The following is a 139,624-nucleotide window of genomic DNA, read 5'->3' as shown; positions in this document are numbered from 1 at the left end:
ATTTTTTCCCCTCATCTTGGAGTGACTGAACTGGCAGAACTCATTCTATGACTTCTCTCTTTCAGAAGACTTTTTTGCGGGTTGGTTGGTTTCCCTTTTGTTAATAGCCAGGAAGACACTCCAGCCTCTTAGATCGTCACCACTGGGGCCACCCCGACTCTGGCTGTAGGGGCTGGGCGGTCGGCTCACCCACTGGCCTTTCCAGGAATTTGGAGCCTCTGGGCCCCGAGCTGGAGAGTGAGGGGGAAGAAGCACTGTTATGCCCTTTCCAAAAAGCCCTTCATGACTCCTCTCTCCGCAGACACTGGTCCAGCACCCCACCCCCTATTGTCTTGAGTGGGCCAGGAATCAGCAGAACCGGAACTGGGAACCACCTTTTTGTTTCCTGCTTGTCAGACATTCAAAAGACACTTGTCAAGTGCTCCCCACTCAGTTTGTGGCATAAATGACTGTTGTCTTTTCTAAAGAGGCAATGTGCGTAGTGGTTAAGGATCCCAATGCTAAATTCAGACTGCCTGAGCCAGGCACTGCTAGCACGTGACTCACACGTCACTTTACCTGCAGCAAGCCTCTTCACCTCCAGGAGCCTCAGTTTTCCTCCTCTGTAAAATGGGGACAACGTGCTACCTCATAGGCTCCTTGAAACTACTGAATGGGATAGATACTTCATGGAAAGAGCTGGCCCATGCTAAATGCTCAACAAATGTTCGTTGTTATTGTTATTATTAACCACAGGTCCTGCCCTCCCAGAGTCTGCAGCTGGCCAAGAAAACCACAAATTTAAGAAGAAGTATCAGCAAAGCCTGATAACTGCTGGATTAGGGGAAGTACACATAATTTCCAGGTGCTATGAAAGCACAGAGTGGGGGCATCTATCTTAGTCTGGGGTGGAAGACAGTCAACAAAGTTTTTTCAAGAGGGAATAGTGTTTAACACAGACATAAACTGAGCATCTGCTCTGCGCCAGACACTGTGCTAGGTCCTGTGAACACCGCAAAATAGAACACAAAATAGAGTCTCTGATCTCACAGAACTGTCATTCTAGGGGGAAGGCAGGCTCCTCACAAACAGATGAATAAACACGTAATATGTCAGGAGGTGATGTGCTATGATAAAAAAATGAAACAGTTTAAGGGGACAGAATGTTTGCCCATCTATGAAATGGGAATACTACAAGTACCTAACTTAAACCCCTGTGACAATGATCAAATGAAATATTGCATAGAAGGCACTTAGTAGCCCAGTGTCTGATAAGGAGTATTAGGTACTGTACATGATTTGCAAGTGCTCAGGAAATATTTATTAATCTGAATGGATTATTTCATTTATTTAACAAGAATTTTTCAAGAATGTTTTAATATGTACCAGACCCTGAGTGAACATTAGGACATGACCCAGCCACAGTCGTGAAGCTCATAATAGCCTAGTGGGGGTGACAGATAAACAAACCATTCCAAACATCGTGTGATAAGAACTAAGAGTTATTCAGAGTTTACTACGTACCAGGCACTATTTTGAACACTTTATCTGCATTAAGTCGTATAATCTTTACAACAACTCTAAGTGCTATTTTACAAATGAGGAAACTGAGGCCCAGAGAGGTTAGGTCATTAGCCCTGAGTTACACAGTCAGTGTAAAAGTGGCACAGCTAGAATTCTGCACTAGGGAATCCCAGTGTGGAAGAGGGCCCGCCCCTGACAGGATGGATCAAGGAGGGCTTCCTGGAGGAGGTCCCATCTAAGATGAGGTTTGCAAGATCGGTCGCTATTAGCTGTGCAGATGGGGGAGAGGGACTGTTCAGGTGGAGGGAACAGCCTGTGCATGGGCCTGAAGTGAGAGAAGGTGCCCTTTTGGCACCAGCCATCAGTCTGAGATCAGAGAGTGGAGAGGATGAAGCTGAACAGAGGGTAGGGTCAATCAGGGAGGGCCTTGTACTGCCCTAAGAAATGTGCCCTTTCTCCATGGTGTGGAGGTTTCAGTGAGGAGCTCCAGGTTTGAGAGGGGGAAGAAACCTCATGAATTCAAACACTTTGCGGGGGAAGGAGTGCAAAGTGGGGCAGGCAGGGGGGTGGGGCATCTTTGCAGTTCTGCTCCCCGAGCTGTCTGGCACCCACTTCAGAGGAATCAGCGACTTGGCTGGGAGACAAGGCAAGTCAGCCTTCCAGTCTGACCCAGGGTCTCTCCCAAAGGGATGTCTCTTAAAGAACCAGAACACAGAAGTGGAGGGGGACCCCAGAGATGGATCCCAAGTATGGCAACCATGGGGCCCAGTGGGAATTTGGGGCTTGGGTCTGGTTCTTCTTCTTGACTGAAAAAAAAGATCACAAAACTTTTTTGAGAGGTTATGCAAGCATATGGTAAGATAAATAAATAATAACTCAAGCAGCCCAGGGAGCCTACAGCCCAAGGGCAGCCCCTCCCCCCCAGTCTCTCATTTCCCCTTTCTCAGGCTGCACACAATCATTTTCCTGGGTTTCCTTCCAAAGATATTCTATGCACATGTGCATAGGTTTATGTAGATGCAGCCAATAGAGGAATTTTTAAAATGAATTTTAATGTTCTTCTTTGTTGGGAGGGAATCCATTAAAAAGTAAAATATATTCATTGTAGGGAAGGTTGGAAAAAAACAAAACTAAACTAAAAGAAAAGAAAAGCAGAACAAAGAACTAAGCTGCAAAGGCAATCACTGCTAAAATTGCCAACCCAGGATCTCTGCTTTAATAAGAAAAACAAATAACCTTTGAATGGCATGGTAAAAAGCAGCTTTGTATTCTTTACCAAGTTCCACCTGCCTCCTCCTAATGGCATGATATTTGAAATAATGAGAAGTATTATTATTTCAAAAGAGAGAACGGAGACCTGAAGAACTCAAGTCCTAGGAAGGAAGGTCTCCTGGCTCTAGAGCCGCTTTCACATCAGTTCCCCCACCTTCTCCCTGTCTCCCAGGCCTCAGGAGGGGGGCCAGCTCCCTGCCCACTGGAGACAAAACCTTCTTGAACCTTTGTCTGCCAGATGCAGGTCCCCCTGCTGCAGCCACCACCAGCTGCAGTGACTCACAGAATGACGCATTGGCCTGCTGGAACTTCTCTCTCTCCACTGCTGCTCTCCTCCTGCTGGGATGGTGACCAGCGAGGAAGGTACAGGGCATGTTGAAAGCACAGGGTTTGGGGTCAGACTGCTTAGATTTGAAGCCCAGGTCTGCCATGGCCAGCTGTGTGATCTTAGGCAAATTACTTATCACTCTGTGTCTCATTTTCCCCATCTGTAAAATGGGATAGTAGTAGTACTTCCTCCTAGAGCTGTCATGAGGATTAAATGCCCAGAAAATACACACACACAGCAAGTGCTCAGTAATGTTACTGTTATTCTGGTCCTCTCAGCCTATAGGTGAGGTGGGGAAGAGTGAGTTCTGTGCCCTGAGGGCCCCGTCTCACATTCCACCTCCCTGCCCCAGGCTACTCTGCCTACAAGCCCCAGCTTCCCCAAGCCCACAGATCTTTGCTCATGCTGTACCCTCTGACCCTCTTCCCAGGCTTTCCAGGCCGAGGAAATCTTTCTCATATTTCAGGATTCAGAGGCGAAGCCTCCAGGGATCCTCCCAGAAACACACCCTCCACCCTCAGTCCAAATAAACCTCTTCCTCCTCTGGATCCGGCACCACCGGACACTGGGTGAGCACACTGTATTGAAATTATTTGTGTAACCCAGGGGTCCCCCAGGTCCTCAGCTAACTAGGGTCACTAGTTCTTTAAAGTTGCATCCACATCCCCCTTATACCTTCCCAACAGAGTCCTCTTCCTGCCACCCTCCGTATTCTGGGAAAGCTTGCCCCAATTTCAGCTCCAGGGGTGGAGACAGAGGAGGCTAATCCAATCAGCTCCTGGCATTGTTTTGGTGCTGTTATTGGTCCAGGGATGACCACATGACACAGCTTGCCCAATCAGACTGAAGGGAAGGCCTTAACTGTCTGGTTTAGGGACACAGCCTCTTTCTCTTGCTCGGGAAGAGTGAGGATGCAGGATGCTCCAGGTGTTGCTGGCAGCCACCTTGCCATCAAGAGGGTAGCTTGGATTGAAGCCAATGTGCAGAGCAGGAGACAGAAAGCTTCTAGGTCCTTATGCCATCATTGAACCACTGAGGTTCAACTCCTGAGGCCAGGAATGCCCAGGGACTTCCTGTTGGTGAAATAACAAATTCCCTTAATGTTTACGCCAACTGAGTCAGGTGTTCACATCTTCACTGATCCCAGTGCAAGAGCTCACATCTAATTTATTGAGCACTTACTATGTGCCAGGCACTGTTCCAAGAGATTTACATGCATAAATCCATTAAACACAGCTACCTTAATAGGTAGATGTGATCTGTGTCATAGTTAATAGTACATTTTCTGGAGTGAGACCTCCTGGGTTTTCACATCTCTGCTACTTATTATATAAACTTAACCTTCCTATGCCTCACTTTCCTCATCCGAAAACAGAACCTATTTCATAGGGTTGCAGTAAGAATTAAAATAGGGTAATCCACATAAGGTATACTAATATCAGTGCCTAGCACATAGTAGGTGCTGAAAAATATTAGTCTTTGTGTTATTATTCCCATTTTACAGATGAAACCAAGGCTCAGGGAGTGTATGACAGGACCTAAGTTTACACATGTAGTAAGTGTATCAAACTTGCATAACTTAGCTTTAAAGTTTGCAGTCTTAACCGCATGGCTCAAACCCCCAGGGCCTGCCTGGTAAGAAGCCCAGGAGATGTGCAGGTTATAGGCAGCGCATCTCACCAGCCTCCCAGGGCTGCATTTACTGAGTTCTCAGTCTCCAGATGACTCTAGTGTCCCGTGTGTGCTGTGCACACCCCCAGTCCCACTCCTGGAACGCGGCTCCATCCTTCCCACCCTCACAATTTACCCCACGAGGCTGGGGTATGGCAGATGATCTGGAAGGTTGGTGGTGACCGTGGGGAGAGCCACCACTAAAAGATAAAATTTGAATATTAAATATCCATCTTCTTAAAAGTCCAGCAAACATTTCCATCCTAGGAACTTTCAGACTCTAGACAGGTTACTTCTTTCTTCCAGCTGCATTTCTCTGCTCTCATCCCCTCCTCCTGCTTTCAGGCCTCAGGTCTCCCCTTATTTTCTTGCCCAAGGCCTCCCTCCACCCTCCAGGCCTCCAGGCTGTGGTCAGTGAGAGGGCAGTGCCCAAGGTGGCCATTACTGTATTTGGCCATGCAGAGACCCTCATCTTCCTGGAGGGGTGCCGTGCCCAGGTTTTAATCGAACACGTATTTCCTCCCCCCGTGGTCTGGGAGCATCTTGCAGCTCTGGGTTGGGGGGATTCGGGCCTCTGGCTCCAGGGCACAGCCTTATTCCGGTGAGTATCCGAGAAAGGAAGGATGAATTTAATGCACTCCTCGCCCTTTCCTACTGGCTGCTTGCCCCACCTCCTGGTGAGTCAGCACCGAAGCCAGGCCTCTCAACCTTTCCTGTTCTCTCCTCGGGCTCCGGAAGAACAGCAGGATATGAGCTACTCCCAGGCTGCTTTTTGACTTGACAGAGTGGCAGGTGTTGGCAGGCTGTCCCCCAGAGGCTGGATCCATTGCTCAGTTCTCCACATCTCACGGCCAATCCCCGCCTCTCACCCCAAGGATGGGAGAATCTGTGCACTTCAGCTCCTGAACCAAGGGGACAGGATCAGAGAAGGTCGGAAACTGAATCTGGAGCCAGAGGGTGTGAATCCTGAGTACACTAACTCCCTGCCTCAGTTGCCTCATTTGTGAAAAAATGGGATAATAAGAGTCCTTCCCTCCAAGACTGCAAAGAGTGAATGCATTTATATCTGTAAAGACCTCAAAAGAGTGCCTGGAACATAAAAAGCACTAAGTCAGTGTTTGTTTCATAGAAAAACATAAATTCAGTAAACATTTAGTGAGGGTCCACCATGTGCCAGGTCCAGGCCAGGCTCTGGGGACACAGCGGTGAGCAAAGCAAGAACAAGAAGGACACAGCAGCTCCCTTGAAGAAAGGACATCTGGCCTCTCTCCCAGAGTGAGTGATTCAGTAGGGTGGGCTGGAACCCGTTATCTCTTAGGAAATGGCCCTGATAGCCAAGTCTAAGGCTTGTGGAGGGGCAGGTTGTTGCCCAAAGTCTTATAGCTGGAGAATAATAAAAACAAGCACATCCTTAATGTGCCAGACATATAGTTGCTTTATTATTGTCTTGTCATTGTCCCCGATTCACAAGAGAGGAACTGAGCACAGAGAGGTTGAGTCACTTGCTCAAGGTCACACTGCTAGGAAATGGTAGAGCCAGGACTGAGCCCCAAACAGCCTGGCTGAGGAAACAGCAAAATGAGACTAATAATCAACTGTCTTTCGCTGAGTACCCACAACACATACTGCAAAACACATCATCTTCTTTTACCCTCACACCACCAGATCAAGTAGGTACCATTACTGTCCCCATTTCACAGATGAAGAAACTGAGGCCCAAGGTTATTATGTGATCAAGTTCTCACATCCAGGCAGTGGCAGAGCTGAGGTTTCTAGAAACTAGACCAACTGGCCACCCCAGACCTATTAATTCCCAGCAGCTTTTCCTAGCCTGGCTGGAGCCCGTGTTGTCCCCCTCTATCCTTTCTGGGCCCAAGGGAGTGCGTGCAGAGAATACAGAAGCCGTTGAACCACAATCTGGACAAATGAGCATTATGAGTCGAGTCCTTCTGCCAAGCACAGAAAGCCCTAAAATGTAGCCAGAGCCAAGTGGACGATGTCCTGGGCCAGCCACAGCCCCACTCCCTCCAGCCTGACCCTGAGGTCCAGGGTTCTCTGGGAAGACTGGACTCTATCAGGCTCAGAACACACTAGTGGGAACAGCAGTGCTCAGCTCTGCTGGATCCTCCACACACATTATATGAAGGTTGAACTTCACAACCTTATGAAGAAGGTTCTAGTTTTGTCCCCATTTTGCAAGGGGCAGGACAGTTCTGGAGACAGGCTGTGAGAGTTCCAACTTCAGCTCTGCCACCTCCTAGTCACGGCCTCAGGCAACACTTAACCTCTCTGGGCCTCAGTTGCCTCATTTATTATGAGGATAATACTAGTGCCTACACTCAGAGGGTGGACAAAAAATTAGAGGTGCCAGGACATGTGAAGCACTTAGAACAATGCCCAGCACGTAATAAGCACTATGCGTTTGCCATTTTAAGGAAACTGAGGCTCAAAGAAGTTCTATGACTTGCCCCGTATTACACGAGTGCCACGTGGAAGAGCCAGGACTTGGACTCAAGTCTGTTCAATTTCAAAGCAGCCCTCACATCACACATTAAGGGCATCGAGCTCCTTGATAGATGAGCAGGATTTTAGATTGAAGGGAGACAGACATTTTAAGTTGAGGAAAGAGCATTCGCACAGAGGTGGGAATGGGCCATAGAGCTGCCTAGTAGTAGTGCCAGAGTCAGGGCCCCATCCCCACCGTACCAACACCCAGCCGGGGCCTGCCCAGTCTGATGGCAATTCAGATCATTTCACAAGTATTTCCTGAGCCCCTGCTATGTGCCAGGCAGCGGCAGAAGGCATGGAGACAAGGGGGAGATGCAAAAGATGCCTGGCTGGGATGCCCCAGCTGTTACTGGAAGGGCTGTTTCAAGGACCAAGACCACGTCACCCTTTTGCTATGGGCCTGCAGATGCCAGCGAGAGCGTGGGCTGAGGGCCCAGCCTCCCTTCCCCCCCAGAACCCCATGACTAACTCTTTCCCTCCATCTGCTCCCACACTTACTCGTCCCCCCACCCCCAGGCCCCAGGGAATCCCATCTCTGTGGGCCTGGTTGTGGGGCGGTCACCTTAGCATCAGGCGGTAGTGGTGGCAGGGGCTGAGCACCTTCCCTTCTCCCAGCCTTAGCCACCCCTTCCTGAGTTTCTGACCTCCTCCTCCATGCCCCTGGGGCCTGGGACATCACCCCTCGGGCTCCAGAGGGGCCATCGCCTCCCTCTGGTGAAAGGAGCCATTGTGAGACCAGCCTGGGAGCTGGCAGGCGCTGGGCTGGCACACGTGGCTCTCCCAGAGGCCCTGGGTCCAGCCGTTCCTGCCTCTGGCTGCTTGGGCCTGCCCGGAGGGGAGGGAGGAGGCGTGAGGAGGCTTGGGCTGCTGTAGGGGCTACTGGGCCTCCTGCAGGTGCGCCCCGAAGATATGCTGCGTTCTGATTTCCACCTGCCTCAGGGCTGAAGGAGGAGGCTGGAGGGCAGAGCACTCTGCTGGAACCTTTAGAACCTTGGAGCAGGAAGCACTTGCCATCTGGCCCTGGCATATTTGGGGCCTTCACCAAACTGAAAGCCATGGTGTGCTAGACAAGGCCAGAGCCTTGTTCCCCAGCAAGCCCAGCCAAGCCTGCTGAGCCCTGGAGGGAGAGGCAGGGCACCGAGGCCATCTAGGAAGGGTTATGAGGTTTGGGGGTGGACGGTGAGGAAGGGAGGAACCTAGGACTTGCAGTTTCACCACAGACTGCCAGAGACCTTCCAGACAGAGCCTGTGATGATGATGTCATAATATTTAGCTACTATTTATTGAGCGCTTACTAAGTGTTGGGCACGGTGCCAAAGACTTTATCTCATTTAGTCCTTAGAACAACCATATAAGGGGGGGGGGTGTTATCTATCTGTAGGGCTGTTGTGTCCAGTTGTGCAGGTTGTTCACTGCACAAGGGGACCCAGCCAAGGCAGGTGTGCGAAGACTCTAATCCACCCAGTGCTCTAATCACTAATGCTATTCCCGGAGGTTTGTGTCTTTAAAATGTTCTTTTCTCTTTATGTTACAGCTGAGGGAAGGTAGGTTATGAGGAGATTAAATGACTTGTTCAAGGCTTCGTAACTAGTAAGTGACAGATCTGGGATTTAAACTCAGAACTGCCTTCCCTGGTGGTCCAGTGTGTAAGACTCTGCGTTCCCAATGCAGGGGGCCCAGGTTCTATCCCTGGTCGGGGAACTAGATCCCGCATGCCGCCACTAAGACCCTTCGCAGCCTAAATAAATAAATATCAAAAAAACAGAAAAAGAACTATCTGACTCCTAAACCTCTCTAGTAACCACGGTGCTGTGTTCAGGCCTGTTCACTTGCACTCCTCTCTACCATCTTCTTTCCTCTGGCCGCGGCTGCGCAGAGCCGGCATTGTGGTGGGGAGGAAAAGCCTGTGCAGGGAGGCAGGACAACTCACCTGGGCTGCAGTCCCCGCTCTACTGCTTATTATTCACATTTCCTCTCCACACCTCATTCTTCTCATCTGTAATGTGGGTATGTCACTTAGAGTTCTTGAGAAGCCAGCAACAGAAAGCAGCTTTGGCTTTTACTTAAATGACAACGAACAAAAGGAATGCCTTGGAAGGATCTGGGGCTGCCCAGAGAATGGGAGGAGGAGCTGAACTAGGGCCACTGCAGGCATCCAGCAGCAGGGACCAATGAACAGCACCTTTAGGCTAGTTCCCTAAATAATAAACCAGGTCCTGTTATCGGAAGAAGAGGGCATGGTTGTGGCAGCCCAAAGCAACTTGTGTGCACATCTGGGAGGAAGATGGCCTGCTCGTAGGGATGGCCTGAATCAGGCGAGCTCTGCTGGGGAAGCTCTTTGCAGGCTGTAAATGAGCAGGAGACACACAGAAGCATCACGTGTCCCGCCTGTGGGCCGAGGAGACAGTGTCGGCGTCTGGTCCTGGCTTGGCCACTGACTGGTTATGTGCCCTTGGGCAGCTCACTTTTCCTTCTGGACCAGAGTTTCTTCATCTGTAGGAGGAAGGTGATCATCTTCAAGGCCAGCTTTTAGCTCACTAAGGTGTTAGTAACCCATTCCAGAGGGATTTTGGTTATTACAAGATGTTCCTGGGAGCCATTGCTCAACTTGAAAGAATGAATCATGAATGGTAGAATTTCAGGCATCCATGAAGATGATATTGGGTGGGGCTTAGTGTGGTCCCACCAAGTGGATAAACACCCAGTTTGCCTAGGAGACCAAGCAAGGAGAGGGGCAACATGAGCACAGGGCCCTGACCTCATGCCTCAAGAGGGCTGCGGAGATCCCTGCTTGGGGGCAACAGGTTAGTCATGGTTGAGATTTCGTTTGCTGGAGGGCTTCTGGGCAGAGGAAGCAGAGCTAGCTAACAGGAGACAGGGGGCAGCTCAAGTCAGAGTGCCTTTGTTAAAGGGACACATCGATTTGTGCCAGCAGACTGAGGCGCCGTGCAAAGAGGACATCAATGCTCCTCTCTGGGCCTCAGTTTCTACCTCTGTCAAATGGGGAGAAGGTCACTGTCATGCCAACTTCAGGGGGCCTTTCTGAGGATCAAATGGTATAGTACACATGAAAGAAAGCCTGAGGAAGCATAGGGCCCAGGTGTTGGATAAGGACAAGAAGGTAAGCCTCATGGGGCAGGGCCTGTTCACTGCTGGGGTCCAGCACAAAAATTACTTGTTGGGGCTTCCCTGGTGGTCCGCCTGACAGTGCAGGGGACACGGGTTCGAGCCCTGGTCCGGGAAGATCCCACATGCCGCAGAGCAACTAAGCCCGTGCGCCACAACTACTGAGTCCGAGTGCCACAACTACCGAAGCCCACGCACCTAGAGCCCGTGCTCTGCAACAAGAGAAGCCACCCAATGAGAGGTCCACGCACCGCAACGAAGAGTAGCCCCCGCTCGCCGCAACTACAGAAAAGTCCACACGTGGCAACAAAAGACCCAACGCAGACAAAAATAAATAAATAAATAAAAATTTTAAAAATTACTTGTTGAATATTAATAGCTAACATGTAACATGTACTTATGTTCCAAGCACAGTTCTAAAGTTTTCCAAGTATGTACTCTTTTAATCTTTATAATAATACAAGCACTGTTATTATCATTCCCGTTTAGAGATAAGGAAGCTGAGGTACGGAGAGATTATGTCACCTGCCCAAGGCCATGCAGGTAGTAAGATGTAGAGCTGGGCTTTGAACCCAGGCAGTCTGGCTCTAGGGCCTGGGCTCTTAAGCATGCCTGTCTGACTGAGTTACTAAATGAGTGAATGAATGAATGAGTGAATGAATGAATGAATTAGCATGGGCATTTACGAATGAGGTTTGGTGTTCAGGGTCCTCAAATCTTTGCTTTGGGAACATGAGCTGAAGCTTCCAGCGAGAATTCCTCTTTTTTCTCAGCCTATCAGCAAGTTCTGGTGTTTACAGAAGACACTTTGCAAATGCAAGATTGTGTCCAAAACAGGTCTCATCATCTTCCTCCAAACCTGCTCGTCCTCTTCCTCTCCTCTTTCCCAATCTCAGCTCCTGCTACCACTGAGGACAGTTGCTGAAGATAGAAACTTCCAAGTCATTGTTGACACTTTTCTCTCTCTCACCTGGCGAGTCTCTGGCCAGCTCCTCAAGGTCACAGCAGAAACTTTATCTCACAGCAAGTTCCTCCAGGTGTCACCCCTCTCATCCTCCAAGTATAACAGCTTGCTAGGGGTCCCCTGTGCTTTAAGATTTCATGAAAAATGGGCTTTTATATCTTATCTCACTGTGATGGGACTCATGGCTGGTCTCCTGTTCCAGTTAAACTATTGCTGGAAAACGAATTAACCAAAAAACTTAGTGGCTTAAAGCAATATCATTTTGTGACTGTGTCTCACGGATCTGTGCGTTGACGGCACTCAGCTAGGCTGGGTTCTTTCTCAGGGTTCCTCGCGTGGCTGTGATCAGATGGTGGACGGAGTTGGAGTGATGTAGAGGCTTCCTCCACTCACACGTCTGGCAGTTGACCCTGGTTGTCAGCTGGGATGTCACCTGGGGCTGTTGGCCAGAACACTTACACGTGGCCTCTTAATGTACCCTGGGCACAGCATGGCAGCTGGATTCCAAGAATAAGTGTTCCTAGAAATAGGAAGTAAACCTTCCAGTCTCTTAAGATTTGGGTCACTTCCCGTATTCTATTGGTCAAGCAGTCACAAAATCCATATTCAAGGGGAGGACATACACAACCCCACATTTTGATGGGAGGAGTATAAAGCATTCGGGGACCACGTTTTAAAACCACCACACCTCCTAACCTCTCTGAGGACTCTTAGGAAGGGGTCCATTTCTCCTAGTCAATCTCTTCACTTCCTCCTTCCATATAACCTGCTTCTGCTGAATTCTTTATCTCCTTTAGTTCTCAACTCCCTTGAAGGCCCTTTCCACACCACTGGCAGCCCAAAGGTTGAACACAGCCTTCCCTTTGTAAAAACTTTCCCCAAGTTCATGTGTCAAGATGTGGTAGACATTCACTGATTCATGGGTGGTGGGCGAGGGGGGTTGCCTGGCAAGGCAGCTGTGTACAGATTATTATTATTTCCCTGAACAATTAGGTTCTCTGCCCCCTCTCCTTCCCAGGGCATCCCAGCTGCATACAGGGGGCTCTCTTCCCACAATTACAATGTCTTTTTAGCCAAGAGAACTGCTGGAAACAGGCAGTTCCCTCCCCTAAGAGGAAATCAAGGGCCAGAACATTTCCCCTTCTCCACTCTTGGAGTTGGAGGGGCCCTGAGACATCCTCTAGCTCAACATCTTCCAGACCGTGTTCCTGGGAGCAGTTTTTTTTCTTACGCTGCTCACAGATGTTCTGTAGAGGTAGTGTGATCAAATGTGTGTGGTAAATGCTGGGTTAACATGAAGCAGGCCTCCTCTGACTTCAGTACCATCAGACACCATCCTGCTATCAAGGGAAGCCTCTGATCACTTCTGTGCAATATGGTGCCACTGGCCACATGTGTCTATTGAGCGCTGGAAATGTGGCTGGTGAGGAACTGAGTTTTAAATTCTAGTTCATTTAGGGCTTCCCTGATGGTGCAGTGGTTAAGAATCCGCCTGCGAATGCAGGGGACACGGGTTCGAGCCCTGGTCCAGGAAGATCCCACATGCCACAGAGCAACTAAGCCCGTGCGCCACAACTACTGAGCCTGCACTCTAGAGCCCGCGAGCCACAACTACTGAGCCTGTGTGCCACAACTACTGAAGCCCGCACGCCTAGAGCCTGTGCTCCGCAACAAGAGAAGCCACCACAGTGAGAAGCCTGAGCACCGCAACAAAGAGTAGCTCCCGCTCACTGCAACCAGAGAAAAGCCCACGCGCAGCAACGAAGACCCAACGCAGCCAAAAATAAAAAAAAATTAAAAAATAAAAATTCTAGTTCATTTAAATTAACTTAATTTAAAGAATCACATTTGGCTAGTGGGCACTATATTGGAGAACACAGCCCCAGAGCCTTTTATATTCTAATAGGTGTTAAATGGCTTTTCCCAACATGTTTGATCAAAGATTCAATCTCTTTCTCTTTTTGTGTATGGTGTGCTATTAACCCCTGTCTTGTAGTTTGAGACCTTCTCTGGTCCAATCCTCATTTGACAGATGAAAAAACTGATCCCAGAGAGGGGAAGGGACTTTCCCAAGGTCACACAGCAAGTTAGATGCCCAGCTGAGGCTTGAATGCAAACCTCTTCTCTCTCCTGGTCCAGCTCTACCTCTCATGTCTTTTGACTGCTTTAACTAAGGGTTGACACCAAAAGGAAGAACCGACACTGAGTTTGTTTAGGGTCCAGTTCTGTGGCAGGAGCTCGCCCATACATGGACTCCTTTCATCCTCTCAATAACCCTGTGAGGTGGGAATTAGTAGCCCCAATATATACATAGGAAAACTGAGGCTCAAAGAGGGGAAGAGACTTGCCCAAAGCGATACATGTGGCCATTGCTTGAAATGATCAGAGCTGTGTCCAAAACGGGCAATCGGCAGGGAAAAGGTGGGGAAACACCAGGAAGGAGAAGAATAAGCCTCCGTAACCAATGAACAAAGAATTGGGGTGGGGGTAGGAGCACAGGAAACTGGCCCAGGCCCACAGGAAAATCAGGATAAGAGGAGAAAACACTTGAAAAAGACAAAGCTAAAAAATGACCCCAAATGTCAGTGTCCAGGGATGAGTGGGCCTCTGGTCCTTGGACAGCCATTCTATAGGTTGAATGGCAACCAATGAGGGAGTTGGTGTGAATGCACTGGCCAACAGGGGAAGTCATGACAAGCTGGCTAGTGAGAGAACCAATCAGATCCTGTCTTATATGAGGTTTGGCTCTAGAAGGTGTAAATATGGTTTATAACAGCCAAAGAAGCAGAATGAGGGAACAGGTGGTTGCCTTGACTTAAAATTGTGTAAATGCTGCAGCCACAGATGTGAGCAAATGAGCAATGGCTGGTTCAGAAGAAGGGATGACTTAAGAGCCCTCAACCAATAATGAGTAATTAGGGACAATGGATGGCATTGTGCTGTGTGGGTAGTTAGAGCACCAACCATCACAGGAGATATTCAAGACTTCTTGTCTGCAGAATGGGGCCTGGGAAGGGATTAGCTGCTGGGAAGGCATCACTTCCTCCACCCTCCACATGTCTTTTAGAGAAGGCAACCATACCCCCATTCTCAGGGTCTGCTCCCACAACCCTGGCTCATGGGCAGTGGCCCCTCAGCTGGCCAATCAGGTTCACTCTCCTAGAATTTGAAATTGAAACCTAAACACCGGCCTCTGTCTGGTGTTTGAACTGAGAGGACCTGCAGAGCTGGGGCTGAGGCAGCCAGGAGTCCTGAGAAAGCTAGTGATCGGAGAAGGGGAGAAAAAAGTAGGCGTGCAGCCCAGATGGGCAGTGGTGGTGGCGGGTGATGTCATTTTCTTCTGGTTTTTTTTCTGGCCCCTTGGAGCTGGGGATGCTTTTCCAGCCCTTGCCCTTACACAAGGATCCTGCCAGTAACCCTCTCCACCTACCGCCCCCCCACTTATGCTTAAGTAGGCTGAGGGGGTTCTGTCCTTGTAACTAAAGTGAGGTGTGTGTGTGTGTGTGTGTGTGTGCATGTGTGTGTGTGTTTGTGTTTGGGTGTTGCGGGAAATGTATTCAATGTTGTGCCTGTGAGAGCCTGTGTGCCTTGTGAGGGTATATCCTTTTCTCTGACCTCAGGTGGTCTTCCCATGTGTGACGTCAGGGGTCGAAGAAGAGGCTCTGTTCTGACAGCCAGCTTTCTGTTGCAAAGCTAAGTGCCTCGGAAAAACCACATTCATTCAACAAGTCAATCATTCATTCTACAAATGTTTATTGAATGCCTACCATGTGCCAAGCACTGTTCTAGGCAAAAGGGATGAGGCAGTGAATAAAACAGATAAAAACAAACAAACTAAACCTTCATGCAAGATCGGCCTCAGTTTTTCCATCTGGAAAGCAGAGCAGGGGCCCCGGGGAATAGACCTGGAACCCAAGAGGCAGGCGAGGTGGGTGGGTGGTGACGCCTCCTGGGCTTGTGTTGCAGGCTGGGCTAGGCTGGGCCTGCCAGCGGGCCTGGCCCCAGACCCATTCCTGGCCACTGGGCTCCCCAAGCAGCTGGCCTTCACCTGTCACCGCTTAGCAATCCCTATTTGGCCTGGGGGCTTCCCCACCCGCCCTCTGACTCACCCCCTGGGCCTTCCCCAAGCCCCTCCTTTGACCTTTGTGTGTGGTGGGATCCTGGAATACCAGGCAGCGTTCAAATACCAGGACCACCACTTTCTGGCTATGTGACCTCAGGCAAGCTTCTTATTCTCTGTGCCTCCGTGTCTCCCTCTGTGAAGTGGGTATAATAATAGCATCTTACCTCATAGGTGGTGGGAGAATATACAGCTGGCACATGAAGTACTGATGGCGCAGTGCGGCCTAAGGAAGCTCCTCGTTGTTACAGCAGGAGCTTCAGTTTTCTCCTCTGACCCAGCTGGGCCACCTTGAGCAAGTCTCTTCTCCTCTGAGGCAGACCCCTTCTTCCTCAGAAACAAAACCGCCCTCTCAGCATCCAGCCTCCAGGGGGGGCCCGCCCCCCGGTTAGGGAACAGACCCAGTGATTGGTTACGGCAATTCTGGCCCATGACAAGTGAGGGGAAGTCTGCTGGGAGCTCCAAGGAGGGTCCCCCCTCTTAAAAGGGGTGACGAGGGAGGAGAGAGTTCCCTGTTTGCCTCCAGATGCCATTGTTGGCTTGCGGCCCCTGAAACTGTGGCAGCCTTTCTGGGGACTGTGAGGGAGGGAGGAGCCTAGATGCGGAGGCTGAAGCCCCGGTGAGGGAAAGAGCCGGGTCCTCAGGGCCTGTGGGGACCCTGGATAAAAAGCTGGCACTTGCCGGACTTAGAACTTTGGGGGGGTTGTCAATTAAATGTATTGATGGTTTAAGCCACTTTCAGTTGGCTTTTCTGTTACTTGAAGCTGACAGAATCCTGACTGATAGACTCTCCTGAGCCTCAGTTTTCTCATCTGTAAGATGGAGGTGATCGTTCCTACCTCACAGAACTGTGCACATTATAGGGGAGAACATGTGTGGGAAGTCCAGCGGCCTCTACGTAACAAGGGGCTCCCTCCTCTCTTCCTCTGCCCGGCCCAGGACCCGGTGCTGCCTCACTTCCTGCCGCTGCGCTGGCCGCAGGTCCCCGACGTGCCTCCCAGGCTTGACGGGGTGTCCTCTGCGGGCCCAGCACGACGGGAACCAACGCAGACGTCAACCCCAGGCCCTCGGTGAGTCAACGAAAGAGGGAACCAGGCTGGTTCTCTTCCCAGGCGAGTGGCAGCTGGGAGAGGCAGCTAGACCTTGGGGCTGAGTCAGGCTCTGCCACAGCCTCGGCGTGGGTCGCCAGTCCGCCACAGCCGTGCCTCTAGGCCTCAGCTATTTTATCTGTAAACTGGGAATAACAGTGGCGCCTGCTTCCCAGACGTGCTCTGACGAATTGAGCAGGTGTGGTCAGGTGCTTGGCGGCCGCAGGAGCTCGAAAGTGGCAGCTCCCTTAGTCCTTGACTCCCCATGACAGCTTTCTGGTCCTTAAAAGCCTGCGACTCTGGAGATCATGATATCCAGCTTTTTTTTCTTTCTTTTTTTTTTTTTTTAATTTATTTTTGGCTGCACTGGGTCTTCGTTGCTGCGCATGGGCTTTCTCTAGTTGCAGCGAGCGGGGGCTACTCTTCGTTGCGGTGCGCGGGCTTCTCATTGCGGTGGCTTTTCTTGTTGTGGAGCATGGGCCAGCTTTTTTTTAAATAGTGCAACTTCTTCAGATAAAATCTTGTGCACAGGAACACTCATAGCAGGAACGTTCATTTGCGATAGCTAAAACTAGAAACAACCCAAATGCCCATCGACAGGTCACTGGGTAAACAATGGTGGTGCATCCATCCGTACGACAGAACACCAGGCAGCATTAAAAAGGGATGGACTATTGACACAGGTACCAACATAGATGAATCTCAAAGTAATTATGCTGAGTGAAAGAAGCCAGACCAAAAAAAGGAAATACTGTATGAGTCCATTTACATAAAAAAATCTAGAAAATGCCAAATGGCGTGTGGTGACAGAAAGCAGACGGGTGGTTCCTGGGCAACGGGGGAACTGAAAAGGGGCACAAGGAAACTTTTGAGGGTGGTGGATAAGTTTGCTCTCTTGATTGTAGATGGTTTCCCGAGTGTACATATATGGGAAAACTTATCAAAGTGTACACTTTAAGTACGCCAGTTTATTGTGCATCAGCTGTGCCTCAGTAAAGCCTTAAAAACAAAACAAAAGTCTCATGTGAAAGCCCAATGCATAAAAATTGAAAGTGAAGGACAGGGACTTCCCTGGTGGCACAGTGGTTAAGACTCCATGCTCCCAATGCAGGGGGCCTGGGTTCGATCCCCCGCCAGGGAGCTAGGTCCCACATGCATGCCGCAACTAAGAGTTCATACATGCCATATCTAAGGAGCCCACCTGCTGCAACTAAGGAGCCAGTGAGCTGCAACTAAGGATCCCATGAGGCACAACGAAAGGAGCCCGCCTGCCGCAACTAAGACCCGGTACAATCAAATAAATAAATAAATTTTTTTAAAAAAGTGAAGGACAGAGCAGCTCTGGGGGGGTGGAGTGAGGGTTGGAGTACCAGCTCATGCCCTTGGCCTCTCCCCACCACCCAGGAACACCTTCGGCTCGCTCCACCTGGAGCTGCAGGGTCCACTGTGTCTCCACTAAGCACGTTTCAAAGAAACACGGACACTGCTGGGAGAGGGGAAGGGCCCTGTGTAAAGTCACACAGTCTGAATGGAGTAGAACCAGGGGCAGAAGGCTGGATTCCCCCCCTGGGTGGCCAAACTCTTTCCAACAGGCACTGGGAGTGGACTGAGTGTCCATCCCTGGCCCCCAGGATGGTCCAGCAGCACAATCAGTAAACGGGTCCGAGATTCACCCTGTGTTCAACCGTATACTAGGCTCCGAGGGGAGCCCAGAAGTAAGCAGGCCCCAGCTTCTCATCCTTAAGGACCCCTCAGCCTAATTGGGAGCAAGAAAGACCTAGGATTCGGGGAGAATCAGAGACACGAAATTATAAAGACAGCTTGAGTGTGGAATCCCTGGGCTGAAGGACGGCGACCACCAACCAAGAGGGCAGCACGTGCGTGTTCCTCTGGCGGCCCGGGGAAGAAGGATGAGCGGCGCTTTGTGACAGGCACAGCACGTGGCTCTTGCTCCGCCCCAGGGTGAGACTGCAGTGATGCCGGTGCCCTTCGCCGATGTTCCTATTTCACAGGGGAGACACTGAGGCCCAGAGAGGGGATAGAACTAAACCAGAACCAGATCCTGGGCGTCCCGACTCCAAATCCCAGTCTCCTTCCAAAGCTGCCCCTCGATAGGGCTGGGCGGTTGGCCATCACTGCTGGGGTCTGGAGTCCGCTGTTCCTCCTGGCAGGGTGAGCACTGGGGGCTGGGCCTTGGATAGGACAGTGAGAGCAGGGCAGGGTGAGGAGAGGATTACAGCCAGCCCATCGCAGCCTATCCCTGGCTGCTGCTGCTGGGTCAGGCGATGACAGCCTTCCTCCCCACTGAGCCCTCTGGAATGCTTGGAACTCAGTGGTGACGGTCCAGAGTTTCTCTTGCCCTGGAGGGCCCTGGAGTGGAGGGAAGTTCCATATAAGAACCCAGAGCTTTGGCCTTTCCTCCTGCCCTGCCTCTTCCTTTCCAGGGGACTTTGTGTACACCAAGCATGGAAACAGCCACTCTGGGACACTTGGCCTACCCTGGTCAGCCTGCCTACTTCCTTCCCCAGCTCCTGATCCAGGATTAAGAAAAACAACGATCTGTAACATTTAGACAGCTCTGCAGTACAAAAGGCATGCTCTCATACACGCCTTCACTACAAATGTTTTTCCACCCCTCCCGAGTTCTTATAATTCAGGTGAGAATCATTATCCCCATTTTAAGAGTAAGGAAACGGAAGCTCAGAGCACTGGGAGATCTGCCCTGGCCACAGAACTAGTGAGTGTTCAGAGTTTATTCGAGATGCCAAGTCTCTGGATTCCTAGTTTTGCCCCACCCTTGTGCTCCTGTTAATACCAAGAGGGAGTGTTGTGTGATGGAAAACACAGCAGCCTCTGAGACATTCAAGTTTGAATCCCAGCTCCACTGCTTCCTTTTGCTTGCGTTTCCTTGGACAGTTACTTCACCCCTCTGGTTTTCATGGTCCTTTATCTGTAAAAGGGGGTAATAATAGTAACCACCCAGCAGGGTTGACGTGTGAATGAAACGAAACGCTCACACATGAAGTACTTGGCACACGGTGAGCAGAAAGTACTCAATAAATGACAGCGGCTATTTTATCCCAGGCCCTGGAGGCGAGACCATGTTGTCCTGAAGGTCTACCTGGCCCTGTCTCCTCGCTGGCTTCTGGGAGGATCGAATGAGATGGCAGATGGCAAAGGGCATAAAGTGTATGCCTTTATCTCTGCTAAGATACGAATGACCACACAAGACCCAGATTGTCTGAGTGAGGCTACTTCTCAGATTTCATGTCTCCTCTGGACAGAAGGGAACTAAGAAAATCCTAAAGCATGTTCGGGCAAGTTAGTGTAAACTTCTTTCATAAAAGAGGGCACTGAGGCCCCGAGAGGAGGAGGGACCTGCTCACAGTCACACAGCAAGGCAGGGTGGAGGTGGACTTACAACCCTTCCCACTTGACCATGGGATTGATTCCTCTGTCCTGCTCCTCCCAAAGGGGCCTGACCCGGAGAGACTTGGAGATTGTTGCCCAATGTTTAAGGGCAGGTCCAGGGTGGAAAAGCCATGTCTTAGCAGGAGCCACCAGTGGAAAAATGAATATGATGGGTCATGAATCAACAGAGCAGTGAGGTTTTCCCACATCTATCTTCACTGGTAGTCATGGAACCCTGGCATGTACCTTGTTTTAGGAAAAGGACTTCTCCTCAAGCCTGGGCCCAGCTCTCACCACTGTACTTAAGAGGGTCACCGTCAGACAAGGCAGGTCTGGAGAATGAGATGAGGCAGATGAAGGCACTTCCCATGAGGCACTGGAGGTACTAACCCGGACTCTTTGATTTGCATGAACCAGAAAACCCAGCTCAAACTGGCTTCAGCAATAAGGGGAATAGGACATCCCTGGTGGTGCAGTGGTTAAGAATCCACCTGCCAATGTAGGGGACACGGGTTTGAGCCCTGGGCCGGGAAGATCCCACATGCCGCGGAGCAACTAAGCCCGTGCACCACAACTACTGAGCCTGCGCTCTAGAGCCCGTGAGCCACAACTACTGAAGCCCACGCACCCAGAGCATGTACTCTGCAGCAAGAGAAACCACCACAGTGAGAAGCCCGTGCACCACAACAAAGAGTATCCCCCGCTCGCCGCAACTAGAGAAAGCCCGCACACAGCAACGAGGACCCAATGCAGCCAAAAATAAATTAATTAATTAATAATAATAATAAAAAATCAATAAGGGGAATGAACTAACTCATGCATCTAAACTTTCAGAGATGGATCCTCAGGTGTGAGCTTGGTCCAGCAGCTCAAGTGATTTCACTATAGTGGTGGGTTAAAACCAGTCCATAACAAAAGGGAACCTTCCTACGCTGTTGGTGGAATGTAAATTGGTGCAGCCACTAGGGAAAACAGTATTAAGTTTCCTTACAGAACTAAAAATAGAGTTGCCATATGATCCAGCAATCCCACTCCTGGGCGTATATCCAGAGAAAACTCTAATTTGAAAAGATACATGCACCCCAATGTTCATAGCAGCCCTATTTACAATAGCCAAGATATGGAAGCAAGTTAAATGTCCATCAACAGAGGAATGGATAAAGAAGATATGGTACATATATACAGTGGAGTACTACTCAGCCATAAAAAAAGAATGAAATAAAGCCATTGGCAGCAACATGGATGGACCTAGAGATGATCATACTAAGTGAAGTAAGTCAGACAAAGACAAATATCATATGATATCACTTATATGTGGAATCTAAAATATGGCATATATGAACTTATTTATGAAACAGAAATAGACCCACAGACATACAAAACAAACTTAGGGTTACCAAAGGGGAAAGGGGGTGGAGGAGGGATAAAGTAGGAGTTTGGGATTAGCAGATACAAACTACTGTATATAAAACAGGTAAACAAGGTCATACTGTATAGCACAGAAAACTAGATTCAATGTCCTGTAATAAACCACAATGGAAAAGAATATGGAAAAGAATATGAAAAAGAATATGTATATATAAGTATAAATGAGTCACTTTACTGTACACCAGAAACAAATACAGCATTGTAAATCAACTATACTTCAATTTTTTAAAAAAGTATCCATAAAAAAAAATAAAAAACAATCCACAAATACTTCAACACTCCCTTCAAAGGAAGCCTAATTATTCTCCCTTTGAGTGTGGGCTGGACTCAGTGACTTGCTTCTGGAGGATAGAAAAAAGTGGAAATGAGAGCATGCAACTTCAGAGACTAGGTTCTAGAAGGCACTGTTTTTCCCGCCCCCAGCTCTCCAGCAGAAGCCATCTGCCATGGAGAGGTCCACTTGGTGAGGAACCGAGGCCTCCTCCCAACAATTATGTACATGAGTCATCTTGGAAGTGGGTCTTCCAGCCCCAGTCAAGCCTTCGGATGAATGCAGCCCCAGCCAACATCTTCCTATAAACTCATGAGACCCTGAGCCAGAACCACCTATCTAGGCTCTCCGGATTCCCAACCACAAAGCATGTGGAATAAATGTTTGCTGTTTTTTTTTTTTTTTTAATATATTTATTTATTTATTTTTGGCTGCATTGGGTCTTCGTTGCTGCTCACAGGCTTTCTCTAGTTGTGGCGAGCAGGGGCTACTCTTCATTGCAGTGCATGGCCGTCTCATTGTGGTGGCTTCTTTTTGTTGCCGAGCACAGGCTCTAGGGGCGTGGGCTATAGTAGTTGCAGCACATGGGCTCAGTAGTTGTGGCTTGAGGGCTCTAGAGCACAGGCTCAGTAGTTGTGGCACACAGGCTTAGTTGCTCTGCGGCATGTGGGATCTTCCCAGACCAGGGATTGAACCCGTGTCCCCTGCATTGGCAGGCAGATTCTAAACTGCTGTGCCACCAGGGAAGTCTCATGTTTGCTGTTTTAAGCTTTTAAGTTTAGGGTGCTCTGTACACAACAACAGTAACATAAAAACACAGACCAGGTTCTATTTCTCCATGAAGTCTCTTGGTCCTGCCTTCTGCCATCCTCCATATATTGGCTTCATCCTCAAAAGGGATCCTCTTTTGGCAGAAGAGCTGCTGCACCTCCAGCTCTCACATTCCCACAACAGACTCTCCAGGGAACAGTATCCCTCCCAGTAGTTCTGCAGAAGCAAAAAGCAGCTCCGCCCCTCTAAAAGCCATGCCGACTTCTGACAAATCACTGGCTCTGGCTGAGGTAGTGTCCGTCTTTGTGACCGAGGATATGGGGATGATGCGTTGCTTGGTCTAAGCCATCAGAGCCCACTCTGGAGCTGGAGGTGCCACCCCAACCCCCAGCCAATCACATGGGATTCCAATAGAGCCAAATATGGCTCTGATGGTGGGAGAGATGGGGAACAGATGCTGGGAAGCCACATAATAGCCATGACGTCATGGTAGTGGTGGTGGAATACTCAGGAACAGGAAATTTCCCACGGGCCTGAGCATCCTCCAGAGTGAAGTGGTAACAGGGCTTAGAGGTTAAGGTGAGGACTCTGCAATCGGGCAGCATCCAAATCCTGGATCTATACTCACCAGCTTATGTGACCTATCTGGGCCTTGGCTCCTTCATCTATAAAATGGGGTTAGAATGCCCAGGAATGCAGGTGGAAGAATGAAATGAGGTGCAGTAAAGGCTCAATAAATAAGTCCTACTGTTCATTCAAATTCTTCACTGAGCACACACTGTTGCTTGACTGTCTCTTTCCCTGGCTAGACAAAGAGGCACCCAAAGGAAGAGACCGTGGTCATGTCTTTGTCTTGGTAACCCCAGTGCTTGGCGCACAGTAGGCATACACATCTGCAGGTCTGAATCATTTGGAAAAGGGAGTAAATGTTCTTTTTGGCTCCAAGGGACAGGGCTAAGACCAAGGCCTCTGTGTGGAAGTCCTAGGGATCAGGATTCAATTTGCTCTAAAGGAGAACTTTCAGATCAAAGGAATAGAGATATCCATAGTTATAAAAGAAAATGAAAGGAATATTTATGGAAGAATTACTATGTGCCAGAAATGAGCCTAAGCCTGTTTCAGGTCCTGTTGTGTTAATCCTCACAAGTCTATGAGGTAAATACTATTATTAACCCATTTCACAGGTGAAGAAACTGATGCAGAAGACGATTGAGTTTGTTCATTTACTCACTCATTTACCAAATGAGTGCCTTTCCTGTGTCAGGCCCTGGGGATTCACCCATCAACAAAGCAGACAAGTGTTTGAATCACCCGCTGAGCAAAGAGCAAAGCTGAGACATTAAAACCCAGCTGGATTTGTCTTCAGAGCTCGAGTGCATGACTATTACATGGATTCCTTCCAGAACAGGATCCTCATATAGTAGTGAGTTTCCTGTCACTGAAGGTGTGCAAGTGAGAACCGGAGACAGCTCGGGGCCGGCTGTAAGGAATTCCAACTTGGGATGGACTGGGTGACCTGCAAGGGCCCCATGGCTTTTCTTCAAGCTCTGGAGCCGTCCAGAGAGCCTCTGAGCACTGAATCGGGAAGAAAGATAGGGATGGAGGGAAAAGGAAAGAGGAAGAAAAAGGGGAAGCGGGAGGGGCGGACTGACTTCTAGGGCATGAGCTCGCGCTGTGGGCACCCAGGGCCCGGGCGCCACCTAGTGGAAGAATGTGAGAAGCTGCTGGAACAGGAGAGAGACAAAATGAAGAAGCTGGCGGTAGGGACGTGGACAGAGAAATTGAGAGTGTGACAGATGAATGTGTTCCTGCTTCAGCGTTCCAGACCCTTCTGTGCATAACACTGTATATAATGTAAGATATATGTGCGTTATAAAATATAATGTAAGACTTCTTTCTCCACATTTTGACCTCTCTGGGATCTCCATGCGTCTTTACAATGAACGGCATGATATTTAATAGATGGTGGTGCATACTCCAATTGCCAGCATCCAAGCTTTGATAAAACTTGGCCATAACTCTCACTGATGAAGCCTTCATGATGCTCCAGGCATGAGCCAAGCCCTTGACATGCATTATCTTATTGAATCTATGCCCATTTTACACGAGAGGAAACTGAGGCTGGAGGTGAATCAAGATGGTAGAGTCAGAGGACGTGAAGCTCACCTCCCCACACACCACAGCAAACATACTGTACCTGTGGAACAATTCTCACAGCAAACCAACTGGAAACAGGCTGAGGGAGGCGAAGTCACTTGCTTAGCCTCACAGTGTGTCTGTGGCTGAGATGCTGCCGCAGAACATTGTTCCTGACCGTTGCGACGCTGCACTGCTCCCCTCTTTTATGTCCCTGAGCATGCGGTTTCATCACTATTTGATTGCCCCTCTGCTCCTACCCCCCCCATTCCCGGCCATGTGCCATGAACTCCACTGGATCAGGGACTGCATTCTATTCATCTCAATTTAATTCTCCTCAGAACCCTGTGAGGTGGGTGCCATTATTACCATTTTATCTGTAGAGGTAAGAGTTTAAATAAATAGAAGCATCTAACATTTTAAAAATTATTATTTATTTATTTATTTTTGGCTGAGTTGGGTCTTCATTGCTGCGCGCGGGCTTTCTCTAATTGCAGCGAGCAGGGGCTACTCTTCGTTGCGGTGCGCGGGCTTCTTGCGGTGGCTTCTCTTGTTGCGGAGCACGGGCTCTAGGCACACAGGCTTCAGTAGTTGTGGCATGCGGGCTCAGTAGTTGTGCCGCATGGGCTTAGTTGCTCCGCAGCATGTGGGATCTTCCCAGACCACGGCTTGAACCCGTGTCCCCTGCTTTGGCAGGCAGATTCTTATCCACTGCACCACCAGGAAAGCCCTAACATTAAAAAAAAAAAAAGACTAAATAAGAAATATACAAAAGGGAGAACTGTAGCAGTGTTTGGAGGTTGGCATGGGGTAATTTACTTTCTTTTATCTATTTTCCAAATTTCCTGGTTGTACGACATTTAAAATGTATTCTGCAATTTTAGTTCATGATCTGCCCAATGGAAAAAAGAATATTAAACATTATATATACATGGTTTGATCCTGATGTTTGTAGCTACATCAGTACTTCTAAATACATAGGGGGGAAAAAAGCCCCAGTTTGTTCCATATATTAGAGGAGGGGAGCTCAGGGAAGGTTGAGTGTAGTCAGGTAGAGTACTTGACTTGAGGTAGGTGTCCTTGGTTATATTTGGATGATGGGATTGCCAACAATTTTTTTCTCTCTCTCTTTTTTTTTTTTTGGCCACGCCACATGGCTTGCAGGATGTTAGTTCCCAGACCAGGGATTGAACCTAGGCCCCCGCAGTGAAAGCGCCGAGTTCTAACCACTGGACCACCAGGGAATTCCCAATTTTTTCTTTTTGTTTTCCAAATTCTCTAAAAGTGAATATGTATTTTTTTTTTTTTAGAGTTAAAAACCATCATCTTAAGTACATCTCTAAGTCCAAAAAGGATTAGGACATTAGGAGACCAGGAAGGATATCCCAGGCAGAGAACAGCAAGAGAAAAGCAAAGGAACAAACGTGGGAAATCACAGGGTTCCTGGCGGCTGCTCAGCACATCTTGGCCGTCTGGATGGGTCCCGATGGTCGGTGGCGTGAGCGTCTTCCTCCAGGCGGGGCCCAGACCAGTCAGGCTTACCACTCCCCTCTGCTCATGTTGGCTATGTTAAGCCAAAGCCTCCATGCTTAAATTGCTAGAAGGGTCCCTACCCGGTTATGCACTAGGGAAAGAACAGATGTGGGACTTTGGGGTTCACAAAGGCCACTTCTGCACATTGTTTCCTATTTTGGGTTTTTTCCTTCCACATCTCCAATATTCCCTGAGAGCTACTTCTACCCCTGCTTCAGAGGCACCTGGTTACTCTCAGTCTGTTTCCTTTCACTACAACGGAATTAAAGCTGGGTGCCCTCAATAGCCCCCGGGCTGAGGCAGTCTGCGGGGGTGGCAAGGCACCTGGGGGAGCTGTGGCTTTACCTTGGGGCAGTCGGTTCCCGTGACAAGGCCTAGGCTAGATGGGTGGTTTTCGCATGGTTTTTGGTTGCGGAACCTTTTATCAAAAAGAATCCAACAGGGAAGCTCAAAGTTTTAAAAAAAAAAAAAAAAAAAAAGCAGAGCAAAGCCCTTGCGAAGCTTACCTGTATCATCGCTCAATCCCTCAACAAAGAGCAGTACTACTAGTGGCCCCATCCGACAGAGAAAATCTGAATCATAATTCTCCCCACTTAGGGCTCTGCAGGGCAGTTTACAAACTGGTGGCCTAGGTGATCTGTAAGGTAGTGGCTTTCCATTTTGCTGACTGTATCAATCACATTAGAATACATTTTACACGGTAACCCAGTTCACAAGCATACATATGCACACAAGCACACAGGCACACACACACTTCATGAAATAATACTTAACCTACTATATGTGATTCACACTTAAATTAACTATTTCATTTTTTTATTTTAATGCTGGTTGCGACTCATTCAACTTTACAATTCACTGCCGAGTCTCAACCTGCAGTCTGCAAAACACTTCCTTGATGAAGTTTCCAATGAAGAGTTTGTGACTGGCCCATCTGGTGAGAGGTATCCATATAGCCGTCTGCACACATGGCACCACTCTTCAGAATCAGCACATCAGCTTCTCCTCCCATGATGCACCTGAAATAAAAGGCCATCTTGGCAAAAGCCTCTTACGATGTGAAAGCCTGCCAACTTAACTATATATTGACAAATGTAGAAGAGTTTTGCAAAGAGCTTTGGAAAAACATGGATTTCAGATCCTATCAATTCATCTTTCCTTTGAAAATGGATTTGCACGGAAGACCACTTAGGAGTACAGCAATAATTGAGTTCCTAAGAGCCAAAAGACAATGTTTGGTATGAGCTAAGATGGATCTTTCAAATGAAAAATACAGCAAATAAGCTTTCAAAAGGCAAAAAAGTCTTAGACTTTTGGAGCTGGTCTTTCAAAGGAAGGAGCAGAGTTGGGTCCTCAGGATATTAATGCCTTTCAAATTTCAACTTCCAAACTTTTTCAGAGTAATTTTTCAGAGTAATAAGCTCCATCCTTAATTCCAATGCCTTTCGAAGAACCACACATATTTGGGCAGATTTTCTACATTCGTCGTCTAATGTGATTCTGTTACAATACCAGACAGGTATATTGAGAAAAACAGCGCTCTTTATCAGATGGTAGGAGGGACAATATCAACTAGACCTGCATGTACCTTAAGTAAGTCACACTCTCCCTTAGTCTCCTGATCCTCTTTACAAAGTGGGAACAAATTTTTCCTTGGCCATAGTCCCCCGGCCCCAACCTCCACAATGGGTATGAAAGTTCTACAGAGCACTTTACAAATGCATTATCAGCTCTACTCTGCAGAAACTCTGAGAGCCCTACAGCCACAATTTCAGAAATATTCTCATACAGATACAAATCTGTTTAATAGGGCACTGAATACTATATATAAAATAGATAACTGATGGGGACCTACTGTGTAGTGCAGGGAACTCTACTCTAGTGCTCCGTGGTGGCCTATATGGGAAGGGAATCTGGAAAAGAGTGGAGATATGTATTTGTGTGGCAGATTCGCTTTGCTGTGCACCTGGAACTGGCACAACATTGTAAATCAATTATACCCAATTAAAAAAAAAATGGCAGCACATGAAAAGATGCTCAACATCATTAGCCATCAGGGAAATGCAAATCAAACCACAATGAGACACTAGTTCACACCCACTAGGATAGTTATTATCAAAATGACAGATAACATGTGTTGGCAAGGATGTGGAGAAATAATAACCCTCATACATTGCTAGTAAGAATGTTCGGATAGTGTAGCTGCTTTGGAAAATAGTCTAGCAGTTTCCTAAAAAGTTAAGTATGACCCAGCAATCCCACTCCTAGGTATATACACCCAAGAGAACATATGTCCACATAAAAACTTGTATGCCGAATGTTCATAGCAGCTTTATTCATAAGAGCTGGAAAGTGGAAACAGCTCAAATGTGCAACTGATGAATAGATAAACAAAATATGGCATATCCATATAAGGGAACACCACTCAGCAATTAAAAAAAAAAAAAAAAAAAGGGCTTCCTTGGTGGCGCAGTGGTTGAGAGTCTGCCTGCTAATGCAGGGGACACGGGTTCGCGCCCTGGCCTGGGAAGATCCCACATGCCACGGAGCAACTAGGCCCGTGAGCCACAACTACTGAGCCTGCGCGTCTGGAGCCTGTGCTCCGCAACAAGAGAGGCCACAACAGTGAGAGGCCCGCGCACCGCGATGAAGAGTAGCCCCCGCTTGCCACAACTACAGGAAGCCCTAGCACAGAAACGAAGACCCAACATAGTAATCAATCAATCAATAAATAAATCTTTAAAAAAAAAAAAAAAAATGAAGTACCATGGATGAACCTTAAACACATGATATTAAATGATAGAAGCCAGACACAAAAGGCCACATACTGTATGATTCCAGTGAAATGTCCAGAATAGACAGATCTATAGACAGAAAGTAGTTGCCAGGAGCTGGGGCAGATGCGACTGTCAGTAGAATGGAAAGTGACCGCTAATGGGCAGTTTCTTTTTAGGGTGATCAAAATATTCTGGAACAGGTAGTCGTGATGGTTGCATAACCTTGTGAATATACTAAATACCACTGCACTGCACACTTTAAAATGGTGTATTTTATTAAAAAGAAAAAAAAAGAAAAAATTACATTGAATAGGGCTATGATTAATTAAAATCCTTTTTAGACATCCAAACTAAAATTTACAGTAGTTACTAGAATGACCACATATCACGTTAGCTAAGAAAATGGGAACCTCTTTGTACTATCATTGCTTTATATGTATTAACTAACACACTTAACTCTTCAAAAACAACTCTGAAGTAGATTCCACCATTATTTAACTCGGAGAGAAGAAATGGCAGCACTTAGAGGTCAAGTAACTTGACCAAGGTCACACCATAGAAAGCTATGGTAGAAATCCTGGTCTACCAAACTCTATGTTCTTGTCCACTCCAACTTGTTTGCATGTCTTTACCCGCAGTGGGCAAATACTAGAGAGCAGCAATCACCATGTCTTCATTTTCTTTACCTCAAGCCCTAGTAGTGCCTTGCAAGTACAGAGGCAATGACGGTCAATTAAACTTATTTACTCATCTGTTCATCGAGCATTTGTGCTTCTACAATGTACCAGGCACTGGGGACACAGTCACATACAAGATCAAGTTCCTAAGGACCAAAAACATATCATCTCAGGTGGTAATAATTAGTATAGATGAAAACAGAGGAGAGGAAGTTAGGGAAGCCTGTCTGAAGAAAACAAAGTAAAGAGAACAGGTCAGATCCAGCAGTGAAGACAAAGGCCCCGAGAGAGGTTTAAAGGAAGAGCAAGGAGGTAGGTATGGCTTGAGCAGATTGAGGAGTAGAGATGAAGGTGCCAAAGTAGGTGCTACTGGGTCTTACAGTCCAGAGTAAGAAATCTGGATTTTACTCTGAAGCAGAAAAAAGCAGCTGAGGGTTTTGAGCGGTACTATCATCTGCAGGCTGCTGGGAACGGAACGGCCTTGTGTGCGTGAGGACTGGAGGGTGCACGATGCTGCCCCTGACAGTATCAGCTCAATTTTGAGTAAATGAGAGTGACAGGTACTGAATGAGACAGAGACAAGATCAGAGGACATGTTCAATGTTCATGTCAGAGGATATGTTCAATTCGGTATACCTTTTAGACATCCAAATGAAGTTATTAACTAGGTAGCTCGATAGAGGTCTAGGTCAGGGGGAAGTCTAGACGGGAAAGAAATTTGACACAAAAAAAGACATTTAAGGGACTAGGGATTCTTTGTCCTTGGTGGCTTTCCCTACAAACTCCACTTCACGTTTCAAAGGATCCACTAGAGATAAAAGAGCTACTGGGGTAGGAGGAAAACTAGTGCTGCATCTAGAAGGTAAACCAGTGTTGCCCCCTAGAACCCAAGAGAAGGAAGTGTTTCGACAAAGGAGTGAATGACTGAGTCAACTCCTGCCAAGAGGGCTAGTAAAGGATGGTGAATTGATCGCTCATTTTGGCAAAATGGAAGTTACTGCTAACCTTAACAAGCAGTTCAGTCAAGTGGAGGAATGAAAGCGTGAATAAATAGGACAAGTGAATAAATGGATTGAATGAGTGAATGGCTAGATAGATGCAAGTACCCCAGTGATGTTCATTGGTTTGTTCATATTGAAAGGGGTAAATCAGCTGCAATCATCTTAGAAACCGGATTATTCTGGGGACTTCCCTGGCGGTCCAGTGGTTAAGACTCCTCGTTTCCAATGCAGGGGTCACAGGTTCGATCCCTGGTTGGGGAACTAAGAACCCACATGCCCAGCGGCCAAAAAACAAACAAAAAACAAGCACAAACTGGATATTCTGTGCATTTCCTACATCACAGAATTATAAAGTCAAAAGGAAGTCATGTGGAAGATCCCTGAAAGCTCTAAGTTGCCGCATACACATGTAAGATTCTACCAATGGTGGAGAGTCACTCTAGATACCTTAGTTCAGTCGCTACAAAAGCAGCTTCATTAATCAGCTTTTGCCTTGTTACAAATCACTCTAAAAACCCACCTGTAAAAATAGCCCCTCTATGTCCATATCCTTTAGATCAAAAACTGCCCACTAAGTTTTCCTGAAATTAAGACATGTAGGCATTTTCCTTCTTTTTGCTTCAACTGCCAGAAATTATAATCAAATTAACTGCCTATGTGACAACTTGCTAAGCTTAGATTCACTTGCCAAAAATTCCCCTTCTTTCATATGAATGTTGTTGTTTTACCTTATACAATGTTATCAACTCCCAAGTTTCCTCAAATTATATTCCTCACACCACACCACACACACACACCCCCCCAGTAGAGGTAGGTTGCTCCAGTCATTTCTTAACCTTCGTTCGCTTCCTGGAATGTGCCAGGCTTCTTCTGTCTTGGGGTGTACAGATACTGTTTGCTCTGCCTGAAACTCTTCCCCTATGCCTGGCTAACTAGCCCATTATATATGTTCCAATCTCACTGTGTGCTTCCCCTTCATGGCACTTATCACATTAATTACTAAAATAAAGATGGTAAGACAATTTCATCACCTTGTATTTCCCTTGTCCAATCCTCACTCTGCCAAAGGTGCCAAGGGGGTAAAGGCACTGTAAGATTTCTAAGGTAGGTTTCCTGCAGTACTGAGGTGGTAAGTAAAAGTGAGTGGCCAACATTTTTAAATTTAGAAATTTATTGTTTAATCCACAAGCTTTATATAGCTTTAGTTTAAAAAAACAAAAAAAAAACCAACAAAAACAAAACAAAAACAGTGAAAACAAGACACTATTTCAAAGTCTGGGCCCTTCCAGCTTTCCAAATACAAGAGCTCTGAAAGCTGTATGTACCAATCGGAAGAACAAGACAATATTATGAATGGAGCCATGACATTTCATAAAACAAAATTTTATGTAACTGAAGGATCCTTCCTGGGACTAGTTAACTGCCTTTACAAAAAAAATAAAATAAAATAAACAGAACAGAGTGAAATTCCAGTGTTCCAAATCAACTTGTTACACATCAATATAAACCCACAGTGTCCTGGCAAACAACATGCTTTCATTTTCTGTCTCATCCTAGAGCTCGAATCCTAATTCATTTCAGCAGAGACTCCACAGGCAACAGGAAAGATTGTGGCATTAAAATATTCATTTATACTTTTGTGGTAGTTCAACAGTGGTCTTATTTCTGGGAAAGCTTGCAAAAACCATACAAGGTTGGAAGCATCATAACTTAAATGGGTGCTAAGACTCAAATGAGAAAAAGGAAAAAAGAAAGAAAAAGTAGAAAGAAAAACCTCTGGGAATAGACAGGGGCATTTAAAGGAACCATAAGAACGCCAACAATATTTAAACCCCCTTTTTTAAAAAGGGGATTCTTTTTTTTTTTGGCTTAAAATATTTCACTCTAAATGAATTTATGTCAGCTGTCAATGAAAGAATGTCACTAATACACTGTGGACACCTTTTGCAATGTAAATCCATGCCCTTTTTTTTTACATGGTGAACTTCAACCTAGCAATTATTACAACAAATGTTATAGTCTAAAGCTCAAACACATTTTTAGCAATTTTGAAACTGAATTGCGTACAAACCAAATAAAATTTACATCATAACAAACATTTCCACCTAGGACTGTGGGGACACTTGAGCCTTCCGCATTGATCTCAGGGCCTTTTCACGCAGGTGCTTTTCTAAGTCATCAAGGTTATCTTCAGCCTCACTTTCAGTCTCCTAAAAGAAAACCCAAAAAACCAAAACCCAAAAAGGTCATATCATTAAATCTTGAGACACCGGTGGGAGATGTTGAGTACAGAGAAAAATAAAATTCTTGTGATGTGTGCACAACTCTATGAATATACAAAAAAACCATAAAATCACTATACTTTAAATGGGTGAAGTATACGGCATATTTAATTATATTGAATTTCTTTTAAAAAATACACATTAAGCTTTTTGGATGCCATTCATATTCTTATCGTTAGCCTTAGCAAATCCCTGCTCTTGGTAGGTGGTCATAGAGAAACCGATCAGAAGAGAGTTAACAGCTGAGCATCCAATTATTAGAAAAACCTTACTTAGCTACTTCTCAATACCAAATGACGCAGCTATCTGTACAAACTGTAAGACTGTGCGTAAATACCTTCTTAGGCTCTGGCTCTGCCTCTGGTTCTTCCTGTGCTGACGCGGCTGTGGGAGCAGCGATGGCCGCAGGGGTTACAGGGGCTGCAGCAGCTGCAGCTACAGCCTTTTCCTTCTTGTGTTTTTTGTGCTTCTTGTGCTTCTTATCCTTTTTGTGTTTCTTGTCCTTCTTTTTCTTCTTCTTCTTTCCACCTCCTTCTGGGTCTGAATTCTAGAAATCCAGAAAACCAAAAGCAATAAAATCAACCTGTCCAACTAAACATTTTATTTCTTCAAGGGAATAACCAACTGGACTAATCTAGGATTTCATACGGCTTCGGGGGAAACAAGACCCAGGGCCAATCACCACCAAGAAAAGTACTCCTAAAAGATGGGAACCACCACTGAAAGCAAAGACTTCCAAGAGTTGAAACAGACCTTGAAGATAAATGATTTTTAAAAATTTCCCCAACTAACTTCACATTAAACCAGGCCTCCCAACCACAAGCTATGAATCATGTCTCCAAGACCGGCCTGAGTCAGGGTCTACCTCCAGATGTAAGGAAAAGCACCATGTGCAACAGGAAGAAAAGTCTCTGAACTCAACTAGACCTGAGTTGAATTCTGGTTCCTGAACCTATTAAACTAGTTGACCTCAAATTGCCTGACTTGTTCTGAGGCCTTTTTGTCAACCCAAAATGGGTATAACAATCCTTGATAAAGCTGTTACAAAAATTAAATGGGAATATCTGTAAATCACCCACAATACCAGCCTAACATGTAGGCTTTTAATAAATAGTTATCATCCTAAATACAAGCGTGTATGAATGCCACATCTCTAATCACTGTCTGATCTATCTCTAGAATGTGGGTGCATTGTTCTCCACTGCCTATATTCCAAATTTAAGCAAAGGGTAGGCTCTGCTATAACTGCATCTAGTCTGTAATTTTTAAATCTCACATTTCTAAGCAATTACTTAAAATTCCTCAATCCATTCAGTCAGTCTGCACAATAATTCAATCCTATTAAGATGGACATCCACCACTGATTTTATACAATACAGGAACCTGCCATGATTAGATTAATGAATCACAAAGAAAACAGTTTAAGCTCCAATATTTTAATATCCCAATGATATTTAAGCTTGACAATGTAAAAGCAAGAGTGTTCTTCTTATCTATGTAGCTTGCCAAAGATAAGGCTATATGGGACAACAAAGTACTTTCCACTCCATCTAACATTTCACAAGTTGTGAGGTTCATTTTTTATTATAGAAATAATGTATTTACACTGTAGGAAAAAATAAGACCATTAAGATGTAAAGATGAAAAATTAAGATCACTCATCATTCTCCTTCTAACACATAACCACCGTCGACATTTTGGTATCTTCTTGTGATAAAGTGTATTTTTTCTTTATAAAAATGTAATCAGACTAATAGACATGATCTAAGATTGAAACTTTTATTGACTGTGACCATAACTATCCCAAAACCTGTCAAACACCAGAGAAAACAGCAGAAACGCTAAACTATTAACTATTTTTCTCCTAGATAACAGAATCAAGGGTAATTTTTTTCTTTCTGTTTTTCTAAATTGTCTATATAATCCAATCTTCACCACCAAGATTAGAGAATTTAATAGTATTAGACGTATCACACATTAGTAGACGTCTAGAGTATAAGCATGGACTGTGACGCAAACACCACCACTTAATCTGTGCCTCCTTTTCAAGTCCATCTGAACCACAGAAAATAACGCTCCTCTGAACTACAAAAGACAAAAAATTCTCTCCTTCCAAGTGACCACGTATAATTATAAAAGATGTCCAAAACAGGGTAGACATACCCTTGCCGGTGATGGGCTTGGTGTTGGGCTTTTAGCCTTTTTAACTGGTACCGCTGGTGACCAGTTGGTAGAGGGTGACTGAGACTGGACAGGGGATGGAGGTGCTGGGGGTTTTTTAGCTGCTGGCTCAGGAGATCCCGAGACAGATCGGGAAGATGAGACCCTCCTTACCGACTGAGGGCTTGGTGAGGCAGCTCTAGAAACAGAGGGAAAAAATAAAACATTTAATATCCAAAAGCAGAGATCCTTCTTTCTTAAGAGAAAACAACCAACTACCATTATACAACCAGATCATGAACTTTAAATATTTCACAGCACTTAGTCTGCTGGTTGATCATACTAAAACTTATGAAATTTTTATCACCTAAGTCTCCTGGAGAGTAGTTCAAGCCCCACAATCCTCTATCCATTCTGTTAATGATTCTTCCTGTATGAAATTAGTAATGCCAGTTCCTATATTTAAGACTGCTTTTATCAGTCTTACATAGACATGCAAGAAATATCCTATGCATCACTTCAGAGCTAGGTTTGGAAACAGACTCAATAAGCCTGATACCCCTAAGAACCAAGTAAAACCCTATGGCATTTAGCTTATACCATGAGGAACTACCCTGAAAACAGAAAGGATCTATGAATAGGACCTAGAATTTGCCTTAAAGTTTGTATTCACAGCTATTCTCTTCTGTGATTTCTCAGTTGGGGGGTGGGGGGCTTCCAAACACAAAGAGCTATGCAAGTTAGTGTTCCTAACCAAAAAGGATAAAGTATTTTTACTTTTTTATCTTTCTGGGCTCCGGAGTCCTGGAGACTCTCCTAATGGGCCTAGAACCTGGAGATGGGGACTGCCTTCTTTGGGGTGATGGCGATGCTCCTCTTCGAACAGCTGGAGGACTTGAGGAGGTCTGAGGAGCTCGAGGCCGTGGTGAGGGCGAATGCCGTTTGTTTGGTTGTGGTGACCGGGCCTCCCGGGTAGATCGGCTCGGGGAAGACCCTTTCCTATGCTTTGATGACAACGAAGGCGAACGTCTCTTCGTGACTGGGGAGCTTCTTTGTTTGGGAGGTGGCGAATGGGAGACCCGACGCTTTGGTGGTGGTGATGGTGATACCCTTCGTTTAGGAGGGGGAGGGGGTGAAGCCGTTCTTCTCTTTGGAGGTGGAGAAGGAGAATATCTCCTCTGTATTGGAGGAGAGTATCTTCTTGGGGAAGGTGAGCGACGACGTGGGGGAGGAGAAGGAGTCCTAGGAAAAATAAAAGGTCCAACAGAGTAGAAACAGAATGCAAAGAAAACTATGCACTTATACAGCACCACACAAAGAGAGACTATTTCTAAGTGGAAATGTCATGCCTTTAAACTCATTTAAAGTAACAACAACAAAAAAATCACTTAGTAAATTCCTGTTTATCCTAGATGACTACAAATAGGTCATTGTGATTAATGGAGAAATTTAGTTTTCAGACTGAATTCAAATTTGTCAAAAGTCATTTAGCACAATCCATATAGAATCAACTTAATATTTTTTGAGAAGAGAATCTTGCATTGCTCTAAGGAAACTGAAAATCCATTATCACTATGTAGTAACTAGATAACTACATTAGCAAGACGCTACTGTGTTCAACTTGAACTCAGGAAGTCTGTGCTTTAAAGAGCTCTCCTGTGCGTGGGGTACCCTCTCTAAACTGGTGTTTGGACTCTGAATTAATAATTAGCGTTCACTTGCACAGCTTTAAAAGGTATCTCTACCCTGCCCCCACCAAGACAGACTTACATTTTTCGTGTGTCAAAAGAGTAGTATTCAATGGAAGTCTACTGCTAGGCAGAACGCATCCCTGTCAAAGTCTCAACTTGGCCTTCCTCTTAATGCTTAATCCCTACATAACCCTAATTTGCCTCTCAGGAATTAAACCTCAATATAACATTTAGTTCCAATGGCCTGATTTTCTCCTGAAACATTCAGACCTTGAGCTCAAAATATTTTCCTGCCTAAAAATCAGCTTTGGGATAGGCCATACATTGGGCAACACCGCAGAGTTTTCTATTTTGCCCTTATTATTTAATAACTCTGAACCCCCATTTCCTCACCTGAAAAATGGGAATACCACCTACCAAGCAAGATCATCTTGAGGAGACATGAAGTACATAAAACATCTAACACTTTACCTGCCACATAATGGCCATCCAGGAGTGGTAGTAGCAACTATACCGCTTGGTAATGTGTTTGAGCAATGCTCTTAAAAATTTTTTCCCCTAACTTTTATTTTGAAATCATTTTTGATTTACAGAAGAGCTGCAAAAATAGTGGAGACTTTCCACTTAACATCCCATATAACCACAGAAAAATTACCAAAACTATGAAATTAACCTTGGTATTAACTAAAATACTTATGTCACCCTAGTTTTTTTCTACTAATGTCCTTTTTCTGTTCCAGGTTCCAAAAATCAGGATCCTACACTGTGTTTAGTTGTCATGTGTCCTTAGTTTCTGCCAATTTGTAACTGCTCCTCAGTCTCTCTCCCTCTCATGACTGACATTTTTTTTGAAGAGTACTCGTCAGTTACTTTGTAAAATGGCTTTCAATTTGGGTTCGTCTGATAGGGTCAGCGCTCTGTGTCCAAAGATCCAGTATCCACAAATTCAACCAACCATGGATCGAAAATATTTGAAGAGAAAAAAAATTCAGAAAGTTCCAAAAAGCAAAACTTAACTCTCCACTGTAAAGTTAAATTTTTTCCCTCTGTAATCACTAGTGATCCTGCCTTTTAATTTAACATCTTTATTGATATGTGGTTCACAAATCATAAAATTTACCCATCTGAAGTGTACATTTCAATTGTTTTAGTATACAGTTGACCCTTGAACATGGGTTTGAACTGCATGGGTCCATTTATATGTGGATTTTTTTTTCATACATGTTGCAGTACTACACAATCTGCTGTTGGCTGAATCCACAGATATGAAGGGCCAACTGTAAAGTTATACTCAGATTTTCAACTGCGTGGAGGGTCGGTGCCCCTAAGTCCTCTCCTCGCTCAAGGGTCAACTATATTCACAGTGTTCAACCATCATGACTCCCCATTCCCATCCCACCCTAGGCACTACTTATCTAATAACTCTCTATCTCTACAAATTCGTGTGTTCTGGACTTTTCATGTAAATGGAATTGTATGTGGTATTTTGTAAACAGCTGTGCATGCCACTCGAATAAAATATTTCAATCACAAAGATTCAAAGTTGCTCCATTTAGCTCCCACTAGCCTATGTGATAAAGTACCTTCGTCGTGGTGGTGGTGTGGGAGACCTGCGTCGACGAGGCGGAGGCGCAGGAGAAGGAGAACGTCGCCTTCTGGTAGGCGGTGGGGAGGGACTTCTCCTCCGTCTACCACTAAACCAAAGAAGAATTATAGTTGATTCAGAGTCAGTAACACTTATAACTAAGTGATCAAGATCATTTAGTTTCAATCATTGTCAACCCAAAGTGCAGCAACTGTCACTCTATCCCTCAAAGCAGTGTTTTTCAAACTACAGTGTAGTTAGTCAAGACCCTGGGTGAGAACCAGGATTTAAAAAAAAAAAAGAAAGAAAGAAAGGAAGAAAAGAAAAGAAAAAGAAAATCAAAATCAAAGTGCTTTAACTTGTGGTAAGGGTAATTTTGTTTTGCAAAATTTTTGTTTCAGTATATAAATATGCAGTCTGAGTCATGACGTAAAACATTCTTAACATGACGCAAGGTGAAAAAAGTCTGAAAACACTGCCTTAGAGCATTGCTTTTTAACTAGAATGCACATCAGAAACAGCTTGGAAGCTTATCTAAAATTTGTGTTCACCAGGTTTGGGCTATGGTCCAGCCGGTATATGTTTAAAAAGGTTCTTCAAGTGATTTTTGATTCCTTGTTAGGAACAACTGTTCTAAAGTCTAGAAAAATACAATGTTCTAATACAGATATTTAAAATTTAAGGCCCAAAGTCTGGGTGCCACTGCTCCAAGTTCTTGATTTTTTAAAAAGTATGTTCCCACAGTTCAACAGTTGCAAACTATTAACTAAAAACCCTACTCCAAAGACAAAGGACCAAAGTTGTCTGAGCACTAAAGCCATTGGGAGCAATGTGGTTAAAATATAGATAAGAATCACAGACCTTAATTCTGAGCTGTTAGGCACTTAGCCAATTAACACAAAAAGCACACCTGAAAAATACAATTATAATCAACTGGACTAACTCATAGTAGTCTCCCAGCAGATATACTAAAATAAATACCAAGCCAGTTGGACACCTATTGGCTAAGTTTGTGTATACAAAGAAGTCAAATAATATTCAATTAACCCTTAAACAATGTGGGGCGCTTGGGCTTCTGCACTGGCAGATTCAATCAACTGAGGATGGTGCAGTACTATAATATGTATTTATTGTAAAAAAAAAAAAAAAAAAAAAAAAAAAAGCCACGTACGTATAAGTGGAGTTGCACAATTCAAACGCATGTTGTTCAAGGGTCAACTGTAACTAGTTCTTAATTTCTTGCCCAGTACAGGATTGATGCTTCCTGTGAATCTGGAAGTATTTTCTAAAGTTTACCAGTCTTGATTCCCCATTAAAACTAAGGAGAGTTCATTAACAGAACAATGAAAATTCTGACACTCATTAGTAAATTTAATTTTTAATTTAAATTTGCTTGGGGCTTCCCTGGTGGCGCAGTGGTTGAGAATCTGCCTGCTAATGCAGGGGACACGGGTTCGAGCCCTGGTCTGGGAAGATCCCACATGCCGCGGAGCAACTAGGCCCGTGAGCCACAACTACTGAGCCTGCGCATCTGGAGCCTGTGCTCCGCAACAAGAGAGGCCGCGATAGTGAGACGCCTGCGCACCGCGATGAAGAGTGGTCCCCACTTGCCGCAACTGGAGAAAGCCCTCGCACAGAAACGAAGACCCAACACAGCCATACATACATACATACATAAATAAATCCAAAGTTTAAGGAAAAAACAATTTGCTTATGCCTTGTGGGGACTAAGACCTCACTCTGAACAGATTTAAAATATAAACTACAAGACAGATAAGCTTCAGATGAAACGCAGACACCAAATTATTAATTACAAGAAAGAACAGTAAAGGAGAAGCCACTTTACTAGCAAGGCTAATCTGAGAATTACGGGACCTAGAGAAACAGGGTGGACTACAGTACTGTTTCAACAGGTAATGAAGATTTCAAATGGGAAAAGACATTTGGGTTTTGACTCAAAAAAGAAAAACAAAGGTTTACACTCACAAACTTTGAGGGTGAGATGATACAAAGCAGAACTCCCAATGTGTTATCAGTAGGTGTAATAGCAAAAGAGGCTATTACTGTTGATTATGTGTCTTCTCTTTTTAAATATTCTCATAAAAAAAATTTAACTCAGATTAGAATCTATTATAATACACTAATGACCTGAGATATTTATTCTGTGCCTCAGTTTCATTTGTAAAATGAAAGGCTTGGAGTAACTAAAAGGTCCCTTTCAGTGATGACCTTCAATGTCCTATGTTTCCATGTGAGAAAATAACCAAAAAGAGAATAAGAATAAAACCGTAACCTGATTAAAAAAAAAAAAAAAAACAAACCCATAACCAAACTAGCGTACTTAAAGGAACTACAAGAAAAATTTGATAATCACTTATAACTGGAATCTTGACACCCAATGGCTCTATGACCTAAAGGCTACAGTTTCTTACCTGAGCTGATATGGCGCACATATCAGGGGTTTAAAAGAAGAGGAAGAAGTAGAAGAAGGCTAAACATTTTCTAGTTACTCTGAATACTAGTGCCAACTCAGGCCTTCAACTGTGTGTAGAAATTGTTGAGTAGAGAGGTCTCCCCCCACCCAAATTGCGCGAGAACCAGTTTCAATAAGCCTCAAAACATGAAGTAGCCCTCAGCCCTCGAGTATGTAGGAATACACAAGTCTTATAAGGACAAAGACAGCTTGCGATCTCTGCAGTGACCTCTTCAGAATCACCTCACTTCACTGGTCAGGCTGGTAATGAAGACAAGAAGTTATAGATGCAACAACTATCTTTTTATACTAAGTATGATCAATACACCATTCACTGTTAAGGAAAGAGTATTCAATACCCAAAGACAAATGTTTAGAAGCATGAAAAATGCTGCATTTTTCAATCTTTAAACTTTATATATGAAATATTCAAAGCCAGGCTGTATTTCCCTTCTTAAAAATAAATACTGAAGTGTGATCCCAAACAATTCTTTCTCCATCTCCAAATCCTAGAGACTTGATGGCAATCTCTAACATCATTAACCATAACGGGGGCGGGGGGGGGGGGGGGGGGGAGAAGAAATCTTACCACTAACCTGACTTTGTAAAGCAATTTTTTAGCTGCTGTACTAGCCATTTTACAGAAACCAGGAATAATCACAGTTGGGAACAGAATACCTTTGTATCTAAATTTTTTTTAAGGTTTCTATTTTTTCTTGTCAAGTAAGTTACTTCCACAGCACAAACACACCGTTTTGCTCCATCATATACACTGCCAACTGGTTCCAAAGAACCTTTCCAAGAAAACACTCTTATTAATTAGTGAGACTACTTAAAACAACACAGCTTCAAAAACTGAGCTATAAAGAGAACAATGTGAACATTTCAGGAAGGATAAATACTTAGAAATTTAGTGACAGCTAAGACCTCAAAAAACAGAAGACTAGCAAAGATAGTACAATGTCATGGTGAAATGGTATAATGTCAATGGCACAGGTCTAAGATCTGGCTTTGTCACTGTAACCCTAAGAAACTCACTTACTACTTCTGAGCCCCTGTTTTCTCACTTATGAGATACGCTTGAATTAGAGATTTCTATGTATCATCTGGCTCTAAAATATTATGGCCTTAGGGTCACAAAGACCCTGATGACCAAACAGGTTCCAAAAGGATATGCAACTTACCTTTCTACTGTAGGAAACACTGAATAGGGCCAAAGCCTTACAGTCATTTTTTAATCTTTTAAATGTTTCTCCCACGTTTTTCTTGCCTTCCCTATAGTCACCACAAAGTCTGTTCCCACTAAATCTAAGGAGCTATTATTATTGTCCTATCTCTTGGAAAGACCTCAAAAAGCAGAAGACTAGCAAATACACTGTAACTGCACAAAACTCTAAATTCAAATGATGCTCTAAAATGAACACTGTGTATGTTTTTATCATTATTTTGATGTGTAAGAAAATATAATCAAACCAAAACAATTGAGGAACTTCTCCACAGTCATACCCTGTAAACGTCAGAATGGGATGTTACCTAAACAGTAAATTAAGTCACTAAAACTTTGACATGTAATCCTAATTTACAAAATAGCATCTAACCAACCTTTTAGTCACTGGCGATTGCCATCGCTTTCCCATCTGCATCCTGAGAGCAGTGGAAAAAAACAAATGTCAAGAATTCCATTCACCAAATTAATTACTTCAATGGAGTTAAGTATCACTAATGGATATACATTTTTTTAGATATTCAAACATGGTCGGGAGTTAATGCTATGATTTAACTGGTCTATTCTAGTCATGCACACGTTCGACATGCTGGTACAAAACTTACTAAGTTCTCATTAAATAGTAATGACCACGGAACAAAGAAAACCCAAATACCCCCAAATCTGACCATCTCCTACTGTGAGTTCTTGAAAGGAAGGAGTTAAGCAAATTCTAAATAAGCCCACAGCCCATCCCTTAAGTTATGAAGTTTTATCACAACTACAGAACACCAGGGAAGACATTACCGAGGGGAAGTCTCTTTCTGGCGCTTTCGAGGTGATGGAGAGGCACTCCGGGAAGGGGAATGTCTCCGCCGCCTGCCTACCTCACCATTCTTCACGTGGGACCTTTTGGGTCGCTCATCTTCTGAGGAAGAGGAGGAGCCAGAATCTATAATTACACAATAAACAAAAATTTACATCAGGTCTATGCTTAAGAGTCTGTCTACGTTTTTGGAATCTAAGCAGATGGAGTGTCCAAATTAGCAAATCAAGTCCACTAACATAAGCAAGCACATATACAGCCATCAGTTCTGAAAAAAGGTAATATTGATATGTGCTTAATGACTTGAAAGTCAAGCATAAATAAATATACATTATTATATAATTACGTTATACAAATCATTTCCACAGAACAATCCAACAAGACACTGTCCCTTAAAAATCTAGTGATCTTCCAGATAACTAAGTAAAGCTTAAAAAGCATCTCAAGCATTACTTAATTCTTGCTACTCTATGTACTTTTAAGGCTACTGAAAGTCTTAACTAGCATTTGAATAATTTATTCATACCATTATTTAACAAACAAAAATGTATGTGACATTTCCTACAGGCCTGGTAACAATCAAGGACTGCAAAGAGAAACACTTCATTTGTACATGGTTTCCTTAACTTTAAATAACTAACAAGTCCCAAATACCAAAAAATATCCAAAACTTACATGCATTTTCAAACATTTCCATGATTAACCTCATCTTAAAGAGTTGCAAAAGCTGTATGGCTTTTAACTGACTTAATGCCACTGTGGGATGCTTTGGTTTCCATTTTATAAATGCAAAGCAAAGGTAGTGCCTAGACTCAGTCACAAATACCAACTAAGCGAATAAAACCAGGATATCTGGTTTAAAAATCAGGTTTCTGTGTACATACTTTTTAATTCAGAAGTTCCACTTCTAATTACTATTTTACAGATATACTCACATAAGCACAAACACACAAAAAAACTAGAAATAACCTAAATGTCCAAATAGGCGAGTGGCTCAATAGATGACAGCATGTTATCAAAATTTGAAAAATGCTGCAGCTGGTAAATAAATGAGGTAGATCCTTAAGAATTAACAGGGAAAGATGTCTAGATATAGTAGGTTAAAAAGGCAGGCAATATAATCTACAGTTTGAGCCTCTGGGTTTTTTTTTTTTTAAACCACAGATACTTACACATGCACAGAAAATTTCTGAATAAAAGCTTTGGGGAGTAAGACTGAGGGTTGAGGAAAGAAATATACTTTTCCAATTTCTATTCCTGTTTTAACTGTTGTGCTAAGACTTCCTCCTAACATATTTATACAAAGGCACAAAAATATTTCTCCTAAGTATTGATACATTCACTACATTTTCGGATATTTTTATCTTAAGTATTTTTATTAGGATATGCAGAAAGAAAAAAATGTAACCAGTGTCCATACCAGAAGAAGACTGCTGGTTCTGTCGTCTGTATTGGCGTCTCTGCTGCACAGAATCTGCTGCAGCCATTTTGCCACCTTTATCTTCTTCTGAAAGATGGATGCATTTAGAAAGTGTTTCTTTAGTCATGCATACAGAAAATGTTAACATATTTGAATTGGGAAATGGTCTCCTAAACCTTTATCTGGTTGGGTCAAGCAATACAGCTACTCTTTTTTAATAAAGGAGGAGCTTAAAATGCCAATTTAAATGCTAATTTAGACTATCTTCACTAAATATAATAAAAATAAACTTATTTAGGCATCTGTGACAGTTCGGTCTGCGTGCCAAGCACTTTATAAACATTATTTCAGTTAACAACCAAAAAAGACCTAAAGGATGGTACTGTTACCTGCATTTCAGAGATGAAAAAAAAAAAGTAGAGGCTCAGATAAATTATTAAAACAAACAAAAAGTAGTTGGTGGAGCTGGGGATTCAAACAGGCTGGTCTGACTTCAAAGTCCTAGCTCTTAACCATTAAGCCATATCGTATAATTAATCTTTAACCAGAATCTAATTCAGCTTAAAAAAAAACCAAAACAAACAAAAAACACACAAAACACTTACCTGATTCAGATAACTCTACTTTTCTAGGCTTGGGTGCTGGTGAAGGGGACTCTCTTTTCTCAGTACCTTTATGTTTTGTCACTAAAAATAAGGGGAAGAAAAACCCCACTTACATACATACAAAAACAAAACAAAAAGCAACACATCTTCTTACTAGTACAAAAAGAAGTGTGACTATTCTCATAAATAATTTACTGACAATTAAAAAGTTCCTATAAGCCCCTGTTATCATTACCTGAAGTAGAAGCAAGAATTTGTAAATGTTTGGTGAAAAGCCTCAGAAAGTTCTACAATGATTTTCCAATTTTCAAATTTTCAGATTCTCCCAAGAGAAACATTAAGAGAAATTGGGAGCTGCCGTTTCTGAGTAGAACAAGCTCTATGCTATGCATAACATTCAGCTGAGTAAAGTAAACCTCTGTGTGCTACCCTACAACCTAAAACACACACTCTTGACTACAAAGACCTCATCAACATAAGAGCTTTTAAGCACCCACTACAGGTTGGTTCAGAAAAGTAATGAAGGACTTCCCTGGTGGCGCAGTGGTTAAGAATCCACCTGCCAATGCAGGGGACACGGGTTCGAGCCCTGGTCCGGGAAGATCCCACACGCTGCGGAGCAACTAAGTCCGTGCGCCACAACTACTGAGCCTGCGCTCTAGAGCCCGTGAGCCACAACTACTGAGCCTGCGTGCTGCAACTACTGAGCCCACGTGCCACAACTACTGAAGCCCGTGCCACTAGAGCCTGTGCTCCGCAACAAGAGAAGCCACCGCAATGAAGAGTAGTCCCGGCTCGCCGCAACTAGAGAAAGCCCGCGCGCAGCAATGAAGACCCAATGCAGCCAAAAAAATAAAATTTTTTAAAAATTAAAAAAAAAAAAAAAAAGTAGGGGCTTCCCTGGTGGCGCAGTGGTTGGGAGTCCGCCTGCCAGTGCGGGGGACACGGGTTCGTGCCCCGGTCCGGGGGGATCCCGCATGCCGCAGAGCGACTGGGCCTGTGAGCCACAACTGCTGAGCCTGCGCGTCTGGAGCCTGTGCTCCGCAACGGGAGAGGCCACGACGGTGAGAGGCCCGCGCACCGCGATGAAGAGTGGCCCCTGCTCGCCGCAACTGGAGAAAGCCCTCGCACAGAAACGAAGACCCAACACAGCCAAAAATAAATAAATAAATAAATTTATTTAAAAAAAAAGAAAAGAAAAGTAATGAAGATGATAAATGACATAAGATCTGATGAAATTTTCACAGAGAAAAATATCTGGTCTGGAGAAGAGGAACAAATTAGTCACCTAAGAGGCTGAAGGCTTTTGATGTAGAGTATAACCTTCACAATAGCATGAGGGACTTAAACTACCTGTAGAAACGTAGACCTTCACAATGGTGAAAATATTAAATGCTAAGGCTAGAGGATCCTTTCCAAAGATTAAAAAAAAAAAAAAAAAAGTAACCTCAACCGAAGTCATGCGGGTAATTGAAGTGGACTAGGATCTGAACCCAAGACACCATTTCTGTTATCTATGGCATAGGCTTTCATTTCTAACAATTACTATCTCTGTCTACATTATCCATCCCATTGCTTCAACTAATGTCAGAAGTACAGACACAGATAATCATTAATCTTACCCTAGATTAACCTGAAACTTCATTTGAGACCATTCCTCTAAGAACTAGACTTGAAAACGATATGATCCCCTCAGTACCCTTACACCTGTTTGTTCAATTAAAGCAATTAACATGGAATGTTTAACCTAGAATTTAGACACATTTCATTTAACAGAGGCTCATTCAGAATTCTGTAAAGGCTTATTCTAAGGGGCAGTAATTTAGCAATCTAATCATCTTTGCTGAAGTAATCCAACTGAAGAATTTACCACTATACTTTTAAAAATACCAGCATTTTATTAATTCTACCTAATAAGCCTTTTGGACAAATCACTGGATTGGGTAAAGAATCCAATGACTAGATAATCTAGTGATTATCTAATTATCATGAAATATAGTAGCAAGACTGCATTTAAAACTTGTATTTTAGGGCTTCCCTGGTGGCGCAGTGCTTAAGAATCCACCTGCCAATGCAGGGGACACGGGTTCGAGCCCTGGTCCAGGAAGATCCCACATGCCGCGGAGCAACTAAGCCCGTGCACCACAACTACTGAGCCTGCGCTCTAGAGCCTGTGAGCCACAACTACTGAAGCCTGCACGCCTAGAGCCCATGGTCTGCAACGAGAAGCCACCGCAATAAAGAGTAGCCCCCGCTCGCCGCAACTAGAGAAAAGCCTGCGCGCAGCAATGAAGACCCAATGCAGCCAAAAAGTCCAAACAAACAAAAAAAACTTGTATTTTGAGAAATTCAAAGACATGAAATAGAAATGTCTTTAAATTTTAAAGGATTCTAAGCTATTTTTTGGGTCAGTACTCTTCATTTTTAAGTGTCAGTTAATCTTCAATTCTTGAAAAAATATTATAGGCATCTAGTCATAAACCCAAACGTCAAAGTACCCCCTTAAAGAACTGGGTTCCAAAATGTGTTTGGGAGCTGGTTGTTTGGATGCCAGAATGCATTTTCCCCTAAGAAACATTAAAAATGTGGTTATGTTTGCTATATAGTTGGCAAATACCTATTTAGTAAATAATACAATTGAACTACAACATTACATTTTTTCCCCACAGAAACTTGTATTTGGAGTTTTATCCTGATCTAATCTCTCAATAATGGCTTGGCTACAAGTCTTAAGTCATTGTTGATATAATCAGCATTAAACAGTACCCATTATATACCCCCTACTCTGGTTTAATAAGACTGACTGAATTGTAGCATTATTAATTTCATAAATGTTTCATCAATGTTTGCTTGTCTAGATAAGATTTTCAACACCTTATTTTTATTAAAAAGTTTATTTGTATGTTAATGTTTCATTTTTAGTATTTAAGGGGCAAAATCATTCTAGCATGATGTCTGAAATCTCCCAAGTCAATTGAAAAACAGAATTTTAAATTTACTTCAATAGTCCTATTAATTATTAACCTTGCAGACTTGCTCAAAAGATCACTTGTAAAGATAAGTCACTCTGTGACCAGAATTAGTAAAATAATCCGTAAGTATCTAGAGCACACTCATATGGTTATGTTGATCTAACTCAAAATTATCACCACCACCATAGGTATAGATCCCCTGTAAACATACTTCATTAAATATTCCACTGATTTCAAAGCACTGTTTTATGTACTAAGATAATGCCAATTTAACTACAACATGCCATCGATTACAAAATGCTTCCTGAGGACCCTTTCAGATGAGAATGTATATTATACTCCAAATAATTTACCTCTAATTCTCCAAAATAGTTTTCCTGCCTCCCTCCCACTCCATTCACACACTACTAACAGCAGAACCTTAAAGCCCTGATTGATGACTACCCCACAAAATACAAAAGTAAAATCTATCACATTTCAATGGTATCAATGCTCTTATTAGCAATGGAGACTGCAAGAAAGGAATTTCTGAAATCATACTACCAGGTACAGAAGCTGAAAAACTTAACCTTGCCTTCTATTTCCCTCCTTTAGCAATCAAAACAGGCATGTGGGGGTAGGAAAGTTGGGAAAGTGTACATTTCTGAACTGGGAATGAGAACCCAAATTCTAGTCCTGGATGGTTGACCTTGACCAAATCACTTAACCTGAGAACCTATGACAACCTCTGAAGTCTTTCCTAGCTCTGAAATTTCATCACAGAGGGTTGGGATTGTTTTACTATAAAAAGCTATTTATCTCCAAGTAGTTACAACCAATATTCAGCCTCAATGGACAAAAGGCAGCCTCTCACTACACTACCCACAGTCAATCTCTTTGGCTGGGTTTTGTTTGGACATGGAAGACCTGTCCCATAAGCCACAGGAACATAACTGGCCCTTTGTCTTCCACCTTGACTTCTCTCCTATGTACATATCCACTGTGATTTGTTTCCAGAAAAGCAGCAGCCCACTCTTCCCGACAACATATCAAGACACAAGAGGTTGGTATCTGTGCAGACCCTAACAAAGGTTAACAAGTAATTCTTAACAATCAACCTATTTAACAAGGATTCAGTCCTTCTGCTCAGGTACTTTTATTACCCTTTGGCTGTATGATGTAAACAGAAAAATCATAATCTGATGTGTTTTTGCAAAGGAACAGGTAGGAACATTCAAACTATTATTTTACTAGAGAACTTTCTGGCTCCAGACAAAGGAAAGAAGTATTCAGAAGTGCAAAAACTTCACAGGAAAAGAAAAAATAGGTCAGGACAACAGGCATCAGATTTGGACACGGTGAATGGAAACTATTTTGAACAAAAAGTAACATGGGACATGATATTATGAAAATAAGTGATCTTAAGACACCCCTCCCATACTTATGCCTGAACCTGTAAGACCTAAAGGTTTCTCTATTTTTATCCAGTTGCCTAAGTCTAAAGAGCCAATGCAACAAAAATGACCAAATAATATTTATGTTATCAGCAAATTAGCCTGTTAAGGTTCAGAAAATAATTTGTACATTACTCTTTACAAATTACCATCATCTGTCCAGTACCCCCCTCACTCTGATAGCTTGTCTATACCTCACAGTAACAGAGATCAAAAAAGCAAAATTTGCCTTTCTAGAACTGCCACACTGCAGGGTTGTGGGGCCAGTGGGTGGTGGTGGGGTGGACACAAATGAAGCAGCAGGGTGCTGATTAGAAATCCTGCTCTCACCAACTTCATAAAAACATACAGTCAAGATTTTGCCTGAGGTATCCCCGATTTCTTCATTTATAACCTGAAAATTTAAATGTGATCAGAGCAACCCCAGTATATATTAATCTACAGAATGCTCCTTAACATTCAATTACTATACCAGTTCTTTTAAGATCTCCCCCTCCCCCACTACTCACCTATCACATTGTGTGTATCATTCCAGTCCTAAGCACCAAAGGCCCAATTCAAATGGATACCATAGTTTTTCTCCATGTATATTTAATGCTAAAGAAACAAACCCCAACAGACCACAACCCTCACTCGGACTAACATGGCATTCTACTTGCCTGGCAGGATCACAGATCATAAATTCCTCAGAAATCAATATGCAGAATAAAGCAAGGACAATACTCAGAAGAACCCTGCCTAGGGCCTAAATTAAAAAAACAAATCAGCTTTTAGGAGGACACCATGTCCCTCCCTAGGAAGTACAATGTGGCCAAGAAAGAAATAAAGCAGAATATGAAGTCCTCAAATAAGATATCAAACAAAAAATCTGCAGGGTAAAAAAAAAAAAGTTAACTGGTCTCATAGTAATAAAAAGATGCCTTACCATGACAACAAAAACTTCGGTAAGCTACCCCAACTCAAACAGCCCACGGCTGGTAACAGTACACTTCTCCACCTACTCAATGCCAGAGGGCACTGCTAAAAACAAAACACTTTTACATGTAAACTCCATTTCAACAAACAACAAGAACTTAAAGCAGGAAAGAAAAGGTGAGCTTCTAAGCAAATTTACAAAAAACATGACATACAAATATTACCCAGCAACTTCATACTTTGAAGGGAGTAGGGGATAGCAACAAGTGACTAGGTATTTTGTGGCCAAATGAAGAAAAGAAAGAACATATTGTTTTTATGTGCTTGATTTTTACCTTTACCTGAAGTTCTCCCTGGAGAGACAGAAACACGACTTTTCCTCGTACGGTTTGACTGCTGGGGTGTCGGGGAATGACGAGTTTTTGGTGGTGGAGTTGCTGGAGGTGATGGCCTGTGCCTTCGCCTCGGAGGACTTGCTGAAGGAGATAACCTACGAGTTTTTCGAGGGGGGCTGGATGTCCTCTTTGGAGGCTTCTTTGGCGGTGACCGGGAACGAGATGAAGAAGAGGACGAGCTACTCCCAGACAAGGATGCCGATGAACGCCTTCTTCTGTGGAATAAAGTACTCATGTTCATTAACTGCATACTTACAGAAAATGACCTTACAGGCATGTACAGTTTACACAACAATACAGCTATTTTTATCCAACTTTTGAGTTTATGTAGCTAAGCACATAAATGAGTTTTTTTTTAATGTGAAACAAAACCATAACCTAGGACAGGAAACAGCTAGTTCTGAGACTAACTAAATAACTTATTCTGATAAATGCTTCTGAGTTCTTTCCAGTAGTTATAAAATATGTCAAGTGCTATAAGAGAATAACTAACCAGTCTCTTCCCTCCTTAGGAATAATATGAGTGTTTTGGAGTTTGCATACAAAATTTGGGTGGCAAAGTATTTTTTTCATTTAATAACACAATGTCATGCAACCTTTACGTTGCCTTTTTTAAAAAAACGTGCAAGATTAGGAATTCATTTAGCTACATAAACTTAGAAGCAGGGGACTCTCGAATTCTGCGGCAAAATCTGTGGTAAGTTCTGTTGCAATTATGTGTACCTGCAGAATTCACCTTTGGCGGAAGAATTCCTGAGAACCTGAAAAAAAGAAACCCTACCTTAAGTGTGAGATAAAAACTGGCTGAAAGGGAATCTTACACAATCTGCAAATTATCTTGACTGTTAAATGGCTCAGTAAGCAATTAAAACAGGCTGCTTGCAGAACTCCAATATAAGAAGTAGCTGTTTCCACTAATCTTATGCTAGAAAGCACCAGTATTACTTTTTCTCCAAAGGAGAAACAATCAATTTTAGAAAAGTGTGATGCCTAAATTGACTGACCATTTACATCTTCAGTCTCATTTATCAGTAGTAACATCAATTCCGTAATTTTTAGTAGTAGTTATAAAAAATGGTTCAATATACCTTGACAAGCCCTCCCCAAAGAAAAATATCTTGTTTGTTTTTGCTTTATTTTGGCCACACCACGTGGCTTGTGGGATCTCAGTTCACCGACCAGGGACAGAACCCGGGCCACAGCAGTGAAAGCGCCAAATCCTAACCACTAGACCACCAGGGAATTCCCGAAAAGTATCTTTTTAAAGAATATGGGACTCTGAAAAATCTCAGACTGCAGAAACAAAATTACGGACCTTACCGCTTCCCCTCTTTTATTTCCAAGTTGATTTGGTTCCTTGAAAAAAACCTTATAGACTCAAAACACAAAAAATTCTGTCCTAAGTATAATCTGAAGCACAATCATCAGTTCCTTCCAAAAACAAGTGAAATGCATCATAAAGAACGCACAAAACTCTGCTACCAGTGCACCATGCCTCCACTTCGGGCAGGTGTAGCAACAGTCTGTTTGTTAAAAGTTACAGATCCTAACATTTTACCTTATTCTAATTTAAAAATGATTTTTAAAAAAGAAAACTGGTATTGAGAGAGTGACTTTTATGCTCAGTCTCTTCAAAAATAGATACCAAACTGCTAATAATGGTTAAATCTATGGAATGGGATTGTGGGTAATTTTCAATTCATCTTATTTCTATTTGAATTGTTTACAATAAGTACTCTTCTTTAATATGAAAAAGACACATTAAGAAAGGTATAACGCAAATGGGTTATTTTAATACTGGTAAAGCAGTTTATCGGCTCTGTAGTCATCTATATTCAGAAACTAGTGGTAATTAAAAGCCAAAGGGAGAAGGTGGCTAATTCCCTTACTTGATAGGATTTCTTGGTAGGGTCTGAAATGGTAAAGATTAACACAAATAACTGGTAAGATTAACACAAATTCACCAATAATTTGTTTTTTATTTTCCAACACTAGACTAGTGTTATCACTGCACAAATAGCAGCATTACATCTCAAATGAGGTATCTCTTTATAAGACATTACCTATTATTACTCATGAGTTTTTTCCAGGGGAGCACTAATTCAAAGATAAGCCTAAAACAAACATGGTGTGCTTTCATACACCTCACAATTCCAAACTGAAAGAAAACAAAAAACAAAAAACCCCAAAACTCTCACCGTCTCACTGGAGATCTACTCCTTCTATGCCTTGGTGGAGGAGGCATTCGTCTCGGTGGAGTTCTTCTTCGAGGAGATGGCCGTCTTCTTGGGCTTGGCCGCCTTCTAGGTGAGTATGATCTGCCATAACAGAATTAGAATCTGAGTAAACCATGAGCAAGGAATGAATTCCTTAACATAGTTTTCTCAACAGCTACATTTTAAAAAATGGATTTCAAGGGACACAATTTTCTATTTGTGTAGAGATTTTTAATGGAACCTAGAAAGTGTCCCTAAATTGTCGCTGGAAATCCAAAGCGTAACACTTGTGCTAAATGTTTTCCACAGCTTTGATATAATTTACCTAATTCTACCTAGGAGAGTAGCACATAAAACCTAAGATCTACGCAGATCTAAAAGCCACTACTCACCTTGATCGGGATCTATGGCGTCTTCTCGGTCGAGTATGAGAAGGAGAGCGAGAACGTGTCCGGGATCTTGACTTGGAACGCGACCGAGATCTTGGTCGGGTCTTCTCCTTTTCCTTTTCCTTTTTGGAGTTTTTCTCCGGAGAAGGTTCTTTAGGCTCTGGTACTGGTTCAGGCTTGGGAACTTTCAGGATGTCACTGTGTGGGGGGAAAAAAATGCTTATTTTGTGCCTTTTCTACTCAGAGTCCTAAGTCTTAATACAGTAATATAAAAAAGCTGTTTCTTTAAAAAGTTTTCAAAATCCATGAAGACATCTAGAAAGATATATACACATCAGTGAAATCCAGTGAACTAACAATTCTAATCACATACATTTTTTTTTAAAGTGCAAATCCGTCCATAATAGTGGGGGAGGGACTTCCCTGTGGCACAGTGGTTGGGAGTCCGCCTGCCAGTGCAGGGGACTCGGGTTTGAGCCCTGGTCTGGGAAGATCCCACATACCGCAGAGCAACTGGGCCCATGCGCCACAACTGCTGAGCCTGCACTCTAGAGCCCGTGAGCCACAACTGCTGAGCCTGTGTGCCACAACTACTAAGGCCTGCACACCTAGAGCCCACGCTCCGCAACAAGAGAGGCCACTGCAATGAGAAGCCTGTGCACCTCAACGAAAACCCAACGCCTCCAATAAATAAATAAATTAATTTATAAAAAAAAAAAAATAGTGGGGGAAAAAAGGCAAGTTATAGTATATAAAATATCTGAAGCAACACAACCAACAGATAGCAGTGGTCACCTTTGGGTCATCTTATACTCCCCTATACAATTTGAATTTCTTTTCAACAAGCTAACTTTATAATTTAAAAAATCTACAAGTAAAACAAGTAAGTTTATGTTTTTAACTCACAGGTATCATATTTACGGTCACTTAATTAACAGCCTAAAACTGTGATATTTATAAATGAATTTTTATGTACTTGCCTAGTAGAAGTGGCCTCTTGTACTGAAGGTTCTTTTACTTTCACTGACGGCTCTGGGAGCTCTGGAGTTTTTTCCTTCTTCTCTGGAGCAGGGGAAGGACTCCGGCTCTTGGTTCTGTGACGGGGAGATCGAGAATGACTGCGCTTTCTCTCTCTCCTGACAGGGGAAGATCGTCTTCTAGGGGAAGGAGATCTGGATTTGCGTCTAGGATGAAAGCAATTTTTTTTCAGGTTTTTTGAATAACGTGGACTGGGGAAGAGGGTCAAAAGGAGAAGTGAGATTAATCTATTTAATTACACCATTATTGTTTATATCTGAGAAGTTCCTTATGGAAATAAGATATCCGATCACACTTACTTAATAGGAAAAGGGCCAACAGAAAACCAGAAAAACAAGCAAATGAAGGATAACAACATTCTCCAGTATGCCAGTTATAACAGAGGAATACATTGACGTAGGACTCTAGATTTAGGTTCTCAATCATTCCCAGAGATGAGAAGACCAAAGAACAACTTTTCAGAGAAAGCAGATGCATAAAAGGAAGGAAATATATAATAATAAGTCAAACCTTAAAAAAACAGAGTTTAGATGCAGACAGATCCCACCAGAGTTCATCAGGTAGTCTAGGTATTCCAGAAAAAATGACTAGTGCAATTAAAGCAAAATGTTCTTCAGAAGAGGATAAATAAATCAAACTTGCATAAGACAGCTTTTTTGGAAGAGAAGAAGCTCCCTTTCCATTTCAATAATAGTTTCCCTAACTTGAAGTAAAACAGTAGACCTGGTTCATCAACAAATAGTTATCATTATGATTTGTGCATAACTCTAGAAATACTGCTTCCCTGATAAGCAGCTTTTAATATCAAGTATATAAATAAAGGGGACAAAGATATTACCTCCTCTCTTTACTAATTCCAGCTCATTTATGAAGAAATTAGCAGAACCCTAAAAATGAAAAGCCTAATGGAATTCTCACCACTCACCACAAATATAAAGCTGAACTGTGGATTTGAAAATGGGAACCTAACCATAGTCTCAGTGGAAGGAAAAAGAAAGCAAATATATGTTTTGGGTTCAGCACAACCATCTAAGAAACGTAGAACAGGGAATTAGGTAAGTACAATAGGAAGGGCTAGTGGGTACAGATTTCTAATTAAAAAACTAAAGAAAAAAAAATTGGAGTACACTAAAATAATAACTCAAAATAATTTAAACTAAAGCAATATGAAAGACAAGTCTAGATTTTGATTTAGGAATTAGGGGGTTGACTAATTCACCAAGATTTTAGAGATAATTATTATAGTCAAAAGATGATCTCTCTCAAAAAAAAGATGAAATATTTTAGTCCAGAGGCAAGCCATAGCTCACCATGAAAACTGTATGATGGAAGAAATTCTCTGAATAGTGCTGTTAGCTTCCTTTTTTAACTGTGTAACTTTCTGGACACAAAATACTTTAATACCTAACGTACTTATAAAACACTAGGTATGCAGATTGTACTGTACCTTCTTGGGCTTCGAGACCGCTCCCTTTTTTCTCTGCTGCTTTCTTTTTCTTCCTTATCCCTCTTATCCTTGTCTTCATCTTGCTTTTTCATAGATGCCAACTTTTCTTGTTCAATCTGTAAAGATCAGGTTTTCAAAGTAAACAGTTGAACATTTGAGATCAACAAGCAAACTGAAGACTACACCTGATAAACACCAATGTTAAATATAACTGTCATTTCATCAGCCCCTGGTTTTCAACAAGACTGTTCTTTCTTCATCCATACTACACACTTTAAGATTGGTGCTGAATACTTGTTGAAAATTAATCCCCAACAAATGAACTAAAAAAAATGGCTGTTTTCAAGCTTACTAAAAAAAAAAAAAAAAAAAAAATCACATTTATCTTATCTTTTGTGATTTAACATGTATTGCCTATATGAAGAGCTTGTGCTTACCTTTTACACTGTTATTAAAGTTCAATTTTCTTTTAATCTAGATGTACTATACATACATACATATATATATACACTTTTTTTTTTTTTAATTAAATATACCAAATCATTGGACTCTGGGACAATGACATTCTAAACTCTGTTTGGGTAGGGGGGTGGGAGTGGGAGAAGTTGAGAACCAAAACTGAACGTTCAAATATATCACAGCAAAGGAAAACATACTGATCCTAGCTGGGACATGTAAAATTTACAGTCTCTCAGCAGTCTGGATACTACTCTCTCAAATCAAACACGAAAAAGAAAAGGCCATTACCTGTCTCTGTTTTATTTCTTCTTTCTTCAGCTCTAGGAAAGCAGAAGGGATTCCAGCGATGTTTTCTTGTGCGCTTAAGAGCAGGGGCCACAGCTCTCCCATAAATTCTCTAGCATTTTTTCCATTCAAAAACCCAGTCAGGTTGATTTGCATCATTTTGGAGTCTGGATTCTGCAAAAAGACATGACAGGAAGAGGAACAGGTTACTTCAAAACAAACCAACCGACCAACCTAAAACTCATTTAAATTAGTATTTTTTAAGTCTATCATAGGGGCTTAGATACATATATATTCTTTACTATTTTAAAAATAGCTTTCCCTAGTAGTTTTTCAGCAATATAATCTCTAGCACAGATTACCAAATTCTCTCTCACTCTACCAAAAGCCATCAGAGAGCCTGTTAATCCTTTGTGGATTTCGTAAGTATTTTTAGACTATGGCTGTTAGTGGGCCTTACATTTATTAACTTTAAAAACCATCATGGAACATCCACAAATTCTTGCATTTACTAATATGGAAAGTGTTTGCTTGCTTGGAAATTTTCGCTCAATGAGAAAGGGAAAAGTACATAAACTGTTCACTTCTCTCTAACACTGTAGATAGCTTTCTATAAAATATCTACTGTCCAGTTATGAAAACTATCAAGTTATGCATGCACTCTAACTTTTGAAGACTAAGCTGAAAGCCTGACTTCTACATAAGGAAAATCTATTTTAACAATGCCTTGAATTCTCAACTGTCCACAAAGAGCTAAGAGGTCAAGATTTCTCAAAAATAACTGGATTTTTAAATGCTAAATCTGTTGGTCAAGCAACAAGGTCCATATAACAAGCACAGCTCAATAGCACAAAGCAAGTACAGATTCCAGGTGTCTTCAGTTTCTTCTTGGAACCTTGGGGGTTTGGAATCGCCAAGTCCCCTGTAGAGAAAGATGTTCCCTTGGCTTGCTTCCGACTCCCTACTGCAACTCAACCACCTTGAGTTTAATGTTATATCATTTATCTAAATTGCAAAAGACGAACAAGCAATAATGAGTACACAACCACAAAAAAAGAAAAGATTGTTTAAAAAAGTTCTAAACTTTAATCTCATGCTCACTACAAGGGGAATACTACCAGATACTTAGGTTTTTAAAATGCACTAAAATACAAATCAGTAAAGCATTTCTCTAATAAAATCTATCTTTAATCATCATTTAAAAAACTTTTTCCCATATTCCTGGTTTTCTAAATAAAATGTATACATTTAAAAGGAAGCACTTTCTTAAAATTAAATAGTATTTGAAAGTATTCAAAACAAAACGTAATTACCAAATTGTATCTTAAAAATAGAAATACCTTATCAGTTGAAATGCCAACTGTTCTGTCAAAACACAAGGGCGAACTCTTTGGGAAAAGGATTAATGTAAAAGTAAATTCACATTGGTATATTTGCCAAAAGGTTATACGGTGCATCTTACTGTCCTTTGGGTTGTCGTGGCAAAATAGCAAACTATTTTATAATAAAACTGTTTTTAAACATCAATTGTATCGTCACCTCATATTATCTCACGTATGAAGAAAGGAACAATTACATTAACTGGCTCTAATAATACTGTCAATTTATTTCAGTCTGAAGTTTAACTACAATGTAAACAAAAAATTCTGTGCCTAAGATGTAACTGATGACTAGCTGACATGCAGCTACAACTAAAAACTTTAGTTCCTTGATTATTTTAAAAACAATATCCAATCAAATCAGAATTGCCCCTCATGCTTCACATAAAAGTCCATCTCATAATAGTATTTTTGAAGAGCAGTGTATAGATTTACCCATTGCTCTTTCCTGTTTGTATTTTTTGTTGTTGTTGTTGTTGATGTTTGGCCACTTTACACAACTCACCTCCAAACACACACTGCATCATCAAGGGAGTTGGGTCAGAGCGACATTGGGACACTCACTCTGCTGTGACCTAATAAGGTGATGGTGCTATACTTCAGACGCAAGGAATAACTTCCATTTTGGTTCAGGCCTTTTAAATCATAAATCACATTATCATTAGAAAATTGCTGTCAAAGTAACTTAACATGTAACAGCAAAATTACAAACAATAAGTTTGATTTTTCACCTGTGTAGCTTTCAAAACTATGTACCTTCACTAAACTTCCAGCCTTAATAGTTGTTTACAAAGTGAATTCTTTTCACAACAAACATTGTAAAATAACCCTCCTATATTTGTACTCCATAGAAAAATTCAGTTTCCATAGATTCACAAAATTATGTCACATATTCAGAAATAAGAGCCACTTGTATATTATTACCTTCACTTCCAGCTGGTTGAATATAAACTCAATCACAACATCATCTTCAAACCCAAGGATTTCCGTTACTCGTTTTGTTATCCAAGGCTTTATAACCTCCAAATTTACTTTGCTCATGTCCACCTGATAAAACATGCAGGCAGTTATTACTGAGTACAACTTCACAATCCTAAAAGAAAGCTCACATAAGAATTTTGTCTAATGAAGTTCCTTTTGGTTTATGAAATTCTTTTGTTTAGCATGGTACAATTTAGCTCATCCTTATTTGTTTGCGCTAGTCTCTGTGTGTGTGTTGTTGTGGCTAAAAGATGGAAAATGTTTAATTATAAATGTTTTCCTTAGTATTCATGTTACAGTCCATCTCCAAAACAACCAAAATGCTTGAATCAACTGTGCTATAAAGGTGCAGAACAGTTTATCCAAAAGAATACCTTTTTTTCTAGGCATTCTGCGAATTTCAGCTGCTTCAGTAGCTTCTTCTGTTTGTTGCTGAACCGATTATCCTGTTCTGCACTTGTTCCCTGCAGGAAGAGAAACACATTTCAATTAAGAGCTCAAAGTTAAATTCCTGCTTTTTATCAGCTAATGATGGCTATGACCTTTACAGGTGAAACAGAGTAATCAAGTAAACAGAAACACCATAGCTAATATTCATAGGTACAAAATGTGTACTCTTTTCCCAACAGAGCTAACATTTTGAAAACTTGACTATTTAAAATTTACAAAACATATGCTCACTGTAACAAGTCAAACAACATGCAGACTACAGCATAAACCTAACACCTCCTCCACAACCAAGTTAAGTTTGATGTGTATCTTTTTCACCTCTTTCTATGCTAATAGACATTTAAGGGTTTTCAATAAAATACAGAAAATACTAACATATACTTTTAAACAAGACCATTAAGTTTCATCCCCTTCTGGAAGCCAGTAGCATGCTTGCAAAATTATTGTGGCAATGCATATAAACAGGGGGAAAATGAAAAACAACAGCCTGAGACTATGTTGTGTTAGTTTTCACAACTTTCAGAACTTGGAATGCATGAGAAATATAGGTTTACCTTAATAAACTCAATTTCTGTAAAGAAACTGGAAAAATGAGAGCTTACAAATACTACATTAGGACATCAAGTAATCACTAGTCTGAGTTTTGTCATTCCCACTGGCCCAATTAAATACGGAAATAGCTGGGTGTGATATGAAATCTACTGATTGGTTCACAGAGTTGGCCACTGTCCCTTGGAAAGTGATCAAGAAAATTCTTTTAGGAAGGTAAAGAACCTGTATTAGAATCCCAGCTCTGTCACTACTTAAGCCATATGACCTCAAAGTTACTTAACCTGTCCGAGAATGTTTCCTTACTTGCTAAAATCCGCCTTGCAGGGCTGTGTACATCAGAAATGATATACATACGGTAACTGGCATGTGGCAGAAGTCCAGCAAATGAAAGCTACTATTTCTACCTTAACTGAAAAATTCAGTTTACTACCTGAATGACAGTGTACTAAAAGGATAACTGCCCTAATATCTTTTAACTCAGAGCTTAAATCCTATCCAATCAACTCCTCTAAGGAACTGTAGGCAGTATATAAGCACTGCACCCTTTTCTTCCAGATTTTTACCAACACTAAAAGCAAACCTCGTTTTTAAATTTGTCAGCCATCTTGCTCTTTTTCTTTTGGAATTCCTTTCCATAGGAAATAAAAAATGAAAAGAACAGGCTGTGTTTCAAAATATTCCATTCAGACTACAAGAAATATTGAGTATTTACTACAAAATACTTTGATAGAAATTACAAAATGGAGAGTTCACCTGCAGTGTGAAAATTTGATAAACTCAATTGAAACTACCATTACATAAATAACCATAGTACTGTTTGCATAACCCAAGAATAGTCAAATAACTGGCTGCGTTAAGTCAAATGCCTTTAATAACACTTAAACCTTTAATGAAAACCTAGTTAGCACATTTAAAGTCAACTGAAAAGGAATTTCAACGCTGGTTTTGGAGTGTCTAGAGCTATCTTTACTAAAGTCCCAGTCTTCCCCTCTTTTAACTTTTCCTTTAAAAACACACATACAAACTGCATATTATATGCTCCAGAGAGTAGAAAGAGCCAACTTACATGACATATAAATTCTGACTTAGACCAACTGGTCTCCATACGGTCCGTTCTGCATTAAAAAGAACTTGCAGACTCTAGTCCTATTAGTGTCACTTGCCCACCCATCTAGATCTCGACTGGGTGCTCATTCCCTACAGGAGTGAAAAAGGGGACGAACAGGCTCCAGCAGGCGCCCGATAAAGCATGGGCCCTCAGGGCCAACTACGACGAGAAAACGTCCCCGTCTGCAAGTGAGGCAACTTTCCTCCAGCGGACTTTCAAAAGAGTAAAACAAACGGGGAGGGTGAGGGGTGAGGAACGGTGAGCGGGAAGAAGAGTTGATCCACCCCATTCCTCCGCCTCCACACACGCGCATACTTTTTGTTGCACCCTCTGCCCCGAGAGTCTCAGATTCAAACGTTCTAACCACAAATTATCGGCGTTCCCCTCCCTGAAGGAATATCAAATTGGGCGGGAGCTCCCGCGAACTCTGACCCCGAGCCTTCGCGAAGGCTTAGACCAGGAAGGGGGGGGGGGTCGGCGCCCGCTTTCTCAAGAAAAGCGGCTTAACGCTGCTTCCGGTCCACGCTCTCCTGGGGCGGTACCCCCAAACCCGTCCTCCCCAGGACCCTGCAGCCGCCGGTCACCACAGGGTTTCCCTCCGGCCTCCCCCCAGGGACTTCCTCCTCACGGTCCGCTAGGCCCCAGGACCCGGCGACGCGCGCGGCTCGGCCCGCAGGCCCCCGCCAAGCAGGCGGGCGGGCGACGAGGTACCGCTTCGGGCCATTCCCGCCGCCATTTTCCGGCGACCGTCGCCGCCGCGTAGGGGGGGACGATTCCGGAGGAGGAGACTGCGCAGGGGCGCACCGGTCCCCGCCGCAGGGCAGAGGGGAGCGTCCGCTGGCACCGAGGACCCTTAGGATCTTCGAAGCTTCCGCTCGCTGGCTACCCCGTCCCGAGCTCAGGCCTCCTGCCGGGCTTTACCGATAAGCCCCTCACCTCACCCCAGATCCCCGCGTTCCCACTTACGCGGAAGAATCCCGCGTCCATCTTGCTGCCTCGCTCGGAGATCGCTCCCTGTCCCAAGGTGCACCGCGCCGCCGCGACGGAGGGCGGGACCGGCAGGGAAAGCCGAGCGCCCGGACGCAGAGCGGGCCGCTCCACCCGCCCCACCAGCCGACACGAGGCCGCGCCTGCTCAGTGTGGCGAGCGCCCGGTACGCGTGCGCACGCGCGTTCAGGGAGGCGGGCTGCTACCAGGCTCAGAGCCTCCCCAGTGGCCAGTCAGGGAGGAAAGCCTCGCGATCGCAGCAAATTGGGTGGGGGAGAGACAGAGAGAGAGAGAGAGAGAGAGAGAGAGAAAGAGTGTGTCGTCGGGTCGCCCCGCCCTGCGAATCCTTTTGTGGAGCTCAACCGGCCTTGTTCCCGGAGCGTGAATTGACCCATCCTTCCACCCGTAGTGGCGGAGGCCTCCCGCCCTGGGGGGCCCATGGAGCGATTGAAGAGAAAAGCTGTTACCTCAGAGTGACGCTAGTGGGGCCGCCCGTGTCGTTATGAAAGTTGTGACTGTGTTGTTTTTACGAGTTTACCAGTTACTGAGATCGGCCCTGAAGTAGTCGAGCTATGCAGTATGAGTGAAATCTGCATTCTGGCCCCGCTCCCTCGGCTTTCCCTCTCGTCTGCGCACAACTCCTTAGCTTTGGGGAGAAGCTGGAACTGTGGTTTAGATGAATTTCGGTTTCGGCTGCCGCGTCCCCACGCTAGCGGGCAGGAAGCTGAGGAGAAACGTGGCCCCCGGAGAGGGCCTGACGGAGAAGCGAAGCGGCCTGCCTCCAGGCCTCGGGGCCCTCGGAGTCCTCGGCCTCCGCCTCGGCGGCCCAGCTCTGCCTCCCCAGTGCCCTGCTCCGGCTGCGAGGGCTCCGGCGTCGGATGCCTTCTGCCGGACTTGCCCTAAGCGCTCTCTTTTTCTCTGAGAGGAAGCATGTGACCATTCTCTGACCATCTTTTGTAAAATACCCCCCACCACACACACACGCGCGCGCGCGCGCACACGCAAACACTCTAGCCTCCCTTTCCTGCTTTTTGTTCACAGCACTCATCTTGAAACTGTGTGTTTACTCTCGTGGCTTTAAATACCAACTGCCTCCTAACAACGTCATAGATTTCCAGCTCAGATCTCTCTCTCGAGCTTCAAACGTGTATTGGCAGCGTTCTCCGGGACGTTTCCACTTGGCTAGACGGCTCCTGGTTCCTCCTCCTGTCTCCCGAGCACCCTCCACCCCGCCGAAAAACCGACCCGCTCCTCCCAAAGTCTTCCCTGCCTCGGTTGATGGCAGTATCTTTACTTTTCTTTAAGACACAAGCCTTGGTTTCGTTCTTGACTCCTCTTCCTCTTATATCCCGCTTCCAAACTGTCAAGAACCCGCTCTGCTATCATCCTGCTTCAAAGCACTGTCATCTTTGGCCTGAACTTCTGCCCTGGGCTCCTAACTGGTCTCCCTGCTTCTGCCCTTGCCACTCAGCATCTATTCTAAATGCAGCAGAGTGATCCCGTTAGAAAACCTTAGGCGTATCATTCTTAAGCTCAAAACCTCCCTATTAATAGTCCCTTATTTTTCTCAGAGCAAAAGTGGAATCCGACCTGATGCTCCCCTATTTCTTCTTTGATCTCATCTAGTACCCTAACACTGGTCACTGCTTGAACTTCTTAAGCTAGCTCCTGCCTCAAGACCTTCGTAGTGGTAACTTCTGCTCTTCCCCCCAGATAGCTACTTGCAAATTTCAAGATTTTACTCAAGTATCACCTACTCAATGAGGCTACCCTGACTGCCCCATTGGAAATTGCTCACATACTCTCTCTACATCCCTGATGTCTCTCTCTTTTTTTTTTTTTTTTTGGCTGCGTTGGGTCTTAGTTGTGGCACACACCATCTTTTTGTTGCGGCTCGGGGGCTCTTCCTTGCGGTGCGCGGGCTTCTCTCTCGTTGCGTTGAGCGGGCTCCAGAGCGCGTGTGCTCTGTAGTTGCCGCACACGGGCTTAGTTGCCCCATGGCACGTGGGATCTTAGTTCCCCGACCAGGGATTGAACCCGCGTCCCCTGCATTGGAATGCGGATTCTAAACCATTGGACCACCAAGGAAGTCCCCCACTGATGTCGCTTAATCTACTCTGGTTTTCCCCATAGCATTTATCACCTTCTAGTATTTACCTATTTTTAATGTGTTTATTATCTGTTCCCCACACTAGAATGTAAGCTCCATAAAGTCAGGGCGTCTGTCTTTTTTGTACACTGATATGACCCTAGCACCTAGAACAGTGTCTGGCACATAGTACAGGCTCAAATAAATTTTGCGGAATGAACAAAAGCTTTGTCAGAGGGTCAAAGATGGGGAAGTAACTGGTTTCCACATAACAAGCCAGTTAACCAGATGGAACTATGAAATCACAATGCACATCTTATTAGTATTCTCGATGATTCTGATTAGTCATTCTGTTTTATCCTTCCTTCACTGTTTCTGCTCTTTTGCTGCCAATCTTGTAAATGCTGGTTTTCTGTCTGGTTCTGTCATTGACTCTTTTGTCATTTCCCTCAGAAAAGGTGACCTATCTGTCCTCTCTTGGTTTCAATTACCTTTTTGTCTCTCAAATCTCTATATACCAGGCACAGGTCTGCCCCAGACCTATATTTTCAACTTCCTGCTGACATTCGCTTGGATGTCTGTAGGCACCTCAAACTGAATTCATCTTCTGTCACCTGTCTCACCCTCTCTTTTCCCATTCTCAATGAGTGAGCACACATTTCTCCTTGTCATCGTTCTTCTCTTCACACTCTATAACCATCACATCTTGCCTTTTCACCTCAGTCAACTTCCTTCTGGCCCCATTGCCTCTTGAATTCAGGCAATTTGGATTATTGTCTGGATCATTGCACTGACCTATTAAGCATTTTCCCTGCCTTCAGGGTTGTTGTCTCCATCCTATATCCAGAGTGATTTTCCAAGATGATATCTTGATTCTTTCACTCCCTTGTTTAAAACTCATCAGTGGCGGGGCTTCCCTGGTGGCGCAGTGGTTCAGAATCTGCCTGCCAATGCAGGGGACACGGGTTCGAGCCCTGGTCTGGGAAGATCCCACATGCCACGGAGCAACTGGGCCCGTGAGCCACAACTACTGAGCCTGCGCGTCTGGAGCCTGTGCTCCGCAACAAGAGAGGCCTCGATAGAGGCGCGGCGCGCGCACCACGATGAAGAGTGGCCCCCGCTTGCCACAACTAGAGAAAGCCCTCGCACAAAAACGAAGACCCAACACAGCCATAAATAAATAAATAAATAAAATTTAAAAAAACCAAAAAAACCCAAAAAAAACTCATCAGTGGCTTCTCAGTTGTCCTCCAGATAAAGCCCAAACTAGTGACTGTGACTTACAAAGTCCTTTATGATTTGTTTACTGCTCCCTTCTCCAGACTCATCTCCTGAGTTAATCTGCTCCCTCTCCCCATGTCTCACTTCTTTTTTTTTTTTTTTGCTTTAAGGTTTAATTAAATATCACCTATTTCTGTGATAGCAACATCTATATAAATAACATGAGGCCAATAAAATTGCATAGGATTCTGAAAGTCAAACTAGTCTCTATCTCCCTGGTATTGTCACAACGCTAAGAAGCCAAAAGGAGAAGAAACATGGTATCAGGAGCAATTTGTTTTGTACATCTCACGTGGTACAGTTTGTAATAGGTTTATGGAAAAGTCAGGTTGCCCTTCTTTTTTTTGCCATTTGTTTTCTTTTATCGACATAGATGTCAGTTTCTTTTTTTTTTTATACAGCAGGTTCTTATTAGTCATCAGTTTTATACACATCAGTATATACATGTCAATCCCAATCGCCCAATTCATCACACCACCATCCCCACCCCCCCCAGCGTGTCACACTTCTAAACTGCAGCCACACTGAACTACAGACACTAGTCTAATGATGAACAGGTTAGGTTTCAAAAGTCAGTTTTTTGTCTGTACGTTGGTAAGTAAGCCAAAAGAGACTAAGAAGTGACTCAAATGTCACCTGCTCATGTGAGCCTTTCCTGAGCAGCCTTCCAGAAAATAGAACCCTTACCACCACCCCATCCTACCTTGCTTTATTTTTTCTTCATAGTACCTGACATTGTTATCTATTTTGTTTACATGCTTACTGTCTTTGCCCTCTTAAAAAAAAAAAAGAAAGCTCTATGAGGGCAAAAATCTTGTCCTCTTGTTCACCATTAAAGCCTTAGTGTCTGAACAGTATCTAGCACATTCTTGGAAGTCCATAAATATTTGTTGAATGAATGTACGAGTGAGAGTCTAAGGCTCAGTCACCAAAAGCATTTCTACCAATGAGAGAGTCTGGTCTTTGAAATATAACCATTGATTCTATAAGGAAAAGTCCACATGGAAAAATCTGTTGAGGCAGAGAAGGCTCCTCCCTAGAGGTGCAGTGGAGAACTACAATACTTGGCAGTGAAAGTATTTGCAGACACCGTCTCCTGTAAACTCTGATGCTGTGCAGATCAAAATGGGCCTTCAAGCCAAGAAGCCATCCCCAGGGTGGCTCTTTGCTATGCCTGGTCTTTAATTCCTCAAATACACTGAACTTCAAAAAGCTAATAGGCATCCAACCTTGGTGCTGATCCTCTAGGTATAGGCTCCATTTCCTCTACTGCTTTTCCTCATTGCTTGTTGATTGCTGTTAATGGTATAGGGGTTTCATTTGTTGCCTATTGTCTCTGTCCTCTAGACTCACTCCTACTGAAAATACATTCACCGCTGTGCTCAAAGACACTTTCCAGAGTAAAATGTATCAGCTTTTATCTATCAGTCATTTTTATCTCAGTTATGAGATTATTTTAGTCTATAGCTTGTTTGGTAAATTTGTTTCATTTTGAGATTGATGAAGAAATCTTTTGGGAATAAAGGAAAATAAAAGCTTAGTTGATTTATCAATAATAGATCAAGCTGTCAAACTATAAGAAGATTTCTGTTTGTGTTTGCATATATAAATATCTAACGTATAAGACATAGAAGTAGCAACCTGGGGTTTTCTGAACCTCACACTTTCCTAGTCTAATAGCAAGGCTCACTAGATGGCGATCTACCCTTTCAGGATAACATACCTCTTTGGCCAGGACTTGTTTCTAGAAATAAGTAAACTATCACAAAGACATATGGTTTGATTTGTTGTTTTTTTACTGAGCGTTACTCTGTGCTCAGCATGGTATTCTTAGATATAGTAAGAGATACAAAGGAAGTTTAAGACAGTCTTCAGAGAGCTTATAGCCAGAAAGATAACAGCAACAGGCAAAGAAGAAAACTGTAACTGTCTGCTTTGCTTTCTAGCCCTTAGAAGGTCCCCCACAGATGCTATGTTAAGACGTTGTGTCGGCACATTTTTAAAAGAAGGGCTTGAAGAACAACGGAAGTGTCCATCAGCTGGGAAATAGGAGCCATAATTAGGAGAATTCTCTTTCCCATCTACGTTTTCTTGTGTTTCGATGACAGTATCTTTCTTTTATGTAGGGCCTCAAAATAATAGCATTTACCATTTTGTGGGGCATACTATGTCAGGCTTTATGTTAATGCTTTAAACACCTTAGATAATTCAGTCCTCTCAATAATACCTAGTAGGTTGTTATGGGCTGAATTTTGTCCTCCCAAAATTCAATGTTAGAGTCCTAACCCCAGGTACCTCATAATGTGATTGTATTTGGAGATAGGGTCTTTAAAGAGATAATTAAGTTAAAATGAGGTCATTAGGTGGGCCTTAATCCAATACCATTGGTGCCCTTATAAGAGGAAATTAGGACACAGACACATATAGAAAGAAGAACATGTGGGCATCTACAAGCCAAGGAGAGAGGTTTCAGAAGAAACCAACCCTGCCAACACCTTGATCTCAGACTTCTAGTCTCCAGAATTCAAGAAAATAAATTTCTGTTGTTTAAATCAACCAGTCTGTGTTACTTTCTTGGAGCAGCCCTCACAAGCTAATGCAGAGGTATTATCCCCATTCTAGAGATGAGTAAAGTGGGACCGAGGAAGGAGAAGTTAGTTGCCAAAAATCACACAGCCAGCATATAACAGAACTCAAGTTCAGGGTATGGTTTATCTGCTGAGGGATGAGACCACAACATTACAAACGACTTGACACTGAGGGAGGGAATGTAGACAGACCTTATCCTACTGGTCAGTCAGTAAGCAAACAAGCCTCCTCAATCTGGTCAGTGAATGCCTCCCAGTCTCACCCAGGTGAGAGGAAGGGAAAGCCAGAGAGGCCTGGCTCAACTTTCTTCACCTTTGGACTCAGAACTCTTCTGGCAGTGGTGGCCGTAAGTGGTCAGTGATGCAAATCATTCTTGACTTCATTTAAAATGAGCCACAACTCCTGTCATTCTAAGAGGTCTTTCTTTTTTCTCTTTAAAATTGGGGAAGTTTTAAGCTGAGGGTACATATCCCCCCCGCACCCAAATTCCCTAGCTGGGCAAGGTCCTTATCACATTGTCTTGTAAATGTAGAGCTAGCTAGAAACCAGACACAGGGAAGCCAGTCAGCAAATATAAATTTGGATCACACACCTTCCCTTTCGGCCTTGGGGAATGCCTGAGGGGTTGTGGTCCAGTGACCCATGGGCAATGGATAAAGACATTTAGGCCAGGTGTAGAGTGTATGAATTATGACTTGACCCGTTGCTTACATCCCAAGGAGGGTCACCATGTCTTATCAACAAATCAGGATTGTCTAACTTAAATGAACCTACAACCAGATGAGTGGGGGTAGTAGGGCCAGCATGTGCACTAATCATATCTAGACACCTACTCCCACAGTAGGAGTGGCTGGCATTCCTCCACTCTCCTAAGGTCCAGGCAGCAGCTGGAAAAAGGGTGAGGAGCTTCCATACCTGCAAGGCAACTCATGGACCATCACAGGCACCCAATATAGGTTGAGATGCTATGGTCTTCAACCTCACGCCAAAGAAGTATGTGTAAATGTAAAGTGAATTAATAGAAATGTTAGGCTAGAATAGGTAGATTAGACATTTTATATTGGAAAGTCTTTTGTTGTATTAAATAATCCTATAATAAAAAATATAAAATTTTTAAAAGGCTACCTCTGGTTTGTTTCTATTTCTTATATTAAAGCCAACTGAGTGAATACAAAACAATTCACTGCACAGACACTCTGTAGTTTGACACCCTAGAGTTTTTCTTTCCTAGAGGCTTAATTTTCATTTCCCCTGAACATTTAAGAGACACACCTGTACTGTTCTTCCTGCTTCACCCCAAGCTCCTCAAGATGGTGAATCTGGGCAGCCTGATTAAAAAATGTAGATTCTTGGGCCTCATCCCCAGAGTTGCGATCTGTGTGGAAGGCAGGAATCTGCATTTTGAATAAACATCCCCAGGAAATTCTGATAGGGAATCTTACTTTGGGAAACACCGTTTTGATTTTTCACTAAGAAGACCCTGAGAGCTGATTCTTAAAGCCAGAATCCTCTGCTTTAGACTCTCAGGGTAGTTTATGTCCCATTACCAGTTTTCCCCTGGTAAATCTTTGCAGAGCTCCACAAGGAAAGGCCAATGCTTATTATGTCCTCCAGAGGCTCCTTCTACATGTAGTCCAAACCTCACCCTCCCACAGCTTTCTCTTCTTGTGGAGTAAACATAATTTCTCCAGGGTGGCTCTGGAGGGACTGCGGAGCCATCAAAGCCCCCTGTCTCAAACCTCAGAGAAGACTGGGGGCCTCTGACCCAGATAATGGACCCCTCACAGTTGCAGACCACTGCCAAATACCCCCTTCAGTTGTGACCGGAAAACTGTGTCCACCTCTTGGTGAGTATAGAGCCAAAAGACACAACCAAGCCAAAGATCAGGGGAAGAAATGATTTATTACTTGCAGCAACTAAGGAGAACACACTGGGGATCTTTCCTAAAGCAGCATCTCCCAGAACAGTAAAATTGGGGAAGTTTTAAGCTGAGGGTCCTTGCATATATATGAAGGGGTTTGGACAGTTGACAGAGTCCAAACTTTAGTTGATTGAGGTCACCAGGGTCAGAAAAGGTCAACATCATCGTCCCTTAGGTTCCGGTTGATCTGGTGGTTGAGTGCTTCGGGCTAACCTTTACCACTGAAAGATAACTGGGAGTCTTCACAACTGATATGTTATCTTTGCTAATGTTACTTCTCTTGCCTGATAGCAGGTAATGTTTCTGCATTCTTTTGTTCCCTTAAGATCATTAATTATCGAGACCTGTTCAAGGGCAAGCATTGCAGCCAGGATTAGATCACAAATGGCTTAGGCCAAAAATGGTTTCTCTTATGTCAGGAAAACCATGCTTCATTCTCTTTCTCCAGGGGCCCCCTACCCTATCTGCTTACATAACCACAGCCCTTCAAACTTTGGGGCAATCTGCTGTTGGTCCCTGACAAGGACCATTGCTAGCTGTGGGAAATGCAAGAGATGAGGAACAGTAGGAATAAAGTGGTCCCCAATTTGACCTGCCACAAGCCCAAGCTGCCTCTGGATTTTCCTGATAAGGAGGGGTTACCTGCTATTCTTCAGGACCTCGTTTATCAGGGTCTGGTCTTCTAAAGTTTTGGGCATCACTATCAGCTCTCTAAGAACTGGTGTCTCAAGTCTGAGCTCCATTTGACAGTCTTGTTTCTGGGAATATTACCCCCAAACTGGGTTTGCCTCTTGGTGGGTGTCAAGCCAATAGACACAACCAAGCCAAAGATTGGGAGAAGGAGGGATTTATTATTACTTGCAGCAAATAAGGAGAACACCGGGGATCGTTCCCGAAGCAGTGGCTCCCGAAACAGCAAAACTGGGGAAGTTTTTTGTTTGTTTGTTTGTTTTTTAATAGGTGAACCAGATATTTGCATGTTTAATCACATAAAGAAAATATCCATATAGTAAAAAAATGTTATCAGTTGTATAGTATAGATGCCATATAACAAATGTCTACAGGGTTCATCTGAAATTCTTTAACACTACGGACAGAACATAAATCCAAGTTAGGGTGAAAGCTACTCTTTCCACAAGCCCTTATGCACATCTTTTAAGATCGTCTAGGACAAGTTTGTAACAATGATAATAATACCAAGAATAACGATGATGGTGGTAACAACTCACATTTATTGAGTTTTTAGCATATGTCAGAGCTGTTCTAAGTATTTTACATGAACTTATTTAATCCTTACACCAACCTTATGAAGTTAGAACCTTTACCGTCAAAACTGAGGAAGTTTTAAGCTAAGGGTATATTTATATTCATGAGGGGGCTTGAGCAGAGGAGAACTCAGCATAGAATTGGGGCAAAGGTTGACAGAGTCCAAGCTTTAGTTGATTAAAGTCAGGAGGATCAACATCATCCATCCTCCATGTGGGTGAGGACCTTACTTCCTGCAGAACTCAAAGATATATTATTATATATATCTCTTGAGGAACCAGGACCCTGCCCCAAGGCAGTACTATTGTTTCTTGACTGCTCCTCCCTTGTTTCTGCATTCCCTCCCTCAAAATCATTAATTACTGAGACCTGTTCAAGGGCAAGCATTGCAGCCAGGCTTAGATCACAAAATGGCTTAGGCCAAAATGGGTTCTCTTATGTTGAGAAAGCCATTCCTGGTTCTCTTTCTCCAGGGACCCCCTAACTTAATCTGCTTACAAAGGTTGCCTTGAAGTCCAAGGTTATTTCTCCAGGATATCTGAACCTCTAGAAATATTCTACCACATTGGTAGATGGTCCTCTGTGCTCACTCTGGTGTGAACTGAAGGCAGATCACTTTTTCCCCCCACCCCCACGCCCCCATACACATCCAAACATGTGTATTGTGTCTGCCATAAACTTCTGACTTGTGATGTCATCTTCCTGGGAAAGGGAAGTGTTTGAAGCTTTGATCCACAAAAATTGGGTGGGAAAGGAGGGTTGAGTCCTATTTAGATCTCTTGGGTTGTTATGAGGGTTGCTAAAGAAAATTGGATTTTATAGATAATTTAGTTAATAGCATATGTCAAATTTTATTATAATCTTGTTCCAAGGGAAAAGGCTTTTTAGTGGGCCAAATAAAAAAATTTGCTCCAGGGACTTCCCAGTGGTTAAGACTCTGTGGTTCCAATGCAGGGGGTGCAGTTCGATCACTGGTTGAGGAATAAGATCCCACAGGGCCAAAAGGTTAAAAAAAAAAAAATTGCTCCATTATGGAAAAAAGAAAATAGATAGAAAATCATTGTTTGATCAGATAAAGAAAAAAGGATTTCTAGACTCTTGATAGAAGACGCTCAGACTCTCAGATAGAAGTCAGTTGGGTAGATGAGTAGCTAGTTTCCAGAATAAGTCTTAATCCCATTAAAATTCATCAGAAACTTGTTTTAAACATTTTCTCAGAAATTTTGTTTTTGTTTTTCCTAGAGGAAAGCTGTGAATTAGATCCCACAGAAGCATTTTTCCCTAGATCAAGTTTGGGACAATTTATCTTTTACTATGATTAAATAAGTTTATATTTCTAAAATGTTTAGCATAGTCCTTGGTATATACAAAACTTTAGAAGTCTTTGAGAGAAGAGGAAGAGAAAGAGAGAAGAAAAGAAGAAAGAGAAAGTTATTAGAAGCTACATTTCTCTCTTTTTAAGCCTTAGCGCTTAACGCTTGTTAAGAAAAACCTCAAAATTTGGAAATAGGCTAAAAGGAATTATTGCACTTCTTTTTAATATTCTGGGGCATTGCCTAGCAAGTCCTATCAGTGATTATCCAATTCTTTAGAGGAGTGTACTTTTATTTCATTTATTATTTACTATTGATTAAAACATTTAAAAACTCTGAAAGCCTAGATGTTAATTTGTAGAAGACTGAGAGCAATGCAAATGCTTTTTGTCCAATGGCAATACAAAAAAATTTTACCAGAAAAGATAACCACAAAGATTATGGTTTTATTGCCCTTTGGGCATTAATTTGTTTTCCTTTTTTTCCCTGATTTTCAGTCTTTCATTCCCTCTGTTGAGATGATATTCATTGATCTGTTTTTTGTTTTGTTTTGTTTTGTTTTTTCCCCCTGGCCACACCACACAGCGTGCAGGATTTCAGTTCCCCGACCAGGGATTGAACCCAGGCCACAGCTGTGAAAGCCCAGAATCCTAACCACTAGGCCACCATGGAATTCCCATCCATTGATCTGTTTCTAAGTTCACTGATCATTTCCTTGGTTGTATCCAACCTAATGTTGATCACATCCAAAGCGTTTTTGATTGCAGATACTGTATTTTCAGTTTGGGGATTTCCATTCTTTTTCCTTTTTTTTTTTTTTTTCCTTTTTTTTTTTTTCTTTTTAAACAACACACGTGGTAAGCTGCTCTTTTTTTCTGAATCTTTTTTTTTTTTAATTTTTTTTAAAAATTTATTTATTTATTTATTTATGGCTGTGTTGGGTCTTCGTTTCTGTGCGAGGGCTTTCTCTAGTTGCGGCGAGCGGGGGCCACTCTTCATCGCGGTGCGCGGGCCTCTCATTATCGCGGCCTCTCTTCTTGCGGAGCACAGGCTCCAGACGCGCAGGCTCAGTAATTGTGGTTCACGGGCCTAGTTGCTCCGTGGCATGTGGGATCTTCCCAGACCAGGGCTCGAACCCGTGTCCCCTGCACTGGCAGGCAGACTCTCAACCACTGCACCACCAGGGAAGCCCTTCTTTTTTTTTTTTTTTTTTTTTATAGTTTCCAAATCTCTCCTGAAATTTCCTATGTCTTCAGTCACTATGTAGATCTTCTCCTATAGACTCTAACAAATTTATCAATTTTATCTCAAATTCTTTGTCTGCTAATTCCAATGTCTGGGTCATTTGTGGGTATCTTTATATTGACTGATCTTTCTCTTTATTACAGGTCACAGTTTCCTGTTTTGTTGAATGTCTAATAATTTTATTATATACTTGACATTGTTGATGATATGTCATAGAAACTGTATTCTGTTATCTTCCTCTGAAGAATGTTATTTTATTCTAGCAGGCAGTTAAATTACTGACAGATCACTTTGACCATGCTTTGTTAGGCAGGTACATTTCAGGAATTGGGGTCTCACAAAGAAAGGAGAGAAATAATAGGGCAAAAATAATTTTTTGAAGAAATACTAGCCAAAAATTTGGTTTAAAAAACAGTTCCCAAAGATCCAGGTAGCTCAACAAAACTTAAGGAGGATAAAGTCAAAGAAAACCACACCTAGGCACATCATTATCAAACTGTTGAAAATCAAAAATAAAGAGAAAATATTTAAAGCAGCAAGAGAAAATAGTTGCATTGCAAATAGGGGGGCAATGATAAGAATGACAACTGATTTCTTATCGGATTGGAAGCTAGCAGGTGATGGAACTACATCTTTAAAAGGCTGGAGGAAAAAGAAAAGTCAACCTAGAATTCTATATCTAGTAAAAAATTTTTTCAAAACTGAGAGTGAAATCAAGATATTTTCTGATAAATCAAAGCTGAACCGATTTTTCACCAGCAGACTCTCACCACAAGAAATTCTAAAGGACATTAAGTAGGCTGAAAAGAAGTGATAGCAATTGGAAATTTAGATCTATAGAAAGGAAGGAAGGGGGGCTGAGTTCCCTCCCTGTTGGTTGTTTGGCCTGGGGTGACTCAGCACTGGAACCCACAGGGTCCTTGGTGGGGCTGGTGGTGGACTCCAGGAGGGCTCAGGCCAGGGAGAGCTTCCCAGAACTTCTGCTGCCAGTGTCCTTGTCCCTGCAGTGAGCCACAGCTGACCCCCGCCTCTGCAGGAGACCCTCCATCACTAGCAGGTGCTAAGAATGGAGGTGAGCCTGATGATGCTGAACTGGTAAGGCTCAGTAAGAGGCTGGTAGAGAATGAGGTGCTCAAGGCTGTCCAGCAGTATCTGGAAGAAACACAGAACAAAAACAAGCCAGGGGATGCGAGCTCTGTGAAAACTGAAGAGGCTGATAAGAATGGCACTGACAGTGGCAACAACAGGAAATGAGACCTGAAGGCAGGCAGGCCCCCGCCGCTCCGTGAGAAGCATCCCTGCTCCCTCTGCCGAGTCAATGGGCTAATTTGCATTGTGCTGTTTAAGTGTCTCTTGTCCAATCTGTGGAGATTGCCTAATACTTTCATGACTGATGTGTTTGCATTCCTGAAACACAACAGAAGAGAAATGGAGTGCTGGGACTATCAGAGGAAATTAATTTATGAAGGAAGAATGGCCCCGATTTCACTTGCCCTCAGCCGAGGCTGTGGGAGAGAGGATTTTGTGTTATGCCTCGTGGACTCAAATTAAAGGCCATGGAAGGGGCCTTGCTGTAAATGGAATGCTGCCATTTATATTGCTTAGCAGGGCATTTGACTACTTTATCTGAGGCCAAAACACACACAGAGCTAACAAGTGCTATGATTAAAATGATCACTGTTGAAATTATTATCCATAGAGTTAGTCCATAATGTTTCATGTTTGTCCTATGTGGGCTGTTGCTATTCAGTGATCTTGTTTCATGTAAATGATATATTTTTGGTGAAATGCAACCTTTTCTATAAATGTGGGCAGCATTTAAATGTTTCTTTTTAACCCTCTTTTGATAAGTCGGTGTGCCATATTTAATGTTTTTCATTGGCATTTGCACATAAAATGTATCATATAATTTTTTTCCCACAGGCCAGAAAACTATTGGAATCCAGGACTTAATTAATGAAGCTTTGCGCGGAGAGAGGATGGGCCTGCAGTCCAAAGTGAAACAGATAAAGGAACTTTTATTAAAGCCTGAGACTCAGGCCAAAATTAGGAGGGAGCTTTTTGAATGAAGATTCATTAACAACAGTAATGAAGGAAATGATGTTGATTTCAGTGCAATTTTGACGTAAACTCTACATTGCTATCCTGGTACCAGAGTTTATGAAATCTTTTCAGCTCATTAAATAGCTCTTTGGTAAATATCAAAGAAGTGTTCTGATAGAGTCTGCACAACAGCAAACCAACAGTGGCAAGGAATTAACAATTTCTTACCAAAGAAAACTGATTCTGCACTGTTATTTTTAAGCTGAATTTGTGTTTTAGAATGTTTATCTCTATAATATCGAGATTCATTTTATAAAAAGGACTTCTTAATTAGCCATTGTGAGATGTTTGTTGGTTCCTCACAAATAAAATATACAGACCGTGGAAAATCATTTACAGACAAAAAAAATACAGTATTTTAAGGGTAACTTGTCTCCTGTTGACATGATTTTTGTTGTTGTTAAATCAAAAGAAGCATTGTTCACATGTATCTATGCCTAGTGTTACTTTTAATGAGACTTTGAATGTTTATTGATCACCAGTACTTGAATGAACATTTTAAAATGTAATTATTGCAATCACTGGTTAAGAATGTTTTATAATGTCCATATGTGTTTTTTTCAATGATCAAAATGTAATTTGCTTTTTCATTTCTTAATGAATGTTTGGGATTTTTATTTTCTACCTTTCAGAAGATAAGCCCCAGGTCTTACTGTATCCCTCACAATCTGAATCTGTTTGCACTAGTTCATTTCTAAAGAAAATTCTTGAAAAATTTCCCTCCCATATGATAATCACTGGTAACAGCTACTACTACTGCTACTACTGCTGCTACTAAGAGATCATGATGGAGACGGAAATTATTAGAGATCAAATATGTAAACTTTTCAAAGATAAAATCCAGTTTACTCATGGATTTTAGCTATTTTTTCACTGGGTAAATTATGCTACATTTATTTATAAGTGAGTTTATGCATTTTCATGCCTCTGAATAAATGTATTGTTTTCCCGTTTAAAAAAAAAAAAAGAAAGGAAGGAAGGAAGAACAATGGGAATGGTAAATAAGTGGATGAATATTTTAAAATACAACTTTTTGTTCTTAAATTTCTTAAATGTCAATTGACTTTAAAGCAAAACTAATAACAGTGTAAGTTGGGATTTTTTTTAACACATGTAGACATAAAATATGTGGCAACGACAAAGGACAGTAGGGGTGTAAGTGGAATTATACCATTGTAAAGATGTCAGTTTTCTCCAAACAGATTTATTTTTATTGTCCATTATCTAATAAAAATCCAAACACAAGTTTTGAGGAACTTGCAAGCTGATTCTATTATTTTTATGAAGACAAATGTCCAAAAATAGCCACTGCTAAAGAGCAATTTAAGGTGGGAGGACTTGACCTCCTGTATTAATTAAGAAAATGCAGTATCTTAAGCGAAGTAAGTCAGAAAGAGAAAGACAAATACCATATGATATCACTTATATGTGGAAACTAAAATATGACACAAATGAACTAATCTATGAAACAGAAACAGACTCACAGACATAGAGAACAGACTTGTGGTTGCCAAGGGGGAAGGGGCATGGGAGAGGGATGGATTGGGAGTTTGGCATTAGCAAATGCAAACTATTATATACAGGATGGATAAACAATGAGGTCCTACTGTATAGCACAAGGAACTATATTCAATATACTGTAATAATCTATAATGGAAAAGAATGTAAAAAAGAATGTGTATATATGTATAACTGAATCACTTTTCTGTACAGCAGAAATTAACACATTGTAAATCAACTATACTTCAGTAAATGAAATTTAGAAAAAACAACAAAAAAACCAACAACAAAAAAGCAAATATACTGACAAACTCACCAAAGAAAACAATAACATAAAAAAAAAAAAGAAAACAATAACATAGAAAAAGCCCCACATGTATATGAAAATTTGATATAAGACAGAGGCAGCTTTGTAGCTATTAGAGAAAGGATGAGTGACACAGAGACTATATGGTTATGCATATAGAAAAAATGAAATTGGATTCATACTTCACCCTACACATAAAAGTTCATTCCTAACGATTAAAAACTTTCATGTGAAAGGCAAAACTTAAAAAAAAAAGCTTGGGCTTCCCTGGTGGCACAGTGGTTAAGAATCCGCCTGCCAATTCAGGGGACACGGGTTCAAGCCCTGGTCCGGGAAGACTCCACATGCCACGGAGCAACGAAGCCCGTGCGCCACAACTACTGAGCCTGTGCTCTAGAGCCTGCGAGCCACAACTACTGAAGCCCGCATGCCACAACTACTGAAGCCCGCAAGACTAGAACCTGTGCTCCGCAACAAGAGAAGCCACCACAATGAGAAGCCTGCGCACCGCAATGAAGAGTAGCCCCCGCTCGCCACAACTAGAGAAAGCCCGTGCGCAGCAACAAAGACCCAATGCAGCCAAAAATAAATTAAAAAAAAAAAAAAAAGCTTCGAGAGCATCTCTTCAAGGCCTAGGGATAGGAAAGATTTCCTTAAACAAGATACAAAAAACCTGCTAACTATAAAATAAAAATATGAATAAATTTGACTACATTAAGTAAAAAATGTTCGTTCATCAAAAGATACCACCAAGATGGGACTTCCCTGGCAGTCCAGTGGTTAAGACTCCGCACTCCCAATACAGGGGGCATGGGTCTGATCGTTGGTCAGGGAACTAAGATCCCACATGCCACATGGTGTGGCCTAAAAAAAAAAAAGATATCACAAAGGGAGTGAAAAGACAAGTTGTAAACTGGGAGAAGATATTTGCAACAAAATTATTGAAACTGAGAAGAGATTAACATCTAGAATAGATACTGTTACAAACTACCATAAACAAATAAGAAAAAGACACACAACCCAATGCAAAGATGGGCAAAGACTTGAACCAGCATTTCACAGAAGAACTTATCAACATATGACAAGATGCTCAACCTCTCTAGAAATCTAGGAAATGCAAATTAAGATCACAAGGTACCAGTTTACATCTACTAGACTACTCAAAATTAAGAAGTCTAGTAATACAAAGTGTTGAAGATGTGGATTAAACAGAACTCTCATGTACTGCTGGTGGAAGAGGAAATCTTACAAACACTTTAGAAAACAAGTTGGCATTATTGAATAAAATTAAAGATGTGCAAACCTTATGACCCAGCATTTCTACTCCAAACAATTGTATGCATGTACCAAGAGATATGTATAAAATATTCATAGCAATATCCTTTCTACTGGCAAAAACTTGGATGTAAACCTAAATGTCTGTCATCAGGATAATGGGTAGATTGTAACATGTTTCCAAAGTGGAATATTATGCAGAAAGAAACAGAATTAGGTACAGCTACATGCAACAAAACAGATGAAACAGAAATATAAAGTTGAGTGAAAAAAAAAGAAGTTACAGAAGACTATGCACAATATGAGCTCATTTATGAAAAGCTGAAAAAAAAACTCCAAAACTAAACAATGTATTATTTTAGGGAAGCACACATTTATGACAAATTTATTTATTTATTTATTTATTTATTTATTTGACAAATTTATTTTTAAAATGAGGAACATTCAGGAAATTGTTTCCCTGGTGCGGAGTGGGTGAGAATAGAGAATATGATAGGGAAAGAACACAGAGGTAGATTATTAAACAGGACTGGTAATGCTCCAACTCGAGTTCAGTTAGGGCGGTTCAGAGCCATTTTTTAAAATGTTACATATTTTATTTGGTATTTTACAAATACAACACAATGTGGGGGAGAAAAACTCCTGGCAATATGGTTAGATCGTTGACCTCAATAGCTGGGATGCAAAAGACAATGGACTCATACTTTCAAAGTGCTGAAGGCAAAGAACTTTGACACTAGAATTTTATCTCTGGTTATACTGTCATTTATTTATTTATTTATTTATTTATTTATTTATTTATTTATATTTTCTAAATAAATTTATTTATATTTTCTAAATAAATTTATTTATTTTATTTATTTATTTTTGGCTGTATTGGGTCTTCGTTGCTGCACACGGGCTTTCTCTAGTTGCGGTGAGCGGGGGCTACTCTTCATTGCGGTGTGTGGGCTTCTCATTGTGGTGGCTTCTCTTGCTGCAGAGCATGGGCTCTAGGCGCGCGAGCTTCAGTAGTTGTGGCACGTGGGCTCAGCTGTTGTGGTTCGCGGGCTCTAGAGCGCAGGCTCAGTAGTTGTGGCACGTGGGCTTAGTTGTTCCGCGGCATGTGAAACCTTCCCAGACCAGGGTTCGAACCCATGTTCCCTGCATTGGCAGGTGGATTCTTAACCACTGTGCCACCAGGGAAGTCCTATACTGTCATTTAAATACTCGAGGAAAGTAAATATTTATTCAAGGTCTCAGAAATGTTGCCATGTAAAGAGCTTCTTTGAAATCCCTCCTAAAGTAAGCATAGAGCAAGAAGAGAACTGAATCCAGGAGAAAGCAATGAGCTATGGGGAATAAAGGAGAATAAATAACTTAATAAATTTTATTAGTGTCTAAATAGTGATTTCTCCCCTTCCCTTCTTCTCCCCCCTCAAGGAAAACAAAAAAACAAACAACAACAACAAAAGAACCCGAAGGTTGCAAACGTCAGAACTAAAACTCTATGTGCTCTTACCTGGTAATCAGAGAAATGCAAATGAAAACAACAATTAGATAATATTTTATATCTGTAATAATGCCAAAAATTAGAAACTCAAGGTACTTCAAAGGGCCAGGAAGGATATGGAGGAAACAGGATTTTCCACAAATTGCTGATGGGGGGGAGGCATAAATTATGTGTGCTTTCCCCTGGCAGGCCTTTTGGCTGTACTTAGTTGAATTAAGCGTATCTATGTTTGTCCTGTGACTCACCAATTCTACTCCTGAGTATACATACCGTCCCACTCCCTCCACTCCCCACCCCCAAAATACCAAAAAGATCTTTCACACAGATTCATAAGGTGTAAGTTGCAGAAAGTTTATTTCATGCTGTGTATATAGCTGGAGCTGCAGGCAAACTGTGTGTCCATCATTAAGGAGACAGATGAGAAAATGTGGCATTTGATGGCACACTATGCAGTGGTCAGAAATAACAAACTGGATTTACATTCAGCAGTACGGTTCGATCTTAAATATGTTTAGTGAGAAAGAAGCAGAATATCTACATGACATTTATGTAAATTTATGTACATTCAAAACATTTATTCTTAAATGAACACTATATTTTTCAAGACACTTTCATTCATCCCATCACGTATTCAATAGTATTTTTTTAATACTTATTGTCCATCAGGCACCACTCTTGACGTTGGGAATATAGCAGCACACTAAGCAAAACTGTGGTTTTTATGGAACTTATATTCTACTAGAAGAAGAGAGATGACAAGGTAAAATAAATGAGGAACACAGGATGGAGATTGCGGGTGGAGGAGATGTGCTATTTTATGCAGGGCGGCTGTGGAAGTCCTCTCTGATAAGGAGACCTGGGGGCAGAAGCCTGCTTTAAGAGGAACAAGACTGGTTATGTGAGGGAAGAGAACTCCGGGCAAAGAGGACAGTATGTGCAAAGGTCCTGGGGTGGAAGAATGTTTGGCATGTTCTAGGACGTTAAGGAGGCCAGTGCATGGCCCAAGTAGAGTGAGAGAGGGAGTTACAGGAAGCGAGAGATGTAGTGGGCCAGGTCACACAGGGCCTTGCAGGCTGTGGTAAGTGCTGAGGGTTTTGCTGGGAACAAAATAGGGTGGTAGGAGAGATGTGAAAGGCAAATCTTTAGAGAAAAAAGAAAAGCTGCCAGAGAGTACCTTCAAGAACTAGGGATGGGAAATATTTCAAACAAGGTATTTTCAGAAGTGTTAACCATAAAAGAAACAAATTACATTTGTTCATCAAAAGATACCACCAAGAGTAAAAAGACAAGTTGCAAACTGGGAGAACAGAGAGAATTTTAAAAAGAGCGGACAATTTATTAATAAATGGCTGTGAGGGAACAGGAGGAACCACAGATGTTGCTGACGGTTCACTGGGAGGGAAAGACTGGGGAAGAGTAAGTTTAGGTGGAAAAAACAAGAGTTTGGTTTGGTTTATGTTTGGGATGCCCGTTAGACATCCAAGTGGAGGTACTGAGAAGTCTGTTGGTCATTTATCTAGAATAGAATTCAGGGGAAAGGTCTGAGGATACACTTTTGGGAGTTGCAGTAGATAGAAGGTATTTAAATCATGGGATTAGATGAAGTCACCTAGAGACCACAACAGCAAGAGAGCCTGAGACCAAGCCCCGAGACACTCCATTATTTAGAAGGAGGGAAGGTGGTGAGGAGCCAGCAAAGGAGGCCGAAAAGGAATGGCTGCTGAGGTTGGAAGAGAACCAAGAGAGGGTGGGGTTCTGGAGGCCAAGCGAGGAGCCATTTCCAGAAGGAAGGAGCGATAGGCTGTGCCCGATTCTGCTGATAAGCTGATAAAAATGAGCGAGGAGGACTGAATAGTTTTGGCAAAGATAATTTAATGCAATGATGGGGTTGAAAGCCTCACTACTAGAGAGAGCTTTAGAGAGACCAGGAAAAGAAGTGGGTAAAGCAAGCAGAGACAGCACTTTTGTTTTTTTTGGTGGGGCTGAAGATCCAAGGACTTTATTTCATCATCCCTACTCTCCATTCAAACAGTAATATAAAAAGAATAGAAACACACACACACAAATCAGGCCACGAGATTAGCAGCTAATCCCCCTCCTCCCGTCACTCCTGGATCGGGTCAAGTGATTGAAGTTTCATTGATGTTTATCCTCACCTCCTCCTGCTTCCCCCTCTGTCCAGGGCTCTGGTCTTCCCTGGAGGTTCCACCACCAGGTGGGAGAAGAGAGGCAGACCTTGGAGAAGCCTGTGTGTGGCAGCTTGGTCCTCCGAGAACAGGCGGGGTGGGGACACGGGGTGGGCTGCCATCCCCTCTCTCTCTTCCAGCCTTCTTCGTGGCCCCAGGTAGCCCTCCAAACCCAACAACGTGGCCAGCCTGTGCCTGATGGCACCGTCCCTCTGGCCTCTCAATTTCGCCTCTACAGCCCGTGTAAGACTGCCAGACCCTGATGGTCCTCGTGCCAAAGCCTCCACTTCCCTCAGATACAGCTCTTTCCTTTAGCAGAGCTCCCTGGCCAGGGCCTCCAACCTCCACAGACCCCTGACCTGGAGGAGTTAGAGGCTAGAAGTTTGGGGCAGGGGTGGGGGCAGTTTATCCCACCTCTCCCTCGAGTGGACCATCAGCACCGTTCTGACAACATGCCCCAGCATCTCCAGGAAGGGATTGCAATGGTGACACCTCCCTCAACAACTCAGGCCAGGCGGACATGGGACGTAGTTGCTCTGTAGATAAAGCAGTGAGTGGCAGAGCCCAGCCAGGACCCACCCCGCCTGCACTTTACTGCCCACACCCCTCCTTGAGTTAGGACCGTAAGGCTGCACACACCAGAGCCCCTATTGCCAGACTGGACCAACAAGGCGTAGTGCCCGACTTCTTGGGGCACTTCCTGCAGTGGGACAGTCAGTGGGGTCAGGATCTCCAGCCCCCAACCCCCCGAAATGAAGCACCGTGGCCAGACCACCTGTGAGGTTGGTGCCAGTCAGCAGCCAGATTCAGCTACCCCAGTACATGCAGGTCTGAACCTGACTTTTCCCCTTCAGAATTCTGAGGTCTCCTGGGCCCATCTTTGCACCTTGTGCTCCCTCCTCTCCTCCTCTGAGACCCATCCCCCCCACTTCCTTTTCTTCTTCCTCTGAGCTCTGCTTCTCCTTCAGGGGATGCTCCTGTCTTCCACATCCGTGACTTCCATGTGTGATCCAGAGCATGTGCTTCTCCTCCCGCCTCGTCTCGCAAAGAGAGGCGATAGTTCCACTGAGGACCCACCATCTCGCAGACAGCATAGGGCCCTCCCGTTGTGCTTCAGACAGTGGTAAGAAAGAGGTTCCAGGGCAGGGGGCATGAGGTTGAGGAAGACATCTCCCAGGAGCCCACCCCAAGCAAAACTGAGTAAAATCTGGAGTGGAAAGCAGTGTCAGGGGACCTGGACTCCTCGGGGATAAGGAAGAGGAAGAAAAATGGAGCTGCAGAGATCAGCACTGTGGCCCCAGCGCATAGGCAGTGCTCATGGTCATATCCATGTCCTCTGTGGGAGAGGCCGTCATGGGACTGGCCATGGCTATGGCCATGGGGCAAATCCTCCATGGTCATGACCGGGGGTGTGCCCACGCCAGATGCTCTTGAGAGTGTGGCCATGGGCACAGGCATGACTGTCCTTGGTGGAAATCCACACCTGGGTGCCTGTGGCTGTGACCACAGAAGTTCTCATGCAGGCCTCCATGACCCTCGTGTCTGGCCACCAGAAACCCCGAGGCCACCCAGGTCGGCAGTCCCACAGCCAACCAGTGCGGGTCCCTGGGCCTCAGGCCACCAAGCTTACCAGAGGAAGAGAGACAGTGACTCCACTTGACCTTCAGCTCTATACCTGCGTGGGGTCAGCTTTATCCCACTCATGCCCTCTGTCCACTTCTATGGTCGCTCCTCCGTTCCATTCTGTCCCCACCCTCATTGTTCCCAAGACTCTTCCTAAGACTATTCCGCACACAGCACTTTTGAAGAATTTTGCTATAAGGGAAAGCAGAGAGGTGGCCCAGTGCCTGAAGGGGCCTGAGTGGTCAATGCAAAGTTTTTGCTTGTTTTTTTTAATGAGATAAATTAAATAAATGGAAGGGAGTGTCTATGGTGGAGATGAAAAGTAGGAGTGGTGATTCAGGGTGAAGTGGAAAACATAAAATAAGAAGGGGCTTATTTGGTCAGAGATGACAGCGCCATGAACTTGGAGAGAATGATGGAGGGGCCAGGCAGGGAGGAGAAGCAAACACACAGAACAAAACAAAACAAACACCACCCTCTTCTCCCCTCCTTTATTATGCAGAACAAACTGCCCAATTCACAGATTCTTCCAGTCAAGGTTGTGAATACTGAGACATTAAAGTTTTTTATCTTTTTTACTCCATATGCCTCCTAAGACAAGAACTGGAAAGCTAGAAAGAATGCCTAAATTGGTTGTTGTATTTCTCTGAGATCAATTAAGGCACTGCAGCATCTTTAAGAACATCTGGGGGCCCAGGTAACATTCATTCAGGAGATTGAGTTTGAGCCAGGAAGGGACCCTCTCTACTACTATCTGGGCTGTGATCAGGTAGAGGGTTTCATGTCACTAGAGACCTGAAGGTCATTCTTGTTTTTACCTGCTTCTCCCAAACATGGGCAGACCGTCAAGAGTCCAGGACAGTAGCATCTGCTGAACCACAGTAGTTCGCCTCTTTGCCAGGAAATTTTCTGTATGGGGAATGGGTGTCCCGGGACAAAGGGCTACAGCGCTGATACAATGCCCCCCTGTGTGTTCCCATCCAGTGGGCCCGAGAGGATTCCTGGAGACATTTTTGTTGGGTTACTACACACCCACAAATAGCTACTTAAAAAAAGGAAAAGAACAAAACTTCACAATTAGAGGGCTATTTACAAAAGGCATTTAAAAATTAACAGACACACAGATGCACACAGACACACTACTTGCAATAGACTTGAAACTGTTCTCCCAGCCTCCAGTCTCTCCCACACCAATCCATTCTGCACATTATAGCAAGATTCATCTCCTTAAAGCACAGATCTGATCTGGTCACTTCTACGCTCCAGCAACTTCTGTGGCTCCCCATTGCCCTTTATTTATTTATTTATTTATTTATTTATTTATTTATTTATTTATATGGCTGCGTTGGGTCTTTGTTGCTGTGCATGGGCTTTCTCTAGTTGCGGCGAGCGAGGGCTACTCTTCGTTGCGATGCACAGGCTTCTTATTGCGGTGGCTTCTCTTGTTGCGGACCATGGGCTCTAGGTGCACGGGCTCAGCAGTTGTGGCTCGCAGGCTATAGAGCACAGGCTCAGTAGTTGTGGCGCACAGGCTTCATTGCTCCACGGCATGTGGGGTCTTCCCGGACCAGGGATCGAACCCGTGTCCCCTGCATTGGTTGGTGGATTCTTAACCACTGTGCCACCGGGGAAGTGCCCCATTGCCTTTAAAAGAGTGAAGCCCTCAAGATCCTTCATCCCGGAGCCTCTCTTCTCTTTTCCTCACCCATCTCCTGCTGCTTCCTTGGCCATCTGCTCAGCTGCAGCTTCTCTCTCCAGCAGGGCTCCCCTCTTCCTCTCTCTTCCTCTCCTCCCACTCTCCCCCTGCTCACTCCTACTCAGTCTTTCTCTCTTCACATAGATGTTGTTTCTTCTGCGGAGCCTTCTTCCCTATGCGCCAACCTCGGGCTGAGCTAGGTGCCCAAGCAAGAGGCTTCCATAACACCCTGAACTTCCTCTTATCACAAGAATAATTGTTCTATACTGCAGTTGTTTGTTTGTCTTCCCTGCTACGCAAGAAGTTCTGTGAAGTCAGGGGCCACTTCTATCTTGCCCATCATCATCTCTCCAGTACCTCGTGTGCATCTATGAATGTGAGCCACAGAGAAGGAACAAGGGAACTGAACAGCCTTCTGGAATTTGATAGGGCTGATGGCTGCACAACTCTGTGAATATACTAAAAACCACCTTTAAAAGGGTGAACTTGATGGTATGCAATTTATATCTCAATAAAGCCGTTAGTTTTTAAAAAGGCAAGCCGCAAGCTGACAGAGGACTTATATCCAGAATACATATAAAACTCTGACCAGTCAGTAATGAAAAAGGAAAGAAGCAAATACAAAAAATGGACAAATGGAAACATAACTTCATAACAGATGAAACCTAATGAAATTGAAATGGCCAGTGAACACATGAAAAAGCGATCAGTTCCATTAATCATCAGGGAATACAAATTAAAACCATAATGAGCACCCACTGCACACACATCAGAATGAGTGAAATGGAAGATTCTGAACATATCCTAGTGTTAGTAAAAGATGGGGAGCAGGTGGAACTCTCATACACCACTGTAAATTGGTGCAGCTCTTTGGAAAACTGGCACTGTTGACTAAGGCTAAATATATACATACCCTATGACCCAGCAATTACTCTGCTAGAAATATTCCCACAGAAATACATATATGACCACCACAATGTCCACAGCAGCACTACTTGTTACAGACCCAAACCGGAAACAGCTCTTATGTACATCAAATGGTAGAATGGAAAAATAACATGTAGTTATAGTCACATAATGAAATACTACCACAATGAGAATCAATGATCTTCAACTACAGGTAACAATATCAACACATATTACAAACACCATGTTGTGCAAAACAAGCCAGAAACAAGAGTTTACAGTATAATTCTACTTAGAGACAAAATTGTTCCATGGTGGTAAAAGTCAGGAGAGTGGGTACTCTTTGTGGGAGGTGAATAGGGCAGGAGGAGGAAAAGGGAGGCTGCTGGGGTGCTGGTAATGCTTTATTTCTTCATTTTCATGTCGGTTACACAAGTATGCTCAGTTTGTGAACATTTTTTGAGCTGCACACACACACACACACACACACACACACGAGCATGTGTGTTACACTTCAATTAAAAAAACTTTAAAAAATCCTACCCATTCTTCCAGGTTCTTTTTAATACTCCCTCATTAACATTTACAAAGTCACAAAGTCTCTGGGATAAGAGTAATTGGTGGTGACTTTACTTCCTCTATGATTTCACAGCACTTTGGGATCCTTTGATCACTTGCCTGGAAGCATGTGCATGGAAAGAGCAAGAGCTTTGGGGACCTGGGTTCTAGTGCCAGCCACTTCCCATGTGGGTGGCCACGAGCAAGTCCCCCACAGCCATATAGTACTTAGCTACAAGCAACAGGAAGTGACTCTTGATTTCAGCAGAAAAGGGAATCAGGTAGTTGCTAGAATTCCTGGAAGGCTAGAACCAGGCTCAGAGATATGATGCCAGGTGTGATGCTTAAAATCCTACTACTGAACTAGTTTGGTACAGATACCATGGCTGATGTTGTCGGGCACAGCTCACATAGTCAACTCCAATGGGCACTGGGTCTGGACTCAAGAATGCCCCTGCCACTGCTGCTAGAATCCCTGATGTGGCTACCTCTTGAAGTGGAGGGTGCCAACACACCTGCCACCAGAGCAGATTCTGCAGTTCCTATCCCTTGAGGTTGCCAACTTCAGGATTCAAAGTCTGCGGCACAGGTGTCTGACTGGCAAAGCCTAGGTCATGTGACCTCCCCCTAGCTGCAAGAGACTCTGAGAAAATGAGTGTCTGGCCTTTCCAGTTTTTATAGCAGGAGGTGGTCCTGTCTCTTAAAGCAGAGGACTTCCCAAACACAGGAATGGTCACTGTTGGGGCTCAGAGTAGCCTGCCCAAGATACGCCATGATGGCATATTGATTATTTTGAATTAAAGTTACTTGAGAAACAGCTGGTAGAAAAAAAAATGATACTAAAAAAAACCTCTCTGACCCCCCAGTTTCTCCCTGATAGTGGGAAATAAATCTCCCATGTGAAGGTATCCTCCTTATACCAGGAGGATAGAAAGCATCCTTATCACCAGAGTTAGGGAATTCAAGGCTAAGAAAGCCGTATAAACAAACATTTTTACTTCTTCATTCATCTGCTACCCCAAGCACCAGCCCCTTTGTTTCATTGAATATTCACAAATAATTGTTTCTTTGTCTAAAAATGATATTGCATAAACAGCCTGCTTTGGTCACTTCAGGGGTCCCATTTCTATGAGACCTCCATGCACATAAATTAATTTTTTTTCTCCTGTTAATATGTCTTATGTATATTTAATAATTAGACCAGTCAAATGAACTCAACATCACCAAAAGGACACATGTCCATGATATCACCCGCAGACAAGCTACCTCCCTGCACCTGTTTCCTCATCCAAAAAATAGAAATAATGATCACTCTATGCATGGGAGCTGTAATGGTTAAAGGAGCTGGTGGGTAGAAAGGACCCATCCTATGCCTGACTCACAGTAGGAGCTTAGTTAATGGTAAACATCATTATTGGTGATTTGGGTTCCATTCTAATGTCTCCTCCACTCCCCGGGGTCCCCAAACCTTGGCTTCTCAGCCTGCTGTGAAATGGGATTCCCTGCATAATATTTCATCAAGTTAACACATTTTCTACCTCACAGAGCAGCCCATCTTTTCCACCATCCTACAGAAGTGAGAACGCAATGTTTGAAACAGCTCCGGCTTTCCCTTAGGGCCGTCTACATTGTCAGGGAAAGGAAGTTTCTAAAAAAGGTATTTGTTATCTCTAAACTGAATTGAAATCAACTCAACAAATGTTTGATTTAAACTTTTTTATTTTTAGACATTTTTCTTTAAGCGTTTAATATCATTTATTGATTCAGTGGCCAAATAAGGCAGCATCTGCTCCGTTAGGAAAGGCACCTGTCAGAAATGAAATTCAACTGTGCTGCAAGATCCCTGTCTCAGGAGGCCAGCTGCAGACTCCCCGAGTGCAGGGACCATGCTTACTGTGTTTAGTAGCACCTCATCCGGCATACAGGAGCCCTTAAAGGATGTTTACTGAGTTAATCGTCATCAGTTAAAAACAAAACACAACGCTTTTCTTTGCCTCCCCCTCACCTCTCTACCTCCCCCTTCCATTTACAAGTTTTCATTTATACTAGAGGGATATGTCCTTCTTTCTTCCAGGAAGATTCCACTGTGGACAGAAGAGTTTGGCTTTAGGGCTAGAACACTCCAAACAATCTTTTTTTTTTTAAAGCAGAATACATCTGGGAAACATATCTATGTGGGCTTGAGTCCTTAAATGGCTTTGCCCTGGTTCGAGGCCATCTCATGCCTTGCCCCTTGGGCCTAAGTGGTGGGGGAATGAAGCAGAAATCCTCAGAGCTTGGATGGATTTGGAAAGGGCCCCTTTGGCTACAATCATGGAAGCCCAAAGGAGGCTACCAAAGTGACTTTGCCCCACTTTTGATGTGGGAGCTGACCCCCGACCTCCACTCAGACACATGGGTAAGCCTGTCCTCCTCTTGTTCAGCTCACAAAAGAAACCATGTTCTTTGAGCCGGGATGTTAGGGAAGAGTGTGATACAACAAAAAGATGGACTTTGGAGTCGAAGAGACCAGGGTTTGAGTCTTGTCTTTGCAACTTACTGTCTCACAAGCTGTGAGACTTTGAGCGAGTATTTTTTCTTCTTGAGTTTGAAATTCTCATTGGCAAATGGGAAAAATAATACCTCCCAGGGTTATTGGGAAAAATAAATCCCATGACATAATTTATGTAAAAGCACCTTGCAAAGTGTCTGGTGGATATTTAAACATAGGAGGGAGAAGAGATGTCTGGGGAGAAAGAATTTGCCTGTATTTCTCCAGATACATTCAAGTGAGCATTTTTATAGTGGGATGACATGAACTGTGTGACCCTGTGTCAGTCTTCTTACCTCCTGACCCTCAGTTTTCCCTCAGAAGGAGACACTCCTAGAATTTAAGGTTAAATGTCAGAGTGTGTTACTGTCTGTAACAGAATACAGATTTATTACCTTGTTTCCAAGATGCCTTCAATTGTAAAATGCACAACTGGCTAAAAAACAGCTTTTTGAGAGAGAGAGAGAAAAAAATGCAACAATTTTAGGACATATTCTGATTTCAGAATCATTAAAATGGGAACAAGTGTATGTCTTACAATGGAAGAAATTCGTAATAATAATGCTGGCTCCCATTTATAAAGCATCTGCTGGGTGCCAGGCACTACCTAAGCTGCTTTACTAAGTCCTTGGCTTGTTACAGTCACCCAGTGAGGCAGACGTTATTCCCATTTCATGTTAGGAAACAGAATATGGAGGGTCAAGTCACTTTCCCAAGGCCACAAAACCAGGAAATAGGGCTTGGAAGGCAGGTCTTCTTAATTCCAAAATGCTTTCCTCTTTCAGTAGATTGTTCTCCAGGCTAAAGTGTCAAAGAGATGAGTTCTGTCCAGAGGAATGGTTTGTGAATGTGGTACTTTGAATATACCCTGAATCTTTGCAAGGTGACCAGGAAGGGCAGAGGTAACATAAATAGAGTTGTAATCTAATCAGTCTCCAAATACTGGACCTTGGAGGTAAGATGGTAACTGGAGAGTGAGGATTGCTCAGAATCCAAATAGAGGGAAGCCAAGAAATGAGACTGAGTCAAGGTTAATCCAGCCCCCAGGGGGGGGTGGGGGGGGAGGGGCCCTGACCAGACACCAGGCTCATTCCAGGCCCATGGACACTACAACAAGCTTTCATCCTAGATGCCATTCTTCCTCAAGGTCATCCTATGTCTTTGACTTTGACTCTTTACTAAAGAAGTAGACACCTTTGGAGAAGAACCCAGTTTTTCCCAAAACCTTTCTTAAAGAGGGAGAAATGTGCTGATCAATCATCATGAGCTAGCTAGCGGTCATTCAGCACTGGAACAAGTTATAAATTAACAAGCTGGGTTTTTGGTGAGTTAGTCCAAGTTAGTTCCCCTTTGCCTGATTATGGGATTGACTATTTTGCTCTACAAAGCTGTGGATATGGCTCTTCCTCTGATATGACCTCAGGCAGACCGTCTCAGGAGCATGCCCTGACCCCTGACTCCTGACCAGAAGACTCCTGGGCTATCTGCCTGTCTGTCTAGCTATTGTGTTTGGGGGGAGACAACTAAACCCACAGCAGTGGATTCCCAAAATAGCACAGCTTTTTGGAAGGGTGGCAGCAGGCATATGGACGTACCTGGGGTGGGGCCCGGCAGGATGGGGTTGGGGGTTGCCTGAAGCATCAGGGATTGCATAAGAGATGCCCCTGTTGACCTGACCGGAACAAACTCATAGTGAAGCTGCCAGAGGAGAAATGTGCTTCTTGGTCTTGACTGAAGGCTCTTTGGACAGTGGCCAAGACAGCACCCAGGATGGGGGGTCACCGAGTCTCCACGTGGACGTCAACAGGGCTGAAGGTCACAGTTGCAGGGTGTTGACTGCTGTTGCTGTTTGGGCCCAGGGCAGAAGGGGAGGCTGGCTTGGGGACCTTGGGCTCCAGCTCCCGTCTTGTCCTCATTTTCCTGTAATGAGATACACACGCATGGCTGAGCCTTCCCCCTCATATGCCTTGGGGAATGAGCTCTGTGACTAGAGCTCCAGTGATGAAATTAATATATATCATCATTAAATCATGTTGCTTAATTGCCAATCACAGAATTTTACAACTGGAAGGGATCTTAGACATCAGGTAGTCTGACCCTTCAGTTTTTTTGTTTAACCTAGGTTGGATACTTAATTTTATTTTTTTCCTATTAATGAATGAGTAAAGTAGCAGATAGCTGGCTATTTTGAAGACAAAATGAAGATATTACATTTTTTTTTCTGTTCAAAGTTGTAATGTGAGTGAAATTTTGTAGCCTCATTATGCTTGCTAAGTTTATTGCTAGAAATATTGAAGAACTTTTTACATAGTTGAGAAGAGAATGGACTTAAAACATATATCCTAGCTTTCATTTCATATGCCATAAAATTCAATAACTAACAACAATCATTCATTCTAATGTCTACATGAAATTTCATCTTGTTGACCTATCATGCTTCTTTTTTCAAAATTTCAAATCCTCAGAAAAGTTACACAAATAGTACAACTAATACCTGAATAACCTTCACTAAACAATTGACAAATTGTTAACAATTTGCCACATTTGCTTTCTTTCTTTTCCTTGCCCCATTTACACACACACACACACACACACACAGTTTTTAAAAAAATCATGAACTACTTGTGAGATAGTTGCAGACATCATGCCACTTCAACCCTAAATACTCCTAAGAACAAGGGCATTCTTCAATGTAACCATAACACAATTATCACACTTTAAGAACCTTCCATTTTTGTTGTTGTTGAATTAAAATTTCTGCCTATTCTTTTTTTTTTTATTTTATTTTTGGCTGCGTTGGGTCTTCCTTGTGGCACACAGGCTTTCTCTAGTTGCGGCGAGCGGGGGCTACTCTTCGTTGCCGTACGCGGGCTTCTCATTGCAGTGGCTTCTCTTGTTGCGGAGCACGGGCTCTAGGTGCACGGGCTCTAGGTGCACGGGCTTCAGTAGTTGTGGCGCACGGGCTTAGTTGCCCCACAGCATGTGGGATCTTCCTGGACCAGGGCTTGAACCCGTGTCTCCTGCACTGGCAGGCGGATTCTCAATCGCTGCTCCACCAAGGAAGTCCTCCTATTCTTTTCTTTTATTGAAGTATAGTTGATTTACAATGTTGTGTTAATTTCTCGTGTACAGCAAAGTGACTCAGTTACATATACATATTTTTTTCATATTCTTTTCCATTATAGGCTATTACAAGATATTGAATAAAGTTCCCTGTGCTATACAGTAGGACCTTGTTGTTTATCTATTTTGTTTGTATCTGCTAATCCCAAACTCCTACTTTATCCCTCTCCCCCAACCCCTGCCTTTTCCCTTTGGTAACCATAAATTTGTTTTCTATGTCTGTGAGTCTGTTTCATAAATAAGTTCATTTGTATCATATTTTAGATTCCATATATAAGTAATATCATATGATATTTGTCTTTCTCTGTCTGACTTACTTCACTTAGTATAATGATCTCTAGGTCCATCCATGTTGCTGCAAATGGCATTATTTCATTCTTTTTTATGGCTGAGTAGTATTCCATTGTGTATACATACCACATGTTCTTTATCCATTCATCTATCAATGGACATTTAGGTTGCTTCCACATCTCAGCTATTGTAAATAGTGTTGCTATGAACATTGGGGTGCAAGTATCTTTTTGAATTATAGTTTTCTCCATATATGCTCAGGAGTGGAATTGCTAGATCATATGGTAACTCTATTTTAAGTTTTTTAAGGAACCTGTTTTCCATAGTGGCTGTACCAACTTACATTCCCACCAACAGTGGAGGAGGGTTCCCTTTTCTCCACACTCTCTCCGGCATTTATTATTTGTAGACTTTTTTTTTTTAACTGATTTTTTTTTGGTTGCTTTGGGTCTTCATTGCTGCATGTGGGCTTTCTCTAGTTGCGGCGAGCGGGGGCTACTCTTCATTGAGGTGCACAGGCTTCTCATTGTGGTGGCTTCTCTTGTTGCAGAGCATGGGCTCTAAGCGTGCGGGCTTCAGTAGTTGCACCACGCGGGCTCAGTAGTTGCGGCACGTGGGCCCACAGTGCACGGGCTTCAGTAGTTGCAGCTCTCGGGCTCTAGAGAATGGGCTCAGTAGTTGTGGCACATAGGCTTAGTTGCCCCATGGCTTGTTGGATCTTCCCAGACCAGGGATCGAACCCATGTCCCTTGCATTGGCAGGTGGATTCTTAACCACTGGACCACCAGGGAAGTCCAGTAGACTTTTTTTTTTTTTTTTTTAAAGTAACACATTTAATACATTCATAAGATTTCAAATGAGTACATACATGCTATAGGTTTTCAATCTTCCTTGGACAACACAAAAAACACAGTACTCAAATTGCAAGTTTTGACAGGAACATGAAATCTCATTTTGACACAAAGACAGGTTTAAAAAATAATAAAACCAACACTGAACTAATTGAGCACCAGCAGGCTTCCTTAAATCTCCCATCCTATCCCACTTTCGAGATCATATGGCTACCTTCTATACCAACATTTCTTCTTCCCTACCCAACAATTCGACAAAAAAATTAGATAAAAAATTATAGGTGTGTCACTGAATGAGTACCGCAACAGGCTAAAGAAAAAAAAAAAAAGCCCACTTATTTGCTGAATGTTGAAAGAGGAGAATAAGATTAGGTGGGAAAACTGTACGGCGTCTGATTCATTCACTTCACTCTGATATCAGAGCATAGAAACTGTGCTCAAAGGAACTAATAAAGATGCCAAGAAATATGCCAACATTATTTATAAAAGGAAGGCTGCACTCATGTCTATGAAGAGCTTATAATACCATGGAAAAATATTTAAGTTATAAAGTTAAATGAGAAAGTAGAATGCAAAACTTTATATTCAGTATGATCTCAACTACGTAAAACCAAGCCAAAAAAAGGCTAAAAGTTCAAAATGTTAAGTTAGTGGTTGTATTTAAGTAGTATACCTAATTGGATCTTTTCTCTTCCTTTACTTTTCTGTCTCTTCCAACACTTTCTCTACTGGGGAGTTTTTTTGTTTTTTGTTTTTTTTAACGATTAGCTACCAAAAAAGGAGGCCTGATAGAAGTATTGAATTTGAGTTAATGAATTTAAGTCCAGCCTATAGGAAAGGATCTGTACATGTATAAAATTAGAAAACATTCCAGGCTACCCTCTGAATCCACGGTGTGTTAGCAAGTAACTTCCGAGAGGCTGGATGGCTTTGTCCTCTCCTCCAGCCAGGTGCAAAGTGTCGCCAGATCCTGCCTGATGAAAAACTGCTGAATCGAACAAAAATGTCATGGATTTACAAAAACGAACAGAAGTACCCACATTTGGCAAAAAACCATTTATAGTACAGGAGTAGCTCTTTAATACTATGATTAAACAAGGGGACGGCTATTTTCTCCTATCTTCTGTGCAGATAGCAAGTTTCAAAAAAGCTATCATCAATAAGAACTGTAGAAAGCTAATCCTGGCTTAGAAACAGAAATAAAACAGCCCTGCGACAACAGTGGGCAGAGAAAAGCCACAATTTAGAAAATTATAAAAACTGCTTTCTATAAAATTGATGCCCTTTAAAACATTTGTTTACTGTACATACTTTAAGGTCCCCACTACCACCCGCCCTCAAAAAAAAGGGTGAAAACCTCTAACACTACCAAAGTAGCCACTGGTTTGTTCATTCAACAAACACTGAAGGAAGGCTCATAACGTGCGAGGCACTGGAGTCTCAAAGAGCCAACGGCTATGCCCCTGCCCCAAGGACACCTTGGTCTCTCAGTGCGGGACGCGGGCACATCACCAACCAAAATACAGGAATGAAAAGCAGACGCCACTGCTTTCCTACAACTCAAGAATAAGCTACAATTCTCACTGAATTACTTACACAAAAGTCCTTACACAGAAACTTTCCTGACTCACTAGGAGGCAAAAATGCAACTACTTTCCCTTGATAAATACTTCTAGAAGGGACAGGCATTAAATTACATTTTGTGATATTTGCCCTTAAACATCACAGTGCCCAGTAATGAGGTCAGTTAACTTTCTTTTAAGCAATGGAGCTTTTTGACTCCAAGAATGAGACACTTTGAAGCCGAGAAAAAATGACCAGTCCTAGATCTAGATCAAGACTTGTCAGGACTGTCAAAAGCCGAGACCAAGGAGTATAAATTTCAATTAAAATCTTCAGTCTCCTCTGCCATCCACTGATTTTCAATATGCTCCTGGATCAACCGCTCCTGGTCCTTCCACACATTTGGGTGGTCTTCCAAATCTTCGTAGAGGGATCTCACGATGTCCAGTCTCCTGTAATCCTCAGGCTTGACTAGGCTTCGCACAACCTGGAGGCACTGCTCTTTCAGGGTGTACACTGGCAGTGTGATGTTTGCAAAAATAGGCTGTCCATCGACATTGAGAGACGGCACAAACAGCTCAGTCTGGTTAACTAGAAGCCCATCAGATGTCCCAGCATCTCTGAAGAGCCAAAGATGACCTCGGTAGCTATGGATGCGGCGGCCTGTGCTGGGGGGGCAGCATCGGGTAGGGCTGTGGCTCGCCGTCGAAGTTGAGCCACACGGGCAGCACCACGCATGGGCTGCGGTTGCAGAAGATGACCTGGGACGGCTTGCGAGTGTTCACTGAGCGCAGCATCGGCCGCAGCCGCCCAGCCTCCATCTCCTGCTGGGAGCCGGGCTCCTCCGGCCAGTAGACTTTTTAATTATGGCCATTCTGACCAGTGTGAGGTGATACCTCATTGCAGTTTTGATTTGCATTTCTCTAATATTTAGCAATGTTGAGCATCTTTTCATGTGTCTATTGACCACCTGTGTGTCTTCTTTGGAGAAATGTCTATTTAGAGACACTTCCATTTTAAAGATGATAAAATCAAAGCACAGAGAGGCTAAATAACTTGCCTACTTTTGACAGACCAAAGAGTGAACCCAGGTTTCTCAATTCCCAGCCCACGTATCATTGTAAACAGGATGGGGTGAGTAGAGTCTCCATCCAAATTTCAACCTAGAAAAGGGGTTGAGAGCTCCAGCAATGATGGAGAGGAACGGTGGGTAGAACTTGGGGTCTGATGTCACTTCCTGGTTTGAAATAGACCCAAATTGTAACAGCCCAAAGATTTTTAAAAATAACATATGAAATGTTATTATTGTTATTATATGTGTACTGGTGGGAGTATTTTCTCTGAAACGAGATGAACTGGGTTTAAATCCCAACTCTGCCAATTAGGGCTGAGTAAATTCAGGCATGTTACTTAATCTTCCTGTGTCTGTTTCACACCTATAAAATTGGGGCTATAGAAGCATCCACTTTGTGGTGCTGTTATGAAGACTCAATGAGTTAATACATGTAAAGAGCTTAGAACTGTGCCCAGCACATAGTAAGAGATCAATATATGTTAGCTACCCTTATAAATACATTAATATTATTATAAAAACAATGCAGAAATAAAGAAGCACACCACTTGACCCTGCAAAAACCAACCAACCAACTAACCTACTAGCAATCCCATCATGCAGACATATTGGTTGTTAACACCTTGTGGTATATCATTTGAACTTTTCCTGGGTGCATGTGCGTAACCCATGTGTATGGTCATAATGTACATACTGCTTTAGGGACTTCCCTGGTGGTCCAGTGGTTAAGAATCCGCCTTCCAATGCAGGGGACAAAGGTTCGACCCCTGGAAGGGGAACTAAGATCCCACATGCTGCAGGGTACTTAAGCCCGCGCACCACAACTACTGAGCCCACGCACCCTGGAGCCTGTGCGCCACAACTAGAGAGAAGCCGCGCACCGCAACGAAGAGTCACTAGCCGCAACAAAACATCCCATCTGCCACAACTAAGACCTGACACAGCCAAAAAATAAATTAATTTTTAAAAAATGATGTACATACTGCTTTGTAAATTTTGACAATATGTAGTAAACAACTTTCCTCATCAATTTATACATTTCTACAATATTTTTTAATGGCTTCCAGGTCTTCTATGATGTAATTGAATTTAGTCTTTTAATTTTGATTTATTCACTGAAAAGAATAATCTAGCAAAGCTGTGACTACAGGTGATAACACATAAGGTGATAACACAGCAGTTACTCTTCTTACAATCAATTTATATGATTTTATTTCCTTTTATTTGGTCCCAGAAAGTAAAGTCGCAGGTATGTGCATTTCAGTATTTGTCACCTCAAATACTCATGTGGTCCACACAATACAACCTAGCAGAGGGCTCTCCAGGAGAAGAGGATTGAAACACTCCTCTATTATCTGTAAATTACATATAAGAGTTTACTACACAGCTCAAGGTTATTATCATTGTCATTATATTATTATATTTTAAAAATATTTCTCCAAATACAAAAATATATGGTCAATGTGAAGTTCTTCCAGTAGAACAGACAGCAAAAAAGGACCCACAAAGGGTTAGAGCATTTGATGATGGACTCATAGATACTGCTGTGCACATAATAGGCACCCACAAACGTTAGTTCCCATCCATTCTGGCATCACTGAAGGGACCAGACAGTTCCAAAGCCCAGGGCATCCCATACCTGTTGTACGTCTTCAGCAAGATCAGAACCACGGTGAAGATGATGATGACAACCACCACAATGGCAGCAACGATGGCTCCAGAACCTACGAGGAAGAGAGGAGTGGAGATGGCTAATGTGCAAACTGAAATGCAAGGAAGGATTCGGAGGCTGGGAGGAAGACACACCACCTGGCATCCTCACTGGGTCAAGGAGAGGAGAGAATGTGAAATCCTGGCACACTCACTGCTGACCCCAGGACAGAGTCACATCTAGAGTGGCAGTTACCTCTACCTCCAATGGGACTTGGAGGGCCATATCCTCAGCACATTCCCTGCCAAAATCCTGCCTTAGGCTAAGTCCTGCTCTTATCGTCCCCAAGATAGCTTCAAACTTCTTTTGTGAAATAAAACATCCTTCCTTCTTTCAGATAATATAAAAGTAATATGTGGTTTTTGTAGATAATTTTTTTTCCTACAGGACACACATGGGCAACAACAATAGCCCTGTGCCCTGTGTAGATAATTTTGAAAACATACATACAAGCCAAAGAGGACGGGAAGACGAAGACCTCATTACCCCAAGAACCACTGATAGTCTACATATGTATATATTCACCAATGTGATCATGTTTTTGCATATGTGCATATTTATCTATCATCTTTTAGAATAATTAATCCTATGTCTGAAAATCCATCTTAAGAAAATATTCATAAATATGGAAAAATATGCACTTGATAAAAATGGAACCATATTCCATATACTGTTTTACAACAAAATACCCTGATCCTCTTGCTATGTAAGTACATATTTTTCTTCATGACTCTTGAAGGCTGTATAGTACTCCATTGTTTGCCTGTGCCATAATTTGTTTACCAATTCTTTACTGAGGATATTTATGTTGCATTCAATTTTACACTCTTAAAAACAAGGCTATGATGAATGTCCTTGTAGCTTAATATCTCAGATTCTAATTTCAATATCAGCTCCCAGTCCCAAAGTCAAACTCTAATATTAGGTTCAAGATCAACAACCTTGCCAGAATTGATATTGAAAACATCAAGAATCATAAAAAAGCTTCATACTTTAAACCGATCTATCTGATTCTGGGGAATTGATCATAGGGAATAATCCCAAATACAGAAAAAGCTACATGAATGAAAATGTTTATTACATTATTGATGTTCTAAATATGGGAAGGGTTTAATAAGGTATGGCACACTTATCCCATGAAATATACTGTAATTAAAATAATAATTATGAAGACTATGGTACATGGAACACTTCCGATGATAGAAAAGTATGGAATATAGGATATGATATTATGTACACATCCACATATACATACATATACATTATGTTGCAACCATTAAATATGTGCATACAGACATAACATTGAACAAAAGAAGTCAGATACAAAAGAGTATGTGTGGTATGATTCCACGAATACAAAGTTCAAAATCAAGGTAGAATTAATCTATGGTGGTAGAAGTCAGAACAGTGGGTTCCCTTGAGTGGGTGGGGGATAGTGATTGCAAAGGGCACCAGAACTTCTGGAACACTGATGGTGGCCTGATTCTTCATCTGGGGGGTTGGCTACACGGCTGTGTGCACTTTGTGAAAATTCGTCCAGCTGTGCACTTATCATTTGGGTACTTTTTGGAACATATGTAATGCTTTTATAAAAAGTTTACTTAGAAAACAACAACAACTGTGCATTTATTCATAGGAAGAAAGACAGAGGGAAAAAGGGAGGGGGTGGGGAATCCATCATGGAGTTACTTGTTTTTCTTTCCTTCCTGGGGAGTCCAGTGGGTTTTTCAACCTCGGCTGGATAATTCTCTGTTGTGGGGACTGTCCTGTGCCTTGCAGGGTATTTACCAGCATCCCTGGCCTGTACTCACTAGATACCAGTAGCACTTCTCCTCCCACACTCCCAGCTGTGACAAGCAAAAATGTCTTCAGACATTGCCAAGTGTCTCCTGGTGGTAGGGTTGCCAGATAAAATACAGGATACCCATTAAATTAGAATATCTGATAAACAATGAATAATTTCAAAATATTGCATGGTATATCCTTATACTAAAAATCTATGAATTGTTTATCTTAAATTCAAATTTAATGGGTATCCTGTACTTTTATTTGCTAAATCTGGCAATCTTATTTAGGGGGCAAAATTGCCTAGTTGAGAACCATGACTTTTAGTTAAATAAAAACAGTATTATTCCCATCTTGCTGACAGTGATTCTATCTACCCTGCATTTCACTTCAGAACTGCTTTGAGACATATTTCAGCAGGGCTCTGTAGGTCTCCCCACCCAGAAAAGAGCAGGCTAACATGTGGGACCCTGCCCCAAGAGCGACCCTCTCTGGGTCTCCATAGAAGAGGCACATCCTGCCATTAACCCAGCTTCCTGCCAGTACCCCAGCCTGGAGCTGTCTGTCACTGTTCATCACTGCTCCACGTGTGTCAGGAGGCCTGTTCCATTCATGGAGGTATGTACCAAGTCACCTGAGATGACTGAAATGGACCCAAACTTCACCTAATACAGTCAGTTGGTTTTCTGAAGAATGGTCCTCAAATTTTTCCTTCTAGGGACCCCTCGTTCTTGGCAAATGTCTCCCCAGGACTAACTCTTCCTACCTACATTCATTTACTCCTTGGTAAATTGACGGGATGTTTTTGCTTTGCAAAACTAGTACGAAAGTAGCTGCATTTTAAGGTGACTCGTGTAGGGCCATCTTACAAGAGATACAAATTTCCATTGCCTTCTAAGCCCCAAAATTCCCTAATGAAAATAATAGTAATAGTAATAATAATAATAATACTCATTAGGTACTTAGTATGTTTCATACGCACAGAGGCTATTCTAAGTTTTTTACATGGATTATCCCTTCTAGCTTTCACACCTACCTATGGGGCAGCTTTGTTAATATTCCCATCTTATAGATGAGGAAATCAAGCCCAGAGCAGTGAAGTCATGTGCTCAGGGTCATGTAGTTGGCAAGTGGTATATTACTGAGACTGAGACCCAGGCAGTTTGTCTCCAGGGCCCACGCTCTTGACCTCGACACCAGGAGCTGACCACAACACCTGTCCCTCCCTCGCTCCCCTGGCCACCAAGCTAAGTTGACCTTACTCTTGTACAGAAAGTCTTCTCCTCTGGTGGTCATGTTCAATGAGAAGAAGGTGGTACTCCCCAAAGGGGTAGCTGTGGTCATCTTGACCTGCTGAGAAGGAAGATGAAATATCATTTAAAACCAGAGTAATCTTTATAACCCCTGTATGATGTCTTTTTTGGTCTTCATCTGGATGACAGGAGAAAATATTTAAGCCTGCAGTTTCTCTTAGCAGCAATTAAAGATAAGGCCTTTTACTATACACCATGGGGAATTAAAAATAAGGCCTGACATTTGTAAAGAACTTCATTTTTCAAAGCACTTTCAATTCATTCAACAATATTTATTCAACTCCTCCTAACTATGTTTCACACAGAATGTCTAAATTGATCTTCTAGAAACTGTGAGGGAGGTTATTGTTGCCATTTGACTGATGAAACTGAAGCCCCCAGTGCCATGTGGAGCCCCAAGTTTACCTAGAAGAAGTGAACCCTGGGCGTCTACTTCCCATGCTAGTGGGACTTTGGCCACCCCACAACCGTGCTTGAAATTGTGTTCCTGCTTTCAAAAGCTTTACTATCTAAGGAGGAAAGAATAAAAGCAAATGAACAAATTATGGTTACTTGATTATTAAGCAGTCAGTGACATGAGCCATTGGGTTGTGAAGAATGATTTCAAGGAGGAGATCAATTTGAATGGGCCTTGAAGGATGAGTGTGGTTTGGGGATGGGGGTGGAGGAGAGAGAACACAGGTGTGGTTGCGCAAAACCCTCAATGGGAAGAGGGCATCTCCCATGCACAAGGCTGTCGTAGGTGCCTTCACAAATGACATCTGTCAGCTCACTTAATCCTCTCGATCATCATATTTTGCTGCTGAGAAACTGAGGCTCAGAGTGGTTGAGTGAATCGACCAAAGTCACACAGCTAGGAAGACGTGGAGCTTGGGCCAAAGGCAGACTCCTTGCCTCCGGAAGCTCACATTCTGGTGAGAGTGAGAGAGACAGTAGGTTTGACCATAGCATTCTCGGGCTCAAAAAACAATCATCTCCCCAGTACCCACACTTCTATATCTGGCAGTGAAAGCCCTTCACTGGCTGTTTCCACCCTCCATTTCAGCCTCTTGGCTCCTCCCACCAACCTCTGCCAAATTGCTGGGACAACGGGCCACTCCATCCTCCCCCGTCGTTCCTGGTCTTTGCTGTCTCTGGGCTGCGGCCCCAGGCTTTGGCCTCCCAGGTCCCCCAACTCTGCCAGCTCATGATGGAAACAGGGGTCAGCACCCCTCCAGTGGGGTCAGGTCATCTGCAGCCAGGCTGGGGGCTCTGGTGGCTATGACCTGTTCCCCTGCCAACCCTCCCAACAAGGGCCTCAGCCTCAGAATGACCCTGTGTGGCCAGGCCCTGTTGATCCACAGGATAGGCTCTGCCTTTACTTTCTCTGCCCTCCTTTAAGCCTTGAGATCCTGCCTAAACTACTGCTGCACCCCCAGCTTTGTCCGTCCCCTCCTCCCAAACACCCATCCTCAGGACGTTCACAACTCAGGCTTCCTGAAGGATGTGTCTGTGACTCTGACGTCCCCCCGCCGGCCAACCTTTCAACCTTTCAGCCTGGCTGGGTTTCCTGACTCCCGACTACCTTAAACAGACCTGGGTTGCTGGCCACGCTCCATTGCCCGCTCCCCCTCCAAAAGGAACAGAACCTTCCAGACTCAGCCCAGTCACCTTCAGGAAGACTTCCCGCCAGTCAGAATTAGCGATGCTACCCTCCATCCTCCCATAGCAGTGCCCTGCAAAGAAGCACCACCACAGCTTGTGTCTCAGTTGCTGTGTCTGGCAGTCAACTCTCCACGTTCATTGTCAGGTCCTTGAGGTAGAGACTGGTTCTGGTTCTTTTCACTCCTGTCTGGCTCTCCTCACCTTTGCCAGTGGAAGGACTTGAGTGAGGGGCTGAACCTCTCCCAGCTGGGGTTGCTGTTTGTAAAATGAGGTAGCTTTTCTCAAGGGAACTGAGGGTTCAAGGTTAAGTATGGAAAGTGCTCAATAAATGGTACATAGCCCTCAGGATTTTACTGGGTATTAGTGAATACTTGCTGAACTAATTAGAGACAGGAGCTCAAAACAGGAAAAAAAAATTCTTTCTATAAAAATAGGTATGGACCAGGCTTCCCTGGTGGCTCAGTGGTTAAGAATCCGCCTGTCAATGCAGGGGACACGGGTTCGAGCCCTGGTTTGGGAAGATCCCACATGCCGTGGAGCAACTAAGCCCGTGCGCCACAACTACTGAGCCCACGTGCCACAACTACTGAAGCCCATGTGCCTAGAGCCCGCACTCCGCAACAAGAGGAGCCACCGCAATGAGAAGCCTGCGAACCGCAACGAAGAGTAGCCCCCGCTCACCACAACTAGAGAAAAGCCCGCACGCAGCAACGAAGACCCAATGCGGCCAAAAATAAATAAATAAATAAATACATTTATTTTAAAAAAAAAGGTATGGACCAATTTGAGAACATGGAATAAAAGTCTTCCCCAGCCCCCCACCTCCACTCCTACTCCTAAGGAGAGGTGCCTGAACCCCTCCCTCAACACACACATACACACACTCCCCATCTCAGCACATAAAGAGTTTTAATATGCATTTTCCCAGACCCTCTGCTTCTATCCCCACCAATATCAAGCTGAGAACACTCACCAGTAACGCTTTCTCACAATTCCTTTTTAACACAAAAAAGAGAGAAAAACAAAAATAAAAACAAAAACAGAAAGAAGAGGCAAATAGGTGGCCATTGGTCACAGGTCATTTAAGGAGACAGACATGGCATAATCACTAGATAAACTAAACCCTACCATGGACACATCCCCCGTTAAACCAACATGCACAAAGATGACGGAAGCCACCATCCGAGTGTCTGCCACATGCCAAGACCTTGTGCCAGATATTTTTTATCCATCCTCTGATTTAATTAGCAAATGCCATGTAAAGTAGGTTTTCCTCTCCCCTTGTTTCAAATGAGGACCCTGAGACTTTCCATGCTCATACGGCCTGGAGGCTGCAGGCTTGGCGTATGCACTTGGCTCTGCAAACTTCAAAGACTGTATCCTTCCCTCTACACCACTTGCCCCTGGTACACATCGGTGGGGAGGGGGGAATGAACAGTCACTACAGGAACCCGCACACATGCACTCACAGACACATACTGACCAGTAATGGAGCCGCCTAAGGCCACCAGGACACAGGCTCCTCTGCAGGTCCTTCAGGGTGACCTCCTGGGTGCCAAGTTCCAGGTGTGACTCCTTTTCACATGGGCCCAGCTACTCTTCTTTCTGAGAGAACAGTGAGTAATCCCAGAGCATATCTTGCCCCATCTAAGGACCGAGGGCTCTAAATTACATCTCTGTTCCTGCCACATCAGAGAAGGTGGGAGGGAGGGTGGTGGAGCGTTGATGGCCAAGGATGTGGGTGTTTTCATGTGTGGGGCCCCTGCAATTCTTGTTAACCAAGTGAGATCCAGCAGGGGATTTCAGTATCAGATGTGCCCATGACCGGGATCCATGGCCACAGAAAATGGGGGAGCATACAGGGAGGGCGAAGCTAGTTTTTACTGACAGAGGTTAATTTAATAATTAATAATAATAATAATAATAATATACTATGTGCCCCAGGCACTGCATTCAGTGATTTATATGGGAGGTCTCATTTAATCCTCATATCTTTCTGGTTAGGAGGGTGCAGTCACTGTGCCCACTCTACAGATGAGGAAACTGAGACTCAGATCAGAGAAGAAATCAATCTAAGCTCACAAGGCTAATATGTAGCCATGCTAGGATTCATGCTAGGGTCTGTCTGATTTCACAGCCCCTTCTCCATAAACTCTCACTGGACTGCCTCCCAGTGAATCTGGGGCCCAAATCAATGTAGGGCTTTGATGAGAAAAACCTCACAGGCTGTGGCGGAGAGAGCCAGAGCCCTTGATCTAACCCTGACCCAGACTGGTCCTACCTGACTGGTCCCTGACCTTGCCTATACTCTGAACCTCTGTCTCCAGCAGAGCCTTAATCTCATTTGCAGAATCTTTAAGAAACTTTTTCCTTGGGTTGTTTACAAATGGCCCCGTGTGGGAGGTCAGTTTGGGAAGCGATGGAGGGTCATGAATCTCACTGAACCACCCCTCTCTGACAGTTCCTTGGTCAAGTGTAAGGGCCATAACTGGAGGATAAATGTTGCCAGACCCCACCTGTCCAAAATATTTCCCCCTTCTGCTCTGCCCCTGTGGTACCCTCCTTCCCTCTGGCCTAGCGTAAAAGTTCCTCCCTGGATAAGACAACCCAGATGCTATCAACCCTGGCAGACTCCTACCCAAACGTCCAACTGCAGCTCAGAATAGGTAAGCCATGAATGCCTGAGACCCACAAAAACATTGGGATCAATTTCTCCCATTCACCTGAGAGATGGGAGATTCAGCATGACTTGGTTTCTTCCACAGACAAGAACCTCACTACTCCCAAGCAGTCTCTTGATAATTATGTTTTCATTATCAGAAAATTAACTTTCATTTTGGAACCAAAAGCTCTCCCCTTGTGATTTTAACCCATTGGTCCTAATTCTCTTCCCACAAAGGTAATCTGCTACTTCTTACACATGACAATGATCATGCTTAAAAGCCCTTCTATGTATGAAAAGTTAAAGTTCTATGAATGGAACAGTTACAGTAGCTGAAATCAGCACATCAATTTTACCTCCCACCAGTAGGTGGCAATAGCAGTTGGCTATAGTATGTCCTTTTGGACTTAACCAACAAATCGTTGGCAAATGTCCCGTGAACCCAACCTGTTTCTAAGTAGAGGAGCTTTCTGCCCTTGAAAACAGCAACTGTATGTTCTCTGGTGATTTTCTTCTCCGGGATAAATATTCTCAGCTCCTTCAAACAATCTTTAGGGTGATACTCTCCCTCATGGATGGGCTCCTTGTTTCTCTGTATGTCAATGTCTTCCTTAAATATAACACCCCAAACTGGATACATGACTCCAGAGGGGGCCTGAACTCTCCAGAATGACATTTTTCTTGACGATTATCAGACCTGAGCCTGAATTCTACTATTTACTAGCTGTGTGACCTCCGTCAACTTTCTTCACTTCTTAGTTTTCTCATCTGTAAAACAGGAACTACAAACTTCATAGGGTTGTGTGAGCATTAAATGAGATAAAACATGTGATATATTTAGCACAGTGGCTGCACACAAAACCTATTGATGTTGCACTGGATTAACGCAGACAAATAGCTCATTAGCTTTACAAGCAGCCACAGCACACTGCTCCACCCATACCCTGTTGGGACACCCGCAGACCTTCTTCTGACTTATTCTTGTGCTTGTTTACGGTCAAAGCCCTAAGATCGGTAAGTGCAAGGGCTTTCTGCACTCAAAGCGCTATGGAACTAGAAGGCAATACCAGCCGCTTTATGCATGGTGACAGTATTATGATGAGCTGCGGTCCAGTAACCAGAACTCCATTACACTCTTGTGCAGCTGCCTTTTTGAACTTAAGGGCAGGACTTTGCATTGATCCCTGTTAGCCTTGACCTTGTTGATTGAACCCTCAGGAGAGAAACTCCAGCTCCTGCTGGGTGGCTCCTGAGAACTCTTGACGGACTGTGACAGAGCATGTTGTCTAGGAACTCAGGGCCCAGCAAGGGCTGTGGGGTCAGGTAGCCCTGGGTTTTAATCTTGGGCTCCCTGCTGACCAGCTCTACAAGCCAAGCCACTTCTCTAGGCTTCAGTGTTCTCATTTATAAAGCAGGAATAACACTCCCTATCTTGTGGGGTTACGAGAATAAATGAGATGTTATAACTGTCCAGCACGGTGCCTGCTGGATGGTGGGTGATGGGTGAATGTCCATCCCAGCCCCTCTTCTCCTTTCCTCCCTGTCCCCAGTCTGTGTTCTCCCTGCTCTTCTTGGAGCCCCCAGTTCTCCACCTGGCCAAGTGTCTGCTGCGTTTGCTCAAGTTCAAGTACGAACAGGGAGGTCAAGGAGCCAGGCCGTGAAGGCTGATGTCCCAAGGAGGTGATTTGAGGAGGGATACCTCAGAACTTCCAGAGGTTTGACCTTCTCCTTCATTTCCACTGAGGGTAGAGACAGAGGAAATAGTGAAACCACCCCCAGGGAGGCAAAAATCCTAATGGAACTGGTAGGGCACGGGGGCTGCTGGGTGTGCAGCAAAAGAGCAATAATGAACTCATAACTTGGGGTGAGAATCAGAACACCTGGGTCCCCTTTGTTACTCTTTGCCATACAACTTTGGAAAGTCATCTCCCCTCCCTGGACCTTGGTTTTCCCACCTGTAAAATGGCCCAGTTTGGAGATGATCTCTAAGGGCCTTTCCAACTTGTGGTTCTATTGCATGGACCAGCCATTCATAGCTTACCTCAAGAACCAGTGTCTTCCAAAAGCTCATCTTCCTTTGTAGCTACCTACTTGGGGGATATTGGGAGACAGTGTGTACAGTTCAGGCTGGAAGGCAGGTGAGACCAGAGCAAACCGAGAAGAACTCCACAGAGGGGTTTTGACATGGCAGCAGCATTGCACACGGGACCCTTAGGAACCTCCAAATGCTCTGTTGAGTACATAGTAACCCCAGTCTGCCTGAATCCTAGCTGGCCCCTCCTACACCCTCCATTCCTGTTGGGTTCCACATCATCTCCCCCCACTCCATCTGCCCTGCCTGTGCTTGGCTCTGTCCCATTGTGTGTCACAGCTTCCAAAGGTGTGGTCTGAGTTGGCATAATGCTATCTTGAACTTGGGGCCAGACACAATTACATACTGAATACATGTTCCTTGTGGTTGGTTCCCAGAAATTAGGAAGCCCATTTCTTGTTCCATTCATCCATCTACTTTTCTATCCTCCCATCCACTCATGCACCCACCCACCCACTGTGCACGCATTCATCCTCCCACTTGTTCTGTCCATTTTCCCTGTCATTCATTCAGCCAGCGCCCACCATGTACACAGCTCTGAGACGATTCAAAGATGGGCCATGGGGATCACGTATCTAGAGCTCAGACAAAGAGGATGAGAAACGGAATTATTTCCTTTAAGAATCTTTCCTGAAACTCCCCTGGTGGTGCAGTGGTTGGGAATCCGCCTGCTAATGCAGGGGACACAGGTTCGAGCCCTGGTCCGGGGAAAATCCCACATGCTGCAGAGCAGCTGAGCCCGTGCACCACCAACTACTGACCCTGTGCTCTAGAGCCTGCAAGCCACAACTACTGAGCCCGCGTGCCAAAACTACTGAAGTTCGCGTGCCTAGAGCCCGTGCTCCGCAACAAGAGAAGCCACCGCAATGAGAAGCCCGCGCACCGCAACGAAGAGTAGCCCCCGCCCGCCGCAACTAGAGAAAGCCCACGCACAGCAACCAAGACCCAACGCAGTCAAAAATTAAAAAAAAAAAAAAATTAAAAAAGAATCTTTCCTTCCATCAATATTTAGTGGGGCTCATCCCCCCTCACACCTGGTCCAGCCTGATCAGAGAGGTGGCTGATCAACATCAGATTGAAGCCCTATGGAAAAGGCAGTGGCCTGTGGCTCTGGAAGTCTGGGTTCCAGGCCCACCACATCTACAAAGTCTTCTTTATCCATCTGTCAATTTCTGGCTTGAACATCCTTTGTTTCTTATTTTTGTGGCCCACATTGTAAAGAAAGGTGGCTCAAGGAGTTTCCAGCCCAAGACCTGAAAGTCTGATAAGTTTCATGGATGAAGAGTTATAAATAGAAATCCCAGATGAAACTTGTCACAAGGCAGATTTACACCTAGTGCCAATAGGGTGGCACAGGCCGTGCCAGGAGTCAGTGGGAGGAAGAGACCAGTGGGTACCCTGGTTGAGACTGACCGAGAGCTGGAACGTGACCTGTGCCTTCCATTTGCCCTTCAGTTTTTGGGCTCAAGCCAAGGGCCCAGCCACAGAGTCCTCAAACTACACCTGAGTTCCTACATAAATCTCCAGGTGTCCCACTGTCCCCAAGGGAAATAGGCACAAGGTTAAAGAGTTTATGCCCCTAAGTGAATATGTCAGAGGAAAATAATTCCACCCCGACATTCTGATCAGGAAGGAAGGGAAACTAACATTTAAGGGGACGCTGATGAAGACTCAGACGCTGTGCGTTCATACGTTTTCTCACTTAATACGACAAGGCGGGTCTTTTATCTCCACCTTGCTGGTAAGAAATGGAGGCTCAGAGAGGTTAACTGACTTGCCCAAAGTCTCACAGCAAATGAGTGGAGACGCTGACTCTCAAATTCAGATCTACCTCCAAACTGTGGTGGTTGCCAAGTCTTCCAGGAGGTAAGCAATTTTCCTGGGGGCCCTCCGAGGCTCAGCAGCCCTGCTGCAGCAGGACCCTGCTCACTATTTTTACTACACGTTGTTATTTTGAGCCCAAGAGTTACCACAAAACCTCAGAGAATGGAAGGGTTTCTCAAGCTTGGCACTGTTTACATTTGGGCCAGACAGCTCTTTGTCGTGGAGGTATCTTGTACATTGCAGGACGTTTAGCAACATCCTTGGCCTCTACCCACCAGATGCCAGAAGCATCCCCCGCTTACGACAACCAAAAATGTCTCCAGACATTTCCAAACGTCTTCTGGGAGGCAAAGTCGCCCCTGGTTGAGAACTACTGGAGTTGAGTTATGGGCCTGTCTCATAACATCTTCCTATCCTTTCTCTCCATAAAGGTCTAGACAAACAGGAAAATGTCCAGCCTGTACTTACATGTGTGGGTAGGCAACCAATAACAGCAAGGATGATGGCAATTATGATGCCCACAAACACAGCAGCTACCACTTAGCAAATGCTCACTATGTGTCAGTTACCATGCTAAGTACTTCATACATATTTTCTCACATACCTTTTCTCTATTTTCCAGATAAAAAAGGCGTGAGGCTCAGAAAGGTTAAGTAACTCATCCAAGGTCCCAGTGCTAATGTATGGCAGAGCTAGGATGCATTCGTTTCCTGTGGCTGCTGTAACAAATTATAGCTTAAAATAACACAAATTTATTTTCTTATAGTTTAGAGGTCCAAAGCCTAAAATCAGACTCACTGGGCTAAACTCAAAACGTTGGGAGGGCCATGCTCCATTCAAGGCTCTAGAGAAGACTCTGTCTCCTTGCCTTTTCTACCTTCTGTGGGCCACCTGCATTCCTTGGCTTGTGGCCCCTACCTCCTTCCTCAAGCTAACAGTGTAGCACCTTCTTCTTCTTTTTTTTTTTAACTATTTTTATGATTATTTTTTTTTTCTTTTATTATTTTTTTGGCTGCATCGGGTCTTAGTTGTGGCACACAGGATCTTTGTTGAGGCGCACGGGCTTCTCTCTAGCTGTGGCGCGTGGGCTCCAGGGCACGTGCGCTCTGTAGTTTGCGGCATGTGGGCTCTCTCGTTGAGGGGCATGAACTCAGTAGTTGTGGCGTGCGGGCTTAGTTGCCCCACGGCATGTGGGATCTTAGCTCCCCCACCAGGGATCGAACCTGCATCCCCTGCGTTGGAAGGCGGATTCTTTACCCCTGGACCACCAGGGAAGTCCCCAGTGTAGCATCTTCTTATCTCTCTCTCTGACCTCTGCTCCCAACCTCACATCTCTTTCTCTCTCTCTGATTCTCCAGCCTCCCTCCTATAAGGACCCTTGTGATTACACTGGACCCACCCAGGTAACCCAGGATAATCCCCCATCTCAAAATCCTTAACTTAATCACATCTGCAAAGTCCCTTTTGCCACGCAAGGTAACATAGGCACAGGTTTGGGGGATTAGGATGTGGCTATCTTTGAGGGGGCATTACTCTGCCTCATATATAGCATTCAGACTCTTATCTGTTGGACCCCAAGGTTTGTATTCAAACCACACCTGCTTCCCCTGCCCTGCCTGTGTCTGTTCAGACACATGCCACAGGCCAGGTGCTGTGGGGAATGCGGAGGTTGATCAGACACGTCCAGGGAGTGGTGGTCATGAGCACACATCAGGAGGTAGTACGTGAGAGGTGCTGGTGCTGTGAGAGGAGCAGAGAAGGGGTCCTGAAGACACTGGGCCAGCTAGGTAGGGGTGTGGGGTGTGGGCTCAGGAGGCAACCGCGCAGGCCTGATTCCATCCCTGCTGCACGAGCTGATTTCACATGTCTCAGCACCTACTTCCAAACTAACTACGAATACATCTGCAGTTCATCCTGTCCTGAAGGACCACCCTACTCCAGCCCCTGCCTGCCAGGATTCGGTCCCATTGGTGGGATTTATTCGCACAATTAAATGGTGACCATTCTCAATTTTTCCTGTCCAAATCTCCTCCCTGCTGAGGGAGCTAGCATATAGGATTCAGACTCTAATCTGTCAGACCCCAAGGTTTGTACTTAATCCACTCCTGCCTCCCCTGCCCTGTCCTGCCTGAACAGACAAATCTCCTCCCTGCCAAGGGCTTAGAATGTCTTTAGTTCTATAAGTCCACTCCCTGCCCAGCTATGGTTTGCAAGGATGTCCTTTGGCTGCCTGGCCCCTCCATGAGCCCACCCCTCCCTTTACAGAATAGAGAAACCACACCGAGTGGGTGAGCCGGGCTCTCCCCCCAGACAGGCAGAGCCTTCTACCTCTTCCAGTAGCTCTCAGGCTCTGCAGTGACTCAGAAATGGTTTCTCTGGGCCCAGAGGAAGATGACAGGTAAGAAGGACAAACTCTGGTTTGCTTCATCCTGGGAGAAACAAAGTGTGGGATCTATCTTTGTCTTTTAAAAAATGCGGGAGGGAATTCTGGTCCAACAGAGCAGGTGGAACACAAGTCTTCATCTCTGCTTCCTTGTGAAACCCCCCCATGAATGACAGTAAAGGAATTCAGACGTATGAATCCGTAAGGCCAAAGAGAAAGGAGAGACGACAACCACATTGGAGAGAGGCCAGTCAAGGTTTGAAAGCTGGAAAAGCTCATGGCTGAGTGTGACTTAGCAGCCTGGCAAAGGCCGAGGCTCAAACCTCTGGCCATCTAAATTTAAATGAAATTAAGGAAAATTAAATAAAATTAAAAGCTCAGGGCCTCAGTCGCACTAGCCACATTTCAAGTGCTAACATCCACTGGGGCTTGCGGCTCCTGTATTGGTCAGTGTGGGTCTAGAACATGTCCACCACTGCGTAAGGTTCCACTGGACGGCACGGCTCTAGACCCTGGCCATCCAAAGTGCGGTCCTTGAATCAGCAGCGCTGGCAACCCTCCGACCCTGTTCGGAAGGCAGCATCTCAGGCTCCATTCAGACCTGCTGAATGAGAATATGCCTTTATTTAGCCAGATTCCCAGGTGATTCATAGGCACGTTTGACTTTGAGACTTAAGGAAAAGGAAGGTGGTGGTTAATCTCTGGCTGAAAAATGGCGTTGAGGTAAAGTCCTGCATTGTGGGGCTCATTAGTCCCTTTAACCCCCTGGGCCACTGGGCTTAACCTCCAGGCAGGAACTTAGAGGCTCTTGGGAGACTGACCAGCTAAAGAGAACAGACTGACAGATACTGATTGATGTTACACGATCCTCCAATGAAGTGACCAGGTTCCTGCCAATCAGCCAATGGGGAGGCCACTAGCTGATAAGCCGGCCCCCACACTCGGAGCTTCCCCTGAACTTTTTTTATTCAATGAGCTTTCTAGTGGCTTACTCTTAAATAGGAACAGATAGCTAAGGGTCAACAGACCTCTGAGAGTACAAGCCTCAAACACGATGAACAGACAGCAAACAAATGAACAGAGAGAGGCATTTAAAGCAAACAGAGACAGAAGGGCAGAAGGGCCCTTCAAAGGGCAGAAGAAACCTTCAACATCCTCAGAGAGATGAGATACTACATCAATAAAACAAGAACAGAATGCTATAAGAAAAGAATATTCCAAGAACAAGAAAGAGTGCTAGGATATTTAAAATATGACAAAAGAAAGTTAAAAATTCAATAGAAGCATTGGAAGATAGTTGAAGAAATGTCTCATAAAGTGGAACAAAAAAAGATTGGGAGAGAAAAGGGGCAAAAACAAATTACTCCAGGAGGTCCAACATTCTAATGATAAGAGTTCCAGAAGTGATTAAGCAGAAAAAAATCAAGGGGAGGAAATTATCAAAGAATATCTGGAAATTTCCTGGAAATGAAGGACATGAATTTTCAGAATGAGAAGACTCACGGAGTCCCCAGAAAAATGAATAAAAAAGACCCGCAGTGGGACTCATCATCATGACCTTTCAGAACACAGGGCCTAAAGAGAATATCCCACACACATCTATAGATAACACACACAAAAAAGGTCAAATACCATTAAAAGGATTAACACTCAGATGAAACCAGACAGCAGTGGATTTGACAGCAGCAGCAGGGAAGCTCTGAGATAACTCTCCAAAATTCTGAGGGAAAATAATCTCCAGCCTAGAAGTGGACAGAAGCCAAACTAAATATCGAGTGTAAGGGTAGAAGAACAACATTTTGGGACATAGGAAGCTTCACAAAAAATCCATCCCACCCCATGCACCTTTTCCTGGGATGCTCCTGTAGGACGTGCCCCACTAACGTGGAGGAGCGAATGAACATGAGAAGCTCAAGGGACCCAGGGATCGAGGAGTGCCCAGGGCGGTGCCCCGCAGCAGCCTGGGGGTAGCCAGTCCAACTAGGGGGAGGAGGGAGGTGCAGGGGGATTCTGCCAGCCAGGAAAAAGTGAAACCGGTAGACTTTCTATGTGTTTGTCCAGAGTGAAAGGAGATCTACTCTTCCGTTGGAGAGTTTGGGGGATGAACTTATGATGGAAAATTCAGCTCCTCCAAAAGGTTTAAGGAGCCAAACTGCTCCCTTCTACTCCTCCCCCCACAATTTCTCTTTACTGGTCCCCACACCCTCTGCGATGGCCCTAGGAGGCAACTCCTGTGATCAGAGGATTTGGTGGAAGTCGTCTGAAAACTGCTGAGTCCACCGCCCTCTCCTTACAAACGGGGAAGCTGAGGGCCGGTGGGGATGCCCAGGGCACACAGACAGGAAGGTTCATTGGTAGTTCATTTGGTACGTTTTCCAGAACTCCTTTCTGATTCATTCAAGACAAGATCAGTAATAACAATAGCAAGAACCAAAGACAACCCGAAGGGACTCTGGCCCGTGAGCACGATGAGGTGCCACCGGGCCCTGCGTTTCCCCCTCAGCTTTGCCCTCAACCACCCCACTTGGTAACTGCACTACGTTTCTAAAACACACCAGCTGAGGTTTCTGAGTTACTTCTCGTTGCCACCCATGAAAGCAAGAACATAGAGATGTACCTGAGTTGTATACACCATGGACAGGCCACTGTGAACCTCTGGAAGAAAAAAAATGGGGGGTGGGAGTGCAGGGGAAAAAACCAAGTCTCCTCGGAACCAGATGCCCTGACCCCCAGTGCCCCTGGCTAACTCATTATTTTTTTTAAAGAACCCAGGCAAATGCCGTCCTACAAAATCCAATCATCTGAGTTTACCCCTAACGCTGACCTTTCAGGGGCCTCGCTTTGATTCTCTGCCTCTCCCTCCGCCTTTTCCAAGGGCTTGGTTAACCTCAAGGTCTTTGTAATGAATGAGTTAAGGATGTAAACTCTGTCTCGAGCATCTGCACTTTACTACGGAATTCGAGGGAACCTAGTTCTGTGTAAGCTTATCACGTGACGTTCTTTCTTTGAGTCTCAGTGTCCCGGGCTATGGAGCTCATTACATCACCTGTTCAGCAGGGTCACCACCAAAACCCTGACAGGGAAACCTGATGTAGGGGGCGGCAAGAACCCTGGGCTGGAAGTTAGGAGCCCAGGGTTCGAGTCTTACCTCTGTTACTTGCTTGCTGTGTGACCTTGGGCAAGTCACTTGTTCTGTCTGGACTTCAATTTGCTCTCTTGCAAAGTGCACGGCGGGGACCGGTGACCTCTCTCTCACGCTCCTTCCGTCGTGTGACTCTCCCACCTCCCAGTTTGGTTCAGGACGTGGCCCCTCACCCTCCCCAAGGCTCGCCTGCCTCCTACACCTTCCATTCCAGAAGGAACAGCCCTCCCCTTTCCTGCCTGAGCTGGGGCCTGGCAGGCGCTGGGCGGCAGGCGCTGGGCGGCAGACAGGACAGAAGGCGGGGGAACAATCCCAGCCATTCAAGCTGCCCGCGGGGAGAGCTGGCCCGCAGCCAGTTACAACAGGCCCTGAGATACAGAGGGGCATTTGTCTGGGAGACCCACGGTTTCAGCTAAACCTTCGCTCTCTCTCTCCCTCTCAGGTGGCAGCGCCAGCCCCCAGCTTTGCTAGGAGGCGGGATGTAGATGCTATGCAGACCTGAGCAGCCCCTCTAAGGGCTGGGAAACCGGACAAAAGGAGGAAGGTGGGAAGAAGGGCAGGGGAGACACATGTGCAGGGTGGCCGCACGGGGCGTGGCCACGGGGAAGGGACAGTGTGTAGGGGGCACAGGAAGGGCTTTGGACAGGGCAGGGGCAGTAGGGAGGGTTCAGAAGGAGGGGCTGGTTCCCCACCCTCACTGACTAGGAGGAAGGGACTCATGAGCAAGATGCTCCCTTCTCTTCCAGGCCTCAGTTTCCTCAGCTTTAAAATGGGGCTGGGAATTCCCTGGCGGTCCAGTGGTAAGGACTCCGCGCTTTCACTGCCGAGGGTGCGGGTTCAATCCCTGGTCAGGGAACTAAAATCCCATAAGCCGCGCAGTGAGGCAAAAAAAAAAAGCTGATTATCCTGCCCTTATGCTGTAAATCAAATCAGATGATGAACTTGCAAATAGCGTGGTCTAGGGAAGAAACGAGTTTGGACTCAGGTGGACTTGGGTTCAAATCCCACCTCTGTCACCTCTAAGTTATAGGCAATTTATTTACCCTCCATGAGCCTCATCTTCCTCATCTCAGGGAAAAAAAGATGTGTGTGCAGCCAGACAAGATCATAAGGAACAAAAAAGAACAGATGCGACGTACCCTGCCCAAAAAATGCATTTGAATGAATGAAGAATTGGTCAGGGCCTCAGTGTGGCCGCAGGGCTGCTTTCACCGTAATAAAGTTTCATGGGCTCTAAACAGTTTATTTTTTCTGATGTGAGAAAAAAATGGAAACATTTTCTTCTGCCCTAAAATGGGATTTCCCCCCCTCCGCCGATTTTAAAAGAAATTAAAACATTTCGGGGGCCCTTGAAAGTCTTGTGGGCCTTGTGTCTGCTGTGCCCGGCGGAGAAGTCGGCCTGATGTTGGATCAGGGTCTTCTCGGTGCTGACCTGTCCTGGGCGGAGCCCCCAGTGCCGTCTCTGAAGAATCTCCCGTGGATCACTACTGATGTTTCCCACCCCGGAGCTGAGCCCACGGTCCTCCAGTTTTGCCAAATCTTCCAGTGTCAATGCAGTCCGAGCCCTGTCACGCGAGGATGACAGGCCCCAGCAGCATGGCAGGTGTGGAGGCAGGGAGAATCCAGGGGCCCTGGGTGTGTAAGCCGGCCTGGCTCTCAAGGAACTGGGGTGGGGGGCGATGGGCACTTACCACTCACGGTCACCACCACTCCCTTTTGGGACCTCCTCTGTGTCTAGCACTGTGCTTGGGGCTTCACGTTCATAATCTCATTTACCCCTCGTCACACCCATTCCGCTTTACACCCAAGGAAACTGAGGCTCAGAGAGGCCGAGTAACTCACCCAAAGTCACAGAGCTACCAGAGCAGGCTTGGGACCCAGTCTTCTGCTTCCCAAACCAGGGGCCTCCCGGCACCCACCCCGGCCTCCTTGAAGAGTCAGAGGGAACATGAAGCAGGCTTTGAGGGCGTGCAGAACATGCAGGGCAAGTGTGAGTCTGGGGTCCAAGGAAATATGAAAGTGAGCAGGAGAGCATTGTGGGGAAGGGAGTGGGTGTGTCAGGGACTGAGCGCGCCAGGGGCACCTGGGTACCCCGGGGGGTGGTGGGCTGTGCAGGGGCAAGGGCGGGAGCCAGCGTGCCAGCATTTGCCTCCACGGGCCAGTGTGTCTTGAGCCGGCAAGGTGCTTGGCCAGGCGGGGCTACTGCAAAACACGCTAATAGGCACTTCATTTTCTCTCCGAACTGCCCAGAGCCACATCTGTTTAGCTACAAACCACAGCAGATGCCGCGCTGTTCAGCGAGCACTGACTGCCTCGGGAAAGAGAAGCTCAGATTCGCAGAGGAGAATGTGGCTGCTTGCGGGCTGGGGACCTCGGGCTCTGCCGTTCGCCAAAGGAGGGAGATTCTTAGCTGGGGACAGGGCGCCCGTCTCCACACCAGTCACACCACAGCCAGGGGGAGTGGAGTATGCCCTGAGTGTGACCTTTCCATGCCAGAGTGGAGAGGCTGGAAAGGGACTCTCTGTCTCAAAGCCCATCGGCTGCACAGCTACCCCAGAGAGCTTTCTAGCAACAAATCTGACCGTGCTGACCTCTGCATAGAGGCCTTCCGCTGCCTCTCACCGGCTAAGGCGAATGAAGTCCAAACCCCTCAGCAGGCTTTTTACCGCCCAGCAGCATTTAGACCTGTGCTCGCCAATACGGTAGCCACATGTGGCTATGGAGTCCTTGAAATGTGGCTGGTCTGAATTGAGGTGTGTTGTATGTGTAACATACCTGCGGGAACTCAGAGACGTAGCACAAAATGAAAGAGTGTGAAATAATACCTCAGTAGTTTTTAAATATTGATTAGATGTTTGATAATATTGGGATATACAAGGTTAAATAAAATATATTATCAAAATGTAATGTTTCTTTTTACTTTTTTAACGTGGCTACTAGAACACTGAAAGTTACAAATGTGGCTCATTTATATTGAACAACACCGATTTATACTATGTCCTTCTCTCTTTGCTGCCTCTCCTATCAACACTAGCTCATTCATTTGTTCATTTCTTCATGCATTTATTCATTCAGTAAAAATTCATTAATCATAAGCTACGTGCTAAGCACTGGAGACAAAAAGGAAACAATATAGGCCTGAGCCCACATGGAGCTTATGAACTATACTTTAGAGATACCAAAGAACTTGTGTTCTACACACACACATCGCATAGCATTACCTGCCTCTGCTCATATTCATGCTTCTCTCTAGAACGACTTCCTAACCCAGTCTGCCTGGTGAACTCCTATTTATACTTCAAAACCCAAACCGCCAAACACTTCAAGCACTTATGTCAAATGTTTCAATTAAAAAAAAAAAATCGGGCTTCCCTGGTGGCGCAGTGGTTTGGAATCTGCCTGCCAATGCAGGGAACACGGGTTCGAGCCCTGGTCTGGGAAGATCCCACATGCCGTGGAGCGACTAGGCCCGTGAGCCACAATTACTGAGCCTGCGTGTCTGGAGCCTGTGCTCTGCAACAAGAGAGGCTGCGATAGTGAGAGGCCCGCGCACCGCGATGAGGAGTGGCCCCCACTTGCCGCAACTAGAGAAAGCCCTCGCACAGAAACGAAGACCCAACACAGCCATAAATAAATAAATAAATAAATAAATTTATTTAAAAAAAAAAAAAATCTAACACTTAAAAAAAAAAAAAATCTACCTCATACAGTTTGTTCACTCCCACCCCTACTCCCTGCTGGGGTTCTGAACTATTAACTGTGTGATTATGCAATTTTACTATTGTGTCAGTTTAAATGTCACCACTCTTAAGACTATCCCTTTCCCTACAACCCCAGGAATTGTCTCATCCTCTTTAACCTTCTTCACAGAATAACCACCAGCTGAAACTGTCTTGTTTGTGACCCATCCAACCCCCAGATCCTAAGCTCTGTGAGAGCAGGGCAGGAGGCCGCCGGTAGGTCAGCGTGCCGGCATTTGCCTCCGTGGGCTGGTACGTCTTGAGCCAGCAGGGAGTTCAGCCAGGCAGGGCTACTGTCTTTCTTGTTCAGAGCTGACATCCCAGGGCCTAGCACAGTTCTTGGCACCTAGTAGGCACTTAGAAAATAAAGATGATGGCATGATGGCTGTAGAGTAGAGGGTGTTACAACAGAGGCTCTGGAGCCAGACTGCTCGGTTCAAATCCTGCACTCAATTAGCTACTGTTATCACCATCGTCATTGTTATTATATGTCTGCTTTCCCCCTCTTGAGGGCCCAGGCAGTGTCTTGGGCTTTGTCATGCCCCAGCACTTCACAGAATCTGGTCTCTTCCAGGGTTCCCCATTGCAGGAAATGTCACTGCCACTCACATAGCCTCTGAGGCCAGAAACCTAAAGTCACCGCCTGTCACCAGTTCTCCACCCCCATCATTAAGCCCTTTCAGATTTACCTTCATGTCTTATACATTTTCTTACTAACCTCTCTCATCCTCCCCATCCCTGTTCAGGTCCAGGCTTCTGTCTTCTCTCACCTGGATGCTGCAATAGCTTCCTAATAGGTCAAGGCTGCCTCTGCTCTGGGCCACTGCAACCCTTCTCCACAGCAGCTGCAGCAATCTTTAAAAACCTCAAGACTACTTCAGACTAGAACTTATGATGGTCAGCAAGTCCCCTGTACAGGATCTGGATCCTTCAGACCCCTCCAGTCTCCTCCCTGTCTGAGCTCTGCCCTCTGTCACTCTGTCCCGTCGCTGCCACAGGGCCTTTGCATATGCCAGAGCACTCTTTCCTCATTTATTGACACTTCTGATACTTTAACCCAAGCATCACTTCAAATTCCCATGCTGTGCACTGTCACAGCCCTGTGTCCCTCTGTCACCACTGGCTGTAGTTAGCACCTTCCATTTGATGAATGGGTGTGTCCCGTATCAGACTCTGAGCCCCATGAGTGTAGGGGATGTGTCAGTTTTTATGCACCCTTTGAATCCCTAGTTCCTCAAATACTGCTTGGCACATTGCAGGTATGAACACATAGTTGTCAAATGAAATCAACCCCCGCTAAGTGAATGAGCAGTGGGGGGTTAATAGCAGCTGACTGAACTGCCTCATTGAACCAGGACCAAGCACAGGTCATGGGTCTTGTGCTTTCCCACCACATGTGGCCGCTGGTAATGCAGACATGACATTAAGAGACAAGACAGGCCGTGAGTGCTATGGAGCTCGGAGTGGGAGAGGGTGCTGAGCAGGGGGCCGGGGAAGAGGGCGTGCTGCCGGGAGAGGCAAAATTTGAGCGGCACCATGTGGTCATTAAACCCTTGTGCTCTGGGGTCAGTGATCTGGGTCTGAATCCCAGTAATATAATAGTAGATTATATTTACCTGTCTCTAAGTGCCAAGCCCTCTGAGTGCTTTATGTCTATTTGATTGTCTCATCCACCCTAAGTGGAAAGCACATTACAGTTTAAATTTTCTATAGAGGACACTGAGGCCCAGAGAGGTTAACTAACTTGTCTAAGGTCACCAACTGGGATGGGATGTGAACTCCAGGAATCTGACTTCAGAGTCTGCTCCACATTTGAAGCCTTGATGATAAGAATAAGCATTTGATGAGCTCTTACTAGGTGCTAAGCACTTTTCTAAAAACTTTACAAGTAAGTTTTTATTTGTATCATTTTTATTTTTATAACTCATTTCATCCCATAATTTTATCTCTTTCTTATAAGTAAGCTGGGTATCATTATCTCCATCTTACAGGTGAAGAAACTGAAGTCCAGAAAGGTTAACTAACTTGCCTGAGGTCACACAGCCAGCAAAAGTGATGAAACTAGTTGGAACCATGCAGAACACTCAGAGTTCATTCTTTTAACCACTCCACTTCACAGCTTCTGCTCTATGAAGGTGCATTATTATTATTATAGTTTTGCTGGGATTTTGTCAGGTGGAGAAGGGAGGAGTGACATTCTAGCTGGGAAGAACATTGGGTGTGAAGACTGGGAGGCGGGGGTGAGGATGAACACTTTCAGGAAGGAAAGTGTGAGATTTGTGAGGGAGGTGGGACAGTGAGGGTCCCAGCACGGTGGAGCTGAGTGTCCAGGGAAGGCCAGAGAGGAGATGAGATGTGAGGGATGTTTTGGGATTAAGCTATGGAGGAACTTCCTCCACAGAGAGATGCTAGCATGCTCTGCTCTCTCCAGGATCCCTACGTCACGGATTCCATGTGAGATGTTTGAAAACTAGGAGCCTCAGAGCTTCTGACCTGGCTCTGCTGAGTGTCCTTTGGGAAGTTACTTAACCTCTCTGTGCCTCCATTCCTTTTCTGCAAAAGGGAGGTAATAAACGGGACATCTTTCGTTGGGCTCCTGCTTGAGTAAAATGACGTTATGCATACAAAGCCCCAGCAGAGTTTGGCATAAAGCAGCCCTTTGATATCTCATTTCTCTCCCTTCCCCGGCCTCTAGGACGACCTCCCCAAATCCCCAGCCTCACCAGAATCAAGGCTAAAATCAACAGCTGATCGAGAACCACTAAGGTCCCTGGAGACCACAGGTCAATAAGACGAGGAAGCAGAGAAGCAAATGTCAAGCTATCCAAAGTGTGTCCAAGACTGAGGAAAAAGAATAATTATAATTTATTTCCTTCTCCTTCTTGCTGTGTCAACTCGGGGTTATATAACTGAACTTCTCTGTGAGGTAGCCCTTGGGGCCGCCAGGAGACAGGGTTGGCGGTGACATAAGTAAATATTTCTCTGCTCTCTGCCCCGGGCTCGGGTTCTGAGCAAACACCACAGCCTGAAAGGGACGCCGTGACAAGGAGGAAGCTGGGTGAGGAGCTCTGGGCTGGGAGTCAGGAGCCCGTGTTCCAGGCCTAGCCCTGACTTGAAGGATGTGGACGTCAGGCGACGAGTGACCTGGGAGGAGAGATTACAGTGTGAGCTAGGGAGTGGTGGGACCTTCCCTGGGGAGAGAATCCAGCCTTCTCCCTGCACCCTGGCCTGGCATTCAAAGCCCTCTCTCCTGCCTTCTCCCCCATCCCATCTTGGAACCCACACACTACGAACCCTGGCTCTTTGGGACTACTGGGTCCCCCACGCCCCCCCAACAGGATTTGTTCGTCTCCCGGGAAGTCCTCCCCTTCCCTCGAAATGGTGGTATGGTGGCACGGACAGAGGTGTGGGGTTTGGAGTCAGACATGGGCTTGAATTCCGGCCTGAGTGGCCTTGGGCCTGTGACTTAACCTCTCTGGGCCTGTTTCCTCATCTGTAAACTGGGCTTGGTGATTCCTGTCTTTTTCCTGGTTGCAACAATCAAATGAGATAACAATTGTTAATAAGTGCCAATTACTTAGCCTTAACGCATAAACGTGTGAGGGTTTTGCGTGTATAAGTCATTTAGCAATGCATATCAAGCCTCTAGAAAAGTGAGTGCCTGATGCATAGTGGTCACTGATAAATGCTGCTTTCCTTCTCCAAGACCTGCCCAAAGCATCCCCGCCAATCTCAAATAGGTCGATGTCTTCTGAGACGTCACAGCATCTCATAGGTACTTTGCTTACAGCATTTATCATATGAAAGTGTTGTAATTAGTAGACAGGTCTGTCTTCCCTTCTATTCTAGGAGCTCCGTGGGGAGTAAATTCATGCACACAGAGAGGCTGCATGGAAGAGATGGGCTTTCACAGATGCCCTAGGATGGGTTGGCTTTGAACATACACTGAACTCTCTGGGCTCTGCCTGCCTGAGCTCTGCTGATGGCCATCAGAGGCCCTCGCTCAGCGCCATGCAGACTCCAGGGGCAAGCCACACCCTCTTCTGGGTGCTTATGGGGCTTGGACTTGGACCTGCACCATAATTTTTTAGTCAAAACCCAGGACACTGGTCCTAGCAAAAGATTTTGGGTCCATGAGGAGTCCAAGAGGAGATCTAGAAGCTATAGAATGAATGTAGAAATACTGGAATTTGCAGGATAGTCCAGAGGTTTATGAATTGTAGACTTACTTCCACAATGCCTGGCCTGGTCATGCACCTGGCATACGATAACTGTCTAACAAATGCTTAGTGGATTGGGGGCAGTGTGTTTTTTCACTCCATCGTGCTGCTGGGATATTCTACTGTAAAGGAACAGAAGCTACCAGCCTTCTTCCCTGGGGACCCACTTGTTGCAGAAAGAATTGCTGAGACCTTGGCTTTCTGAACAGTGTCTCTCCTTCATTCCAATACCATCAATCGCTTCCGGCTGGCTACAGAATAAAGCCCTAATTCTTTGTCTCATCAACTAAGGTGTTCCATGAAATTTTTCCAGTTTTATCCACCAGCACCTGTCTCCTCCTTTTCTCCCCGGCCCTAGGCAGGGAATGAGTGACTTCCTGTCTCCTAAACTCACCCATGCTTCCCAGCACTGGGAAGCTAGCTGCACAGTATTTCCCATCCCACTGCTCCCCGCTGAAGAGGTGGAGTCTATTTCTCCACTCCTTTGAATCTAGGTGGGCCCTATGACTGCTGGGACCACTAGAATACGGTAGAAGTGACACTGGAAGTTCCAGATATAGCCCTTCAGTGGCAGCTTCTGCTTCCTGCCTCTCAGAATGCTTGCTCCTGGAAACCTCCTTCTTGGAACCCAGCTGACGTGCTGTGAGGAGCCCAAGGCACGTGCAGAGGCCACAGGTAGATGTGCTAGCTGACAGCCCCAGCTGTGCTCCCAACTGACAGCCAAGTGTCACTAGGCAGCCACGTGAGTGAGCCACTGTGGGCGCCCAGGCCAGCTGAGCCTTCAGATGTGAAGATCTGACCGAAACCACGCGACAGACAGCATCAAGGCACTAAGTCTTGGAGTAGTTGGTTACACAGGGATAGATAATCAGCACACTGGCCTTTGCTCCAGTGCTCTCTTCCCAGTGCTACACCAATCTAAACCTTCCTCTGTCATGAGACCCAACTGTCCCCTCCTCGCTAGGTCACCTCTTCCACCTCTGACTACTTATAATAATTGTCTGCACCAATCACAATGGCTTTGCAGTGAGATCCCTGGACCCACTTTTCCTTTAAAACATTTAAAAGTGTGCTCTAAACAGAAATGTTCTATCATTTCTGAAAATGGAAAACCAATGTCACTTGCCATTAACAGAAAGTAACAAAATAAAATAGATGAAACGGATCAATGTCATTAAACTCTAGCTGGACAGTGTTACCTCCCAAAGTGTCTGGGCCCAAGGCTGGTCCTCCGTTAAAAAGATGAGCAAGTGTTGTAGCCAGACTCTGAGTTCCAGAATCTGGGTAGTTACAGCACACCAGCTTCCAGATCCCTGGATCACATGGCCATGGTTGCGTATCCTTAAATTCAACAGCTCCAGGCAACCTTGTGATTCCTTCACTTTCCTGATTATGGCAGGTGCCATAGCTCTCCAGTCTGGCCAGTTCTGTTTTGTTTTGGAAGCCTCCAGCCTTTCCAATATTTTAAAAGAATTAGGTGCATAAAATCCCTTCCTACCGAAAATGCTGAGTTCTGCTTCTGTTTCTTGCACTGACCCCTGACTTAAACACCCTGACTTCCCATAGCTCTTGCAGCACGTCCTGGAACTTGTTTCTTTTATTATTTAGGTATTTCCTTCATGAGTATTTTCAATGTGGGTCTTTGTGTATTCCACCTTCTAAGGCTTTATTTGCCTAAGAATATTTTTAGTATGACCTCATGTTTGAATGACAATTTGGCTGGCTTTAAAATTCTGGATTGAAAGGGTTCTTTTCTTTCAATTCTTATAATAACATTACTCTTTGACTTCCTGGATCAAGGGCTGTTATTGAGATGTATAATGTCAATCTGATTCTTGGCCCTTTGTAAGGGATGCTATTTCTCTTTGTCCTTCCTCTTTGTCTGTCATATTCTCGATTTTACCATGATATCTTTGTGTGGATTTCTCTTTATTTCTACTGTTGGCTACTCCATGAGTCCTTTCAATCTGAGTTCATTTTCCTTTAATTCTGGAACATTTAATCTCCATTATTTCAATTCTTCCCTATTCTCCATTTTTCTTTTTCTCTCCTTTAGGGACACCTACTTCTACCCTCCATCTCTTAGGTTTTCTTTTTCATTTGTTCTCTCTTTGTCTTTTCCTGCATCCTGGGACAGTTCTCAATCTGATTTTCCTCTTTAGTAGTTAGTTGTTAGTTCACTTGTATCCAACCTTATATTTATACCATCTACTGTGTCCTTTATTTTAAAGAGTGTATCTTTCATAGCTAATCTTTTGCCTTGGTTCTCTCCTGTGACTTCTTGCCCTTGCGTTATTTTACAAATGTCTTCCCTTATCTTTTTAGGCATAATTATCGTGCTTTACTTCAAAATCTTGGTCCATCTACTTCAATCATTCTGCTTTAGATGACATATGCAGCTTGATTTATTGTCTTTCTTGTATAGTAGTTGTACTTCTTGGGCATCTGATTATTTTCGTGGGTGAATTCATGTCCCCCTGGGGGTATTTGCTCTCAGTCTGGTAATGTGTCCTGGGGAAGGGCCAAAGGCATTAAGAGGAAAAAAGATGAGCCCGGGGCCAGAGAGCCACACAGACTCCCTCAGCCACCTCCTTCCCGTTGGCACTCTGCCTGTGTGTGTGTCAGGCTTCACCTTGGAGTTCCAGGGAGAAGCAGCCTTGGCAGGAGGTAGAATCCTCCAGTGGGATCCCACAGGCTAGGCTGGGTGGTGGGGTTGGACGGGCATTGATGGGGGAGTGAATGCCTGAAGCTTGTCCTGTTTTGGTCAGTCCCTTACTCCAGCAGGGCTTTGAGCTGCCCCAGACTCCCCCCAGGGCTGTAGCTGCCAACTTCTGCACTACAGAGGCAGGAGATAGTGACTGTCCCAAGACAAGGAGCAGGGACAGGAAGTGGGTAAGCGTCCTAGAGAGCAGGACAGTGGAGAGGTCAGTCCACCATTCATTCATTCCACACTGAAAGTGTGTCTTTCCACACTGAAAGTTGTGCTGGGCGACGGGGGAGACTGTGGGAAATGGACCCTGCCCTCGTGGAGGTCATGCTCTGACAATGAAACAGGGAAGAGCTAAATCTGACTACAGATTGGATCTGTTTCTTTTACTTTAACCTTTGCTTTCAGCTGCTTTTGTTCATTAAAAGGATATTGTCTCTACAAAATGGCCTGCCTTGGGGAACCCTGCCCCTCTGCCTGAATGTTAAACCAAAGTGCCTTTGTTCAGGGAAACATCCCGACCCTGTCCACCTGTGGATGGCTGCAAGAAAGAAGAAATTAACATGTCCCCTCACCGAGGCTGGCCATTCCAGGGGACAGCTGCAAACCTTATGGCCTTTTTACTTTACTTCCTCACCTCCTTCCCCTCTCTGTTCTATAAAGAAAATGGCATCCGAACCCGATAAGTTGGTTTTTCGGAGACATTTGTCTGCCATCTTCTCGGTCTGCCGGCTTTCTGAATAAAGTCGTTATGCCTCACCTCAACGTCTCCGATTTATTGGCCTGTTGTGCGGCGAGCTGAGAGAGCTTGGACCTGTAACTACAACGGTCTAACAGACCCAGCTTAGTTCCCTACTAAGGTCCCTATCTTGGCACCTCCTTTTGGGCACCTCACTGAGTCTTCCTAAGTCTCAGTTTCTTCATCTGTAAAATGGAGATGAGACAGTTCATGCCAAGTGATTAGCAAATGCCCAGCACATTGAGAGCTCTCAAAAATATGAATTACTGTTGTTATTATTACCATGACCAATGATAATGTTTCTGGGGATTAGGTAGGAACTTGGAGCTGCTCCCATAAGATAAATGAATTCCCTTTTGTCCTCTGGGCAAACCAGTCACCCTTTAGGTCTGAGACTGGATAGAAGGCCAAGATGGGGTGTCTAGAATTTCCACATAAGAGGATAGAGTGGTCTTGGCTCTTTGAAAAGTTTTGGTCAAGAAGTAGCGAGGCAGAGGGTGGGAGTTTGGTGGGGAGGTGAATAAAAAAACCAAGTTACATTTTCCAGAGAGAACTATTAATACCACCATAGGCATTAAGATTTCAGATAACTAGTCTCTTTTCTACAGTTTCTTGCTTGTTCTTTTTTTTTTTTTTAATTGCTAAAGGGAAGTACAGGGAGGAGGTTAGAACTTCCAGTGTGGGCGGGAATCTCAACCTTGTTTCTCCCTAGCCTCAGGGCCTGTGTCCCTCCTGGGCCCAGGAGACAAAGTGCCAGGGCTCACAATACTTTCCCCGGGCTCACAAAAATGTTCTCATTTCTGTCAAAATCAGAAGAAAACAGGAACTTTTAGGTTGAAGAAAATGTTTTAATACACCAATGCTGTCATTAATATAACTGTTAATATTTTTTAGGGAGGAAGGCGTCCACGAAGGCAAAATTGCGTCCCTGGTAAGCTCTGTGACCACCAGCAAGTGGTCTCTGAACCTTAGCAGGGACCGAGGGAATAATACTACTCACTTCCTGGGCTGCCGTGGGTGTTAAAGGGACTGAGGCATGTGGAGCATTTAGCGCTGTGTGGGCACCAGCAAACACAGGCTCTCAGCAAGCAGACGTTAACCATTTATTTCCCTCTGAGACCCGCAGGCTAAAACCTTAGGAAAGCTGGAGGAGGGTTAGGGGATTAGGGACAGCAGCGGAGGAACAAGTTACACAACTGCTTTTTAATTTGCACGACAGGCTGAAAGAGATCATCCCCAGTGGAGGAACAGATGGAAGCTTCAAGGCCAGGCCATGTGTGCCGGCGTCTGCCAGAAACCAGACAAACACCAGGAAAAAGAGCTGAATTTCCAGTGCAGGCCCGAGGCAGGTGTTAGCCTTGGAGAATGAGTGAGTGAATGAATGAATGAATGATGAATGAATTCTGGAGGAATTGAAAAATCCTGAGGCTTGTTGGCCCTAAAAGTTGGCTCGACAGGTCCCAAGACACAAGCTTCTCTGAAGGGGAAGGGAAACTAATATTTATTAAGGGAGGACTGTGGATAGTATCCCCTTTAATACATTAGGAAACTGAGGCTCAGAGAGGCGATGTGGCTTGACCAAGATCCCACGGCTCAAAAGCAGAGGCCTATGTCCCTGCTCTGTGCCCCATCCTCACAGCTGGCTGAGGCTGCCCCAGATGCAGCGAGGCGTGCTGGCGGTCCAGGGTCTGCACGGGTCCTTGAGATGCCAGGAGCTTCTAAGACCGCCCCCTCCACCTCCTGAAGCTGCCCAGGACGTACCATAGGATCTGGCAGCCCCACTGAGGGCCCCAACAGCTCAGGAGTATCTGGCCCAGGCAGGAGGCCCCTCACAACAGGCCTGGAAGCTGGCTGAAGAACAGGCCTCTCTGTCTTAGAGACTGGCACACCCTCTTTTCCTTCCTTAGGCCAAACTGCAGCCACCACCCCCAGGAGTTTCAAACCACATGAGAGGTTCCAGCCCAGCTGCCACTGGCCCTACCCCCTCAACTGTACCTACACCCAGCCCTGCTCAGGAATCCAGAGACCTGCTGGCAGGCTCTTGCCTTGGCCCAGTCCCCTTCCCCTCTTCCTGCCCCCTCCTGCCCACCGAGGATCTATCGTCCTGATAAGGAATTCCTCTGAAAGCAGGCAAAGAGGGATCCACCCTGCCAGATCCCAAAGCAAAGAGTGGGATGCCAGAAGCCCAGATGTCAATGACCGCATCAGGAGGCCGGATGGATGGAGATGGGGAACCCAATAGGGCGGTGTGCTCGGCGCTTGGAGGTTGTCCAGGAGAAACAAACACGCCGCTGCTTCTGGGCTGCCTTCAGAGGCTCTCGCATGGCAACGTGCAGGGGGCATCTTAACACAGGCACTGCTGGCCAGCAATACTTAGCCTAGGTTAGAGAGGTTCCTATTTTGGATTATTTTTCTCCAATATCAAACATACATCTTTTAAAAAGTAAAGTGAACATACATAATTTGGGGTCTATTTCATCATATGAGGTTTTTGGTTTTGTTTTTAATTAAAAGGGTTTATTGGGCAACTTAAAATCCACTTTACCATTCTTTTTTTTAAGCTTCCATTCCATTTTATTGGAAGATTGGAAAGTAAAGAGAAATGTTGCAGGATTTACAATTCCCAGAGACTCTCACAGCCCACTGTAGTGACAAAGCACTTGGATTAGGAGACTTGAGGTCTCCCCTAACTCTCCACTGACCGAGTGCATCTCATCCTCTCCGGACCCCAGTTTTCTCACCTTTAAATGGAGGGAGCCCCCTGTTACCTTTAAGGGTCCCTGTAGCTCCTATCTTCTGTGACCCTGAGTCCCAGGAGCAATGGGATGGGGATCAGCTTGGATGTTGCTTTCCTCCTCTCAAAGCCCCGGGGGGCTCCGGGGGGCTGATTGTCAAGGGCACAGGGCTGGGAGCGGCAGCACAGTGCCTAGGCCTCCCCCTGAGGTGTAAATGTCTACTAGTAGTGGAGTCTTCCCTAAGACGCTGATGGTGGCAGGAGAGAGGGTGGAGGCACAGAACATGTGGCAGGGGGACGCACCCTTCAAGCTGTGGGGTAGGGATTGGACAGGGGAAAAAGAACTTGCGGTGCTTACTTCAGTTCTGTCAGGAGGTGCTCTCCTCTCTCAACGCCAAGAGCCCCAGTCCTCAGCCCAGGTTTGTGCATTCCACAGACATTCACCGAATGCCTACCACGTGCGGGACACTGTCGTAGGTGGGGATACAGTAAGGAAGGAGGCAGGCTTGCTCCCTGTTCCCATAGAGTTTACAGTCGGTGGGAAACACAGACATTAAATGATTATGAGCAATTATGGAAAGTGCTAAAAGGAGAAGCTTCGAACTTGGCTCTTTTGAGGGATACAGTGGCTCCCATCTCCTCTTGATGTGTTCCCCCAAATCTCTCACCTCCACTTCATTCTCACCTCCTCCTTCATCAAATGTTCCATTAAACATTTACTTTTCAATTGCTTCTCACAGACTCCTAGTCACCACAGGGAGATGGAAACCCAATGAGGCTGCCTGCCAGGACGTCAGACAGGCTGAAGGTCCCTAACTTTGCTAAGAGTGGCTCCACCTCAAGGACATAGCTCCCTCCCAGCCTGAGGCATCAGTGGCCACTGTCCACAGGGGTGATAAGGGGTGTGGGAACCGGCCACGGGGATAAGCTTTGAATCCACTGCAGCAGATTCCCCCAGAGACCCAACACGTTCCCCTAGCCCAACTCACTGTGAGCCTGGCTCAGCACACCCACAGTAGTTGGCCCACCTGGCACCACACTGCCCCCTTCAGCTACCTCACCACCAGCCAGGAGACAGCAGGACAAGGTGAGGAATGTCCCACCCCCATGAAGGGGCCATGGGAGCCCCTTTCCCTTTTCATCTTCCGTTCCCATCAGGCACCCACAGTCCTTTGCTATGTCTTCCCCCGCCCCCCGCCCACCCGCCTCCCCTTACCCCTGTAACTTGGAGGTGGACACTCAGAGGATGTGAGAAAGATATCTGACCTACCTAGAGTCCCAGCTCCTTCATCTACTCCCATGTGGCTGCTGGGATTCAGGATTCCAGGATTTTGTGTGCCCTCCCTACCTCTGTGCTCTGGATGAGCTTATCATGTTACTCCCCTGCCCCCCATAAGAGGGGGTGCCCCAAATCTGTTACTCTGGGCTTATCTTAATCTGTTCCACTGCTCCATCCACCTAAACCACCGGCTCCTACATCATCCCATCTATTAGGATCTGATCATCTCTAAATTCACTGCTATTTATTGACTACTTACCACATGCCAACTGTTGTACTACATACTCATTCATTGTTCACTCATTCAACCAATATGTAGTGAGACCTACTATATGCCAGGCACCATATAATGGTGAACCAAATAGACATGGCCCCTGCCCCCAAGAAGCTACAGCCTAGGGCTTCCCTGGTGGTGCAGTGGTTAAGAATCCGCCTGCCAATGCAGGAGACACGGGTTCGAGCCCTGGTCCGGGAAGATCCCACCATGCCGCGGAGCAACTAAGCCCACGCACCACAGCTACTGAGCCTGCGCTCTAGAGCCCACGAGCCACAACTACTGAGCCCACGTGCCACAACTACTGAAGCCCACGCCTAGAGCCCGTGCTCCGCAACAGAGAAGCCACGGCAACAAAGAGTAGCCCCCACTCTCAGCAACTAGAGAAAACCTGCGTGCAGCAACGAAGACCCAGTACAGCCAAAAATTAAATAAATGAATAAATAAATAAATTTATATATAAAAAAAAGAAGCTACAGTCTAGTGGAAATTAACAGCTTATATTTACTGAGTGCCTATAATATACAAACCTTGTACTAAGCACTTTATATGGACTAGCTGACACTCTGTCAAAGAAATTGCTTCACTTACGGAGCAAAGGGAACTGTAGAGAAATGCAGGGTCCTGCCCAAGACTAAGTTATTGGCCACCTAAGGGGCAAGGCAGGGATTCCAATGCCCAGGTTGACTGATTCTAAAGCACCAGCACTATGCTGTCTTCCCCACCCCTACTCAATCCCACCCCCTCCAAGCGCCCCTCCAGATCCTCCTCCCAGACTAGACGGCTTCCTCGGTCCCTCTAAGCCTGCTCTAGTATTTGACACACCCATGTCCTCCTCCTGCCAGATATCCAGACCACAGAACGTGTCCCCACCTCTTTCCTCTGGAGCAGCTAGTCCAGTGAGCCACCCCGGAGCTGCTGAGTTTGCTGATCTGAGCTAGAACACTGGTTTCCTCCCCCTGCTGTGGGTTTTCATCGCAGATCTTCCTCCTGGAGGGGCCTCCGCACAGGGCTCACCCATCCAGACGCCCATTTCACAGATGAAGCCAACACAGGTCCTGAGCGGTTCAAAATCCCTTTACCTCCTGGCTGGCCGAGTCCGCTCCCTTTTCTTCCGGGGAGTCTCGGACCCTCAGCCGGAGGCTTGGTGAGGGCGGTGGGACAAGGAAACGACCTGCCTGCGGGTTGCCCGGAATATCAACCCCCCAAACGCAGGCTGGCGCTCGGGGCACTTCTCCGCGAGGGTCGAGCTTGCTCGGCACTCCGGGCACTTGTACGCATGCCCCATCCCCACTTCCAAAACCCGCAAAAGGTGACCGATATCCCTCCCTCCACCCCGACCACCGCCCACCGCCCTCGCGCGCAGACCCCAGGCACCTCTTCCAACGAAGGTGGGGGTGGGACTGGGAACCCCTCACCCTCCCTCTCCCGTCACCCCTCCGCGGAGCGCGGCAGGTGGACAGCGAGCGGCTGCGCCTGAGCCGGGCCGCCCGTGCCCCCCGCAGACCCGGCGTCCCCGGCGTCCCGCGCCTCCTACCTGCTCGGGGGAGCCCTGCGCGCCGGCCGCCGCCCGCTCCGCCTCCCGCCGGCGCCACCACAGCCGCCCCGGCTCCGGCCGCCCGGGATCCCGCCCCCGGCTCCGCCCCGCCCCGCCCCGCCCCGCGCAGGTGATCCCGGGGAGGGGCCGAGTTGCCCCCTCGGTCACTGCCTCGGGGGCCATGCTGGGGGCGCCAGGCTGGGGACGCTGGCTGGGCGGCGCCTCACCGCAGTGTCCTCGCGCTAATGCTGGCCTGGGTCCTTCTTGAGATTCCAGTTCTGGCACACCCACCCCCACCCCCAGGCGCTCAGCCCACCAAGGCCACGTCTCCCAGGCCAGACTTCTGCCAGGGCAGAAGGGGAGAAGGGGCCTTACAAATACACCCGGCCGGGTGTGAGCTGCAGGGGGTTTGTGTAGGTGTCTGTTGTTTTTTTTTTTTAATTTATAATATTTATAGACTTTTTTTTTTTGTTTGGCTGCACTGGGTCTTCGTTGCTGCGCGCGGGCTTTCTCTAGTTGCAGTGAGCAGGGGCTACTCTTCCCTGCGGTGCGCGGGCTTCTCATTGCGGTGGCTTCTCTTTGTTGCGGAGCACAGGCTCTAGGTGCGCGGGCTTCAGTAGTTGTGGCTCGCGGGCTCAGTAGTTGTGGCTCGCGGGCTCTAGAGCGCAGGCTCAGTAGTTGTGGCGCACGGGCTTAGTTGCTTGCGGCATGTGGGATCTTCCCAGGCCAGGGCTCGAACCCGTGTCCCCTGCATTGGCAGGCGTATTCTTAACCGCTGCGCCACTAGGGAAGCCCATTTATCGCCTTTTAAAAAACATTTTTATTTGAGTATAGTTGATTTAAAATGTTGTGTTAGTTTCAGGTGTACAGCAAAGTGAATCAGTTATACATATACGTATATCCACTCTTTTTTTAGATTCTTTTCCCATATAGCCCATTACAGAGTATTGAGTAGAGTTCCCTGTGCTATACAGCAGGTTCTTATTAGTTATCTATTTTATATATAGTAGTGTGTATATGTCAATTCCAATCTCCCAATTTATCCCTCTCCGCCCCATCCCCTGGTAACTATAAGTTTGTTTTCTACATCTGTGACTCTACTTCTGTTTTGTAAATAAGTTCATTTGTACCCCTTTTTTAGATTCCACATAAGCGTTATCATATGATATTTGTCTTTCCGTGTCTGGCTTACTTCACTCAGTATGACAGTCTCTAGATCATCCATGTTGCTGCAAATGGCATTATTTTGTTCTTTTTTATGATGAATAATATTCCATTGTATATATGTACCACATCTTTATCCATTCCTCTGTTGATGGACATTTAGGTTACTTCCATGGCCTGGCTATTGTAAATAGCACTACAATGAACATTGGGGTACATATATCTTTTCAAATTACGGTTGTCTCCAGGTATATGCGTAGGAGTGGGATTGCTGGGTCATATGGTAGTTCTAGTTTTTTTTTTAAGCTGTTTTAAAGTTTCATTTTATTTATTTTTTGTCTGCGTTGGGTCTTCGTCGCTGCGCACCGGCTTTCTCTAGTTGCGCTGAGTCATTGCAGTGCGCGGGCCTCTCATTACGGTGGCTTCTCTTGTTGTGGAGCATGGGCTCTAGGCACTTGGGCTTCAGTAGTTGTGGCTCGCGGGCTCTAGAGCGCAGGCTCAGTAGTTGTGGTGCACAGGCTTAGTTGCTCCGCAGCATGTGGGATCTTCCCGGCCCAGGGATCGGGCCCGTGTCCCCTGCATTGGCAGGCAGATTCTTAACCACTGCACCACCAGGGAAGTCCTATTTTTAGTTTTTTAAGGAACCTCCATTCTGTTCTCCATAGTGGCTGTACTTGTTTAGGTGTCTTTAAAGTGGGATTGTGCTGGGAATTCCCTGGCAGTCCAGTGGTTAGGACTCCACGCTTCCACTGCAGGGGGCATGGGTTCGATCCCTGGTTGGGAGACTAAGATCCCGAAAGTTGCATGGTGAGGCCAAATAAATAAATTAATTAATTAAGTGGGATTGTGCTAATTTGATTGAAGGCTTTGGGGGAGGTTGGGGTCTAGACAATCACAGAATGTTACACCAGGAGGTTTGCGGGCTAGCAAATGTCAAAAACTCTGCCCTGTAGAATCCGGCAGTCTCCTGCATCAGACTGGTTTACGGCTGGATCCCTGGAGCCCAGTACTCTATCCCGGGCACACAATGGGCCCTCAATTAATATTTATAAAAAGAGAGAAGAGATCTTAGGGGGTCTCTTAGGGGATCTCCCCGTTTACAAACAGGAAACTGAGGCCCAGGAAGCAGAGGTAAGTTGCCCAAAATCACACAGCAGGGGAATGACAGAATCAAGAGTACAGCCAGGTTTCCCCATTGTGATTTCAAATTATTTCTAGAAAGTGTTTGGTTTGGGGCCTAATGCTATGTCACTGGTGCCTGTGAGATGCTGTCAAAGCCTTGATAACTTCCTCCCAAGTTGGCTGAAAACAGAGAGCCCACTGTGTGTTCACAGGCAACTCAGGTGGTGTTTATTAACAAGGATTGATTAAGAAGTGAAATTCTGTGACTCACTATATTGTACACCTGTAACTTATATAATATTGTAAGTCAACAATACTTCAATTAAAAAAAGAAGTGTAATTCTGTGATTCTACTTTTTTTTTTTTTTTTAAGTGAAAGCAGGTTTATTGAGAGATACACATTCCAAAGGCAGAATGCTGTCCATCTCAGAAGGCGAGAGCAGCCCCAGGGCATGAGGTTGTCTTGGAAAGTGAGAGCAGCCTGTGATTCTACTTCTCACCAAATACATGAGACACAATCCTTGGCTTCAAAGAGCTTCTCTGTGGTGGGAGAGGCAGATCTGTCCACAAAGCAGGGGCTGTGAAGGAAGGCAGAAGGCAGAGAGAGCCCCGTGAGAGATTGCTCTGGTCCTGAGACCTGAGATCTATGAGACCACTTCAAGATACTTCCAGAAGCTCTTGCTGGGCTGTGCATGGGGTCAAGGGCTCTGCAGTCAGATGGTCTCAAGTTTCAATCCTGACTCAATTGCTTACTAATTGCAAGGCAGGAGCAGGTTTTTGTTTTTTGTTGTTGTTGTTTTTAACCTCTCTGAGACTCAGTTTCTTTCGGTTGGATGAAGATAGTATACTTCCCTCAGTATAGTTGTGGTGAGAATTAAAAATGCGATAATGCTTATTATGAACTTTCATCAAATCTTTAACTGTGGTCTTTTTTAAGTCTTTTGTCACTTACAGACAGTTCTGGGTGTACTCTGATGCTCTTGCAAATATGTTCCTATAAAAGGGTTTCATCTTTAAGAAATTCATGGAAAAGACTCTGACAAGTACAGGTTTCTGGTAACTGACTGTACTGCTGAACTGAATGAATAAGCATTTTCAGAACTCTAATGAAAAACTGATGAACTCATAAAAGTGCTAACAAAAGATCAAGATGAAAAAAAAAATTAATTACATGGGACTGAGTGAACTGATGAGGATGAGTATGATTTTTGTGACTTTCTGTCTGAATTAAAAAAAAAAAAATCCCACAAGGACTCAGAGGCAAAGAATATACAAATCAATTTTCACTGCAAAGTAAAGGAGCTGTTACAGTGGAGGATTACTGGACTGAATGTCAATATTATGACATAGTATGAGTGTGTTTCATGTTTGGTAATTGCAATCATTGTTGCTTTTGTTGTGGTCATCCATGTACAATGCTTGGTGTCAGTCTATTTATCTCTTGTAAAAATAAAATACAGTGTGTGTGTGTGGAAAAAAAATGCGATAATGCTTATAAAAGTCTAGATAAATGGAAGAATTATTATGCTAAGTGGTAGGGGCTGGGGAGGTGGACACGCCAACACAAAGGGGACCTAGCATCTCTGTTAGGTTCCCCTCTGAGGAATTCAGTGGTCTTCAGACTTCTGTCATCCATGGCTCTACCCCACCTTCTGCTTTCTCCCTTAACCCAGGCCAACCAAGCCATAGGACACCTGCCATGTCAGAATGGCTTTGCACACACCTGCCGTGAGGGATTCAGGAATGAAACTCTGAAACCAAACAGGACCCTGTAGGGCCTTCCCTGGTACAAGTCCCTCCGTGTCCCCCACTTCTTGTTTGGCCTTCCCTGGGCTCCAAAGAGCAGACTCAAGCAGTTAATGATTAGAAAATAGAGTCAAAGGACTCCTAGTTCCTCCTGAAGGGATATAGATAACAATCTGACACATATCCTTGAGTTGTCCTACAGAAACTAAGACCCCATCCCACCTGCTGGAGCATGGTGACTACATGCTGACCACAGGGACATAGACCTCAGACTGCTTGGAACCAGAAGGTTGATGACTGAGATTTGAAAAACATCACCTCACCACCAGCCAATCAGAAGAATGTCCACGAGCTGATCATGTACCCTGCAGCCCTACCCCTAATGCTACTTTTAAAACCCTTGCCTGAAGGCCAGGGTAGTTCAGGTCTTTTGAGTACTAGCCACCCATTCTCCTTGCTTGATGCCCTGCATTAAACACTGTACTTTCCTTCACCACAACCCAGTAGATTGGCTTTGCTGGTGCCAACTGAGCAGACCTGAGTTCAGTTCGGTAACAACTCTTGCTCTCACCAGCCTTCCCCATAAGGAGTTGACCAGGGTCAGACACACAAGCCAAGCTCAGTGAGGCAGAAGCATAAAAAGGCTCTAGGTAACCTTCATCTCTCAGTTTATTTATTCATTAAGTCCTCCTGAATGTTCACTACAGGCCAGGCACTCTGCAAGGTGGGGCAGAGTCAGTGGGGGCCCTGCCCCACCCAGTAGACCTCACCTTCCAGTGGGGCTATGAGGACAGCTGATACCCAAGCACAAAAGATGGTAACACAAGAGAAAGACAACCTGTGAAAAGTTCTACGAAGGAAATAACATGCCATCTTTGATCATTATCCATGGGAGGGTAGGGGATCCTTCAGAAAAGGAGGGAAGGGCAAGGACCATCTGCTGGGAGAAGACAGGAGAACTGAGATCTAAAGGAAAAGCAGGCTGGTGTGGGAGAGGCTGGGGCTGGGGAGCACTCTGGATGGAGGGAAAGCCCATAAGGCCAGTATGGTGGACCAGAGTGGAGGTAGAGGGCAGAGTGGACAGGATGAGGTCAGAATCAGGCAGAGGTCAGATCTTGTGAGGTCTTATAGGTCAGAGTGAGGAGTTCAGATTTCATTTCAAGAACCATGGAAAACCATGGGAGGGTTTAAGAAAGGCAATGGCCTGATCTGACCTATGTTTTTAACAGACCACTCTGGGCAGTTCCCTGGCAGTCCAGTGGTTAGGACTCTGCGCTTTCACTGCTGAGGACGTGGGTCCAATCCCTGGTCAGAGAACTAAGAATCTGCAAGCTGCAAAGTGTGGCCAAAAAAAATAGACCACTGTGGCTGGCTGAGAAGAACAGATTAAGGGAGCCCAGGTAGGAGGGAGGTGTGGAACAGGGGGTGGCAGTGGAAAAGGAGAGAAGTGATCAGATTTGCGATATATTCTGGAGGACAGGCAGACAGGAATTTCTGATGGAGAGGAAGGTTCAAAGAAGGCCATGTGGTGGTTTGTTTGCTGCCAAGTCAATTCATGCCCTGAGCAGTGGAAGCTTCCATGACCAGAATCCCTGACCCTCCTTCTGCTGAGCTGGATGCAACTCAGAGACCTTCAGGTCACCCCCAGATCTTACATCCACAGAGTGTGAGCCCGGGGAGGTGGGGAAACGTGCCCGGGTAAAGGCAGAGGTCCCCTAGCTCCCAGTCCAGAACCTGCCTGACCCACTGGCCTTGATTTATTCCTTGGGCAAACCAGGAACTGGTCATCTAAGGTGCCGCACCAGGCAAAGGGATTACCGAGTGATATTCTGCATGTAAAAGCTAGAAATGACCACAATTCCAAGCGACAAAGAATGGCCTAGCCTATTGTTCTTCATAACAGAAGCACCAGACATGTGAATACTCAGGTGTTTCCAACTGTGGAGATACATAAGAAATATGTGTTTTGGTCTTCATCCAAGTTTTCTGGCTCACAGCTCCCCAAACCCTGTAATTCCTAATTGATTAGAGCCATAGGGGCATCTTTAATTATAATATTTGGTTTTTATCCTCAGTTCCTAAGATAGCTTCAGAGTGATAAAAGTGAAATGAGTGTCTTCTGTGATTCACAACAAACCCCTTTCAACCACACCTGAGTTTATGTTAATGAGGTGATTTTTGGAAAGCCGCTAGGTAACCTAAGGATGGGAGCTAGTTGCCGGACCAGCCAAGTGATTAGAGGGTTGGAACTTTCAGTGCAGCCCTCCTTGAACAACATCCAGAGAGGGGAGAGGGACTGGAGGTTGAATCAATCATCAATGGCCACGATTTAATCAATCGTGCCCTATATAAGGAAACCTCCATAAAAAACCCAAAAAGGTAGGATTCAGAGAGCCTCCCAGTTGGCAAATAAGGATATATCCATGTGCTGGGAGGGTGGCACAGAAGCTTCTGTAGTCAGGACACTTCTGGACCTCATGCTATGTATATTTTCATATGGCTGTTCATTCGTATCCTTTAATATCCTTTGTAATAAGCCAGTAATCTAGTAAGTAAACTGTTTTCCTGAGTTCTGTGAGCCACTCTAACAGATTAATCAAGCCCAAGGAGGGGGTCACAGGAACCTCTGATTTATACCAGCTCGTCAAAAGCACAGGTAATAACCTGGATCTTTGATTGGCATCTGAAGTGAGGGTCAGTCTTGTAGGACTGAGCCCTTAACCTGGGGGATCTGATGCTATCTCCAGGTAGATGGAGTCCGAATTGAGTTACATTGTAGGACACCCAGCTGGTGTCGCAGAATTGCTTGAGAAAACCACCCCACTCCTCCACCCCCCAACACACATTTGGTGGTCAGAAGTGTCAGAAGTAAAGCAGGGTATTGAGAGTAGAGGAGACACAAGATTACGCTTTCACATAAGAGTATATAAACAGAAAATGAAAACAGCACGTGCGAACTCTGACAACTATATAAAATGTATGTCCATATACTGATTAAGATTTGAAGGGAATTTGGTGGAATGTAAATAAAGCGTGGGGATTTTCCGTGTTCTTTTTTTTTCTGTAGAGACGATGATATTTATGTAAAACAGTTTTATAAGTCAATGAAAATGGCTTATAAAATTACCCAACAAACCACCCCTGTTTCAGATGTACCATATGGATGCTTAGGCGCCAGGAGGTTTAAA

General features: G+C 44.5%; 3 protein-coding genes and 1 pseudogene across 27 annotated transcripts; all 4 read right to left on the bottom strand.

Moving 5' to 3' along the window:
- Positions 1–25,009: 25,009 nt before the first annotated feature.
- Positions 25,010–61,961, bottom strand: SRRM1 (serine and arginine repetitive matrix 1). Of its 20 annotated transcripts, XR_009501608.1 has the most exons (20): positions 61,817–61,960; positions 59,115–59,204; positions 58,684–58,806; positions 56,384–56,554; positions 55,637–55,752; positions 54,132–54,335; positions 53,155–53,349; positions 52,745–52,864; positions 50,487–50,761; positions 44,832–44,912; positions 44,227–44,313; positions 42,788–42,932; positions 42,379–42,420; positions 38,302–38,412; positions 35,805–36,269; positions 35,031–35,226; positions 33,205–33,414; positions 32,691–32,795; positions 26,034–27,149; positions 25,010–25,327 (listed from the first exon to the last, which is right to left on the bottom strand). XR_009501608.1 is itself a non-coding variant. In XM_059915955.1 (19 exons), the coding sequence occupies exons 1-18, from the start codon at positions 61,835–61,837 to the stop codon at positions 32,691–32,693; spliced, it is 2,757 nt and encodes a 918-aa protein (XP_059771938.1). In that variant the 5' UTR covers positions 61,838–61,960; the 3' UTR covers positions 25,010–27,149. The 20 variants fall into 20 exon arrangements, 19 of the variants coding, with proteins under 19 accessions (XP_059771938.1, XP_059771946.1, XP_059771939.1 ...); XM_059915955.1 differs by having other exon boundaries at positions 25,010–27,149; XM_059915963.1 differs by lacking the exon at positions 32,691–32,795 and having other exon boundaries at positions 25,010–27,149; positions 61,817–61,961.
- Positions 61,962–81,242: 19,281 nt separating this feature from the next.
- LOC132362742 (zinc transporter SLC39A7-like) lies at positions 81,243–84,164 on the bottom strand (annotated as a pseudogene).
- A 4,759-nt stretch (positions 84,165–88,923) lies between these two features.
- On the bottom strand, positions 88,924–132,477 carry NCMAP (non-compact myelin associated protein). Of its 6 annotated transcripts, none has more exons than XM_059895742.1 (4): positions 132,405–132,477; positions 101,377–101,467; positions 98,258–98,342; positions 88,924–91,638 (listed from the first exon to the last, which is right to left on the bottom strand). In XM_059895742.1, exons 2-4 carry the CDS (start codon positions 101,456–101,458, stop codon positions 91,497–91,499), a joined length of 309 nt encoding a protein of 102 aa, XP_059751725.1. In that variant the 5' UTR covers positions 101,459–101,467; positions 132,405–132,477; the 3' UTR covers positions 88,924–91,496. The 6 variants fall into 6 exon arrangements, with proteins under 6 accessions (XP_059751725.1, XP_059751727.1, XP_059751728.1 ...); XM_059895744.1 differs by having other exon boundaries at positions 101,377–101,464; positions 132,405–132,476; XM_059895745.1 differs by lacking the exon at positions 132,405–132,477 and adding an exon at positions 131,741–131,823.
- Positions 95,866–96,388, bottom strand: LOC132348302 (von Hippel-Lindau disease tumor suppressor-like). The gene is given in 2 exon segments (XM_059895739.1): positions 95,866–96,222; positions 96,224–96,388. Coding segments are annotated over 2 exon segments (501 nt in total). The 5' UTR covers positions 96,368–96,388.
- Positions 132,478–139,624: the final 7,147 nt, after the last annotated feature.

This window comes from Balaenoptera ricei, chromosome 1, assembly GCF_028023285.1.
Source record: "Balaenoptera ricei isolate mBalRic1 chromosome 1, mBalRic1.hap2, whole genome shotgun sequence".
Lineage (NCBI taxonomy): Eukaryota > Metazoa > Chordata > Mammalia > Artiodactyla > Balaenopteridae > Balaenoptera > Balaenoptera ricei.
This window is presented reverse-complemented; position numbering and strand designations above follow the sequence as displayed.

Coding starts and splice junctions, on each gene's coding strand:
- NCMAP (XM_059895741.1), bottom strand. CDS start 101,491: ATGATATTTCATCTTCCTTCTCAGCAGGTCAAGATGACCACAGCTACC. Junction 98,343..101,376: donor AGAAGACTTTCTGTACAAGA/GTAAGGTCAACT, acceptor TCTTCCTCGTAG/GTTCTGGAGCCATCGTTGCT. Junction 91,639..98,257: donor TTGCTGAAGACGTACAACAG/GTATGGGATGCC, acceptor ATCTCATTACAG/GAAAATGAGGACAAGACGGG.
- SRRM1 (XM_059915955.1), bottom strand. CDS start 61,837: ATGGACGCGGGATTCTTCCGC. Junction 44,913..50,486: donor AGGGAGAACTTCAGGTAAAG/GTAAAAATCAAG, acceptor CCTTATTTTTAG/TGACAAAACATAAAGGTACT. Junction 38,413..42,378: donor CAATCGCCAGTGACTAAAAG/GTTGGTTAGATG, acceptor TCTTTGGTTTAG/TGGTAGACGGAGGAGAAGTC.